The sequence below is a fragment of the Aulostomus chinensis genome, chromosome 1 (assembly GCF_037954235.1).
Source record: "Aulostomus chinensis isolate RoL2024-O1b breed Wild chromosome 1, RoL_Achi_v1.0, whole genome shotgun sequence".
In the NCBI taxonomy this organism is placed as follows: domain Eukaryota; kingdom Metazoa; phylum Chordata; class Actinopteri; order Syngnathiformes; family Aulostomidae; genus Aulostomus; species Aulostomus chinensis.
Window position 1 is genome coordinate 15373787 of NC_141320.1, and position 144179 is coordinate 15517965.

The following is a 144179-nucleotide window of genomic DNA, read 5'->3' on the forward strand; positions in this document are numbered from 1 at the left end:
TTGCTACGAACCTCAAAATATTGCGACAGTGATGTCGGAAGAATTGCTAATGAACTCAAAATGATGCGACAGTGATGTCGGAAGAATTGCTAATGAACTCAAGATGATGCTAACAGTAATGTAGTGATAGTTGCCAATCAAGTCAGTGATGCTTACAGTAATGTAGTAAGTGTTTCGAATAACCTCAAAGTGATGCTGACAGTCATGTAGTAAGAGTTGCTACGAACCTCAAAATAATGCGACAGTAATGTAGTAAAAGTTGCTATGAACCTCAAAATAATGCGACAGTGATGTCAGAAGAATTGCTAAAGATCTCAAAATGATGCGACAGTGATTGAGTAAGAATTGCGAATGAACTCAAAATGATGCTAACAGTAATGGAGTGAACGTTTCGAATAACCTCAAAGTGATGCTGACAGTCATGTACTAAGGGTTGCTACGAACCTCAAAATAATGCGACAGTAATGTCGTAAAATTTGCAACGAACCTCAAAATATTGCGACAGTGATGTCGGAAGAATTGAAAATGAACTCAAGATGATGCTAACAGTAATGGAGTGAAACTTTCGAATAACCTCAAAGTGATGCTGACAGTCATGTAGTAAGTGTTGCTACGAACCTCAAAATAATGCGACAGTAATGTAGTAAAAGTTGCTACGAACCTCAAAATATTGCGAAAGTGATGTCGGAAGAATTGCTAATGAACTCAAAATGATGCTAACAGTAATGTAATGATAGTTGCTAAGAAACTCAGTGATGCTTCAAGTAATGTAGAAAGAGTTTCGAACAACCTCAAAGTGATGCTGACAGTCATTTAGTAAGAGTTGCAAATGAACTCAATTTAATGCTACAGTGATGTCGTGAGAATTGCTCAACAACTCAAAATGATGCTAACAGTAATGTAGTGATAGTTGCTAAAAAACTCAAAGTGATGCTGACAGTAATGTAGTAAGAGTTGCTACGAACCTTAAAATAATGCAACAATAATGTAGGAAGAGTTGCTACGAACCTCAAAATAATGCGACAGTGATGTCGGAATAATTGCAAAAGATCTCAAAATGATGCGACAGTGATGTCAGAAGAATTGGTAATGATCTCAAAATGATGCTAACAGTAATGGAGTGAACATTTCGAATAACCTCAAAGTGATGCTGACAGTCATGTACTAAGAGTTGCTACGAACCTCAAAATAATGCGAAAGTAATGTAGTAAAAGTTGCTACGAACCTCAAAATATTGCGACAGTGATGTCGGAAGAATTGCTAATGAACTCAAAATGATGCGACAGTGATGTAGGAAGAATTGCTAATGAACTCAAAATGATGCTAACAGTAATGGAGTGAAACTTTCGAATAACCTCAAAGTGATGCTTACAGTCATGTAGTAAGTGTTGCTACGAACCTCAAAATAATGCGACAGGAATGTAGTCAAAGTTGCTACGAACCTCAAAATATTGCGACAGTGATGTCACAAGAATTGCTCATGATCTAAAAATGATGCGACAGTGATGTAGTAAGAATTGCTAATGAACTCAAAATGATGCTAACAATAATGGAGTGAAACTTTCGAATAACCTCAAAGTGATGCTTACAGTCATGTAGTAAGTGTTGCTACGAACCTCAAAATAATGCGACAGGAATGTAGTAAAAGTTGCTACGAACCTCAAAATATTGCGACAGTGATGTCGGAAGAATTGCTAATGAACTCAAGATGATGCTTACAGTAATGTAGTGATAGTTGCCAATCAAGTCAGTGATGCTTACAGTAATGTAGTAAGTGTTTCGAATAACCTCAAAGTGATGCTGACAGTCATGTAGTAAGAGTTGCTACGAACCTCAAAATAATGCGACAGTAATGTAGTAAAAGTTGCTACGAACCTCAAAATAATGCGACAGTGATGTCAGAAGAATTGCTAAAGATCTCAAAATGATGCGACAGTGATTGAGTAAGAATTGCTAATGAACTCAAAATGATGCTAACAGTAATGGAGTGAACGTTTCGAATAACCTCAAAGTGATGCTGACAGTCATGTACTAAGGGTTGCTACGAACCTCAAAATAATGCGACAGTAATGTACTAAAAGTTGCTACGAACCTCAAAATATTGCGACAGTGATGTCGGAAAAATTGCTCATGAACTCAAAATGATGCTAACAGTAATGTAGTGATAGTTGCTAATTAACTCAGTGATGCTTACAGTAATGTAGTAAGTTTTTCCAACAACCTAAAAGTGATGCTGTCAGTCATGTAGTAACAGTTGCTTCTAACCTCAAAATGATTTTAACAGTAATGTAGTGATAGTTGCTAATAAACTCAGTGATGCTTACAGTAATGTAGTAAGTGTTTCAAACAACCTCAACGTGATGCTGAGAGTCATGTTGTAAGAGGTGCTACTAACCTCAATTTAATGCTACAGTGATGTCTAAAGAATTGCTAATGATCTCAAAATGATGCGACAGTGATGTAGTAAGAATTGCTAATGAACTCAAAATGATGCTAACAGTAATGGAGTGAAACTTTCGAATAACCTCAAAGTGATGCTGATAGTCATGTAGTAAGTGTTGCTACAAACCTCAAAATAATGAGAAAGTAATGTCAGAAGAATTGCTAATGATCTAAAAATGATGCGACAGTGATGTAGTAAGAATTGCTAATGAACTCAAAATGATGCTGACAGTAATGGAGTGAAAGTTTCGAATAACCTCAAAGTGATGCTGACAGTCATGTAGTAAGAGTTGCTACGAACCTCAAAATAATGCGACAGTGATGTCAGAAGAATTGCTAAAGATCTCAAAATTATGTGACAGTGATTCAGTAAGAATTGCTAATGAACTCAAAATGATGCTAACAGTAATGGAGGGAATTTTTCGAATAACCTCAAAGTGATGCTGACAGTCATATAGTAAGAGTTTCTACGAACCTCAAAATAATGCGACAGTGATGGAGTAAAAGTTGCTACGAACCTCAAAATATTGTGACAGTGATGTCGGAAGATTTCTGTTAAACTCAAAATGATGCGAACAGTAATGTAGTGATAGTTGCTAATCAACTCAGTGATGCTTACAGTCATGTAGTAACTGTTTCGAACAACCTCAAAGTAATGCTGACAGTCATGTAGTAAGAGTTGCTCCGAACCTCAAAATAATGCGGCAGTTATGTCGGAAAAATTGCTAATGATCTCAAAATAATGTGACAGTGATGTCAGAAGAATTGCTAATGAACTCAAAATGATGCTAACAGTAATGGAGTGAAAGTTTCGAATTACCTCAAAGTGATGCTAACGGTCATGTAGTAAGAGTTGCTACGAATCTCCAAATAATGCTACAGTAATGCAGTAAAAGTTGCTACGAACCTGAAAATATTGCGACAGTGATGTCGGAAGAATTGCTAATGAACTAAAAATGATGCTAACAGTAATGTAGTGATAGTTGCTATTCAACTCAGTGATGCTTACAATAATGTAGTAAGTGTTTCGAACAACCTCAAAGTGATGCTGACAGTAATGTATTAAGAGTTGCTACGAACCTCAAAATAATGCTACAGTGATGTCTAAAGAATTGCTAATGATCTCAAAATGATGCGACAGTGATGTGGTAAGAATTGCTAATAAACTTAAAATGATGCTAACAGTAATGGAGTGAAAGTTTCGAATAACCTGAAAGTGATGCTGACAGTCATGTTGTAAGTGTTGCTACGAACCTCAAAATGATGCAAACAGTAAAGTAGTAAGAGTTGCTTCGAACCTAAAAATAATGCGACAGTGATGTCGTAAGAATTGCTAATGAAAAGAAGATGATGCTAACAATAATGTGGTGATAATTGCTAATGAACTCAGTGATGCTTTCAGTAATGTAGTAAGAGTTTTGAACAACTTCAAAGTGATGCTGACAGTCATGTAGTAAGAGTTGCTAATGAACTCAATTTAATGCTACATTGATGTCGTAAGAATTGCTAATAAACTCAAAATGATGCTAACAGTAATGTCGTGATAGTTGCTAATAAACTCAAAGTGATGCTGACAGTAATGTAGTAAGAGTTGCTACGAACCTTAAAATAATGCAACAATAATGTAGTAAGAGTTGCTACCAACCTCAAAATAATGCGACAGTGATTGTAGAAGAATTGCTAATTATCTCAAAATGATGCGACAGTGATGTAGTAAGTGTTTCGAACAACCTCAAAGTGATGCTGACAGTCATGTAGTAAGAGTAGCTACGAACCTCAAAATAATGCGACAGTGATGTAGTAAAAGTTGCTACGAACCTCAAAATATTGCGACAGTGATGTCGGATGAATTTCTAATGAACTCAAAATGATGGTAACAGTAATGTAGTGATAGTTGCTAATCAACTCAGTGATGCTTACAGTATTGTAGTAAGTGTTTCAAACAACCTCAAAGTGATGCTGACAGTCATGTAGTAAGAGTTGCTACTAACCTCAAAATGATACTAACAGTAATGTAGTGATAGTTGCTAATAAAGTCAAAGTGATGCTGACAGGAATGTAGTAAGAGTTTCGAACGACCTCAAAGTGATTATGACGGTCATGTAATAAGGGTTGTTACGAACCTTAAAATAATGCAACAGTAAAGTAGTAAGAGTTGCTTCGAACCTCAAAATAAGACGACAGTGATGTCAAAAGAATTGCTTATGAATTCAAAATGATGCTAACAGTAATGTAGTGATAGTTGCTATAAACTCAGTGATGCTTACAGTAATGTAGTAAGAGTTTCGAACAACCTCAAAGTGATGCTGACAGTCATGTAGTAAGAGTTGCTACTAACCTCAATTTAATGCTACAGTGATGTCTATGAATTGCTAATAAACTCAAAATGATGCTAACAGTAATGTAGTGATAGTTGCTAATAAACTCAAAGTGATGCTGACAGTAATGCAGTAAAAGTTGCTACGAACCTTTAAATAATGCAACAGTAATGGAGTAAAAGTTGCTACGAACCTCAAAATAATGCGACAGTGATGTCGGAAGAATTGCTAATGAACTCAAAATGATGCTAACAGTAATTGAGTGATAGTTGCTAATCAACTCAGTGATGCTTACAGTAATGTAGTAAGTGTTTCGAACAACATCAAAGTGATGATGACAGTCATGTAGTTAGAGTTGCTACGAACCTTAAAAATGCAACAGTAAAGAAGTAAGAGTTGCTTCGAACCTCAAAATAATGCGACAGTGATGTCAGAAGAATTGGTAATGATCTCAAACTGATGGGACAGTGATGTCGTAAGAATTGCTAATGAACTCAAGATGATGCTAACAATAATGTAGTGATAGTTGCTCATGAACTCAGTGATGCTTTCAGTAATGTAGTAAGAGTTTCGAACAACGTCAAAGTGATGCTGACAGTCATGTAGTTAGAGTTGCGACTAACCTCAATTTAATGCTACAGTGATGTCTATGAATTGCGAATGAACTCAAAATGATGCTAACAGTAATGTAGTGATAGTTGCTAAAAAACTCAAAGTGATGCTGACAGTAATGTAGTCAGAGTTGCTACGAACCTCAAAATAATGTGACAGTGATGTCGGAAGAATTGCTAATGATCTCGAAATAATGCAACAGTGATGTAGTAAGAATTGCTAATGAACAAAAAATGATGCTAACAGTAATGGAGTGATAGTTTCTAATCAACTCAGTGATGCTTACAGTAATGTAGTAAGTGTTTGGAACAACCTCAAAGTGATGCTGACAGTCATGTAGTAAGAGTTGCTACGAACCTCAAAATAATGTGACAGTGATGTCAGAAGAATTGCTAAAGATCTCAAAATAATGTGACAGTGATGTCAGAAGAATTGCTAATGATGTCAAAATGATGCAAAAGTAATGTAGTTAGAGTTGCTAAGAACCTCAAAATAATGCGACAGTAATGTAGTAAAAGTGTCTACGAACCTCAAAATATTGCGACAGTCATGTCAGAAGAATTGCTAATGAACTCAAAATGATGCTCACAGTAATGTAGTGATAATTGCTAATCAACTCAGTGATGCTTACAGTAATGTAGTAAGTTTTTCGAACAACCTCAAAGTGATGCTGACAGTCATGTGGTTAGAGTTGCGAGCAACGTAAAAATGATTCTGATTGTAATGTAGTAAGAGTTGCTAATAACCTCAAAATAATGCTACAGTGATGTAGGAAGAATTGCAAATATTCTCAAAATGATGCGACATTGATGTCGTCAGAATTGCTATTGAACTCAAAATGATGAGAACAGTAACGTAGTGATAGTTGCTAATAAACTCAGTGATGCTGACAGTAATGTAGTAAGTGTTTTGAACAACCTCAAAGTGATGCTGAAAGTCATGTGGTTAGAGTTGCGAGTAACCTAAAAATGATGCCGACAGTAACGTAGTAAGAGCTGCGAATGAACTCAAAATAATGCGACAGTGATGTCGGAAGAATTTCTAATGATTTCTAAATGATGCGACAGTGATGTACTAAGAATTGCTAATAACCTCAAAATAATGCTAGTGATGTTGAAGAATTGCAAATGAACTCATTAATGAACTCAAAATGATGCTAACAGTAATGTAGTGAAAGTTGCGAGTAACCTAAAAATTATGCTGACAGTAATGTAGTAAGAGTTGCAAATAACCTCAAAATAATGCTACAGTGATGTCGTAAGAATTGCGAATGAACTCAAGAATGATGCTAACAGTAATGTAGTGATAGTTGCTAATAAACTCAAAGTGATGCTGGCGGTAATGTGGAAAGAGTTGAAACTAGAACAACAAACTGTCCTCTGATGGTTGGACAGGTTGCTTTGGTCCGTCCTCTCACTCATCATTAAAAGCCCTTATTACTCATCATTCATCCAATCTGACACTCACGTCTGCAGTGGGGAATCCCCTGCAGCCCGCGGCCCACATGGAGCAGTCTCGGCCAATCACGTGGGGCCTGCAGCGGCACCGACCACCAAATGACTCGCAGGTGTCATTCTCAGCTCCAACCTCATGGCAGGCACAAGGCAGGGCGCCATTGGTGAAGAGAGCCCAAGAGACACAGCTGAGCTGAGACAGAATGGAGACGAAGGACAAGAGGGACGACAGAGAAAAAGGAAACGTTAGCGAGACATTTTAGGAAAATTAGTTTCGTGGGGAAAAGGTTCTTAGCCAAACTTGCTAAATGGAAGGACAACAAAAAACAAAGATCTTCAAAAGAAAATTAGCACAAAATGAAACCCTGCAAGAGAAAGTAAATCAAGAACTAAATATTCTTGAGGCTCAGGTCTTTAGTTCCAATGCTTGTAAATGACATCTGAATGCATTCACAACCCAAATCTGAGCAGACAGAAGCGTCCCAGTCAGGCCCAGTTTAGTTCCTCTAGAACATTCAGGGATACAGAACAGGGACCAACTCAGGCTGAGAGACACCGACTTGACATGAAAGCTGTTGAGGCCACAGTTGCTGATGAAGTGGTCAGATTTCTCCAGTGGTTCTTGGTTCAGGGAGCTGGAGCTGGAGCTGCTCTCAGGCACCACCAGGACGTGATCCTGGAGAGACAGAAGGAAGAAGTCCAGGCCTGACAGAGGAGAAGGAGGCACAGAGTAGAAACAGCAGATACGTGTGGGGAAAGGGAGAGGGTATCAGTCCAGCAGAGGAGCAGGAAACCTACCACCACAGGGCTCTGCCTGCAGGAACCTGCAGGTGAGGAGGACCTGGTGGTCCGGCACATCCAGAATGATCTGGTTTTCAGACACCGGCACGTTTCGGCAGCCGTAAGCGTGGGGACAGAAGGAGGCGTTGGCGTGGCCTGAAAGACTCAAACAACCATCTCCATTTTAATGTTTCTCAAACAGCCGGAGCAGGAAAGCTAAGATGAATCAAAGATCCTCCACCCTGCCAGATCCGACCCTGGTAATGTAGACCTGCACAGGGTGGGTGGGGTGGAGCGGCTGGTGGTGGTGGAGGATGAAGACGTATCTGCCCAAAGCCTGGACACGGTGGAGTCCACCGCAGCGTTCTGAGTAGAAGGATGAGAGCGATGTTCAATGGTACATGTTTTCTTTCCTGAACCGCCGATGTTTCCAATCACGAATCTCAGTCATGAGATTTGAACATGATGAAGGAGTTCAAAAGTGTCAAACTGGGCCGGTCTCCATTTTATGAGTCCGGAGACCGAGGATAAAACTACAAGTCCCTGGTTCAGATTTGACTCGTCTGAATCCAAACACAGCAGCGTTCTTCCACCAGGCCAGATGAGTTGATCATGATAACAAGATATCTTCATGCTACTACAACACACAAACTCATCACCAGAAAAGACTTCATGGTGGAACAACAAATCTCCTCCCAATGGGAAAAACATTGAGTTGAACAATCAACTTTTCCATGATGACATGGAGAGCTTGGCAGCAGCAGCAGGCTTCCATTGGGGGCTGATATGCCAGCTCCACTTAGCCTTCTTTGGAATGGTTTCACCTGGAGTGATGCTGTTATTGAGACCTTTTATCTGGAACAACACCACCTGCATGGAGACTGAGGACTTCAACAGATGCAGATGTTGATCCAGAATAAATCTAAATATTCCAGATGTGTTAAATCAATCCAGCAGCAGTGGTGGGAGCGTCGTAAACTCACTCACTCAGCAGCCGTCAGCCTCCGTACCTGCACGGAGTCCAGCCTGATGTGGTCTCTGTTGTCTGCTCCCAGAGGTGGTCTGTCACCTCTGAACCAGGGGGCTCATCTCTCTGGTGGGAGGGCAGTGGAGGATCTGCAGCGGGGGAGGCCAGGATGGGCTCCTGTAGGAGGAGCTCTGGCCCTCCTTCAGCACCAGCCAGTGGGAGGGAGTTTGGAAACGTGAGGGGACACAGGAGGAGCTACAGGGGGAGGGGAGGTGGATCAGAACCCTTCTAACAAGAGCGCTGAAGGGACACAGGAGGAGCTTCAGGGGGAGGGAAGGTGGATCAGAACTGTTCTAACAAGAGCGCTGAGGGGACACAGGAGGAGCTACAGGGGGAGGGAAGGTGGATCAGAACCGTTCTAACAAGAGCGCTGAGGGGACACAGGAGGAGCTACAGGGGGAGGGAAGGTGGATCAGAACCGTTCTAACAAGATCCTGAGGGGACACAGGAGGAGCTACAGGGGGAGGGAAGGTGGATCCGAACCGTTCTAACAAGAGCGCTGAGGGGACACAGGAGGAGCTACAGGGGGAGGGAAGGTGGATCAGAACCGTTCTAACAAGAGCCTGAGGGGACACAGGAGGAGCTACAGGGGGAGGGAAGGTGGATCAGAACCGTTCTAACAAGAGCCTGAGGGGACACAGGAGGAGCTACAGGGGGAGGGAAGGTGGATCAGAACCGTTCTAACAAGAGCGCTGAGGGGACACAGGAGGAGCTACAGGGGGAGGGAAGGTGGATCAGAACCGTTCTAACAAGAGCGCTGAGGGGACACAGGAGGAGCTACAGGGGGAGGGAAGGTGGATCAGAACCGTTCTAACAAGAGCGCTGAGGGGACACAGGAGGAGCTACAGGGGGAGGGAAGGTGGATCAGAACCGTTCTAACAAGAGCGCTGAGGGGACACAGGAGGAGCTGCAGACTGAAGGTTCAACGTAGTCCATGCTGAACTGGTCTTTAGGCACCAGGTGGACTTTGTGCTAAAAACAGCAGAAAAAAAAGACAAAAAGGGGAGAATTTCAACAAAAGTATGCAAATGAGCTGAAGATCAAAATACAAAAAGTAAATCACGTTTTTTTTTTAAATAATTGCCAGCTATTTAGCTAAGAGAAGGACAAATGTCAATCAAGATGTCAGAATGGAACGATCCCACTGGCTTCTGGTCAAGGGAACCATGGAGATGCTAACTTCCTGTTGGACTATCAGGGTGTCTCATCGCTGACATGCTAACTTCCTGTTGGACGATCAGGGTGTCTCATCCCTGACATGCTAACTTCCTGTTGGACGATAAGCGCGTCTCATCCCTGACATGCTAACTTCCTGTTGGACGATAAGCGTGTCTCATCCCTGACATGCTAACTTCCTTTTGGACGATAAGCGCGTCTCATCCCTGACATGCTAACTTCCTGTTGGACGATAAGCGCGTCTCATCCCTGACATGCTAACTTCCTGTTGGACGATAAGCGTGTCTCATCCCTGACATGCTAACTTCCTGTTGGACGATAAGCGTGTCTCATCCCTGACATGCTAACTTCCTGTTGGACTATCAGGGTGTCTCATCCCTGACATGCTAACTTCCTTTTGGACTATCAGGGTGTCTCATCCCTGACATGCTAACTTCCTGTTGGACTATAAAGCCTGATTTAAGCCTGATTTATGCTTCTGTGTCGAGTAGTATTCGTTCCTACGCCGTCGACGCAGACCAGACGCTGTAGCCTGAGACGCGCCTCCAAAAAATCCTGTTTACGCATCGCGTCGACGCGTGGTGACGTCAACGTCGAGGACTGTGATTGGTCCGCTCAGAACGTTATTTCCGGTTCAGTCGCAGCACAACCCCGCCATTTTCAAAGTTTCTGTGGTGAAGGCTCCAAGAAAAAAATGGACCAAGCTGAAGAAAGGATTATCGAGGAGGTGCTCAAGTACGACCACCTCTACAACGCCTCTTCACGGCACTACAAAGACTGACAAATGGCCAACAATTGTTGTCTGTGACCGGAAGAAAACCGAGGAATCCGACAAGAGCCCCGTAAACAATACAAAGACAAAGCCACGCCCCCTAGCGGTTCGGCGGTGTATTGCAGAGCAACGCGTTCCCTCGACGCAGAATAAACCAGGCTTTCCAGTCGCACCTGTTTTACCCCCGTGCCAGATAAGGACCCCCATCGGGCTGTGCCACTCTGGAGGGAGCGCGTCTCACAGTCAGTCAGCGGAACCATGCGGATCCGGGCCGGAGCTGTGGGAAGGAGCGCCAATTGTATCGGGTTGTTGTTTTCTGGACTGCAGCAGAACAGGAGCAGCCGGGACTGGAATGTAGAAGTAGGTTATCTTGAAGTTGACTCAGTTATGGTGAACGATATTGTGGTTCAACACTTTAATGAGCTTTAAGGCAAACATATTTCATGAGGAAACAACGCCGGAATTGGACGGATTTCAGCGGCACACAACAACGTATCCGATACACCTCATTGGAAACCTGGTGGTCTAAGACTAAGAAACACCAGTCACCAAGAAGAAAGGAACTTTTAGCTGAGCACTCATGTTCTTTTCTGCAGGTTGAATGTGGCATTTGTTGGACAGAAGCGTCTCATCTCAACAAAAGCACCTCTTCAGTGCTGAGGCATGATGGGGCCAGGCATGAGAATGAAGTCCCAGATCCACCAGGATGAACTCAGGTATACAGCCACTCTCCAACTGACTCACAGTTGCTTCATTGATCATTAATTCCTATTCATTTCTTCTCTCCTTCATCTTGAACCATCCAGCTTCCAGGAAGCAGATGCTGGATGAGGCTCTGCTGAATTTCATCCTGAAGGACTGGCAGCCCCTCAGCACTGTTGAGAGGGAAGGGTTCAGGGAACTGGTTCAGGTCCTTGAGCCTCATATGTTTGCCAACCAGAAAGGTTTGTGTGGAAATGATCTAAAGCAGTCGTTGATATCTCCAGTTTATTTCATCTTTAATTTCAATGTATTGATTTACTCTGGGTGTCATTTTCAGACCATCAAACAAACGGTGGTCAAAAAGTACCAGGAGGAACGGGAAGGAGTGAAAAAGGAAGTCCAGCTGCCATGTGGACATCTGTGGACATGGAGGCTCCCTTGGCTCTGACCTGTCACTGCATTAGTGAGAATGAATGTGTTGGGAATGCAAGACTTTCCACAAAGTCACCCTGCATCATTTTGAGGTTCGTAGCAACTCTCACTACATCACTGTTGCATCATTTCTTAGGTTAGTAGCAACTCTCATTACATCACTGTTGAATCATTTTGAGGTTCGTAGCAACTCTCATTACATCACTGTCGCATCATTTTTAGGATAGTATCAACTCTCACTACATCACTGTAGCATCATTTCTTCGGTTAGTAGCAACTCTCATTACATCACTGTTGAATCATTTTGAGGTTCGTAGCAACTCTCACCACATCACTGTAGCATCATTTATTAGGTAAGTAGCAACTCTCACCACATCACTTTAGCATCATTTCTTAGGTATGTAGCAACTCTCATTACATCACTTTAGCGTGATTTTGAAATTACTATCAACTCTCACCACATCACTGTGGCATTAAATTGAGGTTAGTAGCAACTCTTACTACATGACTGTCAGCATCACTTTGAGGTTATTCGAAACTTTCACTCCTTTGTTGTTAGCATCATTTTGAGTTCATTAGCAATTCTGACTACATCAGTGTAGCATCATTTTGAGATCATTAGCAATTCTTCCGACATCACTTTCGCATTATTTTGATGTTCGTAGCAACTCTTACTACATTATTTTTGCATTATTTAAAGGTTCGTAGCAACTCTCACTACATTACTGTTAGCATCATTTTGAGTTTATTAGCAATTCTTCCGAAATCACTGTAGCAATATTTTGAGGTTCGTAGCAACTTTTAATACATTACTGTCGCATTATTTTGAGGTTCGTAGCAACTCTTAGTTCATGACTTTCAGCATCACTTTGAGGTTATTCGAAACATTCACTCCATTACTGTTAGCATCATTTTAAGTTCATTAGCAATTCTTACTAAATCACTGTCGCATCATTTTGAGATCTTTAGCAATTCTTCTGACATCACTGTCACATTATTTTGAGATCATTAGCAATTCTTCCGACATCACTGTCTCAATATTTTGAGGTTCGTAGCAACTTTTACGACATTACTGTCGCATTATTTTGAGGTTCATAGCAACTCTGACTACATTATTGTTGCATTATTTAAAGGTTCGTAGCAACTCTTACTTCATTACTGTCAGTATCACTTTGAGTTTATTAGCAACTATCACTACATTACTGTTAGCATCATTTTGAGTTTTTTAGCAATTCTTACGACATCACTGTCGCATTATTTTGAGGTTAGTAGGAACTCTTACTACATGATTGTAGGCATCACTTTGAGGTTGTTCAAAACACTTACTACATTACTGTAAGCATCACTGAGTTTATTAGTAACTATCATTACGTTTCTGTTAGCATCGTTTTGAGGTCAATAGCAATTCTTAAGACATCACTGTCAGGATCATTTTTAATTTACTCGCAACTCAAACCACATGACTGTCAGCATCACTTTGAGGTTTTTCGAAACTTTCACTCCATTACTGTCAGCATCATTTTGAGTTCATTAGCAATTCTTCCGACATCACTGTCGCATTATTTTGAGGTTCGTAGCAACTCTTACTACATGACTGTCAGCATCACTTTGAGGTTATTCGAAACGTTCACTCCATTACTGTTAGCATCACTGAGTTGAATAGCAACTATCAGTACATTACTGTTAGCATCATTTTGAGTTCATTAGCAATTCTTACTACATAACTGTCGCATCATTTTGAGATCATTAGCAATTCTTCTGACAACACTGTCGCATTATTTTGATGTTCGTAGCAACTCTTACTACATTACTTTTGCATTATTTTAAGATTCGTAGCAACTCTTACTACATTACTGTCAGCATCACTTTGAGTTTATTCGCAACTATCACTACATTACTGTTAGCATCATTTTGAGTTTATTAGCAATTCATTGACATCACTGTAGCATTAAATTGGGGTTAGTAGCAACTCTTACTACATGACTGTCAGCATCACTTTGAGGTTGTTCGAAACACTTACTACATTACTGTAAGCATCACTGACTTGATTAGCAACTATCACTCCATTACTGTTAACATCATTTTGAGCTCATTAGCAATACTTCCGACATCACTGTCGCAATATTTTGAGGTTCGTAGCAACTCTTACTACATTACTGTCGCATTATTTTGAGGTTCGTAGCAACTCTTCGTACATGACTGTCAGCATCACTTTGAGGTTATTCGAAACACTTTATATATTCCTGAAAGCATCACTGAGTTGATTAGCAACTATCACTACATTACTGTTAGCATCATTTTGAGTTCATTAGCAATTCTTCTGACATCATTGTCGCAATATTTTGAGGTTCATAGCAACTTTTACTACATTACTGTCGCAATATTTTGAGGTTCATAGCAACACTTACTGCATGACTGTCAGCATCACTTTGAGGTTATTTCGAAACTTTCACTCCATTACTGTTAGCATCATTTTGAGTTCATTAGCAATTCTTACTACGTCACTGTCTCATCATTTTGAGATCATTCGCAATTCTTACTACATCACTGTCGCATTATTTTGAGGTTCGAAACAACTGTTACTACATGACTGTCAGCATAACTTTGAGGTTATTCGAAACACTTACTACATTACTGTAAGCATCACTGAGTTGATTAGCAACTATCACTACATTACTGTGAGCATCAGTTTGAGTTCATTAGCAATTCTTCCGACATCACTGTCGCAATATTTTGAGGTTCGTAGCAACTTTTCCTACATTACTGTCGCATTATTTTGAGGTTCGTAGCAACACTTACAACATGACTGTCAGCATCACTTTGACGCTATTCGAAACGTTCACTCCATTACTGTTAGCATCATTTTGAGTTGTTGAGCAATTCTACTGACATCACTGTAGCATTAAATTGAGTTCATGAGCAACTCTTACTAAATGACTGTCAGCATCACTTTGAGGTTGTTCGAAACTCTTACTGCATTACTGTAAGCATCACTGAGTTTCTTAGCAACTATCACTACATTACTGTTAGCATGATCTTGAGTTCATTAGCAATTCTTCCGACATCACTGTCGCAATATTTTGAGGTTCGTAGCAACTCTTCCTGCATTATTGTTGCATTATTTTGAGGTTCGTAGCAACTCTTACTACATTACTTTCAGCATCACTGTGAGTTTATTAGCAACTATCACTACATTACTGTTAGCATCATTTTGAGTTCATGAGCAATTCTCACGACATCACTGTAGCATTGAATTGAGTTCATTAGCAACTCTGACTAAATGACTGTCAGCATCACTTTGAGGTTATTCGAAACACTTACTCCATTACTGTAAGCATCACTGAGTTGATTAGCAACTATCACTACATTACTGTTAGCATCATTTTGAGTTCATTAGCAATTCCTCCGAAATCACTGTCGCAATATTTTGAGGTTCATAGCAACTTTTACATTACTGTCACATTATTTTGAGGTTTGTTGCAACTCTTACTACATGACTGTCAGCATCACTTTGAGGTTATTCGATACTTTCACTCCATTACTGTGAGCATCATTTTGAGTTCATTAGCAACTCTTACTACATTACTGTTAGCATCATTTTGAGGTTAGAAGCAACTGTTACGACATGACTGACAGCATCACTTTTAGGTTTTTCGAAACACTTACTACATTACTGTAAGCATCACTGAGTTAATTAGCAACTATCACTACATTACTGTTAGCATCATTTTGAGTTCATTAGCAATTCTTCCGACATCACTGTCGCAATATTTTGAGATCATTTGCAATTCTTCTGACATCACTTTCACATTATTTTGAGGTTCGAAGCAACTCTTACTACATGACTGTAAGCATCACTGAGTTGATTAGCAACTATCACTACATTACTTTTAGCATCATTTTGAGTGTATTAGCAACTATCACTACATTACTGTTAGCGTCATTTTGAGTTTATTAGCAATTCATAGACATCACTGTAGCATTAAATTGAGGTTAGTAGCAACTCTTACTACATGACTGTCAGCATCACTTTGAGGTTGTTTGAAACACTTACTACATTACTGTAAGCATCACTTAGTTTATTAACAACTATCACTACATTACTGTTAGCATCATTTTGAGGTTTTTAGCAACACTTACTACATGACTGTAAGCATCACTTTGAGGTTATTCGAAAGTTTCACTCCATTACTGGTAGCATCATTTTGAGTTCTTTAACAAATCTTACTACATCACTGTCGCATCATTTTGAGATCATTAGCAATTCTTCTGACATCACTGTCACATTATTTTGAGGTTCGTAGCAACTCTTACTACATTATTGTTGCATTATTTTAAGGTTCGTAGCAACTCTTTCTACATTACTGTCAGCATCACTGAGTTGATTAGCAACTATCACTACATTACCGTTAGCATCATTTTAAGTTCATTAGCAGTTCTTCCGACATCACTGTCGCAATATTTTGAGGTTCGGAGCAACTTTTCCTACATGACTGTCAGCATCACTTAGAGGTTATTCGAAACACTTACTACATTACTGTAAGCATCACTGACTTGATTAGCACCTATCACTAAATTACTGTTAGCATCATTTTGAGTTCATGAGCAATTCTTACTAAATCACTGTCGCATCATTTTAAGATCTTTAGCAATTCTTCTGACATCACTGTCGCATTATTTTGAGGTTCGTAGCAACTCTTACTACATGACTGTCAGCATCACGTTGAGGTTGTTCGAAACACTTACTACGTTACTGTAAGCATCACTGACTTGATTAGCAACTATCACTACATTACTGTTAGCATCATTTTGAGTTCATTAGCAATTCTTCCGACATCACTGTAGCAATATTTTGAGGTTCGTAGCAACTCTTACTACATGACTGTCAGCATCACTTTGAGGTTATTGGAAACTTTCACTCCATTACTGTTAGCATCATTTTGAGTTCATTAGCAATTCTTACTACATCACTGTCGCATCATTTTGAGATCTTTAGCAATTCTTCTGACATCACTGTCGCATTATTTTGAGGTTCGTAGCAACTCTTACTACATTACTGTAAGCATTACTGACTTGATTAGCAACTATCACTACATTATTGTTAGCATCATTTTGAGTTCATTAGCAATTTTTCCGTCATCACTGTCGCATTATTTTGAGGTTCGTAGCAACTCTTAGTACATGACTGTCAGCATCACTTTGACGTTATTCGAAAGTTTCACTCCATTACTATTAGCATCATCTTGAGTTCATTAGCAATTCTTCCGACATCACTGTCGCAATATTTTGAGGTTCGTAGCAACTTTTACTACATTATTGTTGCATTATTTTAAGGTTCGTAGCAACTCTTACTACATTACTGTCAGCATCACTTTGAGGTTATTCGAAAGTTTCACTCCATTACTGTTAGCATCATTTTGAGTTCTTTAGCAATTCTTACTACATCACTGTTGCATCATTTTGAGATCATTAGCAATTCTTCTGACATCACTGTCACATTATTTTGAGGTTCGTAGCAACTCTTACTACATTATTGTTGCATTATTTTAAGGTTCGTAGCAACTCTTACTACATTACTGTCAGCATCACTTTGAGTTTAATAGCAACTATCACTACATTACACTAAGCATCTTTTTGAGTTTATGAGCAATTCTCACGACATCACTGTAGCATTGCATTGAGTTCATTAGCAACTCTTACTACCTGACTGTCAGCATCACTTTGAGGTTATTCGAAACACTAACTACATTACTGTAAGCATCACTGAGTTGATTTGCAACTATCACTACATTACTGTTAGCATCATTTAAGTTCATTAGCAATTCTTCCCACATCACTTTCGCATTATTTTGAGGTTCGTAGCAACTCTTACTACATGACTGTCAGCATCACTTTGAGGTTATTCGAAACGTTCACTCCATTACTGTTAGCATCATTTTGAGTTCATTAGCAATTCTTACTGCATCACTGTCACATCATTTTGAGATCATTAGCAATTCTTCCGACATCACTGTCGCAATATTTTGAGGTTCGTAGCAACTATTACTACATTATTGTTGCATTATTTTAAGCTTCGTAGCAACTCTGACTACATTACTGTCAGCATCACTTTGAGTTTATTAGCAGCTATCACTACATTACTGTTCGCATCATTTTGAGTTGTTGAGATATTCTCATGACATCACTGTAGCATTAAATTGAGTTCATTAGCAACTCCAACTACATGACTGTCAGCATCACTTTGAGTTTGCTCGAAACTCTTACTACATTACTGTAAGCATTACTGAGTTTCTAAGCAACTATCACTACATTACTGTTAGCATCATCTTGAGTTCATTAGCAATTCTTACTACATCACTGTCGCATCATTTTGAGATCATTAGCAATTCTTCCGACATCACTTTCGCAATATTTTGAGGTTCGTAGCAACTTTTACTACACTACTGTCGCATTATTTTGAGGTTCGTAGCAACTCTTACTACATGACTGTCAGCATCACTTTGAGGTTATTCGAAACACTTACTACATTACTGTAAGCATCACTGACTTGATAAGCACCTATCACTACATTACTGTTAGCATCATTTTGAGTTCATGAGCAATTCTTACTAAATCACTGTCGCATCATTTTAAGATCTTTAGCAATTCTTCTGACATCACTGTCGCATTATTTTGAGGTTCGTAGCAACTCTTACTACATGACTGTCAGCATCACTTTGAGGTTATTCGAAACACTTAATACATTACTGTAAGCATCACTGACTTGATTAGCAACTATCACTACATTACTGTTAGCATCATTTTGAGTTCATAAGCAATTCTTCCGACATCAGTGTCGCAATATTTTGAGGTTCGTAGCAACTCTTACTACATGACTGTCAGCATCACTTTGAGTTTATTGGAAACTTTCACTCCATTACTGTTAGCATCATTTTGAGTTCATTAGCAATTCTTACTACATCACTGTCGCATCATTTTGAGATCTTCAGCAATTCTTCTGACATCACTGTCGCATTATTTTGAGGTTCGTAGCAACTCTTACTACATTACTGTAAGCATTACTGACTTGATTAGCAACTATCACTACATTATTGTTAGCATCATTTTGAGTTCATTAGCAATTCTTCCGACATCACTGTCGCATTAGTTTGAGGTTCGTAGCAACTTTTACTACATTACTGTCGCATTATTTTGAGGTTCATAGCAACTCTTACTACATGACTGTAAGCATTACTGACTTGATTAGCAACTATCACTACATTACTGTTAGCATCATTTTGAGTTCATTAGCAATTCTTACTAAATCACTGTCGCATCATTTTGAGATCATTAGCAATTCTTCTGACATCACTGTCACATTATTTTGAGGTTCGTAGCAACTCTTACTACATTACTGTCAGCTTCACTTTGAGTTTATTAGCAACTATCACTACATTACTGTTAGCATCATTTTGAGTTGTTGGGCAATTCTCACGACTTCACTGTAGCATTGAACCGAGTTCATTAGCAACTCTTTCTAAATGACTGTCAGTATCACTTTGAGGTTATTCGAAACTCTTACTACATTACTGTAAGCATCACTGAGTTTCTTAGCAACTATCACTACATTGCTGTTGGCATCATCTTGAGTTCATTAGCAATTCTTACTACATCACTGTCGCATCATTTTGAGATCATTAGCAATTCTTCCGACATCACTTTCGCAATATTTTGAGGTTCGTAGCAACTTTTACTACACTACTGTCGCATTATTTTGAGGTTCGTAGCAACTCTTACTACATGACTGTCAGCATCACTTTGAGGTTATTCGAAACACTTACTACATTACTGTAAGCATCACTGACTTGATAAGCACCTATCACTACATTACTGTTAGCATCATTTTGAGTTCATGAGCAATTCTTACTAAATCACTGTCGCATCATTTTAAGATCTTTAGCAATTCTTCTGACATCACTGTCGCATTATTTTTAGGTTCGTAGCAACTCTTACTACATGACTGTCAGCATCACTTTGAGGTTATTCGAAACACTTAATACATTACTGTAAGCATCACTGACTTGATTAGCAACTATCACTACATTACTGTTAGCATCATTTTGAGTTCATAAGCAATTCTTCCGACATCAGTGTCGCAATATTTTGAGGTTCGTAGCAACTCTTACTACATGACTGTCAGCATCACTTTGAGTTTATTGGAAACTTTCACTCCATTACTGTTAGCATCATTTTGAGTTCATTAGCAATTCTTACTACATCACTGTCGCATCATTTTGAGATCTTCAGCAATTCTTCTGACATCACTGTCGCATTATTTTGAGGTTCGTAGCAACTCTTACTACATTACTGTAAGCATTACTGACTTGATTAGCAACTATCACTACATTATTGTTAGCATCATTTTGAGTTCATTAGCAATTCTTCCGACATCACTGTCGCATTATTTTGAGGTTCATAGCAACTCTTACTACATGACTGTAAGCATTACTGACTTGATTAGCAACTATCACTACATTACTGTTTGCATCATTTTGAGTTTATGAGCAATTCTCACGACAACACTGTCGCATTAAATTGAGTTCATTAGCAACTCTTACTAAATGACTGTCAGCATCACTTTGAGGTTGTTCGTAACTCTTACTACATTACTGTAAGCATCACTGAGTTTCTTAGCAACTATCACTACATTACTGTTAGCATCATCTTGAGTTCATTAGCAATTCTTCCGACATTACTGTCGCATTATTTTAAAGTTCGTAGCAACTCTTACTACATGACTGTCAGCATCACTTTGAGGTTATTGGAAACTTTCACTGCATTACTGTTAGCATCATTTTGAGTTCATTAGCAATTCTTACTAAATCATTGTCGCATCATTTTGAGATCTTTAGCAATTCTTCTGACATCAGTGTCGCATTATTTTGAGGTTCGTAGCAACTCTTACTACATTAATGTAAGCATTACTGACTTGATTAGCAACTATCACTACATTACTGTTAGCATCATTTTGAGTTCATTAGCAATTCTTACTGCATCACTGTCGCATCATTTTGAGATCATTAGCAATTCTTCCGACATCACTGTCGCAATATTTTGAGGTTCGTAGCAACTCTTACTACATTATTGTTGCATTATTTTAAGGTTCGTAGCAACTCTGACTACATTACTGTCAGCATCACTTTGAGTTTATTAGCAGCTATCACTACATTACTGTTCGCATCATTTTGAGTTGTTGAGATATTCTCATGACATCACTGTAGCATTAAATTGAGTTCATTAGCAACTCTAACTACATGACTGTCAGCATCACTTTGAGTTTGCTCGAAACACTTACTACATTACTGTAAGCATTACTGAGTTTCTAAGCAACTATCACTACATTACTGTTAGCATCATTTTGAGTTCATTAGCAATTCTTCCGACATCACTGTCGCAATATTTTGAGGTTTGTATAAACACTTACTACATGACTGTCAGCATCACTTTTGAGGTTATTCGAAACACTTACTACATTACTGTAAGCATCACTGAGTTGATCAGCAACTATCACTACATTACTGTTAGCATCATTTTAAGTTCATTGGCAATTCTTCCGACATCACTTTTGCAATATTTTGAGGTTCGTAGGAACTTTTACTACATTACTGTCAGCATCACTTTGAGGTTATTGGAAACTTTCACTGCATTACTGTTTGCATCATTTTGAGTTCATTAGCAATTCTTACTAAATCATTGTCGCATCATTTTGAGATCTTTAGCAATTCTTCTGACATCAGTGTCGCATTATTTTGAGGTTCGTAGCAACTCTTACTACATTACTGTCAGCTTCACTTTGAGTTTATTAGCAACTATCACTACATTACTGTTAGCATCATTTTGAGTTGTTGGGCAATTCTCACGACATCACTGTAGCATTGAACTGAGTTCATTAGCAACTCTTACTAAATGACTGTCAGCATCACTTTGAGGTTATTCGAAACTCTTACTACATTACTGTAAGCATCACTGAGTTTCTTAGCAACTATCACTACATTGCTGTTAGCATCATCTTGAGTTCATTAGCAATTCTTCCGATCTCACTGTCGCAATATTTTGAGGTTCGTAGCAACTTTTACTACGTTACTGTCGCATGGTTTTGAGGTTCGTAGCAACTCTGACTACATGACTGTAAGCATCACTTTGTGGTTATTCGAAAGTTTCACTCCATTACTGTTAGCATCATTTTGAGTTCATTAGCAATTCTTACTACATCACTGTCGCATCATTTTGAGATCATTAGCAATTCTTCCGACATCACTGTCGCAATATTTTGAGGTTCGTAGCAACTCTTACTACATGACTGTCAGCATCACTTTGAGTTTATTAGCAACTATCACTACATTACTGTGAGCATCATTTTGAGTTGTTGAGCATTTCTCACAACATCACTGTAGCATTAAATTGAGTTCATTAGCAACTCTTACTAAATTACTGTCAGCATCACTTTGAGGTTGTTCGAAACTCTTACTACATTACTGTCGCAATATTTTGAGGTTCGTAGGAACTTTTAATACATTATTGTTGCATTATTTTAAGGTTCCTAGCAACTCTTACGACATTACTGTCAGCATCACTTTGAGTTTATTAGCAACTATCACTACATTACTTTTAACATCTTTTTGAGTTTATGAGCAATTCTCACGACATCACTGTAGTATTGAATTGAGTTCATTAGCAACTCTTACTAAATGACTGTCAGCATCACTTTGAGGTTGTTCGAAACTCTTACTACATTACTGTAAGCATCACTGAGATTCTTAGCAACTAACTACATTACTGTTAGCATCATTTTAAGTTCATTAGCAATTCTTACTACATCACTGTCGCATCATTTTAAGGTTCGTAGCAACTCTTACTACATGACTGTCAGCATCACTTTGAGTTTATTAGCAACTATCACGACATTACTTTTTGCATCATTTTGAGGTTAGAAGCAACTCTTACTACATGACTGTCAGCGTCACTTTGAGGTTGTTCGAAACACTTACTACATTACTGTAAGCATCACTGAGTTGATTAGCAACTATCACTACATTACTTTTAGCATCATTTTGGGTTTATTAGCAATTCTTACTACATCACTGTCGCATCATTTTGAGATCATTAGCAATTCTTCCGACATCACTGTCGCAATATTTTGAGGTTCGTAGCAACTCTGACTACATGACTGTCACCATCACTTTGAGGTTATTCGAAACGTTCACTCCATTACTGTTAGCATCATTTTGAGTTCATTAGCAATTCTTACTAAATCACTGTCGCATCATTTTGAGCTCATTAGCAATTCTTCTGACATCACTGTCGCATTATATTGAGGTTCGTAGCAACTCTTACTACATGACTGTCAGCATCACTTTGAGGTTATTCGAAACGTTCATTCCATTACTGTTAGCATCATTTTGATTTCATTAGCAATTCTTACTAAATCACTGTCGCATCATTTTGAGATCATTAGCAATTCTTCTGACATCACTGTCACATTATTTTGAGGTTCGTAGCAACTCTTACTACATTACTGTCAGCTTCACTTTGAGTTTATTAGCAACTATCACTACATTACTGTTAGCATCATTTTGAGTTGTTGGGCAATTCTCACGACTTCACTGTAGCATTGAACCGAGTTCATTAGCAACTCTTTCTAAATGACTGTCAGTATCACTTTGAGGTTATTCGAAACTCTTACTACATTACTGTAAGCATCACTGAGTTTCTTAGCAACTATCACTACATTGCTGTTGGCATCATCTTGAGTTCATTAGCAATTCTTCCGACATCACTGTCGCAATATTTTGAGGTTTGTATAAACACTTACTACATGACTGTCAGCATCACTTTGAGTTTATTGGCAACTATCACTACATTACTGTTAGCATCATTTTGAGTTGTTGAGCATTTCTCACGACATCACTGTAGCATTAAATTGAGTTCATTAGCAACTCTTACTAAATTACTGTCAGCATCACTTTGAGGTTGTTCGAAACTCTTACTACATTACTGTCGCAATATTTTGAGGTTCGTAGGAACTTTTACTACATTACTGTCGCATTATTTTGAGGTTCGTAGCAACTCTTACTACATTACTGTCAGCTTCACTTTGAGTTTATTAGCAACTATCACTACATTACTGTTAGCATCATTTTGAGTTGTTGGGCAATTCTCACGACTTCACTGTAGCATTGAACCGAGTTCATTAGCAACTCTTTCTAAATGACTGTCAGTATCACTTTGAGGTTATTCGAAACTCTTACTACATTACTGTAAGCATCACTGAGTTTCTTAGCAACTATCACTACATTGCTGTTGGCATCATCTTGAGTTCATTAGCAATTCTTACTACATCACTGTCGCATCATTTTGAGATCATTGGCAATTCTTCCGACATCACTGTCGCAATATTTTGAGGTTCGTAGCAACTCTTACTACATTATTGTTGCATTATTTTAAGGTTCGTAGCAACTCTTTCTACATTACTGTCAGCATCACTTTGAGTTTATTAGCAACTATCACTACATTACTGTTAGCATCATTTTCAGTTCATGAGCAATTCTCACGACATCACTGTAGCATTAAATTGAGTTCATTAGCAACTCTTACTAAATGACTGTCAGATCACTTTGAGGTTGTTCGAAACTCTTATTACATTACTGTAAGCCTCACTGAGTTTCTTAGCAACTATTACTACATTATTGTTAGCATCATCTTGAGTTCATTAGCAATTCTTCCGACATCACTGTCGCAATATTTTGAGGTTCGTAGCAACTTTTACTACATTACTGTCGCATTATATTGAGGTTCGTAGCAACTCTTACTACATGACTGTCAGCATCACTTTGAGGTTATTAGAAACACTTACTACATTACTGTAAGCATCACTGAGTTGATTAGCAACTATCACTACATTACTGTTAGCATCATTTTGAGTTCATTAGCAATTCTTCCGACATCACTGTCGCAATATTTTGAGGTTCGTAGCAACTTTTACTACATTATTGTTGCATTATTTTAAGGTTCGTAGCAACTCTTACTACATTACTGTCAGCATCACTTTTAGTTTATTAGCAACTGTCACTGCATTACTGTTAGCATCATCTTGAGTTCATGAGCAATTCTTCCGACATTACTGTCGAATTATATTGAGGTTCGTAGCAACTCTTACTACATTACTGTCAGCATCACTTTGAGTTTATAAGCAACTATCACGACATTACTGTTAGCATCATTTTGAGTTTATGAGCAATTCTCACGACATCACTGTAGCATTGAATTGAGTTCATTAGCAACTCTTACTAAATGACTGTCAGCATCACTTTGAGGTTGTTCGAAACTCGTACTACATTACTGTAAGCATCACTGAGTTTCTTAGCAACTATCACTACATTACTGTTAGCATCATTTTAAGTTCATTAGCAATTCTTACTACATTACTGTTAGCATCATTTTGAGTTCATGAGCAATTCTTTCGACATCACTGTCGCAATATTTTGAGGTTTGTAGCAACTTTTACTACATTACTGTCACATTATTTTGAGGTTCGTAGCAACTCTTAGTACATGACTTTCAGCATCACTTTGAGGTCATTCAAAACATTCAGTCCATGACTGTTAGCATCATTTTGAGTTCATTGGCAATTCTTACTAAATCACTGTCGCATCATTTTGAGATCATGAGCAATTCTTCGAACATCACTGTCGCATTATTTTGAGGTTCGTAGCAACTCTTACTACAAGACTGTCAGCATCACTTTGAGGTTTTTTGAAACGTTCACTCCATTACTGTTAGCATCATTTTGAGTTCATGAGCAATTCTTACTAAATCACTTTCGCATCATTTTGAGATCTTTAGCAATTCTTCTGACATCACTTTCGCATTGTTTTGAGGTTCGTAGCAACTCTTCCTACATGACTGTCACCATCACTTTTGAGGTTATTCGAAACACTTACTACATTACTGTAAGCATCACTGAGTTGATTAGCAACTATCACTACATTACTGTTCGCATCATTTTAAGTTCATTAGCAATTCTTCCGACATCACTGTCGGAATATTTTTAGGTTCCTAGCAACTTTTACTACATTACTGTCGCATTTTTTTGAGGTTCGTAGCAACTCTTACTACATGACTTCAGCATCACTTTGAGTTTATTCGAAACGTTCACTCCATTACTGTTACCATCATTTTGAGATCATGACCAGTTCTTCTGACATCACTGTCGCATCATTTTGAGATCTTTAGCAATTCTTCTGACATCACTGTCGGATTATTTTCAGGTTCGTAGCAACTCTTACTACATTACTGTCAGCATCACTTTTGAGGTTATTCGAAACACTTACTACATTACTGTAAGCATCACTGAGTTGATTAGCAACTATCACTACATTACTGTTCGCATCATTTTGAGTTTATGAGCAATTCTCACGACATCACTGTAGCATTGAATTGAGTTCATTAGCAACTGTTACGAAATGACTGTCAGCATCACTTTGAGGTTGTTCGAAACTCTTACTACATTACAGTAAGCATCACTGAGTTTCTTAGCAACTATCACTACATTACTGTTAGCATCATTTTGTGATCATTAGCAGTTCTTCCGACATCACATTCGCAATATTTTGAGGTTCGTAGCAACTCTGACTACATTATTGTTGCATTATTTTAAGGTTCGTCGCAACTCTTACTACATTACTGTCAGCATCACTTTGAGTTTATTAGCAACTATCACTACATTACTGTTAGCATCATCTTGAGTTCATGAGCAATTCTTCCGACATTACTGTCGCATTATATTGAGGTTCGTAGCAACTTTCACTACATTACTGTCAGCATCACTGAGTTTATTAGCAACTATCACTACATTACTTTTAGCATGATTTTGAGTTCATTACAATTATTACTACGTCACTGTCGCATCATTAGCCATTCTTACGACATCACTGTCGCGTCATTTTGAGATCATTAGCAATTTTTCTGACATCACTGTCGCATTATTTTGAGGTTCGTAGAAACTCTTACTACATGACTGTCAGCATCACTTTGAGGTGATTCGAAACTTTCACTCCATTACAGTTAGCATCATTTTGAGTTTATTAGCAATTTTACTACATTACTGTTGCATCATTTTGAGTTCATTAGCAATTGTTACGACATCACTGTAGCATTATTTTGAGGTTATTATCAACTCTTACTACATTACTGTCAGCATTATTTTTAGGTTACTCGCAACTCTAACCACATGACTGTCAACATCACTTTGAGGTTATTTGAAACTTTCACTACATTACTGTTAGCATCATTTTGAGTTCATTAGCAATTCTTCCGACATCACTGTCGCAATATTTGGAGGTTCGTAGCAACTCTTACTACATTACTGTTGCTTTATTTTGAGGTTAGTAGAAACTCTTACTACATTACTGTCAGCATCACTTTGAGTTTATTAGCAACTATCACTACGTTACTGTTAGCATCATTTTGAGTTCATTCGCAATTCTTACGACATCACCGGAGCATTATTTTGAGGTTAGTAGCAACTCTTACGACATGACTGTCAGCATCACTTTGAGGTTCTTCGAAACTTTCACTCCTTTATTGTTAGCATTATTTTGAGTTCAATAGCTATTCTTTCTCCATCACTGTCGCATCATTTTGAGATCATAAGCAATTCTTCCGACATCACTGTCGCAATATTTGGAGGTTCGTAGCAACTCTTACTACATGACTGTCAGCATCACTTTGAGGTTCTTCGAAACTCTTACTACATTACTGTAAGCATCACTGAGTTTATTAGCAACTTTCACTACATTAATGTTAGCATCATTTTGAGTTCATTAGCAATTCTTACGACATCACTGTCACATTATTTTGAGGTTCGTCGCAACTCTTACTACATTACTGTTGCATTATTTTAAGTATCGTAGCAACTCTTACTACATGACTGTAAGCATCACTTTGAGGTTATTAGCAACTTTCACTACATTACTGTTAGCATCAATTTGAGTTCATTACCAATTCTCACTCCATCACTGTTGCATCATTTGGAGATCATTAGCAATTCTTACTACATTACTGTCGCATCATTTTGAGGTTATTAGCAACTCTTACTACATGACTGTCAGCATCACTTTGAGGTTGTTCGAAACACTTACTACATTACTGTTAGCATCACTGAGTTTATTAGCAACTATCACTACATTACTTTTAGCATGATTTTGAGTTCATTACAATTATTACTACGTCACTGTCGCATCATTTTAAGATCATTAGCAATTCTTACGACATCACTGTCGCATCATTTTGAGATCATTAGCAATTCTTCTGACATCACTGTCGCATTATTTTGAGGTTCGTAGAAACTCTTACTACATGACTGTCAGCATCACTTTGAGGTGATTCGAAACTTTCACTCCATTACAGTTAGCATCATTTTGAGTTTATTAGCAATTTTACTACATTACTGTTGCATCATTTTGAGATCATTAGCAATTGTTACGACATCACTGTCGCATTATTTTGAGGTTATTATCAACTCTTACTACATTACTGTCAGCATTATTTTTAGGTTACTCGCAACTCTAACCACATGACTGTCAACATCACTTTGAGGTTATTTGAAACTTTCACTACATTACTGTTAGCATCATTTTGAGTTCATTAGCAATTCTTACTGCACCACTTTCGCATCATTTTGTGATCATTCGCAATTCTTCCGACATCACTGTCGCAATATTTGGAGGTTCGTAGCAACTCTTACTACATTACTGTTGCTTTATTTTGAGGTTAGTAGAAACTCTTGCTACATTACTGTCAGCATCACTTTGAGTTTATTAGCAACTATCACTACGTTACTGTTAGCATCATTTTGAGTTCATTCGCAATTCTTACGACATCACCGGAGCATTATTTTGAGGTTAGTAGCAACTCTTACGACATGACTGTCAGCATCACTTTGAGGTTGTTCGAAACTTTCACTCCTTTATTGTTAGCATTATTTTGAGTTCAATAGCTATTCTTTCTCCATCACTGTCGCATCATTTTGAGATCATTAGCAATTCTTCCGACATCACTGTCGCAATATTTGGAGGTTCGTAGCAACTCTTGCTTCATTACTGTTGCATGATTTTGAGGTTCGTAGCAACTCTTACTCCATGACTGTAAGCATCACTTTGAGGTTATTAGCAACTTTCTCTACATTACTGTTAGCATCATTTTGAGTTTATTAGCAATTCTTCTTACATCACTGTCGCATTATTTTGAGGTTATTAGCAACTCTTACTACATTACTGTAAGCATCATGTAGTTTATTAGCAACTCTCACTACATCACTGTGAGCATCATTTTGAGTTCATTAGCAATTCTTACTACATCACTGTAACAAAGTTGTTTCAATGGCAGTTCCCAAAGAGGTAGAAAATGATCCAACACTGTATTTAGTTCATCAATGTACTTCTTGAATGTTAGTGATTGATCCGGGATCTCCTGCTCATGCATCCCAGGCAGAATCAATGACTTAGCTGCAAGTCACCTTTTTTGAACTCTTGAACATCTGGAAGTAGTTAATGGGGTTTTACAAGGGGGTCCCACAAATCTCCTGAGCACCAGGATTAGTTGGTACCGTTCCGACACCAGGAAGGAACTCATAAATAGTGGAGATAACACAGATAGACATTCCAAGAACAATTGTCTTTTAGATCTACATAAGCTTATATCATGTATATGCTTGACTTGTAAGTATGCGTGAGTACAAAGTATTATTAAAAGATAATATATAAGACAACAGAAAAACACTGAATATCAGTCAATGAAGAGAGCTCTGGACCCAGGTGCTTCCATCTCGGAGGAATGAACAGCTCCCTTCCCTCCAGATACCTGCTGCCATACAAGAGACACAGCGAGGGGAACGTCAACCCCCCCCCCCCCCCCCCCCCAGAAGAACAGGGTCCTGAAGGGCTTGAGATCCTTTAATAAGCCAAGAAAGGGATTCCAGTCATGTAAGTGATTTCCTTTAGAGTCCCAGATATTCTGAGGTCACAGAACTGTAAAATGCTAACATTCTAATCATGATCTTACTAATTAATTAGCAAAGGAAAGGAATCCGGCCATGTCAGGGATCTCCTTTTATTCTGTAGAATCTCGCTTAGTTTCTTTATTGTTTGAGCGTTCTCCTGTTCTATGTTTCTCTTATTTATCTTTTTTTGTGATTTAATGTGAGTTCTTCAGAAATGAGCTAATGGAAATTTATGACTGTGCAGCTGAAGATGACCTGTTGGTTTCTATGTTTCTCTGCAAACGTCAGGCAGAATGTGGAAGAGCGTCACAGCTGAGACTGTTAAAACCTTAGAGAATGTTTGCTCATGTTGTAAAAGTGCTATTCATGCAGAATAGGATGCTTATTCATGGGCGTTAAAATATATTTGGGTCAAACCACAGGAGCTGAAGTGTGTACCCTCATGCTCCAGGTTTCAAAGTTGTAAACTTACTTTGTGGTTGGCAGATTGATGGTTGCATTTGTTAATTTAAATAATCTGAACTATTTGACCTCAACCTGGGCGACTATTCTGAGATTTTGAGAATCCTTGGATGTGACATGACTCTACCTCCAATCTGTATGTCCCCTCCCCACGGTGATCAATAGCTGACTGTTCCTCAGAAACATCAGAGAACTTCTGATGCTCTATGAGTGCTGTAACTTCTCTCTCATGCATGAATAAAGTGTGTAAGGTTTGAGAAAGAGACCACGCCTCCTTTCTGTTCACTGCTCCGCCGGACGACCCCCCCACGCAGGGCCACTTGACCACAATTAATGGCGACGAGGATGGGATCCTAAACACCTGAGGTTACAGACTCGATGCAACGACTCCACTGATCATGTAGACTGGTAGGAGAACACCTTTTACCAGTTACAGCAGCAGACTCCCAATAGCAAACCTACTCAGTCCTCCACCTCTGCTTGAGCAGCTGCTGCTGCCAATGATGATCTCCAAAGTCCTGTTCCGTCACTTAGTGAACTGTCTAAGCTTCCTAAAAGAGAGCAGAACTTGTCTGCCTCACTCTCTCCCACTGCTCAATGGAGCCCTGCATTTAGAAGAAGAACTAGAACCTGGAAACCTAGGATACCAGGACAAAAATGTGTTAAATGATGAAGGAGAAGAAGCGATTAATGAAGAGGATTGTATCCTAGAAGAGGTAGAGGGGTTGAAGGCCAAGACCAACAGGAAGAGGAAACTGGCACCCCAGACCTCAGACTCAACAGGGCCCCAGACCAGGACCGCCTCTGAACCTGTGGCATCCCCCTCAACAATAGGACAGCACTTCAGTGTCTTCCAGTGTGCAACAATGAAAATGAAAAACAGAAAGTTGTAACTGAATGCTCTCAAATAACTCTAACTGCTGAACCTAAAGTTGAATTATCAGGAGATGGAAAATCTGCTGAACTCTTAGGGGACACAGGTGCAACAGTTTCCACCATTAATAAGTCAGATGCTAACCGTGTAGGATTAGTTCCTACTTCTGAAGATATAAAAACAGTAGCAATTGCTGGAGCAACTATGCAAAGTCCATTGGAGCACCAGCCAAAGTTCAATTTGGACCCATTTCATGAGAGCATCCATTTGTAATCACTGATAACTCACCAAGTAATCTATTGGGTCGGGATTTGTTCACCAAGTGGCGTGCAACTATTCATTGTTCTCCTGAAGGCGTTCATACCACAGTCCCTGACCATGATTCTGAATGCTTCTTCAACATGCTACAGGCTGTAAATACAGGATGCTATTATTCTATCATGTACTCCTTTTCAATCAGAAGCTGACGGTGTCCTGGATTCAGACGGATGATTTCTTAGCAGGAAAAGAAGACCTGCCAGATCATTCCAGGTTAACGGGTTTACAAGACCTCCATGTAACTCTACATGTTGATATGACAGGAACGGATGTTGCCTGCTTCAAACTGTTAGACCCAAATACGGGATCACAATTCTCTGTGTTCTCAGATACTTTGGCAAGAACCCCAAAAGGTGTTTTCTATTTACCAAACGTTGGAGGTTTGGCTTTGTCACTGTTTCAGGTTGATAAAACCTCGCCCCATATTTCCGTGGCTGTTGTAGAAGGAATAGAAGCACAACGACTCGGCCCTATAGCACATTACATGACTCACAATTCCCCAGAGGAAGGGTTTCTTTATGATGACATCATGTGTGTACATGTGTGTATGTATATATATATGTTTTGACTCTACACATGGACACAAACTGTCCTGTTGCATGTGGCTGTATTGTTATTGGAAGACAAGTCATGGCCAGATAGTTCATCAGTCGGGGTGGGGCGAGAAGATGAGGTTGCAGTATGTTAATTGGAAAATCGTGTGTGTCTGTGTGTGTGGTTGTGTGGTTGTGTGTTATGGTTCACAAAATAAAGGAAAGACGATTAAGTCCCATTAATGTTTATTATGATTGTAATTAATTTACCAAGAAAAGGGTTTCAGTCGGCTCACATAAATATCTGCAGCCTGAGAAATAGAATAATAGAAGTGTCCCAACTCTTGTCCTTGGATATCCGTCTATTGGCAAGATCACAAACTCACCTTGATGATACATTCAATGAGGATGCACTGGGAATCCAGGGGTACAATATTTTTACAAGAGACAGGAACAGCTATGGAGGAGGTGGAGCAGTTTATGTACAAAATCACATTCCAGCAAAAGAAAGATTGGATTTGATGGCTGCAATACTGAAGTGATCTGGGTGCAAATCAGTCTACCTCAACCATTGCTTGTAGGGTGTGTCCGGACCACCAAGTGCAAGGTTTCATGTTAGATAGAGGACGCCATCTTGATTGAGACATTTATTTGCTTGGAGACACAAACATAGATTGGAACTTGTCCACTTCAAGAGAAGCTGCGATGCAAGAACATGTAATTGAACACAGATGGTGGAAAGATCAACAAGAGTGTTCTAGGAAAGATGGGGCAAAAGTTAAACATGCACAGACCACATGCTCCCAAACTGGAGCTGTTTCTGTTCCAAAGCATTATCTAGACCAGTGGGGTGTTCTGATCAGAACCGAGTGGTAACTGCAAGGAAAGGACATGCTCCTCTAAGAAAATATACAGTCAGGAATATGAAATCACCCTGGGTGGACACAGAACTAAGAGAAGCAGTGAGATGGAGAAATGAAGCAAAACAGGCAGCGATAATATCTGGTTTTGAATCGGATTGGCAAATCTATACAGAAATTAAGAAATTATGTTACTTCTCAGGCTGCACGGTGGTGCAGTGGTCAGCACTGTGGCCTCACAACAAGAGGGTTCCAGGTTTGAGTCCCGGCTCGGGTGTGGGATCTTTCTGTGTGAGTCTCCATGTTCTCCCTGTTCCTGCGTGGGTTCTCTCTGGTACTCCGGCTTCCTCCCACCGTCCAAAGACATGCAATTGGGGACGAGGCTGATTGATACTCTAAATTGACCGTAGGTATGAATGTGAGTGTGAATGGTTGTCCGTCTCTCTATGTTGGCCCTGCGATGGACTGGCGACCTGTCCAGGGTGAACCCCGCCTCTCGCCTGTTGACGCTGGGATAGGCTCCACCCCCCCATGACCCTTAATGTGTAGGAATAAGCAGAAGAATCCGATGGATGGATGTTACTTCTCTTTCTTCTTTTTATTACTATTCACCACAACTGGGTTCCATTTGCAGTCGTTCGAAATAATAAAAACACAAGAACACATCTGAGGTTCCTTTTTAGTTGGAATGTTCCTTTCAGAGCTTTAAGAGTGAGGAGAAGGATTTTAAACTCAGTTCTGGATTGGTGATGTGGTCTCTCCTCCTAGTTCCTGTCCATGCACGTGCAGCTGCATTCTTGAGCAGCTGCAGTCTTGAAGGGGAGGTTCACTTTTTTGGACCTTTGGCCTTCCCAGCTCACCAGGGTGCTCCCAGCAACTGGAGACAGTTTTGGACCCATTGGGTCTGGTCCTGCTGACGCTATCTGCAATGCTAGTGCTAGCGCGAGTGGATAGGCCTGCCATTTAAATACCATCTTACTCACTCCACAGCACATTCCAGGCGACTGAAATAAAACTCCAGAATATCAATTTAAAGTGTTTGTTGATAGAATCATTCTGGGGAGGAAACTTTTAGTACATCGCGGTTCTTTTTGAGGGACAAACCTCAGATTTCAGGTGTAATTTTACCTCTCCTCTAGTCGGTAGAAGTGGGCTCACGTTACAGCTTCAGAGGACTGTTATGCTACTGACTGAATGTATTCCTCAGCCATTGATGAGTCGGCCGATATTTATCTATAATATATATTTATATATCCAGTGACTTCTCCCAGTGCTGTCTCTGTGCTGGGCTCTAAAACCAGACTGAAACCCTCAAATCAACTCTTGTTATGGAGGAAGTCACTCAGGTGATTAGCAGCTGCTTTCTCCAGGATTTTAGAGAGGAGGGGAGGTCAGCTATCAGTCCATAGTTGGCTAGAACCTCAGGGTATCCACAGCTTCCCTGACCAGGACTTGAACCCTAGGCTGTGGCAGTGAGAGCACCAGTCCTAGCCACTGGACTATCAGGGACCACACTGACCAGAGTTTGTCCTTGAAGGAGTCAGTGACTTAATAGTGTCTAACAAAGGGTTGGACCTGAATGAGACAGTCACCCTTCAACGTGGGGCCATGGCAGAGTGAACCAAGAACACTACAATGGGGGTGAGAGTGGAGCCATGATGGATTCACAGTTCATCACCTCCACCATCATGTGGACCACCTGATCACCTCTCCCTCAACCACTAAATAACTCATTCCCTGACCAGGAATCGAACCCGGGCCGCGCCGGTGAGAGCACTGAATCCTAGCCTCTAGACCAGGGACCACACGGAGCGCTCCAACAACAGAGACTATAGACAATGACTCAAGAACACAGGACTCTGTGGTCTCAGCTTGAGATGGTCCACCAAGACCACCAGACACCTCAGCCCCCTAAAGACAGTCCACCCCCAGGATCCTGCCCCCCTCTGCTCCAACTCAGCCCTCCATTCATAACTGACTTTGTCTCAGTCTCTTCACAATGCCAGTCACTGAAACACTGACAATGTGATGGGGGCTTCCTGTCTTTACTGCATTTTCTTCAAGGCTCACAACTGCTACTTCCTACAGTCGTCTCTACTGTGTACTTGTACTACCAGTTGTTATGAGCTGTCAATCAATGTTAATAATTGATCTTAACATCTGTACATTATTTAAGGAACACAAATACTTTTACTTCATTCTGAGAATGAGCAGACGTTCAATATAATTCTCATTTCCTGGTCAAAGACTCCTGCTGGTCAGAGAGGATCTGGGCTGGATTGGAAAGCTTCAGAGAGGGAAACCTTCACTCTGGACTGGACTGAGAACAGAGCAGCCTCAGCTTCCTGGAGCCTGACTTCCCTCTGTGTTGCTGCATCAGTTAAACAGTGACTCTGACAGAGGGGATGTAACTCAGTGGTAGAGCGCATGCTTTGCATGTATGAGGCCCCGGGTTCAATCCCCGGCATCTCCAGCTGGTCCTTTGGAGCCTTCATCTTATCAGCTAAATTGATCCATAAATGTGACAACAGTTGATAACAAACTCCCAGAAGAGAAACCAGTCTGTTGCATATCAAAGTATTTATAGCTGGGTCAGTGTGACTGTGAGCCTTCATAGCCAGCATGAAGGAGCTGGTTTTATCTTTGCTGGGGAAATCCCACACACAGCTGCTCTCAGTTCCACATGTGTGTGTCCTCACTCCTCCGTCCTCCTGCTGCCCTCAGAATACAGACACAATTCAACCTGGCAAGTTTGGAGCATAGAAGTGCTCCTGAAGAGATGTGTGTCAGCCCACAGCTGGCTGTTCTTACCTGGAACCTCAAGATGAAACTGCTTCCACAGATTGGAAATGAATCTGATGTTGACTTTTGGACAAATCACCTGTTCATCAGTTCATCATCACTTCCATCCATTTTCTACTGCTTATCTTGTTATAGAAAGGAGTCTATCTGCTGTGTGACTGAGGCAGTTACTGTGAGCTGCTGCATGTCTCAGTGTGTGTGTGTGTGTGTGGGGGGGCTGTGTGTGACTGGTCGGCTGCCAAGGATTATTGATGAGATCAATCATGATCAGCTCAGAGATCACGGCACAGAGGAAGGAGACTTTTTGATTTTTGGGGGTTCAGTTTCTAAGTCAGACACATCATCACAATTTGAAGTTTTCCTCCAGTAAAAAACAAAACAACACAAAACCAAACAAAAACATGATTTGACTTTTGATGTCTACATTTTTTTGAAATTGTGAGTCCAACAAGCAGGAGGCCGTTTGAGCTTGGAAACTGTGAAGCATCACCAGTAACTGCTGGTTAATTTACAGTTGTTTCCTCCAAAAAGTTTAAAATGAACTCAATGCTGAATCCCTCATCGTCATCACTGAGCTGCAGAACTGGTCCATGCAGGAGGCTGAGCAGGTCTTCCTCTCTGGTCCAGTGTCTCAGCACAGGTCAGAGTAGAGAATTAAAACATGAACACAAATCTTTATCAGCTGTTTACTGATATCAGTGACTACCTTCAAGTAAGAGTGTTAGTGAATGGACCCTTTTTAAAGTTTATGTTATAATGTTTGAAAAATGATGCTCACAAAAACACTATAAAAGTGTTTGTGGTAAAATGATTCCGTAGATTTTATTGCCATTTTAAGAGTTCAAGCATATTTTGATGACATTGTTTGATATCATGACTCACAGTTACTTTAGCAGGACCATCGTGACATGAAATCTTCCTCATCATCCCATATCGACCCTCAACCCCTCACACAGAACCAGGAGCCCTCAACTGAAGGAACCTTTAAAACTGAGAAATTGGACAGAAAGCAGTATTTTGGTGGAACGAACCCTTAAAACTATAAATTAGAAAGTATTTTGGTGGAATGAACCTTTAAAACTATAAATTAGAAAGTATTTTGGTGGAAAGAACCTTTAATACTATAAAAAAAAAGTATTTTGGAGGAATTGGAATAAACCTTTTATACAGTTGTCAGAAATTAAAGGACAGGAAGTAGTATTTTGGTGGAATAAACCTTTAATACTGTAGTTCGAAAGGAGTAATTTGCTATCATCTAATTCGATAGGTGGTGCTGTCACCAAAAACCAAAGTCCCAGAACTGCATTTTATCATCCAATTCAGTAGGTGGTGCTGTGGGGTACTGGAACTGCAGCTCTCTGGTGCTGCAGGATCTCCTCTTGAAAAGCCTCACACTTCAGAGTCGTTCCAGAATCTAGGAGCAGAAACCAAAGTCTCCTACAACGAGGATGGGATTGGAACCCACGCCTGCAGAGCTCAATGGATCAGCAGTCCATCACCTTAACCACTCGGCCACCTCGTCTCCTGACCACCATGATGTGCTGCTTTCTCTGAGCCTTTTAAACAGCTGAACTCTTTGGAGCCCATTTGTCAGAAATGGACCCAGCAGGCGCCACTGAACACAACTCTGACATCATCAGGCTTCTTCCCAGCAGCTTGGTGCTCCGGAAGGAAGAATACAGACCATCGCTACATCATCAGAGTGAACACCAGCTGATGTTGACCAGTTTAACAAGCCTTTGACTGCTAAATGACATCCAAGCTCAGATTCTCTTGTCCTGGTAGAACAAGTCAGTGTTGAAGAAGATGAGAGCACCAGTCTCTTTCATCCAATGCTGGAACAGCGTTAGACTGAAGGTCTGAAGGTCCCTGGTCTGGTCCAGGTTTCAACAGGGGACCAGCATCAGCCAGCAGTTAAATGTGGACAGCAGTGGAGGTGAAGCCCACATCAAGGAAACAAGCCTTCTATCCCTGTCCTGTGCTGAGTTTCTTTAACTCCCATCATGGGGGGGGAGCAAGCAGTGGATGAGGCTGTGGTCGACATGCAGCCACCGGCCACTGTTGAAAATGAGGCACTGAGGAGTTCCTGAAGCTCATTGCACCCTTGAATGTTCTAGCAAGCAGGAAGGTTGTTTAAGAAATGTGAGGTTTGGATGAATTCATGGGTCCTGTCATGATATATGATATGATATGATATGATAGTATATTATTCATTCATTGTCTTCTGCTTTTTATTATCTATATTATCTTTCTATTAAGGGTCGCGGGGGGTGGAGCCTATCCCAGCATCTACAGGCGAGAGGCGGAGTTCACCGTGGACAGGTGACCAGTCCATCACAGGGCCAACACACAGAGACAGACAACCATTCACACTCACAGTCACACCTTCGGTCAATTTAGAGTATCAATCAGCCTCGTCCCCTCTTGATGTCTTTGGACTGTGGGAGGAAGCTGGAGTACCAGAGAGAACCCACACAGACACAAGGAGAACATGCACTCGAACCGGGAACCTTCTTGCTGTGAGGCCACAGTGCTGACCACTGCACCACCACTAAAAGCAACTGAAGCCGTCCAGAGACTGAAGTGGGAGTGAGCTGCTGAAATGAGGAGCCATGAGCCTGAGCCAGCAGAGGAAGAGCCTCGCTCCTCACATGGATCACAACCAGCTATGAAAACACATTTCTTTGTGTTTCTTTGTGAATTTCTGTGGCAGTTTGTCATGTGATGATACACTCATGATGAACAAAGAATTAGCTCTTAAATATTTGCTAGGGCCTCTCTGGAAACCTCTTGATATGGAGGTTGAGGACAGCAAGATGACCTCTCATACTACAGCCGATTCAATGAGCGAAGTCCAACGCTACCTGGCTGAAAGCAACACCCCAGAACACAGGACTGTCACGGAGTGAGCCGTGACGCTTGCGCCAAATGCGCGCACCTAGCCACTCACGCAAGCGCATAGGCAGCTATCTGCCGGCACAATAAAAACACCAGCTGACCTACTGCTGTGAGTAGCACTTCATCTACATTCAGTTTCTGTCTTGGTTTACCTGGTTTTCACATTCCACACTACACTGTTCCCCATACAGTCTCACCAGCATGTGTTTGAGTGTGCAGGGGTGGCCAACCAGCATGTTCAACACATTTATTTTTTTTATTCATCACTCGCGTTTTCAACGCGCCATTTTTCTAAAACATTCCCTCATCTGTTAAAACATTGTACTGGTAACGAAGCACACTTACACACACCACCGTTTTTGCAGTTTAATGTTTTTAGCAATCTTTACAAACACATTCAGTTTTCTGTAGACTCACCAGCACATCACACACTCCCTTCTTCCTCGGGCGAAGCCGAGGAACTGTTCCAAGGCGCAATTGTTGGGGGTTCCGCGAGCTCTGGGCGGTGCATACTGTATGCACCGTACACTGTATACACAGTACGGACCAGACTTGCTCCTGCGATTCATTCTATTTACCGTTACACTGGTGTCAGAAGTGTTCTGCGATGTCTTCAGAACGAGAAGTGAAACTCATGATCTCCAGCCTTGAGGCACTTTTGAGGGAGGGTCCCTGGAAAGTTGGTGAAAATGATCCGGAGAGTGCTGCTGCTGGTCGTCCTGACGGAGCTAGTGCGCCCCAACCTTCTGTGCTGTGGCGGGACGCGGGGCAACAGAGGCCCGCTCGCCAAGACCGGGGTGAGAGACGACAGCTTTGCACGGAGGACTTTGCATTAGGCCAGGGGCAGTGTATGGGAGAAGGTACGTGGACGGGGTCCAGTGGACAGAGGCGGGAAGTGATGCTAGACAGCGCGCCGAGGCTGTCTCAGCTGGACCGGGGAGAGAGGAACCGCTTCCGGGCGAATGAAGTCCCAGCCGAAAGTCAACACATGGGGGCCGCCATAGGACCAGTAAACCAGCCCGTACAGCCTCACGGACAGTCTATGATTAAGCTTCATCGCTACAATGGGGAAGAGCCTGCTGACACTTTTCTTTTACAAGTTCAACTGGCTGCACAGATTAATAGATGGTCTGATGAGGAGACAGCCGGACATGTTGCTCTTTCATTAGAGGGGAAGGCATTGCAGATACTGACAGATCTGCGCCCAGCTGAGCTCCGAGATTGGTTGAAGCTTAAAGGGGCTATCCAGTGTCGATTTGACCGTCACCTTTTTGTAGATGATGCCCGAGACCGGCTAGCAAAGCGCCGTAGAGAGCTGGGAGAAAGCTTAGGTACATACGCTGCAGACCTGCGGAGTTACACTCGCCGTGGGCACCCCGATTTCACCGAGAGTGTCCAGGAGGAGCTCACTGTCCAGGCTTTCCTCTGAGGACTACAACCAGGACGGCTGCGGGAGCACATGCGGTTGTTTTCTCCCTCCACACTTGAAGCTGCACTGAAAGAAGCAGAGCGGGTGGAGCATGTCCTGTGTCCCGAAGGCTCTGGGCGGAGCAATGATTTTCGTGTTAACCAAGCCAGGGGTGACGATAGTGATGTGGTCGAGGCCCGTCGTACAACAACCAACCCGCAGCGACACCGTTCCAGGAGAAGTGACGGTGAATGTTACAGATGTGGGGCCCCTGGCCACATTGCTCGCTTTTGTCCTGCTCCAACACCACTAAGTCAACAGCCGGATTTAAACTAGCAGGGGATGGCATCGAGGGGGGGCTACCATCCACTGAAATTACTACCATACCTAACACATCTATGATGCGCCTTGGCTGCTTGGGACACACTCATGGACTTTATGTGGACTGTGTCATTGAAGGAACCCCATGTCGTGCATTGGTGGATACTGGTTCTACTATTTCCTTAATTAAGCCAGGAACTCTGCCGAGCTCCAGTGGCAAGAGTCCCAAGGGCTGGACATCCACCGACCAGAACATTACAACGGTCACTGGGGACCGGGCAAGGATGTTGGGTACTAGGATGCTGAAGGTTTCTGTGGACCACCTCCAGGTGCATCACCAGTTCTGGCTTGTTAACATCCAAGATCCCTGCATTATTGGTCTTGACCTTTTGAGTGAGTGGGGGGCTGTGGTGGATGTGCCCAAAGCCACCCTACTGTTGAACACCGGTACCATAGCTCTTCACCAGTCTTATGATCCTGAGCCATGCCAAGTCGTGAAGCCGCCATCACGGGTGCAGCCGCCAGCGCCACAGAAGGAACCGCCAGCACCGCAGAAGGAGCCACCATCAAGGGTGCAGCCGCTATCCCCGGAAACCAGTGAAGCCATCGCCGACCTCTTTGCTCGGAGTTGCCAGGGACTGGGGACTGAACAGCAATGTCAATTAAAAACACTGTTGGACATGTTTGCTGATGTGTTTGCTGCCAAAGATGAGGACTGTACCCACACCAATCTTGTCCTCCATGACATAGACACTGGGGAGGCCCGTCCTGTACGCCTCCAGCCACGCCGCCTACCCCTTGCCAAGCAGCTAGCAGCACAGGAGAAGATTGAAGAGATGTTGCGAGCGGGCATCATTGAACCGTCCAACAGTCCCTGGGCAGCACCTGTGGTTCTCGTTCAGAAAAAGGACGGCACCTGGCGATTCTGTGTGGACTTCCGCAGACTTAATGACATTACTCGCAAAGACTCGTACCCCCTGCCACGCATCGACGATGCCCTGGACTACATCTCTGGCTCATCCTGGTTCAGCTCCCTAGACCTTCGAAGCGGCTACTGGCAGGTGGAGCTGACTCCCGAAGCACGCCCCAAAACAGCTTTTTCCATTGGCCAAGGATTGTGGCAATTCAAGGTCATGCCCTTTGGCCTCTGTAATGCTCCGGCCACCTTTGAGCGGTTAATGGAGAGAGTCCTAGTTGACATCCCTCGGACCCGGTGTGTGGTCTATCTCGATGACCTGCTAGCACATGCTGCAGATTTCGAGAGTGCGCTGAAGAACTTGCAGGATGTTCTCCTGGCTGTCCGCCAAGCTGGGCTCCGCCTTAACCCCAAGAAGTGCCATCTGTTCCGGAGGCAGACCTCCTTCCTTGGTCATGTCTTTAGTGGGGAAGGAGTGTCCACCGATCCAGCAAAGGTGACTGCAGTCCAAGAGTGGCCAACCCCCAAGGACATTGCAGAGCTACGCAGTTTCCTCGGGCTAGCCTCTTATTATCGAAAATTCATCAAGGACTTTGCCTCCATTGCAAGCCCCCTCCACAAGTTGACTCAGAAAGGTCATGTGTTCCAGTGGACAGAGGAGTGTGCCGCAGCTTTCAACCATCTGCATGGCGCCCTAGTGAAGGCTCCTGTGTTGGCCTATCCAGACCCAAAGAGGACCTTTATTGTGGACACTGACGCCAGTAATGTGGGTCTCGGGGCTGTGCTTTCACAGGAGGGGGAGCATGGTGAGCAGGTTGTTGCATACTACAGTCGCTCCCTCAGCAAGCCAGAGAGGAACTATTGCGTCACCCGTCACCGAGAACTGCTGGCGGTTATCTTGGCTGTACGTCATTTCCGGCCTTACTTGTATGGCCAGAGGTTTGTGCTAAGGACTGACCATGCCTCCCTAACCTGGCTGCTGAACTTTAAAGAACCTGAAGGGCAGCTGGCCAGGTGGATAGAGAGTCTACAAGACTATGACTTTGACATCCAGCATCGAGCCGGGCGACTTCATGGTAACGCTGACGCCCTGTCTCGTAGACCATGTGAAAAGAGGTGTCGGTTCTGTCAACAAGGAGACGAGGGCCATCTGTGCACCAAGGTAGCGGCGCTGCAGTGTTTGGTGGTACCTACCGATCAAGTGACCATCGATCCTCAGCAGCTCCAGCGGGACCAGCAACAGGATCCAGTCCTCTCCCGGGTGTACTCCTGGGTGGTGGCAGGACAACGCCCAGACTGGTCAACTGTGTCTGCACTGGATCCTGAAACCAAGGCTCTACATTCACAGTGGCCCAACTTTCATCTCCAGAACAGGCAGCTCTACCGGCGTTGGAGCTCCCCTAATGGACAGCGGGAGATCTTGCAGCTCCTGGTCCCAAAATGTCTGCGGCACAAAGTCCTCCAGTCGGTCCATGGTTCGGTGGGAACTGGGCACTTCGGTGTTACTAAGACTCTATTGCGGCTGCGGCAGAGATTTTACTGGCCGGGGTGCAGGCGCGATGTTGAAATGTTTGTCCACCGGTGTGATTCTTGCACCGCACAGAAAGGCCCCACCCGTCGTTCACACGCCCCATTGCAACAGTACCAAGTGGGGGCACCCATGGAGAGAGTGGGTGTGGACATCTTGGGCCCATTTCCCATCACTGACCAAGGGAACCGATACGTCATTGTGGCTATGGATTATTTCACGAAGTGGCCCGAGGCATACGCAGTTACAGATCAAAGTGCTGCCACAACTGCCCAGAAATTGGTGGATGAGTTTTTCTGCAGATTTGGAGTTCCAGAGGAACTCCATAGTGATCAGGGACGGAACTTCGAGGCTAAGGTGTTCCAGGAGGTGTGCCAGCGGCTGGGGGTGAAGAAGACCAGGACCACTCCATTGCACCCTCAAAGTGACGGGTTGGTTGAACGCTTCAACCGAACTCTGGCCACACAGCTCGCCATTCTCACCAGCCGTCAGCAGCGGGACTGGGATTGTCACCTCCCTCTGGTCCTTTGGGCGTACAGAACCGCTGTGCAGGAGTCTACGCGGTGTACTCCCGCTGTTATGATGTTCGTCATGAACTGCGCACCCCGTTGGATCTGATTTTTGGGTCCCCTCCAATGCCGGAGGTTCAAGGGGAGCCTGGACTAGACTACTTTTTCAACCTAGTTGAGCGCCTGCAGGAGGTCCATGAGCTTTCCCGGGAACACCTAACTAACGCTGGAATCCAACAGAAGAGGGCTTATGACCTCTGTAGTAAGGGACAGGACTTCACTCCCGGCTCCAAAGTGTGGGTCTATAGCCCCATCCGGAAGAAGGGACATTCCCCGAAACTCTCCAGCCACTGGGTGGGGCCTTGTACTGTCCTTGAAAGACTGTCGGATGTGGTGTATAGGGTACGACTGTTGCAAAGGGGCAGGGTGGTAGTTCTCCACAGAGATCGGCTGGCCCCTTACCAACCTTTGGCTCCCCCTGCAGTGCCCCCAGATGATGTTAATCAGTCCTCGTTGAGTCCCTCCCCTGAGACCACCAGCAGGGATCCAGTCCCGCAGCCTCGGTCTCAAAGACAGTGTAGACTTCCACAGCATTTGAGAGACTTTGTTGTGGACGGCTGGATTGCTGAGGACAGCTAATCATGCTAGGTGGGGGCAATGTAGCGTTCTTCCAATGTTATGTTGTGGAGTTTTGTATTGTGGCCATTTTGTTGTGTAGGGTCACCTTAGGCAGGTTGCCATTTTTGCATGCCTGGTCAATTTAGTTGGCGGGCCTGGGTTTTTCCGCTTCTTGTACTGGGAGTTTGGTTGACAATAAAGGAGACAGTATGGACCAGACTTGCTCCTGTGATTCATTCTATTTACCGTTACAATACTATTTGAGCAGGGGTGTTTTTATGCATTTTGGGGAAAATATATTTTGTTATGTGTAGAGGGGATTTTGGTTATTGAAAATGATTTCAGGTGTTTATATATTCTGGTATTTTTCTGTTAGTTGTTATTTCTCATTTAGAATTTTATTTCGTAAATTGATTAATTTTGTAACTGGGCTCTTCTGTGGGGAGGAGCTGCGGGTATAAAAGCCCTGTAGAACGCTCCAGAGCGGGTTTTTTTTTTGGTGTAGACGTCGGTGTGGAAGGTACTGAGCAGTTGGCTTTAATTTAGTTTTGTGCAGGGTCCTTTTTGATTTAGCCTGGCAAAGTTAAAGCTTGTTTATTTTTGCATTTTGATATTCTGTTTCACTGAGTTTGAATTCTGCATTTTGACTTTATTTTGGGACACTGTATATATTTGCACCTTTTGGAAGAAAAATTTTAGAAAAAAAAAAGGACAAATAAAAAGTGCTATTTTTTTTAAAGAAGCGTCAAGAAGAAGAAGAAGCTCTCTTTCCTCTCCACCGCTGTCCATTCCTGCAACAAGGACCTGTTACAATATTGGAAAAATAACCAGAAAACACATCCCCACCCTTATCAGCTCACTCTGATATCTTCCATTGTCATGCTCACATCTTCATCTGTACCCCGTGAAAGAGTTTTTCTAAGGCAGGGGAACCGTGTCAGAAGAAATCGCCTTGGAACAAAGACACTTCCAAAAATCGAGCGTTAGCGTTCGTTCTGTAAGGCCATGGTAGTCAAGCGCTATTGGCTTTCCCGTCCATCAATCAAACTGATCAATAAGCTTATCTACAGCTGCTCCGCATCAGCTGATCAAATCCCTCACTTCTGATTGGCCCCTCTCAACTTAAATGTCACCCAGCCTCAACGACCGCTCTGCTAGCTTCTGGCTATGCTGCTCTGCCTGCTGCTATCTGCTGCCATTTCCTGTACAGTTGCTCCTGCTCGCAACTTGCTACCCTCCACCTCCCCAGCTCCACCTTGTCGTGTATACATGGCATAGTTCGTTCCATGTCATGTTGCTGCTCTGTTCACGGGGGTATGTTTGCTCTTCCAGTCTTAAACTGGGAGAACCTTCCCTCATGCTGCTGGTCATGGTGCTCATGAAAAATTCTCAGGGGACTCCTCTGAACAGAGCCGTACCACCAGTTTGTGCTAGAATAAACAAATCAAGCACATTATCATCCCATTGTTTCTTGACGTGAATGGACCTGACAGAACTTGTGTTCCTCAATAAAAATGCAGAAATGAATCACTTTTTAGTCTTTTATTTTATATGATTCAACACTTAAGTTCACAAAATTCCATAGAGAAGTTGAAAATTTCAGTTCTGAATTTTTTTATAGACAAATTTGCTCCATTTTACATAGCGACTCATTTCAGCATTTACACAAACAAATTGAACAAATGAAATTCTACAATGATGAGATGATATTGAAGGAAAGGATGAGCGATTAAATGTTATTTCACAGGCTGATGTTGGGTTAGCAGTATGGAAGCTTTTCCATCTTTTTTCAGTTTGTTTACCTGCAATGATTGAGAGCTCCTGCAGGGGTCGCTATTGAGTGGCCAACACAGTGTCAAAACAGTGCCGACACAGTTAGTGTAGTGTGTCAGTTCACTCCTTAAGGGATCATCATCCAATCACTACCTTGCAGTCCTCATCCATGCTGAGGAGGACAGACCTGAATCCTGTCTCCCTTTAACGTCACATGGAGTTTGGTACTCTTTCAAGATGAACCTCACTTCTGACTTCCTTTGCTCAACGGTTCAAGGAGTTGGGAGTCCTCAACTATTTAATTCTAACATGGATAGAAAAGAGAACGTCTGCTGGCCCAAGGGATTCGTTTCAGCTCAGCTTCAACAACCTTTGACAACCTGAGTTCTTGGGAATCAAACATCTGTTTCATTTTAACGTCGTTGTAAAGTCTATAAAAAAGTTCATGTCAAGAAGTTCTCTTTGAATGCAGCAGAAACCTTCATCAGGAGGGTTACCAGGGTCAGGGGTCAGCAGGAATACAAACAAGAGACAATCAGGAACGACCTTCATCAGGAGGGTTACCAGGGTCAGGGGTCAGCAGGAATACAAACAAGAGACAATCAGGAACAACCTTCATCAGGAGGGTTACCAGGGTCTGGGGTCAGCAGGAATACAAACATGAGACAATCAGGAACAACCTTCATCAGGAGGGTTACCAGGGTCAGGGGTCAGCAGGAATACAAACATGAGACAATCAGGAACAACCTTCATCTGGAGGGTTACCAGGGTCAGGGGTCAGCAGGAATACAAACAAGAGACAATCAGGAACAACCTTCATCAGGAGGGTTACCAGGGTCAGGGGTCAGCAGGAATACAAACAAGAGACAATCAGGAACAACCTTCATCAGGAGGGTTACCAGGGTCAGGGGTCAGCAGGAATACAAACATGAGACAATCAGGAACAACCTTCATCTGGAAAAGCTGAGAAAGCCTGAATCTTGAAGCTGTCTGGGGAACTGAGCCTCAGGGAATCAACCTCCGCTGGTTGGGCTCAGAAGCTGTACAGAGAAACTCAACACTCCTTTTCTGGGCAGGGAGAGACCAGCAAGGATGCACTCAAGTAGCTCGTCCTTCAGGAGACAAACTCCACATGTGAAGCACCTTCAAGTCCATCAGGCTGGTGTCTAGAGCCTGGAGGAAAGACATCAAAAAGACGTGGTGGGTATGAGCCTCAGCAGGAAGCAAACGCTCAGCATAGTGGGACAGTTTAAAGACACAGGAGGTCTGATGGAGGCCTCAGGCACCACCTTGCAGGAAGTCCCTCTGCACCCACATTTCAGGGAAATTGTCTTTACAAACTGCAGTGAACTTTAGATGTACTGCTTTATAGTATTTCACTGTAACAGTTATGAATGAAACAAACTAAAAATAATCAGTATTTTGTGAAACTGTCCATCATGTCTGAAATATTTTGATGTCACTTTGGGGCCCAACATCTCCCCGAGGGCCTCCTCCAGTTGGTCTGAAGTCTGATCAAACACCAGAGAACAAAGCAAATATGACTAAAACGGTTCTGAGGAAGTTCTGGGGAGAACCTTTATTGTTGTTCTGAAGCTCTGCTTCTATGTTCCTACCTGAGAGTCTCCAGCCTCCAGTGAGGATCCTTCAGTCCAGCAGACAGCAGCTCCACTCCTGGGCCTCCTGGATGATTGAACCTCAGGTGCAGCTCTCTCAGGTGGGAGGGGTTGGAGCTCAGAGCCGAGGCCAGAGAAGTAAAACCTTCCTCTCTGATCCCACAACCTAAAAGGCTGCAGTTAAGAGAACAGAGTTAATTCACTGTTCTACCAAATCCTGGAACCTGAACCTCTCAGATGTTGATGGTCTTCACTCCAAGTTAGTGAGGTTTTTATAGTTGCTTTAGCAGTGCCAGGCTAAAGGCTGTGGTCCAACTGCACCATCACAGTGACAGTTTCCTCAGGAACAAAGCTACCAGGCCTCAGTAATCTACTACCAGCAGGATATTCCAGAGGAACTGTTGACAAACAGCTGGATTCTGTCCATCTGCTCTCACTGCTTCCCACACCAGCAGCTGCTTTGTCAAGTTCCTCTGGTCTTCACCAACAAATGGAACACTTCCTCCTCCAGTCTTTATTCTGACTTCTCTCTGGTGACCTGCTTTGATCAGTGAGGTTTCTGCTGTTTCACTGTCATGACAGCGTGCAGGTTGTTGAGTCCCGTCACTCACGACAGGAGTTCACCTTCTCACTACCCTCTGATAAAACGCTTCTTTCTCCATTACTATAGAATCTATCACACATTCATAGTTAAGGATGAACCACAGGAACAAGCTCCTCCTCCACTGTGTTACCATGGTGACGAGTCCCCACCCACATCAAAGAGAGACGTGTTCAACCAGAAGTGCTTGGAGCCGCTGCACGAAGCAGGCAGACACCTCTGGGTGGCTGGAGCCTTTTTATGGAGGCGGCAGCAAATGCTGCTGTTCCCTGAAAACAACTGGAAATCCAGGCTGGAGGTCAGGAAAACAACACATTGGACTCAGGCACTCGTGCTGAAGTTGACCATCACTTCTTGAGTGACGTCCCACTGCTACATGGTGACCACTGAGGGAGGTTTGGAAGGTGACTATTCATAAAGAACAGATTCACAGCAGTAGTTGACAGGCATTCCTGCTGTTGCCATAGCAACCAACCTGCCTCCGTGATGTGGCACATCACTGTATAAGTGTCAGGTGACCTGAGGTTGGACAAACGGCTGGTAGCTCTGCTTCCACTGTAGGAGATCACGACGACGCTGACCGACACTTTTGAGCGTTTGAAATTCCTCCAAATGTCAGACGGCCGGTTGCTCACTGATCAGGCAACGATCGACCCTCCAGAATAAAACTGACCTTCATGTGGCTTGAACATCGGCTCAAATCTCTTCATTAAGAACATGTTTTGTTGTCACATGACCTTTGAACCCCAAAATCTAACCAATTCATCATGAACGTTTGAGTCAAAGTAAAGAAATTGTGGGTGGAGTGGAGGCCTGCTAAGATGAGAGCTGGACTCTGACCTGAGAGTTTCCAGGTGACAGTGTGGATCCTCCAGTCCAGCACACAGCAGCTCCACTCCTGAATCCTGCAGCAGGTTCAGGCTCAGGTCCAGTTGTCTCAGACTGGAGGACTGAGAGCTGAGAACTGAAGACAGAACTGAACAACTTCTCTCTGAGAGCTTACAGCCCCTCAGCCTGAAGAAGAAATGGAAACATGAGCAAACATGGCGTCAACACCAACTCATCAATGATGAAATCTGTTCTCATCTCTGGTTCAGGATCAGCTTTGATATGTGGACGTTTGGAGTTGATGCCTCATTTGCATATTTAAACAGGTTGATAGGAAACCTTCAAGAACTTTGATAGAACATTCAAATGTCATGGTGGGAAAATGAAGTCATCATTGATCCTGAAGATGTCACTAAGAGGCCGTCAGTGCTGGATGATGATGTCACAGTCAAGTTGACCTTTGGGATATTAATTGTCATGATTTCATGCTCACAGACGTTTGAGAGTCTCTTGTTTCTTCAGAGTGAATCATTGACTTCTCTCTCCTCTTGCTGTCAGTCTTAATAGCAGGCGTGCCAGCACTCCATGTTTCCTGAGATCTGATCACTGGAACCACATCCAGAGGTGGTCTGGTCCACATGGGGCCACATTCTCTCAGTGGTTTGTCCACCAATGAGTCCTGGGCCCCAGTGAAGGATCAGCTGATGTCCTCTGTTGAAGCAGAAAGACCATCGCTGAGCGAACGGCGGCGTATTATGACACCGTCTGATCACGTGACAGCTCACTGAGAGAGATTCTTCTGACGGCTCTGAGGACAACATGACCTTATGGGGTTGTGTCTCAATCACAGGTCACGTTTCAGGACGTTTGGCTGCCGTGTCCACTCATGCTCTGCTCTCTGTGTCTCTCTCCCACTATCAGATCCAGGTGTGGAACCACTCATCCAGAGATTGATGACCCAGTTTCTAACCCTACCATTCACATGCATCCATCTGTGCTCAGCAAACTGGCGTTCTGATGGACACGCAGAGGAGAGAGAGACATTTTCCTGCCATGGTTTTGGAGAGTGCATGTCAACACTTTGGCTTTTAGAAAGACGGAGGAGGTTTCAATCAGTCGGTGGCTGTTTGGAGAATGTAAATGTGGAATAAAACACAACGGCAACACCACTGATCTGTTCAACCACCTCCTGAGGCGCCACACCTGGGCCGGCCAGGACCGCCCTCATGAACCTGAACAGAGCTTTGGTGCACTTTATTGTTGTGCTGTGATGCTGCAACATGCAAAGCACTGATAATTCAAACAAAAGGTAGACATTTGCCATGAACTGTTGTGTTCTTGTTTCTGTCCATTATTTTAAACCTGATTCCCTCCAGCAAACAGCAGAGATCTGGGACTCCTCCCTGAACTCTCTAGTAGCCTGGTATTCATGGCACAGTTGGACAGTTTAGTTGAAGTCTGGCAAAAAGTGACTGAATCACTTTAGAGACCCCGAATTGAATCGACTCCAATCGTTCTAAATGAATCAAAGCTGCAGTCATGAATCGTGATTCAAATCAAATCTTTGTTAAGGTGAATCATTCCAACCAAATAAGATCCATCCAGGTGACGCTCAGTGGGGGAGGCAGGTTTCTGCTACTGACCTGAGAGTTTCCAGGTGACAGTGGGGATCCTCCAGTCCAGCACCCAGCAGCTCCACTCCTGAATCCTGCAGCAGGTTCAGGCTCAGGTCCAGTTGTCTCAGACTGGAGGACTGAGAGCTGAGAACTGAAGACAGAACTGAACAACTTCTCTCTGAGAGCTTACACTTCACCAGCCTGAAGAAGAAATGGAAACATGAGCAAACATGGCGTCAACACCAACTCATCAATGATGAAATCTGTTCTCATCTCTGGTTCAGGATCAGCTTTGATATGTGGACGTTTGGAGTTGATGCCTCATTTGCATGTTTAAACAGGTTGATAGGGAACCTTCAAGAACTTTGATAGAACATTGAAATGTCATGGTGGGAAAATGAAGTCATCATTGATCCTAAAGATGTCACTAAGAGGCCTTCAGTGATGGATGATGATGTCACAGTCAAGTTGACCTTTGACCTTTAGGATCTGTGTCATCAGTCAGAACTGGGCAGTCCCAGTCCTGAGCAGAACCAGAAGCAGAGCCACATTTCATGGTTCTAAGTCTCTCCACTGGTTGTCTTCCAGTGTGCACACTGATGGTCCTGTTGTGGGCTTGTTGTTCAAGCACTTCCTGGTCTCCACCAGCATGTCTACTGGTCTTCAGTGGATGAACCAGTGCAGCACCTCAACTCCTCCTAGGAGTTGAGTCGCTGCTCTAAAGTGCCCACTAAAACCTCTGGTGAGGCCCCTTGAGCTTCAGACTCCCAGCTGCTGGTCCAGTCTGAGCCTGACCATCTAAAGAGACACCAGTAAAGACACCAGTCACCACTGACAGGCTTTACTGGTTGGAAGTTGCTCCTTGAAGCATTTGACTCCAAATGGTTTCTACATTGTATTAATAAATAAATGAATATACATATATATACACACACACACACACACACACACACACACACACACACACACACATACATATATATATATATATATATATATATACATATATATTATGGCATGCTGTTCAGGAAATTAATCTTTGAATATATTGAGTGAACCTCTGAATATATTGAATGAAACTCTGAATATATATATGAAACTCTGAATATATATATACGAAACTCTGAATATATTGAAATAAACTCTGAATATATACATGAAAATCTGAATATATTGAATGAAACTCTGAATATGTATACAAAACTCTGAATATATATATGAAACTCTGAATATATTGAAATAAACTCTGAATATATATATATGAAAATCTTAATATATTGAATGAAACTCTGAATATATATACGAAACTCTGAATATATATACGAAACTCTGAATATATATACAAAACTCTGAATATATATACAAAATTCTGAATATATGTATATAATGAATCCTGAATATATGGAGTGAAACTCTGAATATATTGAATGAAACCCTGAATATATGGAATGAAACTTTGAATATATTGAATGAAACTTTGAATATATATAATGAATCCTGAATATATGGAGTGAAACTCTGAATATATTGAATGAAACCCTGAATATATGGTATGAAACTTTGAATATATTGAATGAAACTTTGAATATATGTAATGAATCCTGAATATATGGAGTGAAACTCTGAATATATATATGAAACTCGACTGACGTCAGACTTCATGGCAGTGCCTGCGGGCGGCCATGTTTTTCCTTCATAAAAAAGCAGAACTATTAATGGAACACTCTGCTGTGTGTCGAGGTCCGTATTTAGATCTGTATGGTTCGCTCGATATAGTTTTCAGGTGGTTCAATGAAGGTTAAACAGTGATCGTATTTAGATCTGTATGGTTGGCTTGATATAGTTTTCAGGTGGTTCAATGAAGGTAAAACAGTGATCGTATTTAGATCTGTATGGTTAGCTCGATATAGTTTTCAGGTGGTTCAATGAAGGTAAAACAGTGATCGTATTTAGATCTGTATGGTTAGCTCGATATAGTTTTCAGGTGGTTCAATGAAGGTAAAACAGTGATCGTATTTAGATCTGTATGGTTCGCTCGATATAGTTTTCAGGTGGTTCAATGAAGGTTAAACAGTGATCGTATTTAGATCTGTATGGTTGGCTTGATATAGTTTTCAGGTGGTTCAATGAAGGTAAAACAGTGATCGTATTTAGATCTGTATGGTTAGCTCGATATAGTTTTCAGGTGGTTCAATGAAGGTAAAACAGTGATCGTATTTAGATCTGTATGGTTAGCTCGATATAGTTTTCAGGTGGTTCAATGAAGGTAAAACAGTGATCGTATTTAGATCTGTATGGTTCGCTTGATATAGTTTTCAGGTGGTTCAATGAAGGTAAAACAGTGATCGTATTTAGATCTGTATGGTTCGCTCGATTTAGTTTTCAGGTGGTTCAATGAAGGTAAAACAGTGATCGTATTTAGATCTGTATGGTTCGCTCGATATAGTTTTCAGGTGGTTCAATGAAGGTAAAACAGTGATCGTATTTAGATCTGTATGGTTAGCTCGATATAGTTTTCAGGTGGTTCAATGAAGGTAAAACAGTGACCGTATTTAGATCTGTATGGTTCGCTTGATATAGTTTTCAGGTGGATCAATGAAGGTAAAACAGTGATCGTATTTAGATCTGTATGGTTCGCTTGATATAGTTTTCAGGTGGTTCAATGAAGGTAAAACAGTGATCGTATTTAGATCTGTATGGTTCGCTTGATATAGTTTTCAGGTGGTTCAATGAAGGTAAAACAGTGATCGTATTTAGATCTGTATGGTTCGCTCGATTTAGTTTTCAGGTGGTTCAATGAAGGTAAAACAGTGATCGTATTTAGATCTGTATGGTTAGCTCGATATAGTTTTCAGGTGGTTCAATGACGGTAAAACAGTGATCGTATTTAGATCTGTATGGTTCGCTTGATATAGTTTTCAGGTGGTTCAATGAAGGTAAAACAGTGATCGTATTTAGATCTGTATGGTTCGCTTGATATAGTTTTCAGGTGGATCAATGAAGGTAAAACAGTGATCGTATTTAGATCTGTATGGTTCGCTTGATATAGTTTTCAGGTGGTTCAATGAAGGTAAAACAGTGATCGTATTTAGATCTGTATGGTTAGCTCGATATAGTTTTCAGGTGGTTCAATGAAGGTAAAACAGTGATCGTATTTAGATCTGTATGGTTAGCTCGATATAGTTTTCAGGTGGTTCAATGAAGGTAAAACAGTGATCGTATTTAGATCTGTATGGTTAGCTCGATATAGTTTTCAGGTGATTCAAAGAAGGTAAAACAGTGATCGTATTTAGATCTGTATGGTTCGCTTGATATAGTTTTCAGGTGGATCAATGAAGGTAAAACAGTGATCGTATTTAGATCTGTATGGTTCGCTTGATATAGTTTTCAGGTGGTTCAATGAAGGTAAAACAGTGATCGTATTTAGATCTGTATGGTTCGCCTGATATAGTTTACAGGTGGTTCAATGAAGGTAAAACAGTGATCGTATTTAGATCTGTATGGTTCACTCGATATAGTTTTCAGGTGGATCAATGAAGGTAAAACAGTGATCGGCCGTGCGTAATGGCACTGTGCTCTGACGCGGCACTTCTCCGGGACTGGAGAAGCTGCTGCGGCTGCAGGGATTTCGTGAACTGAAAGGGTAGCTCTTCATATATTGTTCATATACAGTAAGAATCGCCCACATTCATAGACCAATGCAGGCTGAACGTAAGTTTAGTCCTGAACATATTTGATGATCGGCGACACATTGTCAGCTTTGGACACGTTACTCACACAGCCGACTGTGGACAGACAGACAAATGCAAATGAGATTTGCCGAAACCTTGAATATATTGAATGAAACTGAATATATATATATGAAACTCTAAATATATGGAATGAAACTCTGAATATATGGAATGAAATTCTGAATATATGGAATGAAAATCTGAATATATGGAATGAAACTCTGAATATATTGAATGAAAATCTGAATATATGGAATGAAACTGAATATATATATTCAGAGTTTCATATATATATTCAGAGTTTCGTATATATATATTCAGAGTTTCATATGTATATATATATATATATATATATATATATATATATATATATATATATATATATATATATATATATATATATATCCCACCAGGAGAGGGTGGAGTGGAGGCCTGCTAAGATGAGAGCTGGACTCTGACCTGAGAGTTTCCAGGTGACAGTGAGGATCCTCCAGTCCAGCAGACAGCAGCTCCACTCCTGAATCCTGCAGCAGGTTCCAGCTCAGGTCCAGTTGTCTCAGACTGGAGGACTGAGAGCTGAGAACTGAAGACAGAACTGAACAACTTCTCTCTGAGAGCTCACACGTCTCCAGCCTGAAGAAGAAATGGAAACATGAGCAAACATGGCGTCAACACCAACTCATCAATGATGAAATCTGTTCTCATTCTCTGCTCAGTGATTGATTTTAATTCTTTAGTGTTCATCTTTAAAGCGATACATCACCCAATGAGTGCTTTTGACTTTCAAGTACTCAAAAATATGCGCCTGGACAAGAAGACGATGACCTGGAGAGTTTGGAAACAGAAGTTTCTGGACAGTTTAGCTGTTGGCAGCTGTCGTTATCAGGCTCAAGACTCACCTTTTTAGCTTCGCTTTGAACTGATTTAACTGATGCAGTCTCTTTTATCCTTTAATTTCATCACTATATTTTATCTTTTAATTATTTTATTCTACTTTTCAATTAGCTCTTAAACTTTTAGGTACTTTTATATGTATGCATATATATATATATATATATATATATATATATATATGTACATACATATATATATGTATATACATATATGTATATACATATATATACATATATATATGTATATTCATTTATTCATAAGTAAATTAATACACATATATATATATATATGTATATTCATTTATTCATAAATAAATTAATACACATATATATATACACACACACACACACATATATACATATATATATACATATATATACATACATATATACATATATATACATATATACATATATATACATATATATGTATATATATATAAAATTTATCCATCTATCTATATATATACATACATATAGATAGATAGATAGATAGATAGATAGATAGATAGATAGATAGATAGATAGATAGATAGATAGATAGATAGATAGATAGATAGATAGATGGATATGTTTATATATATGCTTTCAATTAAACTGATGTCTTCCTGGTTGATGGTTTGACTCCATTTTGAATCAGTTTCTAGTTCTGTCTTTCTTCCTTCATTCATTCTTCAACATTGTTCTCTCTTCACCAGAGCTTTGATCCTCATCTTCCTGTATTTCACTGCTCCATTTTAATTCTCTTTGTCTTTTGCCATCATTTCCTCTCTGCCTCTGTTTTATTCCCCTTCATTATTTTCAGTATTATTATATATATAATATATATATATATATATAAAAGTATATATGTTTATATATATATATTTTATGTCATTCTGCTACTTTAATATCATTGTAACTCTATTCTTTCCTATTCTGCCTTCTTTTAGTCTTTTAGTTTTTAGCTCCAGTGTTTCCTGGTGGGGGCCCTCCATACTGGGAGGTGTGTCTGGTCCGCCCACAGGGGCGTCATGCTTGGGATCGTCCAGGCCCAGAGAGCCGGGGGGCTCTGCATTATATGTGGAGTGTACCCGTCTGTCCGGGTCGGGCGGTCTCGGTGGCTTTATATTGTATTTAATGTTTTTCTTTTATTTCTGTGAAGCACTTTGTGTTGCAGTTTCTGTCTGAAAAGTGCCATATAGATATAAATAAAGTAAAGTAGCTTCAAGCTAAAGAGACGTGGCCGGATCCTCCTGCATTCTGCAGTCCCACACAAGTCATGCAGGAGGAGAACCTCTCTGAGAGCTCACGACTCCTGTTGGTGAGTTCTTGACCAGCAGAATCCACTTTTTAGGTGAAGCATCACTTTAACAATGTGAACTAGTTTGGACCCACTGGTCTGATTCTGAGGGAGTTTCCAGCTTTAGAAGAACAGGAAGCCTCAACTGGTCTGATTGATTTCTACCATTTTCTGATTTTTGGTCTCTTTTGATGACATGTGCTACAATGTGATGTCACAGCTGGAGCTGGAGTCTGCCCTCGCACTGCGCGGTGGTGGACCCACTGCCCGGATCTCCGGACAGTGCCCCTTGGTGCTCCATGTTGACCTTTGACCAACTGGGCAGTCCCAGTCCTGAGCAGAACCAGAAGCAGAGCCACATTTCATGGTTCTATGTCTCTCCACTGGTTGTCTTCCAGTGTGCACATTGATGGTCCTGTTGTGGGCTTGTTGTTCAAGCACTTCCTGGTCTCCACCAGCATGTCTACTGGTCTTCAGTGGATGAACCAGTGCAGCACCTCAGCTCCTCCTAGGAGTTTAGTCGCTGCTCTAAAGTGCCCACTAAAACATCTGGTGAGGCCCCTTGAGCTTCAGACTCCCAGCTGCTGGTCCAGTCTGAGCCTGACCATCTAAAGAGACACCAGTAAAGACACCAGTCACCATTGACAGGCTTTACTGGTTGGAAGTTGCTCCTTGAAGCATTTGACTCCAAATGGTTTCTACATTGTATTAATAAATAAATGAATATACATATATATATATATACATATATATGTATCTATATATATATGTATATATATGTATATATATATATATATATAAAATCTATCTATCTATATATATACATACATATAGATAGATAGATAGATAGATAGACAATGTTTATATATATGCTTTCAATTAAACTGATGTCTTCCATGTTGATGGTTTGACTCCATTTTGAATCAGTTTCTAGTTCTGTCTTTCTTCCTTCATTCATTCTTCAACATTGTTCTCTCTTCACCAGAGCTTTGATCCTCATCTTCCTGTATTTCACTGCTCCATTTTAATTCTCTTTGTCTTTTGCCATCATTTCCTCTCTGCCTCTGTTTTATTCCCCTTCATTATTTTCAGTATTATTTTATCTATCTATCTATCTATCTATCTATATATATATATATATATATATATATATCCCACCAGGAGAGGGTGGAGTGGAGGCCTGCTAAGATGAGAGCTGGACTCTGACCTGAGCGTTTCCAGGTGACATTGTGGATCCTCCAGTCCAGCAGACAGCAGCTCCACTCCTGAATCCTGCAGCAGGTTCCCACTCAGGTCCAGTTCTCTCAGACTGGAGGACTGAGAGCTGAGAACTGAAGACAGAACTGAACAACTTCTCTCTGAGAGCTCACAATCCCTCAGCCTGAAGAAGAAATGGAAACATGAGCAAACATGGCGTCAACACCAACTCATCAATGATGAAATCTGTTCTCATTCTCTGCTCAGTGAATGATTTTAATTCTTTAGTGTTCATCTTTAAAGCGATACATCACCCAATGAGTGCTTTTGACTTTCAAGTACTCAAAAATATGCGCCTGGACAAGAAGACGATGACCTGGAGAGTTTGGAAACAGAAGTTTCTGGACAGTTTAGCTGTTGGCAGCTGTCGTTATCAGGCTCAAGACTCACCTTATTAGCTTCGCTTTGAACTGATTTAACTGATGCAGTCTCTTGTATCCTTTAATTTCATCACTATATTTTATCTTTTAATTTTTTTATTCTACTTTTCAATTAGCTCTTAAACTTTTAGATTTTATATGTATGCATATATATATATATATATATATGTATATACACATATATATATATACATATATATATATAAAAGTATATATGTATATATATATATTTTATGTCATTCTGATACTTTAATATCATTGTAATTTCTGTTCTTTCCTCTTCTACCTTCTTTTAGTCTTTTAGTTTTTAGTCTTTCAGTTTTTAGCTCCAGTGTTTCCTGGTGGGGGCCCTCCACACTGGGAGGTGTGTCTGGTCCGCCCGCAGGGACGTCATCCTTGGGATCGTCCAGGCCCAGAGAGCCGGGGGGCTCTGCATTATATGTGGAGTGTACCCGTCTGTCCGGGTCGGGCGGTCTCGTGGCTTTATATTGTATTTAATGTTTTTCTTTTATTTCTGTGAAGCACTTTGTGTTGCAGTTTCTGTCTGAAAAGTGCCATATGGATATAAATAAATTAAAGTAGCTTCAAGCTAAAGAGACGTGGCCGGATCCTCCTGCATTCTGCAGTCCCACACAAGTCATGCAGGAGGAGAACCTCTCTGAGAGCTCACGACTCCTGTTGGTGAGTTCTTGACCAGCAGAATCCACTTTTTAGGTGAAGCATCACTTTAACAATGTGAACTAGTTTGGACCCACTGGTCTGATTCTGAGGGAGTTTCCAGCTTTAGAAGAACAGGAAGCCTCAACTGGTCTGATTGATTTCTACCATTTTCTGATTTTTGGTCTCTTTTGATGACGTGTGCTACAATGTGATGTCACAGCTGGAGCTGGAGTCTGCTCTCGCACTGCGCGGTGGTGGACCCTCTGCCCAGATCTCTGGACAGTGCCCCTTGATGCTCCAATCTGACCCCTGGACCAGGTAGGCTAGACTCCCTGTCGGCTGGTTGCAGTGGTGACGGGGTGTCCAGCGGGACCAGTCTGGAAGTTGGCCCCCTGCAGGTCTGGCCCATTCCTCAGCCCCTCTCATCGCCTCTCTGTCCCATCACATCACATCTTATGTATCACTAGGCCTTGAGGGGCTGGACCCCCCAATTTTAATCACATCGTAGACATTTAGGGCTTGGGGGAGTGCATGAGGATGTACTGGGAGACTCTGCCGTCTGCAACCGGCGGGGCTCCCATGCCCTGGGTGCCTCCGCCAATTTTAACTACATTCTAGTCATCCACATCATCACATCTACATTCCTATGCACAACACGCACCCTGCACCCATGTTGGGATGGGGGGGCAGCTGGGGCAGGGAGTGGGTCCAGTGCTGCCTCCTTTGCTAACTGCACGATTGCAGGCCTGGGGGCCTGCCCGGGGCTCTTTGTGGGGGGGGCTGGTCCTCTTCCCAGCATGGTGGTTGGACTGGGGTTGGTCACGGGCCCTGCTGTTGTGTGGTGGATCGCTCGCTGGCGGTTTCACTAAGTCTGAGGTGCCCTGGACCGTATCAGCATCTATGGAGTACTCAGCCCCTGTATGGAGGAAGATGAGGGTAAGATTGTTTTGTCCGGGGGTGGCGGTCCTGGGCGTGCGTGCCTTCAGCTCACCCTGGCGGGCGGGCTGGGCCTCTCAGGGGAGTGGGGGTTCCCGGCTGGCTGGCTGGTGGTGCCCTATAGCCTGAAGCCCGCCTGCTCTGGGGGAAGGGGGAGAACAGGGGATGGGTGGAGGGGATGGGGATCGGGGGTTGGGGGGGGTAGCTCCATTCGGGGACGGTGGGCCTGGTCGCTGTGGTGGGCTGTGGCTGCCCCGCCTGGGTGTGGGGTGTGGGTGGGTGTCGGCCTCGCCGCTGGCGGACCTCTTGGGGGGCTCTGGTCGGGTCTCGGGCCAGAGGGGCCCTGTGCCCCTGGGCTCTGCTCATGCTGTGGGGGGGGGGGGGGTGCCCGGTGGGACCGGGGTCATCTCTGCCCCGTCTCTCTGTGGGTTGCTTCTGGGTGGGGTTTGCTGCTCCTATGCTTTCCTACGGGTCCTGGCATGGGTTTGGCCTGTGGCTGTTTCCTGGGGGAGGGGTGGCCTGGGGCTCCCTGTGTCTTGGGGGTTTCTGGGTGCTCTGGTGGCCTGGTCCTGACCTACCTGCTATCCTGGACTGGGGGTGCGATGTCCTGGCCCCCCACATCAGCTACAGCCAGCTACGCACAGCATCCAAGACAAACTGTTGCACACACACACACACATACACACACGTATACACACATAAACGCATGCGGTGCACAACTGACCCATAATCACACACTCAGACATTTATCTAAAAATTATATTAAACCAAATGGTAAACCTGCACTGGAAATTCTGCAACCAATGTTTTTTCCTTTTTTTTTCTTTTCTCCTCTCTGTTGTTGTTGTTACTTTTTCTTTGTTTGTTTGTTTGGTTTTTGTTTTTTTTGTTTTTTTTCTGCTATTGCTGTTGTTGTTTTTGTCCCCCCCTACTTGTCTTCCCCTGTCCTGTCCCTGTTCTCTCTTCCTGTCCTCTCCTGAGCCTCAGTCTGGTAGCTTCATCAATGAACCAACACCATTCCTAATGAAGTTCAACACAGATGCTGATAGGAGGAGTTTATCAGGTTCCTCCTTAGCAGAGTAGAACTGCTTCAGTTCAACAAGGCACCAGGAACATGGATGCTGCTGCTGAACAGGACAGGTTAAAAAAAAAAAAACTTGTCTGATTGATTTCTACTATTTTTGGTCTATTTTGATGACGTGTGCTACAATGTGATGTCACAGCGGCCATATTGGATGAGCTGGAGTCTCTCAGGAAAGTTGTTTTCTTTTTTCTCTCCAAGTCCATTCAGAATGAACCAAAGAAAATACTGCTAATAAACCAGCAGAAGACGAGGAGGAAGTTCAAAAGTCTCTGAACTTCAAGTCAGAGGATCGACGTCAGGTTGCCAGCAACAGAGGGACCAACTAGATTAGACTGATGAAGAGCAGCACCTGAAGGCTGCCATCAAAGAAGAAGACCAGAGAAGAGAAGAGACTGAAAAGAGAGGGGAAGATTTGGAGCAACAAACAAGGACGAGGACTTGGTGATGTCTGGACCTGAGACCAGCCACCGCACCTCTGCTGCCTCACAGCTGCTGACCAGCAGGGTGAGGACGCACCCAGAGGTGAACTGCAGTCACTTGAGCAGGGAGTCAGGGAGTTCTTCAACAACAGAGAGGTTCCTATAAACAGGGACCTGATCGCTGCTCGTCCACCAAACCAGAGACACAACAACAGGCTCAGCATCATCGCTCCATTTGTGAGCAGAAAACATGAAGCTGAGGAGCAAAGAGTCCAGGTGTCCATGCAGAAGAGCCTCTCACAAAGAAACTGAGACAGACAGAATCCTGACAAAGAGGAAGAGAATTCAGGACTGGTGGAGAGGAGCTGGAGAGTCCTGATCAGACTGAACGCTCACCTGAGCAGGTAAAAGTGACAGTGGTCAGAGACCTGGAAGATCTTGATCAACATTCATGACAATGTTGAATGTTGAGGAGGAGAGGAGGAGGAGTGAGGAGATGTCCCACTGTCAATGGAGTTGTGCTGTGAAATATCAGCAACCTCAGTTTGGGAGAGATAAATCTGGGAAAACTGGAAGAAAATGAGTGAATCCACACTTTGGAAGTCTTCTGCTGTCAAGATCCAACAATTTAGGAGTTAGAAAATGTCACTGATCAGAGATCCACTTCCACCAGAACATCAGCTTGAACTGTGACTGTTATTCTGAAGAGGAGTTCAGTTCTGGAGTCAAATGGAGCAGTTTTCAGTCCTTCACTTCACCAGCAGGAGGCTCTGCAGCAACTTCTCCTCAATCAAAGAGAGCGTCATCAGTTTCAGCAGAGATTTAGTGAGCAGCAACTTTGGAGCCTTGGCTGAATGATAATAATGAGCTGCAGCATGGAGGAGAGGCTCTGAAAGGTTTAGTCCAACCAGGGTCAGAGAGAGAGGGGGCTGTTGCTCTTCAATGCCAGGTTCTTGATCAGATCACCATGGTTACTGAGAAGCTGATGGATGTGTGACCTCTGAAATTGAGGCTGACAGATGCAGAACCATATTAGTTAGTTGTGTTTCTAGAGCGCCGGGTCACGCGTCGATCAGTTTCATCCACTTCCAGGATGACGTGAAGAGCATCAGGATAAAGTGAGAGTTTGGTTTGTTGGATTTGGTGAAATCTGTTGATCATTCAAAACTGCAGAATTTGTTCCTTCATGTTGAGTGGAGTTTCTATCCAGTCGTTGTAGAACCTAAGAGAACCTGAGAGAACAGAGCAGCACTGATTGACAATCTTTCTATCAATGTGATTGATGGACAGAGGAAAGTCAACTGTTAGTGGCTGGTGGGAGCCACCATTTGCCTGTTTACAGTGGCAGAGATGAAGAAGAACTTCAAACTCAGAACAAACAGGCAGAGGAAGAGTTTGGAGGGAACAAATCACCAGAGGCAATGAAGGCTCAGAGCAGAACCCGAGAGTCCTGATTGACAGGAAGTTTCTGGAGAGGACAGCAGGGAATCCTAGGATGAGGTTTGACAGCCATTTTGGACTCTTTTTGACCGACGTTGTCTGTTGAGGGAGTTGAGACAAGTTCCTAAAGAGGAGGGAACCAAGGTGAACAAAGGGTTTGGAGAAAGACTTTAAGAAGAAAAATAGGCTCTGGGGGGAATTTATCAAGCATCCACCAGAGGAAAAGGAGGAGAAGAACAAAGTAAAACCAGAAGAACATCTGATGAGATCGAAGCGAAGTAAAATCTGGTCAACTGGACGTAGGTTTATCTTGAAGACGTTTCACCTCTCATCCGAGAGGCTTCTTCAGTTCTAGTGAAGAGTGTGGAATTTCCAGCTTATAAACCTATGTGGGAGTGGTCAGTGCTATTGTGGTGGAAACGACCCTCCCGAGACTCACCTGGCCTCCCCAAACGACAGTCGTTGTGAGGTGTCAGGGAGTTTCAGGGGTGGTCGTTAGGGAGTTTCACCGACCACTCAGATGCTAATGTACTGTGCTGGCAGCAGCTGTTCCACATGGGTCTTTCAGCTGAACTCTTTGGGGAAGCTTTGAAAGGACTTGGTTGTAAATAGGTGAAAGGAAATGTCGCAGTCCACCTCCTCTGCAGGCAGATCCGTGCAGGCCTCACTGCACGGATCTCTACATAGGGGAAACCAAACAGCCCCTCAACAAGCGCATGGCCCAACATAGAAGAGCCAACTCTGGAGGACAGGACTCAGCGGTTTTCCTCCACCTCAAGGAGGAAAGCCACTCCTTCCAGGACGACCATGTCCAAATCCTCGACAGAGAGGACAGATGGTTTGAAAGAGGAGTTAAAGAAGCCATCCACGTCAAGATAGAGAAACCATCTTTGAACAGAGGAGGTGGACTGCGACATTTCCTTTCACCTATTTACCACCAAGTCCTTTCAAAACTTCCCCAAAGAGTTCAGCTGAAAGACCCATGTGGAACGGCTGATGCCAGCACAGCCCATTAGCATCTGAGTGGTCGGTGAAACTCCCTAACGACCACCCCTGAAACTCCCTGACACCGCACAATGACTGTCGTTTGGGGAGGCCAGGTGAGTCTCGGGAGGGTCGTTTCCACCACAATAGCACTGACCACTCCCACATAGGTTTTATAAGCTGGAGTTTCCACACTCTTCACTAGAACTGAAGAAGCCTCTCGGATGAGAGGTGAAACGTCTTCAAGATAAACTTACGTCCAGTTGACCAGATTTTACTTCGCTTCGATCTACGATGACCTGGATGAATGAGAACCTACACAGACATCTGATGAGATCAGAACAAAAAGACTCTTCTGATCAGTTGTTGGAGAAACAGAACATGGATATCATGATTGAACTTCAGCCCTCATGAATGCCTTCCCTTCATGTGGAGGAGAGCTTGTTAAACTAGAAGAAATATCTAGTAGTCCAGCTCAGGATGTTCTGCTCTCATCATTCTGACCAAACTCTTTGGACGGGACATCGGCCAAATGTCCTCCCTGTTCCACCACATTCTGGTCTCTGTTCTTTCCTGTTCTATCCTGCTCCAACTTCCTACAGAGACTCAGACCATGAGAGGGTGGAGGATGAGAACCAGAGGTGTTCCTCACATATGAAGTTCAACTGGTAAAAGTCTCCTCACACATCCAGGACTTCATCCACCTACCGAGCTGCAGTTGAAGCTTTGACCACTGGCAGCAGCCTCAGAAGAGCCTCCTCTGAAGCTGAATATTTGCTCAGGTCAAACACGTCCAGATCTTCTGAGGACAGTAAGATGAAGACCAGAGCCGACCACTGAGCTGGAGACAGTTTAGCTGAGGACAGACGTCCTGATCCCAGCAGACGCTGGATCTCCTCCACCAGAGAATCATCGTTCAGTTCATTCAGACAGTGGATCAGGTTGATGCTTCTCTCTGGAGACAGATCCTCATTCATCTTCCTCTTGATGAACTTAACTATTTCCTGTTTGGTCTCTGAGCTTCTTTCTGTCTGTGACACCAAACCTTGCAGGAGAGTCTGATTGGTCTGCAGTGAGAGACCCAAGAGGAAGCGGAGGAACAAGTCCAGGTGTCCATTGGGACTCTTCAAGGCCTGGTCCACAGCTCTCTGGTGCAGGTGTTTTAGTTCAGGTTCACCTCTGAAGACTCGTGACCTCCGGGATGTTTGTTTCTCTGTCAGCAGATTGACTCCAGAGTTGATGAAGGTCAGATGGACATGAAGAGCAGCCAGAAACTCCTGAACACTCAGATGAACGAAGCAGAACACCCGGTCCTGGTACAGTCCTCTCTCCTCTCTGAAGATCTGAGTGAACACTCCTGAGTACACAGAGGCTGCTCTGATGTCGATGCCACACTCTGTCAGGTCACATTCATAGAAGATCAGGTTGCCTCTCTGCAGCTGATCAAAAGCCAGTTTTCCCAGAGCCTTCATCATCCTCTTGCTCTCTGGAGTCCAGTGTGGATCTGTCTCAGCTCCTCCATCATACTTGACCTTCTTGACTTTGGCCTGAACCACCAGGAAGTGGATGTACATCTCAGTCAGGGTCTTTGGCAGTTCTCCTCTCTCTCTGGTGGTCAACAGGTCCTCCAGGACGGTCGCAGTGATCCAGCAGAAGACGGGGATGTGACACATGATGTGGAGGCTTCGGGACCTCTTGATGTGGGAGACCATGGTCTCGGCCTGTTCCTCATCTCTGAATCTCTTCCTGAAGTACTCCTCCTTCTGGGGGTCAGTGAACCCTGTCACCTCCGTCACCATGTCAACACACTCAGCAGGGATCTGATTGGCTGCTGCAGGTCGTGTGGTCATCAAGAGGTGAGCGGAGGGAAGCAGTGTCCCTCTGATGAGGTTTGTCAGCAGCTCGTCCACTGAGGTGGACTCTGTAGCATCGGTCACAGTCCGGTTGTTGTGGAAGTCCAGAGGGAGTCGACACTCGTCCAGACCGTCAAAGATCAACGCAACCTGGAACTCTTCCAACCTGCTGATTCCTGCTTCTTTGATTTCAGAGAAGAAGAGATGAACAAGTTCCACCAAGCTGAAGTTCCTCTGCTTCAGCACATTCAGCTCTCTGAAGGTGAACGGGAACATGAAGTCTATGTGCTGGTTGGTTCTGCCTTCAGCCCAGTCCAGTGTCAACTTGTGTGTTAGGACCGTCTTCCCGATGCCAGCCACTCCCTTTGTCAGCACGGTCCTGACTGCTGTCTCTCTTCCAGCTGAGGCTCTAAAGAGGTCTTCTAGTCTGATGGTTGTTTCTCGTGCGGCTGGTTTCCTGGATGCTGCCTCAATCTGTCTGACCTCGTGTTCCTCATTGACCTCTGCAGCCCCTCCCTCGGTGATGTGGAGCTCTGTGTAGATCTGATTCAGAAGGCTTGGGTTTCCTGCTTTAGCGACCCCCTCAAACACACACTCAAACTTCTTCTGCAGGTTGGACTTCAGTTGACTTTGGCAGGCTGCAGAAGTTCCTGAATGAACAAAGAACAAATGGAGTCAAGGGTGAACACTGGGACTCGTCCTGGTCCTGATATATCTGGGTGCTGCAGGAAGGAAGCTGGAACTGGTTTGACGAGGGCTTGAATGTGAGGAACCTTCATTTGGATCAAAACATGATGCACTCCATCTTTAAAGCTGTTCAAATCATCTTACTGCTGAGCAGACGGTCAGCCAGCTGCTCCTGATTCATTCTCTTGAGGAAGTCCAGTGTGATCTTCATGAACGCCTCTCTGCTCCTCCTCTGCTCCTCCTCATCATCCAACCACTCCTCTGGTTCATCTGGACTCAGAACCCTCCGGAATCTCTTCAGCTCCTTCTTCACAAAGTCAACAATCTTCTCCTCCAGCAGCTGGAACAGAATAAATGTCAGAGTGAAACGAGTGGAGGCAAAAACAGGTCATGTGACTGAAAACCTGCTGGTCTCCAGTGAGTGACTGAACCCTCACGGACCATAAAGAGGGAGTCCAGGTGTGCTGGGTGTTGCTGGATGGACTCACCACCGAGACCATCTGAGTTCTGCTGATCAAGTCTGTGGAGACAAGATGAAGTCAAAGAACCAATAGTAAAGGAACACCAGGGACCTTCATGGTAGCAGGGACCTGGACCGAGCAGAGATGGGGGGTCTGTGGCTGGTCCCAGACCTGCCCACAGCCCCCTGCTCTTGAGTGGAAGAGATCGTATCAGAACAGACAGTTTACATTCTCACCTGGGATCAGACTCCAGTCCACCTTTGAACTTGAGAGGAAGACCCATAGACCAATCACTCTTCATGGACACACAGCTGGGTTCGGGGGGGTCTGGTGTCCTCTGAGAGAACCTGATGGAAACAACACTGATCAATGCTGACGATCAGGAAAAATCATCCAGGAAAACAGGAAAATGTTGAAGGTCAAACGTTTTAATGATGACGATAAAAAAAATGCCTGAGAAAAATGAGTTTCAGTCCTCAGAGCTCACCTCTGACCAGAAGACTGTTGACCATCTTTGAAAGAAATCGGCTGATCCATACAGGCGTTGCTTCTGAAGGACACACACCTGGGTCCAGGTCCAGCTCCAGGTCCAGCTCCAGGTCCAGCTCCAGCTCCAGCTCCAGGACCAGTAGAGTCCAGCCTGGTTTTCTGGGGAGGAGCTCCCTCCTCTGGGTCCTCACTCTGATTCATATCAGAGTTCAAACCTTCACACAAACACAACAACACCTTCATTTATCAACAAGCTTCACATCTCAGGACCCAAACTTGTGACTCCTCCAAGTTCAAATCCTTCTCCTCTTCAGAAACATGGTGGAGAGACATTCATTCTTCTCTGTCTGGAGGACAGAAGTCATCTGATAGCAGCAAGAAGACCTGAACCTTTGGACTCCAGGAGGACAGTTGAACTTTGTCTGGTTGAGCTGCTCTGAACTGAAAGAGCTGCTATCAGATCCAACATCAAAGTCTGACAAATGAACGTGTGACATGCCCAAAAATAGTGTGACCATTTTTGTGTTGAGATATTCCATCGTCGTCTGCCGCTTATTCCTTACTAGTCAGGGTCGCGGGGTGGGGGGGTGGAGCCTATCCCAGCATCTAAAGGTGAGAGGCGGGGTTCACCCTGGACAGGTCGCCAGTCCATCGCAGGACCAACATACAGAGACAAACAACCATTCTCACTCACAGTCACACCTACAGTCAATTTAGAGTATCAATCAGCCTCGTCCCCTCTTGATGTCTTTGGACTGTGGAGGAAGCTGGAGTACCAGAGAGAACCTGTGACAGTCTAGACCCCACTGTCACTGTTTGTCCCGAACCCACCTCAATAAGTGCACAATTGTTTGGTGGGATAACATGGACAAACCCGGAAACAACCAGCAACATTAAAGGACATTTATTCAACAAAACCATGCATCAAACAAATTACAACCTTCTCCCTCACCAGGGCTCTGAACTGGATCCTAAAAGAGTCAGGGTGGGGCTGGAGCCTTTAAGTAGGCGTCGAAGGCTACGCCCAAATTGGGGCGAACCATTCCCTGTCCGGAGACAGGGGAACTCGAACAGTACATGGACATGTGAATGGGTTTGGTCAATGAAGGACACTGGACATTTGTTTATTGCAAAGTAGCAGATATATATGGTCACTGAAGGACATGGTGTTCCTTTGCTGTATGTTAAGGTACACAGAACAATTTGGGAAAACAATACAACTCCCCTTAACTGGTCTTTGGTCTGTCTGGTGGGAGGGGCCATGAGAGTATATAAGGGGTGAGAGTGGGCTTACAAGGCAGTCTGCTGTTAACTCTGCTGGGGTGAGGTGCTCATTGCTGAGGTCCAGAGGTGAATATTGTTTCTCAAAAGTTCTATTGTTTCCAAGTTATGATGTTCTTTCTATTGATTAAGCTAAGAGTAAACCATGGTTGATATGCGCATTGACTTATTCTTGTTGAAAGTATTGACTGCTAAAACATAGAATATGCATATTTGATTTATTCTTGAAAGTATACTGCTAAAACATAGAATGTATGCGTTTGATTGTTAAATATTTTTATTTGTATCTGAGTTATTATGCTTTTGTTTTGAGCTCGTTATTTAGTTTTGATTATTTTTATTACAGACCTCTGGTCCCTTCTGTATATAGCTGCTTTATTACATTTGTGTATCACAACTGGGGAAATAAATATTGTTACAACTTATGCAACTCTGTCGTGTTTTGCCATTTTGGTGGGATCCAGACATTAAACCACTGATGGCAAAACACGACAGAGTTGCATAAGTTGTAACAATATTTATTTCCCCAGTTGTGATACACAAATGTAATAAAGCAGCTATATACAGAAGGGACCAGACAGGAACAGGGAGAACATGGAGACTCCACACAGAAAGATCCTGTGCTGGAGCCAGGACTCGAACCCGGAACCTTCTTGCTGTGAGGCCACAGTGCTGACCACTGCACCACCGTGCAGCCTGTTTAGATATTCATTTAATTTAAAAAAAAATTTCTTTGTTGCCAGGGTTTAATACCACCTTAATAGAATTGAACGACATCGCTGTCATGTTAAATTTTATGTCAGTTTCGACATTGAAACATGGTGAAAATGTGCCACATCAGGGTGGAACCTTCGTCACAGGAGCAGGTGCGCCTGGGTGGTATGCCTCAGACACGATCTGGACCATGGACATAATAAAGAGTAGACACCGCTCGGACTGCTGCGCAGCGAGAAATACGGCCACCATCTTGGTCCGGTCAAGCTCCCATATGCTCCAGTCATTCGTATGGTGATTCAGCAATGCCGGAGCACTGTGCGCCGTATTCCTGTGCCAGTGTGCGGACGGTAGCGAGCAGGGCTCAAGGGTTAACTTTTCACAAGTAGGATTAAACGTTTCCTCAACATTCTACCTGATGGTAGTCACTTGAAGACAGCTGACTTATTCACAATTATAGCAACTTTGGTGTTAGCAACAGATTAGCATTCGATTGGAAAACTTTGTTTGGGAGAGAAGAAACTTGAAGGAATCAAATAGAAAGTAGGAAAGTGAACTCTTTTTTTTTAAAGATTTTTTTGTATCTATCCATCTTATCCATCCATCCCTGTCTTTCTGTCTTGCCTCCAGCAGATCTGAGACTCCTCAGGATGACCCGGCAGCCACAAAAATACTACTTTAAGCATTACAGTACGTGTTTGCTCAGTTTATACTACTATTTATAGTATACTATTAATATTAATAGTATTCATTGTACTATGACAACAAATTGAATATTATCTCATATGTTCTTGGGGGTCTGCACGGTGGTGCAGTGGTTAGCACTGTGGCCTCACAGCAAGAAGGTTCCGGGTTGGAGTCCCGGCTCCAGCACAGGATCTTTCTGTGTGAGTCTCCATGTTCTCCCTGTGCCTGTGTGGGTTCTCTCTGGTACTCCAGCTTCCTCCCACAGTCCAAAGACATCAAGAGGGGACGAGGCTGATTGATACTCTAAATTGACCGTAGGTGTGAGTGTGAATGGTTGTTCGTCTCTGTATGTTGGCCCTGTGATGGACTGGTGACCTGTCCAGGGTGAACACCGCCTCTTGCCCATAGGTGATGGGATAGGCTCCACCCCCCCGCGACCATTAATGTGTAGGAATAAGCAGAAGATGATGATGGATGGATGTTCTTAGGTTTAACTTGAAATTGTGCAATTTTTGGATATGTAGGCTCTATATTTGTGGGTATTTCTTCAATTTTCCAATTATTAAAGTAGACAGTCTGCTTCTATATGACATTATTAGTGTGTGTATACAGATAGATCTATAAAATTAAACAATCAAATAAAAACATATTAAATTAGCCAATTAAAATGGCCAGTTTTTAATAATCACTGAGACGTAGCAGGAACCAGCTCTAACCTAGTTATCCTTGATTAATTATGTTACTATGGCATCTACAGCCACTGCCGGCATCTTCTAAAATATTATTTGATTCATTGTGAGTGTTTGAAAACGCCAAAAAGTTATGGCCTCCATCATGAATCTTTGAATGACTTTTGTAGAGGAAAAAATAGCGTAGTATTGAGCGAACTATGATTCATTTAATGCGCTGAGACTTAATTGCGCCGGTTAAACCGCGGTGCAGAGTGAGGCGGGCGACCGGACCAAGATGGCGGCCGCATTTCTCGACAGCGCCCATTCGTGGTAGCGGTGGATGCGGGATCTACTCTTTACTATGTCCATGATCTGGACGATGAACGGGCTGCTGTGTGTCTTCATTGTTGCTGTGTTTCTCTGTTTCACAGAACAGTTTCAAACGTATCACCATGACAACCTGACTATCAGACTGTTGGTGTCATCACCTTCTCATGGAGAACAGAATCTCCATGAAGCAGCGAGTGCAGGTGAAGGAACCAGCAGCTCTGACTTTGGAAAGATCTCAGTCCAACATTCCTACTCGGAATGTTGATCCAAGCATCAGGAAACTCTGATGGTTCGGATCAGATTCCAGGTTTGAGTCTCAGCTTCACTCCTCCAACAGCTCAGAATCATAAACTCAGGCTTTTCTAGCAGCTGCTCCGCCTCCAGGACCTCAAACAGCAACACTGAATGATGCTGTGGTCAGGACCCTCTTTCATGTCTGGATGAGACACAGCGGCTGTCCCTCAACTCCAGTGTGAAGTCTGGCATGTTAAGATCCGGTTGGACCCGTTCAGACTCTCCCTGCATTCTTCCCTGATGACGCAACATGAGAAACCAAGCGCTGCTGGTTTGCTGTGAACGTTCCCACTGACGCTCGTTGTGAACCAGCTAGAATCCCACCTTCACACCTCCTGATGGAGACGGTTCAGCTGGACACTCAAGCAGGGAGCCGACTCAGTCAGAGGGATCCTGTTGGTCTGGGGGGTTCTCACCTGCTGAACTCAACCTGCACACTCGTTCAATGGTTCTTTTCTTCCCTCCTTCTTCCCCCTCCTTTAATTCATTTAGCGGTTCAAGACAAACAGGTGACCGACATGGACAGACATGTCCATCAATCATGGCCTTCATACCTGGATCAGAGAGACGCTGCTCCTTCTCCCTCCTCAGTCCAGGTGTTTATGTGCATTTGATCTGGCGTCGCTTCCTCATAACAAGTCAACGAGAACAACCTGAAAACCAGTCAGGCCACAGGCAGAAACCAGTTACATGCAGTTGTCCCATCTCTCCACTAGATGGTGCTGCCTGCCTCTATGATGGCTCCAGATCAGATGGATCCCAGCAGCAGCAGTTGAGTTCCTGTCCCTGCTTCAACACTTCCAGACCTTCATGAGGTCACATCAAGTTCTTCCAGGATTCACTGAGAGACGTCTTTGAACAGCTGCAGCTTGTCTCTGTCCAGGGTCTCATCATCATCTCCCAGTTTTCCTCCTGCTCCCCCATTCAGACCTGAACTGCCATCAATTTTATTCATGTTGTTATCTGACTGAAGTCTTTACACATCAGAGGTGCCACCCTTGGGCCATGCTGGGGTCGTCCCTTTGGTTCGCTTCTCCCACTTTTCAGAAATTTCTAACCATTGTTTTAAAAGCTCAGGGTTCTTCACCCCGATTAGGACGGTTGATACGATACTCATTTTACAAGTTGCACCTTTAACCTGTTCTTCTATTGGCACTTGGAATAAAAGACAAGAGGAAAAACATGAACCTCTGTGCAGGAGTCCAGGTGAGCACGGGGGGACTATTTTTAACTTTCTGTGTCTGTGTATCTTCTTGGCCGGTTGCCAAGCTATTAGTCAACTGTACTACAATACCCACACACACCTTAGTCACGCCCACTGACCATTCCCACCAATCACAGCTGGAGGAGCCAGGAGGCGTTTCCCCTTCAGTCATACACACCTCTCCTTTCACTCGTTCAGGTTCCTTTCCCTCCTTTCACTCTGACTCCTCCATCAGAACTGGGCAACAACAACTCCTCGATCTGTGCTGCAGCCTGGCCTTTTATCCACTTCAACCTCTCCCTCCTCACCCGTCCAGCCCTCCTCTCACACCCTCACTCTTACCTCCAACTTTGGAACTCCAACATGGAGCGACACAAGATCTTCAGAAGAAGTGCAGGTTATAGATTTGCTAGATGAAACAGTTTCCATGAACAAAGGGTTCACATTGATGGAATAAAGTACAAGAATTCTTTGATTTAAAACAAATGCATGACCAGTTTTGTGTGAAGGGGAAACATGAATTAGACTTGAACAAAACGTGGTCCAGATGTAGAACTGCAGCAGTGTTGAACCCAGGTCTGACTGCTAGAGGACCAACAGAGCCCATCAAGCTCTGTGTACTGGAACGTGGAGTTTAGTTCCTGTCACACAGCACTGCTCTCTCTGCTCCTCTCAGCCACACTCCTGGATGAAGCTCAGTCACACCACACATATGAACACTCACAAACACACAAGGACACACACTCACCAACACTAAACATGAACAAACACAACCTGGTCAGCCTGAGTCAGATCTGCTCAGGTGTCCTCAGTCAGGGGGGACTGGACCCAAGCATTTCTTTGGTTTTTATTGTGTGTCCTTATTCTGAGGGATGTTTCCCTCTCTATGTTCAGGAGGTTTATGGGACTTGCTGGTATTTTCAACTGAATGGTTTACTGGAAGCTGGAGTGACTGATCAGACCAGTCACTCCAGGAAACCTCCTTTAAATGCTGTCAGAGAGGGAGTGCCGTCTGCTGGTGGTGGTGTTCATTCCTCAGTGGGAGCCTCTATGGTTGATGTTCTACTGCCCTCTGGTGGTGAGGCAGTGGGGATGCAGGTGATCTGCTGGTCTGGTTGAACGTGAGTGGACAGAAACCTTGTTGAGGTGACTGGGAGTTCCTGACTGTGGTGAGCTGCCTTGCTTCTCCTCAGGTCTTCATGGTGGCTTTCTGCTGGACTGTTGTTGAAGGGAACATGGTATCCTATCATTTTCAGCTCTGACATCTGGACAGTGGACAGATGTGACATCATCATGGTCTCACTGCCTGCTTTGTTCATGGATCAATGGAACGTTGTGTTGGAACCTTTATTGTAGAACTGCTATGAGCTGAGAGCTCAGTGTTGTTGGAACAACGCAGCTCCACATGGGACTGATGTGATGAAGAGGTTTTTATTGAGCTGAAGCTGGAGAGCAACAATCAAAATGGAGCAGCAAACATTCTGATGGCAACGTTTACAGAGGAAAACTGTTGCAGAGTTCAGAGTCCCAGTGAGTCAGGTCAGGACTGGGAACACTGGTCTCTCCTCAGCACCTCTGACACTGGAGTCTGGGAGCCCTGGGTGGCCTCACAGCTCACCCAGCCCACCTTCCTCCACTGGTCTGCGGGGAGCCTCAGGGTGCTGCTCCAGCTGTAGAGGCCGTCCTTCTCCAGCACCCCGGGGCTCCTGCTCTCCTCCCCGCCGCTGCTGCTGCCGTCCACCTTCCAGGCCAGACTCCAGTCTGAAGGGAAGCCCTTGTTGGCCAACAACACCAGCGTGACCCTCCCCTGCTGCAGCTCCTGGCTGGAGGGGGGCAGCACCGTTAGGGAGGGAGGGACATCACCTAGAAGACACCGCTCAGATTAGAGGACAGGCTAGCTGTCAATCAAACCCTGCTGCTAGGACACCAGGACTGTGAGAGCAGATTTCCTCTTGAAGGAGTTTCTGTCAGATGTTTCTCTGCTCCAGCAGTCACTCACTCACACATTGTTTCACTTCCCTTCAAGAAGCGGCTCAGAAAGAGTCCTCACCGCCCAAATAGAAGCAGGACCCTGACAATGGAGGAAAGCCCCTTTGGCAGCAGCTCCACTTTGAAAACTGCCATCAACTAAAGCTTCTCTGTTCAGTCATGAAGATGAAGAACAAAGAAACCCCACACATTCAAATCTCCCTGATTCAGTACCATGGGGACAATGTTTACTTTGTCCTGTTACCAGGAGGAGGGATTTACCTGTGGCTGAGCATCAAAGGCAGCTTCAAGGAACCAGAAATGCCCTTATTTGGACATGACTTTGTCGAAGGACTCCCCTGAAATTCAAGGCCCTGAATGGGAAAGTTGTTACAAACCTGGTAACTTAAACAACAAACCAGTCAAACCACAGCTACCAGTTTAAACTTCAGACTTGGAGGTTCATGTTCATGGTCGACTTCCAAAACTTGACTTCAGAATTCTTTGAACCCAGAATTTTTTTTACTCTTTGATTTCAGAATTTTGTCTTTGATGTCATCGTGATACAATGGACCAAACCTCTAGATTTGATATTCTACTGCCCTCTGTTCACTGTTATGCAGATGACACACAACTTTACTGGAAACTCCTCCAACCGCCGCCTGCACCGCTCCCCCCCCCTTATTCCCTACTGTCACACTGGCCTGCGCTCCCCTTCCATGAACCAGTCTGCCATCCAGTCCCCCATCAAGCTGGCTTGATGGCTCTCCCTGCCTCCCCTTCCATGAACCAGTCTACCATCCAGTCTACCATCCAGTCCCCCATCAAGCTGGCTTGCTCTCCCTGCCTCCCCTACCAGAAGCTTCCTTCTTCAACTGTCATTAACATTTCCATGTTTCTCACATTCTGCATTGTAAACTGTTTTCTTGTCTGTAGCAACATCTACTGCATGTCTGTCCGTCCTGGGTGAGGGATCCTCCTCTGTTGCTCACCCAGAGGTTTCTCAGATTTTTCCCTGTTAAAAGGGTTTTCTATGGAGTTTTTCCTCAGTCGATGTGAGGGTCTAACGGCAGAGGATGTTGTTATGATGCCATGTGAAGCCCTTTGAGACAAACTGTTGGTGAAAATGGGCTCTACAAATAAAATCGCCTTACCTTGTGACATTCAGGACATTTTTGGAGCCTCTTGTTGGATTTTGCCACAGAGAATCAGAGCCAATCAAAAGCCTGGTGGACTTTAACATGGAGGACTGAACAAGTCAAGAAAGCATCAGTTTGACCTTCACAGGTGTTTCTGTTCCTGTCTCAATGCTGTAGAAAGAGCCTGAGGAGCTCAGACGGTAGAGCATCAGAGTTTTAATCTGAGGGTCCAGGGTTCAAGTCCTTGTTCAGGCACTGTGGAGGTTCCAGTGTTTGACAACATGGTACTGGATGAAGTTCAGTGTTGAACAAACTGTCAACGTCAAAAGTAGAAGTGTTCTTGTCTTGCTACTGTGAGACAGTCGCTAGAAAAGTGACCACTAATAATTTCATGTGGCATGCAATTAACAAAACACCTACATTGATGGTCAAGGGGGGTGGAGCCTATCCCAGCATCTACAGGCCAGAGGCAGGGTTCACCCTGGACAGGTCGCCAGTCCATTGCAGGGCCAACATACAGAGACGAACAACCATTCACACTCACATTCATACCTACGGTCAATTTAGAGTGTCCAATCAGCCTCGTCCCAAATTACACATCTTTGGACGGTGGGAAGGAGCCGGAGTACCAGAGAGAACCCATGCATGAACGGGGAGAAGATGCAGATTCTGCACCCGAGCCTGGACTCAAACCCAGAACCTTCTTGCTGTGAGGCCACAGTGCTAACCACTGCACCATCATGCCGCCGTGGTCTCATATACTTTTCTCAATTGTCTTTCTTTCATGTCCTCCTGAGATCAAACACAGAATTCTAGTTACTGTCAAAGCCCTGATGACATCATCAGGAATTCTGACTTTGATCTGGAGACTCTTGCTTTAATCTGAATTTGATCTGACTAATGTTTTAGTTTAGGTTGCATGATGCCGACCACCTCATTTCTCCTGATGGACTGGTGACCTGTCCAGGGTGAACCCTGCCTCTTGCCCAATGTCACCTGGGATCGCCCCCCCCCCCCCATGACCCTTGAAGGATAAGAATAGAAAGTGGATGGAGGGATGGACTCAACACTGAAATCAGCTGATCTGATCCACATTCTAATGTTTCCTGTCCCTCTTTAGGAGTCAGTGAGAATAGTAGTGTATATAATAATGTATATCCAACCTTGTAGTATCTTTCCAAAGCTTTTAGTATTTCTTCTTGTTTCTACTTGTAGTTTTAGTGTCTGGATCTTTTCTTTTGATATCCTGCTGTCTGCTCTTTGCTTTTGGAGCTTCCATCCCAACAACTACCAAACCTCCTGGGTACTGTAGGAAACATGGTCAAGTTCTTCTGACTTCTCCAGGAACGTCCTGCTCTCATTGGTCTGTCTTCATTTTGACTCCTCCCACTGCCACAATGACCAGCCTTTATACTCTTGGTGACTGGGGCCCTGGTTGCTGCAGGCCTCAACACCAGCCTGTGGTTGTGAGCAGGGCAGAACAGAACTGACAGTATCTCCCATGCAGGACCTGGGTCAGATCCTGGTGCCAGCTGGGGCACCGCTTTAACCTGGACCCCTAGAGGATCTTCTCCAGGAACTGGCCTTTTTGGTTCCATCAAGGCCTGAGAGGATGGTGAAGAGTGATCCTCCACCAGGCAGCACAGTCAGCAGCAGCCATTTTGTTCCACTAGAATCAAGTATGATAGTGACAGACTGGTGAGTACTTGCTAACTGACACTTCCTGTTTTTACTGCTATTCTTCTAGAATGTGCTCATGTTGGCTGGTCCCCAACCACAGTTTCAAAGCCATGATGACATCTTTCATCAACAATCAGACTTATATTTTCTCTATTTGGACAAATAAGGTTTCAACTGACACGGCTGGCCAACGTCCTGGAGTTCATTCAGCCTGGAGAACCAGGTGCTGGTTCCTTCTTTTACCAGGCAGGAACGGGCAGCAGATCCAAGATCAGTAGGTGCGGATGTCTGCTTTGACTGGTAGGAGGAAAGAGAGCAGGAGAGCTGGTCAGAGACAAAGACAGATCATGAAGAAGGAGTGCTGTACTCTGCTAGCACATGCTAGTGACAGTCAGAGATCAGGAGTCTCAGCAGGGAAAGATTCATCTCTTATTTCAGAGGATAGTTGGACGTTCACTGGAAGACAGTGACGTGTGGTGAGGTTCATGGCTGGTGAGGCACCGACTCCATCACAATCAGATCTGTCAACATATGAAAAAAAACCTGCATTTAATAATAAAAACAGTCAAAAAATGTTCTCCATGTTTTGGCTTCTTTCTGCCACAGCTTCTTCAGCGCTCTGGATACTTTAGCGTGAACCTCCTGCTTCCATTGAAAATCCAATTTAGAAAATTGTTTTAGCTTAGAAATGGAATCCTCCATTGTGACATTACGGCCACTCAGGAGAAAAACAATAACTGAATGACTGCACTTGACTTTCCTAACAGTAAATTGTAGCTCGCTGTCACTTCTTCTTCTGCAGCGGACCGGAGGAGGCGCAAGCAGAATCCCTGGGCTCACTAGCGCCTCCTCCATGAGGCAGGAGAACTGCGTGCCTCACCCGGCACCTTTTCGCAGCCGTTTTTATGATCGCTCAGCACAAGAAACACGTACACTTAGTGTATACAAAAACACTCTACATGATATTCACCAGCTAAACTATAGAAATGTAGTTTGTTTAGCAGAAGTATTTGAACATTTTAATAGCGCCATAGAAAGAGACAGCAATACGGGCTCCCTGCGTAGCATGCAGCACAGTTAGCCGAGTCATTGAGCAATGCCTGGTGAGGCTCAGCTGCCTGGTGCCTCACCGCACATCTCTTCTCAGTATTTAAACGATAAATATGAAAAAACTGTGATTTTGAATAAAAAATAACTTAAAACTGGTTGAGTTAAAAGCAAAATAACTTTATCGTACAAATCAAAGGAAAAATACAATAATTGCTTTTATTTTTTTCAATTTACATTTTTTTCTTTCCATGATGACGGGCAAGGCACGGCCTCACTTGCCTCCCCTGACCGCACGTCACTGACACACACACAGCCCCCCCCCCCACACACACACACACACTGAGACATGCAGCAGCTCACAGTAACTGCCTCAGTCACACAGCAGATAGACTCCTTTCTATAACAAGATAAGCAGTAGAAATGGATGGAAGTGATGATGAACTGATGAACAGGTGATTTGTCCAAAAGTCAACATCAGATTCATTTCCAATCTGTGGAAGCAGTTTCATCTTGAGGTTCCAGGTAAGAACAGCCAGCTGTGGGCTGACACACATCTCTTCAGGAGCACTTCTATGCTCCAAACTTGCCAGGTTGAATTGTGTCTGTATTCTGAGGGCAGCAGGAGGACGGAGGAGTGAGGACACACACATTTGGAACTGAGAGCAGTGTGTGTGGGATTTCCCCAGCAAAGATAAAACCAGCTCCTTCATGCTGGCTATGAAGGCTCACAGTCACACTGACCCTGCTACAAATACTTTGATATGCAACAGACTGGTTTCTCTTCTGGTAGTTTGTTATCAACTGTTGTCACATTTAAGGATCAATTTAGCTGTTAAGATGAAGGCTCACAGTCACACTGACCCAGCTACAAATACTTTGATATGCAACAGGCTGGTTTCTCTTCTGGTAGTTTGTTATCAACTGTTGTCACATTTAAGGATCACTTTAGACTAGAGGGTGTCCTCTTCAGATTTTGAACAGCGCAATATAGACTCTGTGGGTCCTTCTGATTGATTAATGATGACTTGTTGAAAAATTCCTACAGTCATCAGTAGGAGCAGAGCTGATGAGGAGAAATCAACTCCAGATGTTCCCAGACGGGGAAAACCTGCTCTTCCTCGCTGGTTCACCTCTGGAAACGAAACTCCAACAGATGCGCGGACCAGAGGGAGGAAACCACGGCGTTTCACTGCTTTAGATTTAGAATCTCACGCCAAGCCGGAGAAGCAGGTCCTGAATCAGTCACGTGGTCACTGCCGGCTGGCGAGGCTTCGGACGTCACCACATACGTCATCAATACGCACTTCAAAAAACGAGAAGAAGACGCGGGAAGCTTTGAACACAACAAGGAAAGAAGGAGAAGTCCGTGAACCCCCGCCTCGGTCTTTGTCTCCTGAAGGCTGAGTGGCGCCGGTAGAACCTCAACATGTGCGCCGCGCAGCTGCTGCGGGTGTCGGTCCAGGAGCGGATCCTCGCCGCCGCTGAAGACTTCCTGCTGCAGCTGGGAGAAGGAGACTCAGCGGCTGGAGTCCCGGTGCTGAGAGCGCTGCTCACCGAGCGGCTGGCGGCGGCCGCGGAGCAGATCGTGGCTCTGCTGGAGGAAACCGTGGCGGAGTACGAGCGGGAGAACCGCCGGCAGAGGTTGCTGCTCGATGCCGTGCTGAAGCCCCGAGTCAGGCTGGACAGAGCAGGTGAGTCCCCGCAGGGACCTGCTGGGCCCCTCATTCAGTCCAAGAAGTGGAGCTGCAGCAGGGCCGGTTCTCGACGGGCATTTATAAGGGGGCAGACAGAAATGTGAAGGGGCACATGATGGCGACTGCGGCGGGAAAGGGTGTGGTGGTGTTGGGGGGGGGGGTAGGTGGGTCTCTGGATCACTGTTGTTGTCATGTAATTGGATTACACTTTGTCAGACCTTCACCCTCAGACCGGTTCAACCTGGTCCCACATGAAGGCTAAAGCCCAGTTCACTCCAAGATTTTAGGCATCAGTGACTTCCCTCCCCCAATCAGGCTGAGGCATTAATGACCACCACACTACAGTAATGAGGGTGAACAGATCCAAGACAGTGGACTGGGAGGTCGCATGCGACGTCGGTGACAAAAAGTGGACACCAGCACTGCTGGATATCAGGACTTGTGGCAGTGACGTAAACGGAGCTGCAGCCAATGACAGCAGACATGGGAGCTCTGGCAGTGGGGGAGTGACGCAGAGCCACCAACAACAATGAGGAGGGGCATGGATTCTAGGAAGGGTTCACCATATCCTTGGACACAGGATTCTTGGCTCCATGGTAGCGCACTAAGGACCTGGAGGGCTGCGTTCTGCTCCACCTCCATGTTTACAATGAAAGGGGCGTGCGCTGCGTCCAAGAGTTTCCTGGTCAGCTGTGCAGTTGGCCACGCCTCCTGACAGGGAAAATCCTGTAGTCTGAACACTCCTGTGCACCGACAAATCTTGTAGTGTGAACAGCAGCCTGATTGAGCGCCGATGGTGTGAACAGCAGGGCCTGTCGCTAACAAAAAGTAGCGTAGTTTGAACAGGGCTTGAGCTTCTGCTGGTGGAACTCTGAGGGTCCCTGAGGCCCCAAACCCCTGACCAGGAGGAGGTGGCAGTCCCTCGGGGCCAAATTAAAAAAGAAAACTAAAAAAACATTTCTGGTTCCAATTCTGAGATCAACTTACAAAATAAAGTCAGAATTATAAGAGCTCTCAATGTAGCCGATATTTACCAAACTGAAGGGTTGGCGTTGTGTTAAACCTCTTGTTTGTCTTCTTGTCCTGTTCTCAGCTTCTTGTTTGGAGCACCTGAACTCTGTTTGCACCTGAACAGCTCCACTCTCCTTTCTCACCCATCCACTCCTCAACAACAGCCTCCTGTTTCCCTTTGCAAACTCTAACAAACCTCCATATCCAAGTCATGTGTTCTGGACTTCTCATGGCCCAAGTTGACCAAAGTCCTCTTTCTTTGATGGAACGTGGTTTGATGGTAGGGGGTTCAGATCTGTGACAAAGCAGAGAAGGAACTCTCCCAAGATGCTGAGACGCATCAATGACAGGGCTCGGAGGGAAAGAGAGGAGGTGAACCTGTCCTCTCAGTGCTGCCTTTTCCAATGGATTCTTCAGCTTCTGCAGTGAATCTGGTCCACATTCAGTTTGTGGCTCATCTGTTACTTTCTGAAGGGAGAGAGAGAGAAAGAGAAACGTCATTCTGAGTGCAGCCCAACGCAGCAAAAAGCTGTGCTGGAACCTGACGGGCTACGTCCTGGCTCGTTAGGGTCCAAGCAGTGATTGATGGTGATGGAGGCAGTGGGGTTGGGAGGGTGTGTGTGTGTGTGTGTGTGTGTGTGTGTGTGTGTGTGCGTGTGTGTCACGAGAAGATACACACACACACACACAGCGGTGTGACAGAGAGATGAGAGGAAGCTGACACTGTATCACGCACCCTTTTCAGCAGATTTTTCCGCTGCTGCAGATCATTTTGTCAACTCTTAATCCAGTAATGTTGGGAGTCCATCAGGATTTGTGGGGTTTTTAACTTCTAAAATTTTGTGGAAAAATCCCAGAGACAAACTCCACCTTCAGGAGCCAGAAAGAAGGATTGGATTGTTTTTCTGAAGGCAAAGGTGGTCCAATCCCATCCATGATCCCAGACCTGCTCAGTGCCCCCTCAGATAAAGATGGTGGATCAAATCAGCAACAACAAGTCAGTAAAAGTCAAAGAGCAGGCAGCACAATGTTGGTGGGACTTGTTCTGATGATGGAGCTCCATTCTACCACCATCATGGATCAGACACATGAGGAAAGCTGTGGAGCAGCTGAAGGTGGTTGCTGCCAGGCTGAAGACCACCAGACACATCAGGAGGACCAGGATGGTGATGCTGAAAGAGCAGCACTGACTCAGTCAGCACACACATGCACACACACAGACACACACACACGTGTCAGCAGTCTCTCTGTCTCCTGCAGCAAGTCACATGATATCCAAATGAGTCCCGTCAGAATGAACCAATGTTACAGTCACTTTGGGGGACAAAATCCAAAGGCAAACCTCCTGCAGACACCAGTGAAGCTCTGTTGTTTCATTTCAATGCAGTTTCAGTCCAGATCAGTGAGTCCAGAGCTGCTAGCTTGACAGCTAAACACGGAGCATCACAACACTCAGCAGGACCCTGGCTGGAGTCGTTCTGCCAGCTTGAAGTGTCGTCACTCATGCAGCTCTTTGAGTGTCTCAGTGGTTCAGACCTCCAGTGCTCCAACATGAACAGGAACTTTGAAGACCATCAACCATTCATCAACAGTATAGAACAATGAGAAGAGTTTCCACTTCTAAATAAAAGGCTATCACACTGTTCCTACTACAATATTACAGTATTAGAGGTTTAGAAAGTTCACCAAATTAAGAGTAAAATGATATCATAGTCATTGACTCAGCTACATGTACAATACAAATGCAAAGCCAGAAAACCTGGAGAGAACCCACGTAGGAACAGGGAGAACATGCAGACTCACACAGAAAGATCCTGTGCCTGAGCAGGGGCTAGAACCCAGAACCTTGTTGCTGTGAGGTGACAGGGTGAACCACTGCACCACTGTGCCTCCTATAATGGAAACTATACAGGCCTATTAAAAAGTTATTTTTGTTCACTGCCCAGCCGGCCTGGGCTGGACCGGCCATTCAAGAATTGCCCCACTTTTCCCAGTGGCCAGGATGTCCCTGGACCCCACACACTGACCAGGACACTGGGAGGCGGTACTCATGCTAATGGTAGCCAGCAAGTGTCCCCAGTCTTGTTGTGTCTGTAATGCGGGCCATTGTGTTCCAACTGAGCAGGAATGTTAAAACATAGAAACATAGAAGATTTTAATAGCTGACGGCTATTTGGTGTTGTTAGAGTGGTTAAACCTCACCTTGTGATTATGAATGGACAAAACCATTCAGTGATGGGGACCTATGACCTTTGACCTGGGTGACCCAACGTTGATCCAAGCATCTGAAGCCAGCATTTCTGTTCCCAGTTTGCTGACTGGTCGTCAGTAGCAGGACGTCTCTTTTCATTGAGTTGATTTCTGTTTCTGTCTGTTGCTCCGCTGTTTCAGAGTCACATGAAGAGATTTCTGATGTTGCTGTTTGTGTCCTGCAGATGTGGAGCAGCTGCTGGTGATTAAAGAAGAGGTTCCCCCTGAGCTGCAGGACCCAGAGCCCCCCCACATTAAAGAGGAGTGGGAGGAGCTCTGGACCAGTGAGGAGGGAGGGCAGCTTCAAGGGCAGCAGGAGGCTGATATCACCACGTTCCCCTTCACTCTGGTCCCTGTGAAGAGTGAAGGGGACGAAGAGAAACCTCAGTTCCCACAGCTTCATCAGAGTCTAACTGAGGAGAACTTGAAAGAAGAGTCTCTGAGCAGCAGCCCAGTTCATCCTCTGAAAACAGAAGCTGATGGAGAAGAGAGTGGAGGACCAGAACCCGAACCAGCCAGCAAGGTAGATCCAGATCCACTTGTACAACCCCAGACTGAAGACCAGATGTCAGACTCTTCTGAAGCTGAGCCTGAAGTCAGTGAGGATGATTGGGTCAGACCTGATAACACGGCCACCTCTGAGCACAAGGAACCCTTTGGCTCAAGGAGGAATTTGCTTCAGAAATTGAGACCAGGACAGGAAGTGAGTCATTGCAGCTCAAAAGAGCAAAAAGTAAAGACTGAAAGAGAATCAGAGATCATCAGGAACGTGAACTTTGGTCCTTCTGAGTCTGAGACAGAAGTCAGGAAGGATGAGCGTCCCTTTAGGTGCTCAACATGCAGTAAAGATTTTAGGAACAGAAGGAGTTTGAATAATCACATGAGAACACACACTGGGGAGAAACCATTCCCATGCTCAGTTTGTGGCAGAAGATTCTCAGAAAAGGGTAATTTGAGAAGACACATGAGAAGACACACTGGAGAGAAACCATTCCCCTGCTCAGTTTGTGGCAAAAGATTCTCAGAAAAGAGAAGTCTGAAAAGACACATGAAAATGCACAATGGGGAGAAACCATTCCCCTGCTCAGTTTGTGGCACAAGATTCTCAGAAAAAGGGCATCTGAAAATGCACATGAGAACTCACACAGGGGAGAAGCCATTCCCCTGCTCCATTTGTGGAAAAATGTTCTCTGTTCAAGGATATTTGAAAAGCCACATAAGAACACATACTAGAGAGAAACCATTCCTCTGCTCAATTTGTGGCACAAGATTCTCAGAAAAGAGATATCTGAAAAACCACGAGAACACACACTGGGGAGAAACCATTCCCCTGCTCAATTTGTGGAAAAAGATGGTCAGACAGTGGAAATCTGAAAAAACACATGAGAACGCACACTGGGGAGAAACCATTCCCCTGCACACTTTGTGCTAAAAGATTCTTGATAAAGGCACAACTGAAAAAACACATAAGAACGCACACTGGGGAGAAACCATTCCCCTGCTCAGTTTGTGCTAAAAGATTCTCGGTAAAGGGACGCCTGAAAAGATACATGAGAATGCACAGTGGGGAGAAACCATTTTTCCAAACATGACACTGAAGCCATGACAAAAGAGTGGGAGACGCAGGTTGAAAGCGAATAATGAATGTATTTAACTAAAAAAAAACACAACAATAAATCAAAAATGGGCCCAGGTGCTTCCAACTAGGAGGAATGAACAGCTCCCCACCCTCCAGATACCTGCTGCAACACAAGAAACATCATGAAAGACACGAGATTCTGCGTGACTTTTCTGTTAAACCTGTGTTGAGAGCTAATTTGCAGTATGCAACCAAACCAGGTTACTTTTGAATGTTGCAAAAATACATCCCTGCAATTCTTCAAAAATAATTAATAATACAAGAACACACATTTGGTTTGTTTTGCACTGGAATTGTCCTTTAAGAGCTTCACAAGCTGGGAGAAGGATTTTAAACACTACTCTGGATTTTACTGGAGGCCAGTGCAGCGAAGCTAAGATTTGCGTGATGTGCTCTCTCTTCCTAGTTTCTGTCTATGCTTCTTGTCTATGCTTTACGCTTTATTTCTATGCGTGCACCTGCATTGTGGACCAGCTGCAGAGTCTTCAACCACTTGTTAGTACAGCCTGATAATAAAGTAAATAAAAATATATGATAATAAAGAGTCACAATAGAGCAGTGACATCACTAGATAATGTCTCTAAGGGGTTTTGGGCCAAGCACAGGAACTTCTGTCTTATCAGAGTTGAACAGTAACAAGTTATAAGTCATCCAGGCCTTCATGTCTGGAATGCATGCTTGTAGTTTGGATAACTGTTGGCCTTCATCCGGCTTTATTGATAAATATAATTGATTATCATCTGTGAAACAATGGAAATGTATGGAGTGTTTTTGAATAATATGACCTAAAGGAAGCATATATAAAGTGAAGAGTATCGGCCCCAGCACTGAACCTTGGGGAACACCGTGTTTAACTTTGGTTTGCATGGAAGATTTATCGTTAATGAGTAGGGCTGGGTTAAAAAAATCGATTTAATCCATTTGAATCAATTTTCCTTTTCATGGTTTGATATCGATTCATAAAACCCACAGATCGATTCCTAACTCGCAGAGAACAGCCTGTGTATCAACTCTGGCAGTCTCGCGTGATCAGCGTTTGGCGGCAGTTTTAATGGAATGTGATCTTGCGAGAATTTACTACCAGTCAAGCAAACATGGCGGACTGAAGCACAACCCTGAAGGCACACTCGGTGAGATTAAAGGCCGATGTTTGGGTGCACTTTGGTTTTAAGGACGGAGAAAACGACGACTTGGGGGGGGGGGGCAATATGCAAACTATGCAACGGGATGGTAAAGTACTGTGGGAATACGACAAATCTCCACTTGTCAAGACATCACCCAGCAGAAAACCAGTCGACACGGCTCAAACAACGCAGCCTGGAGCAGGTATAAGATAACCGAGGCTGTCGCAGTTTTTATATGCAAAGACATTCGACTTTACAGCATCGGGGAAACGACCGTTTCCGAGGTCTCATAAAACCTTGGGAGCCGCGCTACATTTTGCCGACTCGCAAACACCTAAGTGAAGTGACAATACCAAACATGAACGCAAGCTTAAAACAAAGCATCGAAACTTCGCTTCACTCAGCAGAGAACGTGGCATTGACTTGTGATTGTTGGACGTCAAGAGCAACAGATTCATATCTGACCATTACAGCTCACTACATTAGCGACTGGGTCCTCGCATGCCATGTTCTTCAAACCAGAGCCGTGGAAACCAGCCACACAGCGAGAAAACTCAGTGAACTGTTATTCAGTGCAATAGGCGAGTGGAAGCTTAGGAACAAGGTGCCAGCCATCGGAACTGACAATGCAGCAAATATTGTCCGCGCTGCGGAGATTACGGGCTTGTTGCACATTGGTTGCTTTGCACACCTTCTTAATTTAAGTCCCTACAGCTGCACGCTTGCTCGGCAGAGTCAGACGCATGGCTGCATTTTTTTATCGTAGCTCTACGGCGAGCCGCATCCTCAGTGAGAAGCAAAGAGTGCTGGCACTTCCTGAGCACAAGATGGTGATTGACGTGGTGACGCGTTGGAATAGCTCACTGGAGATGCTGGACCGTTTCCTCGAGCAGCAACCAGCCATCTCAGCAGCTCTGCTGTCACCTGAAGTACGCAGAAACGAGAAAGATGTCTGCACGTTGACAGAAGTGGACGAAAGAGTAGCAGAGGATGTGGTCAAAGCCCTTCAGCCACTGAAAGCAGCCACTCTTGCCACGTCTGAGGAAAAATCCCCGACTCTGTCCATCATTGCACCCTTGCATGCACAACTGTTGGAAGAGATGCGCTGTGTCCCCCAGGATTCAACAGTCATCAAAGAGGTCAGGACAGCAGCAGACAACAACCTCAATTCAAGGTAAGCTTAAAAAGTATGCAGGTGAATGCGTGTGCATTCATGCACATTCATTTCCAATTAAATTATATTTAAGTGATCAAATATATCTTTTCAAGGTTCGTGCCTTGAAGGACAGGCTCTATGTTGCTTCAGCGTCAGACCCTCGTTTCAAGGCTCTGCCTTTCTTGTCTGATGAGGCCTGGAACCACACATTCTCCCAACTGGTGACTGAAGCTTCTGTTGTGGCACAGGCGGAGGCTTCTAATGTAAGTTATTGACACCAAAAAAAACGTATTTCCTACAGTTTTTGTACTTTACTGTATTCAACTCAAATTTAATTTGTCTTCATTATTTTAATATTAAGCAGTTGTATTCTGAATTGTGTTCCAAGTGTCTTTCCAGATCATTTTCTTGCTATTTTCAAACAGCAAACATCTGCTTTTGGTGGAAAAGAAGAAGCTGTGCCTGATCCCGTTGAAGATGTTGCTCCACCAAAGAGACCAAAGGAATCCTCTGCACTGATGTCTCTCCTAGGGTCAGCCTACATGCGGAAAGACACAGTTACACAGAAAACTGTATTTGAAAAGGCCCAGGATGAAATCAAAATATACAGGGAAGTAACACCCATTCCACTCTCTGAGAATCCTCTCAACTGGTGGAGAACACATGCAAAGCAGGATCCCCTATTGGCCCACCAAGCAAAATGGTACCTTTGTGTACCTGGTACCAGTGTCCCGTCCGAGCGGGTTTTTTCCACCACTGGGGATGTTGTGACGGCAAAAAGGAGCTGCCTTACTCCTCAACATGTTGATCAACTCCTTTTCATGCAGAAAAATCTTACTCTCTCCAACAAGTAAGAAAAGGGATGACAGGTCTTGAAGTTTTATGGACTTAGGTTTGTGATTATTGTTAAGAAGTTTACAAGATCTTTTTTATTTGTGTGTCAAGAAAACCCTTTAAGGAGTACTTCAGAGCTGTTTAGACTTGTAAATACTTTTCTTTTTTGCATGAATGAAAAACAAACCAAACCCAAACAGGAAGTTCAGAATGCCTGGAAAACAAGATGGAATGTCACCACTTGTCTGATGGTGTTTTTCAGTTTACATTGTATGTTTCAAATATACAGACCATGTTCCAAAAAATGGAGATATTGGCGCTATTTTAATTTGCCTACATTTATTTGAGTCAACAGATGGCTTTTAATTCTGTTCTGATGCAGTTGTCACAACCATTGTAGTGTTATTGCACAGAAGCTGTGAGACAGTTGTAGCTAAGTGAGTGTCCTGTTTATGTGTGTCATCTTTGGAGATACTTTAATAATATACATTGTATATATACATATACATAATTTACATTGTCTATCTTGTAATTTATTTTAATTTGATTTATATTCATTCATTTTTTTGTGTTGTCAGTCACTTGGTCAGGTTTAAATAAATAAATAAATGGATATCGAATTGAATCGTGAATTGAATTGAATCGGACCTCGGAAAATCGAATCCAATCGATTAGGAAAATCTGAATCGATACTCAGCCCTACTGACTGGTATTTGTTGTTAAACTGGACAGTTTGTCTGTTGAAGCTCTTTAAGTTGATCTGGTTGGACACAAATCTTAGCCACTAAGATGCAGCAGCAGAAGAAGCTGTCATCTACCCTGACAGTCAGAGCATCAAGTCAAGGAAACATCAACCATCTTGTAGTTCCAAACCTTCACCTGTCAGATTCAGCTACTTCTTATTGTGGGATTTTAACTTTGAACACAAACAGTGTCTCGACGCACGATGGCCCAAAAACGGCCCGCATCCCGATTGCAGATCAGCACCACACCAGACCCAGGATTGGTCCAGTTCTGATTTTACTTCAGTATTTGGCACCTTCGGATGTTCGGACCGAATCCAGTTAGTTACACACATTTTCATTTCACCTTGGATTTTGGAGCTTTCGGGTTAAAACCTGTATTTCATGTGTGGGCCACAACCGTCATGTGTGCACCACAGCCGGATCAGGAAGCTTTCAAACGGATCTGGCCCAAAGACTCCTGCTATCTGGGTAGTGTAGATGCCAATGTAGTGGTTGGGGAAATAGTCTCTGAGAATCCAACTTGAAGGTCCTGCTAAGTGTTGTGATGCTCAAATGTTCTGTAAAATAGTTGGACCCTCAGCAAAGATACTAGATTAGGAGTTGATGGAGTCGTTGCAGATACCAGGGTCCAAAGTCCAGCTTGAACCTGGTTTGTGCAGTTCTTTGTCAAGCTAGCAGCGATTCTTTCTTTTCACATGGCCGTGTCTCCTGATGACTCAGGACCAGTTGATGTCCATTTACCTGTCATGGTGACAGAGAACTTTGTCCAGCTCAACCAGGACAAAACTGAGGTCTTAATTGAAGGTGGTGGCAGCGTTGTTAGGGCCTGAGCCTCCTCCCAACCAGCCACAGCCAAGTAGCACGAGTTGGCCATAGAAAAATGCAATTCCTCTTTCAATGTCCGTCACAGACTTGCTGGAGACTCCACCGAGATTTGAACTCAGATCACTGGATTCAAAGTCCAGAGTGCTAACCATTACACCATGGAACCAGTCCAAAAAAAAAGACATGAGTGAGAAAAATTATGGCGCTTATCATGTAGGAGGGACTACAGTGGTTGTCTGGTTTAAATTTTCACGAACATCCATCCATCCATTCATCCATTGTCTTCCGCTCATTCCTGTTAATGGTTGCAGACTCCTTTTTCATAGCTGGAACCTTCCTCTTGTGTCAGCTTCCTGTTCCCATCTCTATGTTAACGGTCAGTTTTGACCCACGTCTTCAATCAGCTGTCAAATAAACTAAAACAATTTTCTATCATGGTTCAGGTTAACAAAATCCTCATCAACTTCTCTGGTCCAATCACATTTATGTTGGCACACAGAGAACAGATCTAGAGTCAGAGCTGAGACTTCAGTCTAAGCACCTTAAGATGGAGGAGAAGAAGCCCTGATTTCTGGGTCTCACAGTCTTTTTACTCTCTTGGCTCCACCCACACAGGGCAGGAGAACATCCTCATAGAGAGTCAGTGTTTTTCCATGTTTAACCAAATCAGCTCTCAGTGGTTAAGAACAGGTGAGTTAGTGAGTGTGGTTCGTTCTAATCTGATGTCCAAGCTGCAGGAAACAGCAAAGCCAAACAGTACAGAAGCCTTTCAGCATTCATGCAGACTGGAAAGAGGCTGAAATGCTCCCTGCTTCTGGAAGGAGCAGAGATGGAGCCAGAAAAAACACAGAATTTACCCAGACTCTGATTTGAACTAGCAAGAGACTCAAGCTGGTCATGAAGTATGATTGGCTGCCTCTTCGTGATGTCATTCACACACTTGTATAATCAGGATGTGAGCTGAGGGGTGGAGATCAATGAGTCCTGGAGACGTTCAATAATGTCCACAACTTTGGCACCAGGAAGACAGCAGGTGATGGCACCTGGGAGTTCAACAGACCTGATGATTGAACCACCAATCACAAGGATTTCAGCCTCCATTGTAAACAGAGAGTTTAGATGAGAGAGAACCTGCTGTCAGCCTCACCAGTCAGGGCAGTGGTAGAGGCAGCAGAGTTGAATGAAGCAGGATCACCTGGCAGGTCTCAGCTGGAGGTGATGACATCACTGGCCTCAGTCCTAACCAGTGCTCTGCCTAACAACACGGACGATGGTGAGAAACCAGTAGAAGCACTCTGAGAGTTGGAGACAGCAGGAGGAGAGAGACCACGACAGAGTCACCCATGGGAAACTGTTGGATCCACTCAGGACAAACTGGACAGACACAGATCAAAGACAGAATTGATGATGATGTCATCAGGGGGCTTTGATGGTGTCTTTATTTGTACCCAGAATTCTGTCTTTGATCTCAGGAGGACATGAAAGAAACACAACTGAGGAAAGAAGAGGCGAACATTCAGCTTCATTAGAAACACTTGAACTGTTGAACAGTAGAATTTGTTTGAAACAGTTTACAACACTGAGTGACAGGATTGAAGAGGGAAGAGTTTTCTACTTTAAATTTAATTCTAACTTTGAACTGGGGATGAACATTTTTAGTCGTTCATATTCTAACATACAGAGGAAGTCATGTCATTCCCTTTTTTAAAAAAGAAAAACATGTGAAGCTCCTCCCCCCAGCTCCAGATGGACAGACAGACATGAGAGTGGCCAGGAAGCAAAGAAGTGTTGTGCTCCTCTCCAGTGCTCTGGTGTTGTTGTGCTCTTCTCAGCTCCATCATGAAGACCTGCTGGCACTGGGCGCTGGTGGAAGTTTGCAGCTCTCACTGGAAAGTCCTGAGGCTCCTCCCACTCTGAAGCAGGCAGTTGCTCCCAGCCAGCCCACACTTTCACTCTCTGGTGTAGGAGTGAAGAACAAAATCATAATCAAGAACCATCACTCTTTCATTGGGGCTCCTTTCTCCTTGTTCTGATACAGAAACTCAACAGCTTCTATCATTGATTTGACAGGAAATGTTGATGACACACTGGGATTTTTGTTCTCCTGCTGTCACTGTCAAGTGCAGCTTAACATGAGAGGTAGCAGGATCATTCATGTGTTCATGTTTCCAGCAGACAAGGAGGGAACCTGGGAGGACTTCAGTGACTTTGATCAGTGGTTCTCACTTCATCTTCTCAGTATAAAGTTTAAAGTGAGCTGGCCAGGAGTTGAACCTAGAATCTTCTGATCCGAAGTCAGACGCGTTGTCCATTGCGCCACCAGCCCTACAGAGGGGAGGTGCTTATACAAAAAGAGTCAACACCTTCATTTGTATGTCAGAAAATTTCAATGATATGGTGGCATTTTCTGTTTTTGTGCTGTCTGATTGTCTAAATATCAGGTTTAGATCATCAAATTAACACTGGAACAAAACATAATAAACATTAATTATTTAACATTCAAAAAAAAAAAGAAAGAGAACCTGCATCATCCCAGCCATGAAGACCTCAACATGGTTGAAGAGAAAGTCTTGGGTTGGATTCTTGTGTTTTGCAGCATCCTTGATGAGTCTGCATAGAAACATTGGTGTTGTGGACCCACATCCACCAGGAGTGGAGCTCAACCAAGAAGAGCAAGAGGAGAATGTTTGTGGAGGAGCTGGGAAGTTCCCTGGTCAAGCCACACACTGAGGGAAGGGAACGGACGCCCCGAGACCCAGACGCTGCAGCCTTGCTCAGACAGCTGCAGAGCTCAGCAGCACTCCATCCATGCCATCAGCAACACAGAGAGCATCCACACCAGCGTCCTCCTCAGCAGCCCTGCCTCAACACCAACCAGAACAGCCACAGCCACAACCCCCTCAGGACCTGGATTCTTTCTAAATACTTTTTAAAGGCGTGTTCTGTCCAGGTAGAAGACATGATTTGTTTCTTTGGATGAAATAAAAATGGATGAAAACGTCCAGAACATCCCTCCCAAATCTGATTTCTTCAATTGAAAGAACTCTAACATTTCTAGATTCATTCCCTCCAGTAAGGTCTTATTTCCAGCTCTGCTCTCCCTCCACTACTGTTCAGTGTAGTATTTATTTTACTGACTACTTCATTGACAGGTGGTAAAACTTTCTGGTGTTTCCTGAACTTAACTGAGTGCTGCTCAGTAAAGTTGCCATGACTTGAGATTCTCTTCCTGCTGGGTCCATTTCAACATTCTTATCCTTCCTATCACTGGAGATAAAGTATCAGTCAGGGCTGTACTTGATTAGTACTGCATATAGTACACATCAGTCACTGCCATTACACAGTGGAATGGTAGTTGAAGTACTGTTTACCAGCAAGCTGAAAACTGTTGTGGTCTTTGACAATTCTCTTGTTTCTGAATGAAAATCCTGTGAAGGAGAATCATGGAGACATCCTAAAAATGGCTGAGGTCTCTGAGCTGCAGCAGGTCTGAGCTGCTTTTGATGCCCAGATGATGAGGAGGCAGTGAATGGTGGGTTTGGTGGAGCTGGAAAAAGGCTGCAGGTGGTGAGGGGTCTGCTGGTGTCAGGACTTCCTCTCCAGGTCTGAGGGCTTCTCCCTGCAGTTCCCACAAACACCACAACAGTCCTGGAACCCCTGTGGAGGACCATGATGACCCCGATGCACCATCAGGCCATCAAAAACCAGTCCTGATGGTCAAAAAGGTCCCTCCACTCATCCAGGCTCAACTCTAGAAGAAGCTTCTGGAACAGATGAGCAAACACACTCAAATATAAATCCTGATGTAAACACACTGGCAAACCAACGTTTACCACAATGTTGATTTTTACAATTTCCTTCAATGTTTGAAAACCATCAAAGTGGACAGAAGCCCAGATGGTCCAAACCTGTTTCCTGTCTCCTGCCATTGTGGAGAGCCTCTGTTCTGTCCTGCTGCTGTCCAGTTATCTCTCCTGAGCTCCTCTGCTGGTTCCACCTTGAAGAGGGTCTGAGCTAGAACTGAACCTTGGGAAACTTCAACCTTTGATCTCAGAGTTTTGTGTTTGATCTAAAAATTCAGTGAATTTTGGGTTTGTGTGGAGCTGAAAAAATGCTGCAGGTGTTGAGAGGTCTGCTGGTGTCCAGGACCCGAGTCGTTGGGTTGGGTTTGTGTTTGTGTTTGATCTTAGAATTCTTTCTTTGATCTCTCCTTGATTTCTCAATGATTTCTCTGTGGACTCCAATTGTCTTTGATCTCAGAGTTCTGTGTTTGATCTTAGAATTCTTTCTTTGATCTCTCCTTGATTTCTCAATGATTTCTTTGTGGACTCCAATTGTCTTTCATCTCTCAGTGAGACAAAGACATAGCAGCTCCAACCTCAGCCTCCAGGAGGCCCTGATCCTCTAGTGGTCAGTCCTCTGTGTTGTGGCTGCAGCAACCCTGGTTTGAATCAGGGTCCCAGCAGCAACATTCCTACTGACTAGTGTTTGTTGTTCAACTGGACAGTTTGTCTGGTGAAGCTCTCTCAGACACTCCTTTCTTCATCCTCCCTTCAGGCTCAGCAGCATCAGAGTCAATGTGTCTGACTAGGATCAGAACCCTCAACCTGGAGGCTGTGGTGCAATGAGAACACATCTGACAACCAATCAGAGGAGGGTCTGTTTGACCCCTGAAAACTCCATGAAAGCCTGAGAGGAACTTGTTCTTCATCTCCAAATTCCCTCCCTGCACGTTGTCTCTGCAGAAATCATTCAAGTCCAAGTTGAACCTTAGACTAAAAGCTCCCAGTAGGTGATGCAGGCTTCACCTCACTCCTGGTTCTGGAACCTCACCAGTTCTTGCTCTCTCACCACTTGGATCTCATGTTCCTGACATCTCTGAGCTTGTTTCCTATCCACCTGTCTCATGTTGATGAGGTCATCCAGCCTGATGATCTCTAGGTTCTCCTTTGAGTGGTTCCCTCTGGGAGAGTTCTCTCTCTGTAACTTGTGTGTGTGTTTGCTCGTATCCTGTTTCTCCTTGACAGCACTTTAGTGTTTTTACCACTGGTGTCTCATCTGTGGTTCACCTTTTATTTGACTTCTTTGTCAAAGATGATGGTGTTTGTGGTCATCCATCAATCATGTGATGGCTCATGTGACTGTGAGTCTGATGAAGAGCTTGTAGCGTCTCTCACTCTGATCACTTCAGGCTATTGAAGCTACTCAGGTGTAGCCTGACTAGCTCAGTCGGTAGAGCATGAGACTCTTAATCAGGAGGAGTCCAGGCCTGAATCGGTGAAAACCAACGTAACCGGCTCACGTTCTCAGCTGGATTCTCCCATCGATGTACGACGCCTCTCCAACGAACTGGTGGGAGGACGGCCTCCAAAGCCTCCACCTCGTCGACCGTGGCTCCCGCTGAGATTCGCTCGATGAAGAAGGGAAGCGCGTTGATGGGCTACCCTCTGGTCTCAGGCTGCTGGCTGCCTGGACTAAGCTGCTCTTCTCCGACACAAAGGTGGCTTCTCTCTCTTCAAGGCTCACAGGAGGTCAAGAGTGTAGCGACCGTGAGCCGAGATCGATGATGAATTACAAAAATAGAAAATCCCCCCAAAAAATTAGTGGAATAGAAAAGAAAAGGGGGGGAGCCGGACCAGCTGCTCTAGGAGCTCACACACAAAGGGCAGAAACAAGAAGCACTGAAGAGAGCGCCAGCAGTGGATGGTGCCACCACTGTTACAGTAAACTGGTCCACCTCAGAGCAGTGACCTTGACCTGTGAGGGGTTGTTGGCCAATCAGGACACTTTGCTGTCTTCAGTCCTTCTCAGATATCAACAAATGAAGCTGGTTGAACAGACAGCAATCATCATCACTCAGAGACATCACCTGGAGAGGAAGACTGCTCAGAGTTCTGACAATGACAGTGAAGAGGCAAGGAGAGCTGGACAACCACAGACAGTGAAACATTCGGAACATCATGTTGATACACGCGCGTGTGTGTGTGTGTGTGTGTGTGTGTGTGTGTGTGTGTGTGTGTGTGTGTGTGTGTGTGTGTGAGCAACAACTTAACACAGGAGAGGAAACCATAACACTGATCATTGAATGTACAGCCACACTTCAACTCAATGAATGCTCTGCACAGAAGAATCCAGCTTCATTCCTGGATCAACAAGTCTTCTTCCAGCGAGTCAAACTCAATAAAAAAGCAAACAAATCCAAGCAAAGGACAAGGAACTCCAGCATTTTCCCTCCCTGATGACATCCACTCAGTTTTTAAACGTGAATGTGGAGCAGACGGTGCAGTTTGGCTGCAGGTCTTGGACAAGGCTCTGAGATGCTGGCTGCTCAACAAGAGAGAAGGGCTGGAGACCAGGAACTAGAAAGCTGAGGACTGCACTGTCCACACTCCTCTGAGACCTGCTTCCTTTCTTCAAGCGTCATCAAGACGTCCCAGCCTCAGATTTTCTGATTGGAGACAATGATGACCACAAGTACAAGGAATAAAAGACAAGACAAAACAAACGCAAAATCCATCCAAATCCATTGATTGATTGATTGATGCTGCAGTTCTAATGTGGAGTTTCAAACTTGGACAACAGTTGCCGTAAAACACAGAAGAAGAAGAAGAGTGATTTTCTTTTCTACAGAACTTAGATTTTAAAAAAAATTGAAAAGTGAAAAACATGAAAAATGGCAAATGCTGTTTTTGTTGATTGCCTTCAATCAATCTATTTAAACTGTATTGTTGCTCTTTCCTTTAGAGAGACAGTAAATGACTAATTAGTGGCCCGGGCGTTTAAAAGAGACCAGGCGTCGATTGGTAACAGGCTTTTATTTTGGCACTGGCCAGCACTGGGCCACTATTATTATTTTTTTAGCAATAGGTATACAAGGTATAACAATATACTGTAGTACTTTAAAGAACAGTAGTGCAAATATCAAGATTGTCCAGAGAACACTTTACACAAGAACACTTTATTAGTAAGAAAAGGGCGTGACAACTTGAGGCCCGTATCCTTCCACTTCCACGACAGTCTCATGAGGCCAAAATAGCAGATCTACACATTCACAACGATGCGTTACCACCTTGAAGATCTTTTTTTTTCTTTTTTTGCATGGAACCGTGAGCTTGAAGATTTGCTGTCTGCGGTGCACTGACATCATGAGACATAAATTACTGGGAAGTTAAAATAAATTGCAAAATCTTACATGAAACCAAGTTAAGATAACATTAATCTCAAATAACGGCCCCCAGGCGTTTAAACGAACCTGGCGTTTATTTGAGACAGGCGTCTACTTTACAAAATGAGGTCGGACCCTCGGCCATCAAATGAGACCCGGCGGCACTTTGACACCAGGCTGTTCATTGGTCAGTTAGGGTTGATGAAGGTTGATAACATCCACTCCAAATAGTCAAACACAGGGGTGAGGATACAAGCAGAGCCTCTACATGGAAGCAAAAGCACTGACAACTTTAAAACTGTACAGTGAGTTAAGAAAAATACTCTCTTTAAACCTTTTTATGAACTGTCCTCATAAACTTGTCTTTTAATAAACTTTCTATTCTTCTGTTAACTTTAAGTTCACTGTTAAGTAACTGGATGGATGACAACAACAGAAATGCCTGTTCTGAGTTGAGTCATTTGGAGGTTGATCTCATGGGAGATAAAACTGCAGGCTCACTGCTGCAGAAGCTTGCTTTTTCCTTTGTTTGGTGACGCATTTCCTTTGTTTGGCAGGAGGCAGGGTGAAGGGAAGTAGACCCAAATGAAGAGGAGGGGAAGGAGGGTGAACAAAAGAGGTTTGTGAAAGAGACTGGAGACTGGAGGCTGGAGACTGGAGAGACTGGAGGCTTAAGACGAGAGACTGGAGACTGGAGACTTGGCTTAAGATGAGAGACTGGAGGTGAGAGACCAGGGAAACCTGGAGGCTTGAGACGAGCAGCTCGTGACTGGAGACTTGTGGCTCGTGATTGGTGGCTGTCACAATGCTTGACGTAGACTTCGACATCACAACACAGCAGTACAATAAACACCACCACACTAACGACTCCATCGGTCCTTCAAAAAGAAGAACATTAACAACAGAGAACAGCTCTGTGGTAGTTTTCAACACTTGGCAACTAAACAAGAGGCAGAATCATCTTAAAATACATAAGAAGGTCCTCAGTAGAGCCAGAGCCGCCTCAGTAAACACAGAAACTGCTGCTAAACCAGATATTTCTTTAGACCAGTTTTATCAAATTAACAGTCCAGAACTTCATTCAATGATGACCTCATCAAAACCTTCATCCTGTCTCTTAGATTATTTCCTACTAGGCTGCCTAAGGAAGTCTTCCCTCAGTGAGCACCTCTTTATTCAATCTGATTCCTCTGTCTGTAGTAACAGGATATGAACCACAGTCCTTGAAGGGAGCTGTCATTAAACCACTGCTTCAGAGGCCTCCTCTAGACCCTGAGGTTCTAGCCAACTATGGACTGATAGCTAACCTCCCCTCCTCTCTAAAATCCTGGAGAAAGCAGCTGTGTTGCAGCAGGTATCTGGAGGGTGGGGGGCTGTTCGTTCCTCCGAGTTGAAGCTCCTGGGCCCGGTGCTCTCTACATACAGAACCTGCCTTGCTGGCCAGGAGCCTCTCTTCCTCCTCATCCATTGTCTCTTTGAAGTTCAGCAGCCAACATCTCTTCCTCCCACCTCCCTTACACACATGCACACACGAACCCACACCACCAACTGTACTGATGATCACATCACATTGTTCTGAGTTCAATTTTGGTTTATTGTTGCATTTTTTTCTTCATGAAATAATTTCATTATTTGGCCTGCAACCTGAGCTGCCCAGTGGTGCAGTGGTCAGCACTGTTGCCTCACAGAAAGAAGGTTCCGGATTCGAGTCCCAGCTCAAGTGCCGGATCTTTCTGTGTGAGTCTGCATGTTCTCTCTGTTCCTGTGTGGGTTCTCTCTGGTACTCCAGCTTCCTCCCACAGTCCAAAGACATCAAGAGGGGACGAGGCTGATTGATACTCTAAATTGACTGTAGGTGTGACTGTGAGAGTGAATGGTTGTCTGTCTCTATGTGTTGGCCCTGTGACGAACTGGCGACCTGTCCAGGGTGAACCCACCTCTTGCCCATAGACGCTGGGATAAGCTCCACCCCCCCTTCCCTTAACAGGAAGCAGAAGACAATGGCTGGATGGCTGGATGGGCCTTCAACCTGCGTCTCGCTCTCTTGTCACGCTTCAAAGCCACAGCATGGCAAGGTGGTTTCTCCCCAGTATGGGTTCTCATGTGTGTTTTAAGATGTCCCTTCAATGAGAATCTTTTTCCACACACTGAGCAGGGAAATGGTTTCTCCCCAGTGTGTCTTCTCATGTGTGATTCTAAATTTGCCTTCACTGGGAATCTTCTGCCACAAACTGAGCAAAGGAATGGTTTCTCCCCAGTGTGTGTTCTCATGTGTATTTTCAGATATCCCTTTTCTGCAAATCTTCCGCCACAAACTGAGCAGGGAAACAGTTTCTCTCCAGTGTGCGTTCTCATGTGCTTTCTCAGACATCCCTTTTCTGAAAACCTTCTGCCACAAGCTGAGCAGAGAAACAGTTTGTCCCCAGTGTGTGTTCTCATGTGTCTTTTTAGATGTCCCTTCAATGAGAATCTTTTTCCACACTCTGAGCAGGGAAATGGTTTCTCCCCAGTGTGTGTTCTCATGTGTCTTTTCAGATCTCCCTTAACTGAGAATCTTTTGCCACAAACTGAGCAGGGGAACGGTTTCTCCCCAGTGTGAGTTCTCATGTGTGTATCTAAACCACCTCTGTAATCAAAACCTTTACTGCATGTTGAGCACCTAAATGGACGCTTATCCTTCCTGACTTCTTTCTGAGGTTCAGAAGGACCAAAGGTCACGTTCCTGATGATCTCTGATTCTCTTTCAGTCTTTACTTTTTGCTCTTTTGAGCTGCAGTGAGTCACTTCCTGTCCTGGGCTCAGTTTCTGAGGCAAATTCCTCCTTGAGCCAAAGGGTTCCTTGTGCTCAGAGGTGGCCGTGTTATCAGGTCTGACCCAATCATTCTCACTGACTTCAGTCTCAGCTTCAGAAGACGCTGACATCTGGTCTTCAGTCTGGGGTTGTACAAGTGGATCTGGATCTACCTTGCTGGCTGGTTCTGGTTCTGGTCCTCCACTCTCTTCTCCATCAACTTCTGTTTTCAGTTGATGAACTGGGCTGCTGCTCAGAGACTCTTCTTTCAAGTTCTCCTCAGTTAGACTCTGGTGAAGCTGTGGGAACTGAGGTTTCTCTTCGTCCCCTTCACTCTTCACAGGGACCAGAGTGAAGGGGAACGTGGTGATATCAGCCTCCTCCTGCCCTTGAAGCTGCCCTCCCTCCTCACTGGTCCAGAGCTCCTCCCACTCCTCTTTAATGTGGGGGGGCTCTGGATCCTGCAGCTCAGGGGGAACCTCTTCTTTAATCACCAGCAGCTGCTCCACATCTGCAGGACACAAACAGCAACATCAGAAATCTCTTCATTTGACTCTGAAACAGCGGAGCAACAGACAGAAACAGAAATCAACTCAATGAACAGAGACGTCCTGCTACTGAGGACCAGTCAGCAAACTGGGAACAGAAACGCTGGCTTCAGATGCTTGGATCAACGTTGGGTCACACAGGTCAAAGGTCATATGTCCCCTCTGCTGAATGGTTTTGTCCATTCATGATCACATCTGCTAGTTGATTCATCAGTTAATTTCTATCATGTGATCCTGCAGGAGAATGAGAGTTACAGTGCTGTACAAAAGTATTTGCCCAGTATCTGACCCTAACAGCTGGTTGAACCACCTTTTGCAGCAATAACTGCAGTCAAGCATGAGCGATAAGAGGCGATGAGTCTTTCACATCGCTGTGATGGGATTTTGGCCCACTGGGTTGCACTCAGAATGACATTTCTCTTTCTCTCTCTCTCCCTTCAGAAAGTAACAGATGAGCCACAAACTGAATGTGGACCAGATTTACTGAAGAAGCTGAAGAATCCACTGGAAAAGGCATCACTGAGAGGACAGGTTCACCTCCTCTCTTTCCCTCCGTGCCCTGTCTTTGATGCGTCTCAGCATCTTGGGAGAGTTCCTTCTCTGCTTTGTCACAGATCTGAACCCCCTATCATCAAACCACGATCCATCAAAGAAAGAGGACTTTGGTCAACTTGGGCCATGAGAAGTCCAGAACAAATGACTTGGATGTGGAGGTTTGTTAGAGTTTGCAAAGGGAAACAGGAGGCTGTTGTTGAGGAGTGGATTGGTGAGAAAGGAGAGTGGAGCTGTTCAGGTGCAGAGTTCAGGTGCTCCAAACAAGAAGCTGAGAACAGGACAAGAAGACAAACAAGAGGTTTAACACAACGCCAACCCTTCAGTTTGGTAAATATCGGCTACATTGAGAGCTCTTATTGAGTCTGACTTTATTTTGTAAGTTGATCTCAGAATTGGAACCAGAAATGTTTTTTTAGTTTTCTTTTTTAATTTGGCCCCGAGGGACTGCCACCTCCTCCTGGTCAGGGGTTTGGGGCCTCAGGGACCCTCAGAGTTCCACCAGCAGAAGCTCAAGCCCTGTTCAAACTACGCTACTTTTGTTAGCGACAGGCCCTGCTGTTCACACCATCGACGCTCAATCAGGCTGCTGTTCACACGACAAGATTTGTCGGCGCACAGGAGCGTTCATTAATGCCTCAGCCTGATTGGGGGAGGGAAGTCACTGACGCCTAAAATCTTGCAGTGTGAACTGGGCTTTAGCCTTCATGTGGGACCAGGTTGGACCGGTCTGAGGGTGAAGGTCTGACAAAGTGCAATCCAATTACATGACAAAAACAGTGATCCAGAGAACCACCTTACCCCCCCCCCCCAAAAACCACCACACCCTTTCCGGCCTCAAGCCTGATTTATGCTTCTGCGTCGTGGCGACGCCGTACCTACGCCGTCAACGCAGACCCCTACGCCGTAGCCCGACGTGCACCTCCAAAAAATCCTGACGTGACGTGAATGTCAACAAACTGTGATTGGTCCACTGACACGAGGTTTCCGGTTCAGCACAACAACACCGCTATTTTTTAAGTTTCTGTGGTGAGAGCAACACGCAAAAATAAAAATGGACCAAGCCGAAGAAAGAGTTATCGAGGAGGTTCGCAGGTATGACCACCTTTACAACTTCCATTGTTGTCTCTGTCTCTGACCCATGTGCTTTGACCGGAAGAAAACTAAGGAATTCGACAAGAGTCCCCCAAAACCATACGAAGATAAAGCCACACCCCTCTAGTGGCTTGGCAGTGAATTACAGAGCAACGCGTTCCCTCGACGCAGAACTATAAATGCACAATGACGACGTAGGGGCGACGGCGTCGCCACGACGCAGAAGCATAAATCAGGCTTCAGTCGCCACCATGTGCCCCCTTCACATTCCTGTCTGCCCCCTTACAAATGCCTGTCTAGAACCGGCCCTGCTGCAGCTCCACTTCCTGGACTGAATTCGGGGCCCAGCAGGTCCCTGCGGGGACTCACCTGCTCTGTCCAGCCTGACTCGGGGCTTCAGCACGGCATCGAGCAGCAACCTCTGCCGGCGGTTCTCCCGCTCGTACTCCGCCACGGTTTCCTCCAGCAGAGCCACGATCTGCTCCGCGGCCGCCGCCAGCCGCTCGGTGAGCAGCGCTCTCAGCACCGGTACTCCAGCCGCTGAGTCTCCTTCTCCCAGCTGCAGCAGGAAGTCTTCAGCGGCGGCGAGGATCCGCTCCTGGACCGACACCCGCAGCAGCTGCGCGGCGCACATGTTGAGGTTCTACCGGCGCCACTCAGCCTTCAGGAGACAAAGACCGAGGCCGGGGCTTCACGGACTTCTCCTTCTTTCCTTGTTGTGTTCAAAGCTTCCCGCGTCTTCTTCTCGTTTTGTGAAGCGCGTATTGATGACGTATGTGGTGACGTCCGAAGCCTCGCCAGCTGGCAGTGACCACGTGACTGATTCAGGACCTGCTTCTCCGGCTTGGCGTGAGATTCTAAATGTAAAGCAGTGAAACGCCGTGGTTTCCTCCCTCTGGTTCGCGCGTCTGTTGGAGCTTCGTTTCCATCACAGCTCTCTCAGCCCCATCAGCCATGTTGTTCATCATCGTGTTCGTTTTTGGAAATTGTACTAAAAGGACGGTTTGTTTGTTTGTTTGTTTTTTTCTTTAAATGACCTGTGGCAGCACTTGGATGATGAAGTGGGGAGACTTGGAAGAAGTGCAACTCCAGCGAGTACATCAAGTACAGCGACTACATCAAGTACAGCGAGTACAGCGATACTAGTGTAGCGGTTCTTGTACTTCACTTGCGTTGTGTATTTAAGGACGAGGTAGTCTGTTTCACCGTTGGCACACTCGCCGTTTATTTCTCGTCTGGCATGGAGATTTAACACACAGTCAGTCCAGTTCGCCCGTTCACACACACACATACACGGCCCGGAGGCAGCGAGGTCCGACTGTTCATACAATCCACAAATGAACATAAAATAACAATGCGTACCTGGCATGGAGATTTAACACACAGTCAGTCCAGTTCGCCCGTTCACACACACACATACACGGCTGCAGGAAGTAAAATGAAAAAAAGTGCAGGTTAGCTAACATGTGTAACTCTAGCCATTTGTAAACAAAAATAAAAGAAAAACACAGTCAGCTTTTTATAAAAAAAAAGGACAGGCTCGACTGTACGGGAGCTTTATGATTCAAAATATAACTTAAACCACTCCTTCATATTAAAATAAAGTAATAATATAAAACAAAGACAGAGCTCATAAGTCATACACCTGCCCCGGAGGCAGCGAGGTCCGACTGTTGCTACCCCCCCAGGGTGCACGACCCTAAACCACAGGGGGTGCTGCCTTTAATTGCAGTAGGAAACCCCAGTTCCCGTGTTTTGTGAATGTGTTTTAAATGGCAAGTGGGATCACAACTCTTAACTTCGTTACACTAGCAGATACTGGACGGACTCAAGATCCTCTGGTGCACTGAAGAGCCAGCAGACTGCCTGTCCCAGCCTCTTCCTGCTGGCCACAGACTTCCTGTGCAGGCCGTCATCATCAGGGCCATGTGAGCGTGTGTTCTCCACGGCAGGAGAAATCGCTTCAAGAAACCCAACAGACTTGATTTGAAAACGTTGGAAAAACTTCTTTTTTAATAAAAATTTGTAAAAACAAAGCGTCCTCATTCCCATCACTTTCACTGAGACTTTCACATCATGGTCCCATTGTTCAAAGACATGGAACGATCCAGTATGAACGCAAAGACTTCAATGATCTTATTGTGTTCACGGGTCATCAAATCAGTGTCAGTTCAGTCGGTCAAGCCTGCAGGGAAGTTTGCAGTCCAGCAGGTGTCAGTATTCAGTGACAGTAACACAGTGTCATGGCGTCCACAGGCTTCATGACGCCTCATCCAGCCTTCACTCCTGTCTCGTCCTTGTGTGCTCACTCCAGCCCGTCGATCCACAGTTCCTGCCACAGCCTCTACCTTGTTAATGCAGCCGTGCCTGTCTTGTGTTCTTCGGCCCCTGAGAGTTTTTGAAAGTTTTATCGGATAGTCTAGATTTAGTGGATATGTTTGCAGCCGTTTGGTTTCTCTGCTCGGAGTACAAGAACATCAACGTCCCTTGCCGTGAACCCTGCTTCTGTCCTGTGTCTGAGCCTGGTCCTGTCAATCACAATGATCCAATTTTTGGAACTGACCATATCTTTCTTTCAAAAACAAAAGAAATCAAGAGAGCGATTCCTCAGTGATGGCACGAAAAGATCTTCCTCACAAACGTGGACGATACAACGCTCTCTTCCTCTTCATCTCCAATTATTTGACCAAATTTGGCCGTCAAACTGGAGAGAAAACTCAGCCCTGTTGAACTCTGGCACCTTTCCATTTACAAATAACACGTGTCCACGTGACAAAGTGTGTGAGCAGGAAGGAAGGGAGAAGGGGGGCTGAGAAAATAACAGCAGATCCCTGGATGGAGACCCCGTGCTCTTCTCTCCACCTCTCTTCCTCCCTGCTCTCTCCACCCCTCTTGAACAACACTGCAGGTGAACAGTTAGCATTGCTCTGTTTGATGAAGCTGCGTTCAGGGAATGAGGAAGTTTCCCTTTGTGTCACTGCTTCTCTACTAATCTGATCTCTGATCAGTTCACCAAGAAGAGTCTGGGGTCAGGGGCTTGATGAGTAGAGCTGTTTAGTCAGGAGGAGGCTGCTCTGATTGGTTCCTGACACTGAAACAAGGCCAAAGCTCAAGTACACAGGCTCACATATTGAAGTATTCTCAGTCTTCCCACTTCAAGTATTTTCTCACTTCAAGTATTTTCTACTCTCCACACCAAGTTACCTCTTATGTTAAGTTACTAGCTGAGAGTTATGCAGGACACTTGGATGGAAACATAACCTTTTTCTCTAATCAGCACAACAATGTGGGCGTGTAGTGAATCAACACCATAACAGTAACGAGGAATGAACGCAGCAGCCATCTTGGAATCACCAGGTTTACAAGGCTTCCACTCGGTGAGAGCAACCCCTCGATGGAGGAGAAGAAGCCGGACCATCAAGAAGACCTGAAAGAAGACAGCAGAGGCAGGAAGAGGAACCAGAGACACACAAACAGACACAACACTGCCACCTTCTGATCTGATGACATCAGAGTTGAATGTGTGGACTGATTTGGAGGCCAAGCCTCACAATAAAAGCAGCATTTTCATGGGAATGTGTTCCATCCAGGGCTTCACAATAAAAGCATTTGAAATGTTTAGTCATTTTAACAAATGTTTGTGTGTCGGCTGTCGTATGAGTCACAGCAGGTTGACAGTTTGGGGAGAAACTCTTGAAGACTGGGACTTCAGGTCAAGCAGTGACATCACGGTGTGACGGTGAGTGTTGATGACAACCTGACTCTCAAACAGAAAACAGAACAGGAGACTGAAGAGTGATCACTCAAACCCACAGGCTGAATGAGACATCTTTTAAAAACATTGAAACTCTGAGTAAAACCATAGAAGCACTCCTGTCTAGTCGGTGCTAACAAGTTAGCTGTTGAGTGAGTCCAGCTGTGCTGTCTAGGAATCCTGGTCAAAAGCCTCCACACATTAGACAGCGACTGCACGGTGGTGCAGTGGTCAGCACTGTCTCCTCACAGCAAGAAGGTCCCGGCTCCAGCACAGGATCTTTCTGTGTGAGTCTCCATGTTCTCCCTGTTCCTGTGTGGGTTCTCTCTGGTACTCCAGCTTCCTCGCACAGTCCAAAGACATCAAGAGGGGACGAGGCTGATTGATACTCTAAATTGACTGTAGGTGTGACTGTGAGAGCGAATGGTTGTCTGTCTCTATGTGTTGGACCTGTGATGGACTGGTGACCTGTCCAGGGTGAACCCTGCCTCTCGCCTGAAGATACTGGCATAGGCTATGGACATCAGGCAGCTGGTGTGTTGGTGGATCTGTGGATCCTGCTGGAAGAAGCAGGGTGGAGCTCTGAATGGTTCCTGTCTCAAAGAGCTTCTCTGTGCAGCTCCCATCAGCTCCTAAAAACAGGAAACCAGCAGATTCACTGTTGAACGGTGGCATTAAAATGATGCCAGTGCTGGTTGTCTCTGTCTAAGGGTTGTGAGGGCATCCAGCTGCAGCCAGGAGACAAACAGGGATGCTGCTTGAGGACATCATCCAGGAGGCTGTCCATGGGGTGGAGCTGGGGTCTCAGACTGGGGACATTGGACAAGAACTTCTCAGAGGAAACTCATCATGGTGGCTCAGTGAAGAAAACTAGACCTGAGCTGCCTGCTGAAACCTAGCAGGTGAAGGACAGAGCTCCACCTCTTTGGAGACACCACCACTGTGGGCTCACGTTGGCAAAAGAAGTGGGTCAGTATTTGACACACACACACACACACACACACACACACACACACACACACACACACACACACATACATGCATGTTCTTACACACAGAGACTTTTCCTCTGTTTTTGTTTTTTACTGGTTTTGAACCAGTAAGTGGTTTCTGTTGGTTTGGTTTGCTTGACTGGTTGTTGTTTGTTGACCTTCCAAATCCACATTTTGGGTTCTGGCTTGTTCTGCTTTTCATTTTGTGTTTGTATTAAAGTTCTGTTGATGAAAAAGAGACTTTTTTACCTTTTATTGAAGTAAATATATGAGGGTCTAAACTGACCCATAACACCATGGATGTTCCAATAGTTAATGATATTAAAATGAATACTAAATCAAACCAGTCCATGTCAGAGATGTGTTCTAACACCCTCAGTAACGGTCAGGAAACACAACAACCTTTGGTTCATTTCTAGGATTTTCTTGAGGTTCATTTTACCATTTTTTAAACTGAAATCGAGGGTTTAGTGACTATAAAAAGGTCCAGAGGCCCACAACTAAATCTTCAAACCAATATTTCCATGGATAAGGAAGCCTGACAAGGTCACCAAGAGATGGAAACAACTTGGAGGATAGAAAATTGTTTTTAGTTTATTTGACAGCTGATTGAAGACGTGGGTCAAAACTGACCGTGACCATAGAGATGGGAACAGAAAGCTGACACAGAGGAAGGTTCCAGCTCTGAAAAAGGAGTTTGATCAAAATCTTGAACTGCCAGTAGAAATATCCTTTTGTATGTTGACCTTTGTTGACAGAAGTCACTTTAGCTTGGCAGTGAAAAGAATGGCTGCTAGCTTGACAAAGAGCTGCACAAACCAGGTTCAAGCTGGACTTTGGACCCTGGTATCTGCAACGACTCCATCAGCTCCTAATCTAGCAGCTCTGCTGGGTCCAACTATTTTACAGAACATTTGACAGACCTGTGGAGCAGTGAGGACACACATGAGTTGATCACATGATCCACTGAAGCGCCATTTTACCCTGGTACTGAGGTCACCAACATGAGCTGGAGTTGGGAATCTTGAACTGAACCTGGTATCACAGCGACACCTACTGCTGCAAAATGGAACAGCAACACTGAACCCAAGTACAGGATTGGAGGGAGACTGATGGTCGCTGTTTGGGTTTTTGAAGAACAAGGAGGGCGTGGCTTCAAGCTGGATTCTCAGAGACTATTTCCCCAACCTCTACATTGGTATCTACACTGTCCTCCAGTCATGTGACTGAAGTCATCCAGTCACGTGACTGAAGTCATCCAGTCATATCAGTGATGTCACTCTGCAGGACTGTCATTGCCGTCTCATTCTAGAAAAGAATCCAGACTCCACTTTTATGGGGCAGTTTTGGTCTTTAAAGACTTGACAGTTCCAGGAGATTTAGTCTGGCTCAAGATCTTCAGATCAACCCAGGACAGAAGGCTGTGACTCCATTGGATTGTGTAGTTGGAGCATTCAGAGATCTGGTGGATCTCAGTAGGAGCTGGATTTATCCACTGAATGATCCTGGTCAATGTGATCCTGCTCCTCCATCTCTCAGGCTGACAGAGCAGGAGGACCTGACTGAGAAGAAAGCTGCCCTTGAGCAGCTTCAGTCTCTGTGTGACAACACACAGGCAGAAAACCTGAATTTGAGGGAACAAGTTTCTACTCTTGAACATGAGAATAAAAGAGCAATCCAGGAGCTCCAGAACCTCACTGCTGTGGTGGCCAACCTCCAAACGGTCCAGGACAAGAACCAGACTCAGATAGAAGATCTGAACGCAACAGTCCACAGTCTTCAGTGTGAGGGGAGGAAGGTTGATGGAGAGAACAATGAGCTCAGAAAAGAGCTGACCCAGGTTCAGTGTCTGAGGGAGAGTGAACAGGTGGAGATGAAATGTCTTGAGGAAGACCTGACTGAGAAGAAAAGTGCACTTGATCAGCTTCAGTCTCTGTGTGACAAGAGATGGACAGAAAACCAGAATTTGTGGGGACAGGTTTCTAGTCTTGGACAAGAGAAGATTATTGCATATCAGCTGGTAGAGAACATGTCTGCCATGGTGGGCAACCTTGAATCTGTGAGGGAGGAGAACAAGACTCAGATCAGAGACCTGAACACACAAGTCCACAATCTTCAGCTTGAGGTGAAGATGGTTTACAAGGAGAAGTGTGACCTCAAGTGTGAGCTCAACTCCATCCAAGCAGAGAAGAAAAAAATGAGACAAGAACTCACTGAGAAGAAGGCGACTCTTGAACAGCTGAGGTCCCAGAGTGAGGAGAGAGAGGCAGAAAATGGATGTTTGAGGAGACGAGTTTCTACTGCATCTCAGGAGACAGAGACCTTCACTGCAGAGTTGGCCCACCTTGAATCAAGGAAGGACCAGGACCCCACAAAGAGTGACAGTCTGAACGGTGAAGTTCAGAGTCTTCTATGTGCAGTGAGAACACAAAAGAAGAAAAGGAGCAGTGCTCAGAGGGAAATCCTGGGAAATCTTCATGATTTAAAAAGCTGTTTGAAAGAGGAAAATCATAACCTTCAAGTGAAGGTCCAGCAAACTTCTGAAGAGCAAGCAGACTCTCCCCTACGTCCAGCCAGGGAAGAGCAAACAGACTCTCCCCTACGTCCAGCCAGAGAAGAGCAAGCAGACTCTCCCCTACGTCCAGCCAGAGAAGAGCAAACAGACTCTCCCCTACGTCCAGCCAGAGAAGAGCAAGCAGACTCTCCCCTACGTCCAGCCAGAGAAGAGCAAACAGACTCTCCCCTACGTCCAGCCAGAGAAGAGCAAGCAGACTCTCCCCTACGTCCAGCCAGAGAAGAGCAAGCAGACTCTCCCCTACGTCCAGCCAGAGAAGAGCAAGCAGACTCTCCCCTACGTCCTGCCAGAGAAGAGCAAGCAGACTCTCCCCTACGTCCAGCCAGAGAAGAGCAAACAGACTCTCCCCTACGTCCAGCCAGAGAAGAGCAAGCAGACTCTCCCCTACGTCCAGCCAGAGAAGAGCAAGCAGACTCTTCCCTACGTCCAGCCAGAGAAGAGCAAGCAGACTCTCCCCTACGTCCAGCCAGAGAAGAGCAAGCAGACTCTCCCCTACGTCCAGCCAGAGAAGAGCAAGCAGACTCTCCCCTACGTCCAGCCAGAGAAGAGCAAGCAGACTCTCTCCTACGTCCAGCCAGAGAAGAGCAAGCAGACTCTCCCCTACGTCCAGCCAGAGAAGAGCAAGCAGACTCTCCCCTACATCCAGCCTGAGAAGAGCAAGCAGACTCTCCCCTACGTCCAGCCAGAGAAGAGCAAACAGACTCTCCCCTACGTCCAGCCAGAGAAGAGCAAGCAGACTCTCCCCTACGTCCAGCCAGAGAAGAGCAAGCAGACTCTCCCCTACGTCCAGCCAGAGAAGAGCAAAAAGACTCTCCCCTACGTCCTGCCAGAGAAGAGCAAGCAGACTCTCCCCTACGTCCAGCCAGAGAAGAGCAAACAGACTCTCCCCTACGTCCAGCCAGAGAAGAGCAAGCAGACTCTCCCCTACGTCCAGCCAGAGAAGAGCAAGCAGACTCTCCCCTACGTCCAGCCAGAGAAGAGCAAACAGACTCTCCCCTACGTCCTGCCAGAGAAGAGCAAGCAGACTCTCCCCTACGTCCAGCCAGAGAAGAGCAAACAGACTCTCCCCTACGTCCTGCCAGAGAAGAGCAAGCAGACTCTCCCCTACGTCCAGCCAGAGAAGAGCAAGCAGACTCTCCCCTACGTCCAGCCAGAGAAGAGCAAGCAGACTCTCCCCTACGTCCAGCCAGAGAAGAGCAAGCAGACTCTCCCCTACGTCCAGCCAGAGAAGAGCAAACAGACTCTCCCCTACGTCCAGCCAGAGAAGAGCAAACAGACTCTCCCCTACGTCCAGCCAGAGAAGAGCAAGCAGACTCTCCCCTACGTCCAGCCAGAGAAGAGCAAGCAGACGCTCTCATATGTTCTTCTGCAGAGGAGCGACGGGATTCTGCTGCATATCCTGCAACTGAAAAGCAGAATGATGGGGGCACCCTGGAGACTGGACCTGCTAAGTGTCAAACCAGAGGTCTACTGAGCCGTGTGACATCTGGTGTAGAAGATGTTCTGTTTATGTTCATAGTTTTTTCTTTGTGTGCTTTTCCTCAACTTTGTTTTCTTTGTTTGTTCTATATGATGATACCTTGATCACCACAGCAGTTGATCCCAGCTTGATTAGCTGAGTGCTTTGCAGTCTAAAGCACTTTAGTGATACCTGTGGGGTCCCTTATCCTCCCTGACCACAGGGATTCAGCCTCACTGAAGGAGAGTGAACCTTCCAGTTTGCAGCTCCTAGACTCTGGAACGCTCTCCCACTGGACATGAGGACGCTGAGGACGCCTTCAGAAAGAAGCTAAAGACCCATTTGTTTAGTAATATTATTGTTCATGATGGAATCGTCCCTCTGTACTTGCCCACACAGGTCAAGAGGTCAACTGATTCCCTGTTTAAAACAGCTCTTCCATCACATGGATGTGCATCCCAACAGTCAGAGCTCACCGATGCTCCTATTCCCTCCGGTGGGAGGCGCTATGAGTGACTGAGGGTCAGGGGGGTCAGGCTAGTCCAGATAGTGGGTCTGTATGAGGTTGTTAGGGAGGGATAAGGTAGTGGCAGAGTTCAGGCTGTAGCTGTGCTCCAACAGTTGAGACAGGGCAGGACAAAAAATGACCTCCTGATGGCGTTAGGAGTGATTCTTACAAGAACCAATCAATAAAAGTGGGTGGTGACCTGCTCATGTGACGCTTGTGTTGATGATTACTGGGTCTCCTCCATGCTCATTTATCATGAATGAATCCCTCGAAGTAAAACACCTAATGTCTCCTGAGTTGTTTCACAAAATGTGTGTGTGTGTGTGTGTGTGTGTGTGTGTGTGTGTGTGTGTGTGTGTGTGTGTGTGTGTGTGTGTGTGTGTGTGTGAGTGTGTGGGCAATAACTACAAGTTATCTATGTATAGATCAAACAATGATGAATCAGTTGGATACATTGACAGTGGAAGTTCAGGTTTCCTGTAATTCAGTTTGCAGACAACACAGAAAACTGCCCCTGACCCCTCCCCTCATTCTGGAGGCTTTAACATGAAAATGAAAATGCTGAGAGACACAAATGCAAATCAGAGTATTTGACCAGAGGTGACATTTTTTAATGCTTTTCTTGTTATATTTGTTATATATGTTCTGTATGGTTATATTTGTTATGGTTGTTATGGAGTTTATGGTTATTATCTCTGTTTCTTGTGTCTTTGTCTTTGTTGTCCTACCTTCGTCTGTCCTGGATTTTTGACCCTGGTTGCAGGAAGCGTGTGACCTCAACTCCTTTTTCTGTGTTGCTGAACGTAGAGCCTTGCTTCATTGTGTTAGCTAAAGTGTGATCCTCCCTGCTAATTCCTTATTTCGTTGACTAATTACCCACCAAAAATAAATACCTACTTGCTTTATTTGGCTGAAGTTTAAAAGACCATCATTTTTGTAGCAACAGTCTTTCTGCCTTGTAAACACGCTAAGCTAACGATGGCTTCTCCCTCTTGTCCTCCTCTCTCCTGCTCAGAGTGCCACATGTTTTGTTCCTCCTCTGCCTCCTTTAGTGATACTGATAAGTGTGTTAAATATAGTTTTCTTGTTGTGTTGGAGGTGAGGCTTAGCGATGTTGAATTGGACCTGCAGCGGCTCTGCACCAAAAGCTGCAAGAGCTAGCCAACCCTCACTCGCTGGTGCAGACCAACTTAGCTTAGCTCCTGGCTTAGGCCCAACTAGCGCTCCCCCAGAAGCTCCCAAGCATCTGGGAGAGCGCCAAGAAAAGTTGGGCCTAAGCTAGGATGTGCTTGCTCATGAAGAATTGTTGGGTGTAAATTCATTTAAAGAGTGTGGAACTGGACCTGTTCTACTTGTAAAGTGTAACTTTTGTTATTTGGTGCTTTACAGGGTGATGACTTGACTTCATTGCAGCTTTGACCTGAGCAGGTGTTCATCCTCATCTTAGTAACAGGGGACACTTTATCACAGCAGTGGACAAACATCAGCATTCATCACCCAGCAGCTCTTCTGATCAACAGAACAAGTTAAAGTATACTGGAGAATGAGGGCATCGATCCCTCTATCTCTCACATGCTAAGCGAGCGCTCTACCATTTGAGCTAATTCCCCTGTTAAGGAGCACAGCAGATGATGCAGGTTGACCTTCATGCATGGTTGAATGAGCGTCACCAGTTGAAGCTTCTCTGGTTGACCAATGTAATGGAGACCAAGGGTTCCATGACATAAATGATGAATTGAAGGTAGCATTTGTCTTGGTATTAACAGTTTATGTAAATTAGAGGCACACACACATGTTAATGGTCAGGTTTATTGAATCAGCAAACAAGTGAAACTTTTTCTCTGCCATGTGTTCCAGGGAGGGACCTGGGAAGCACAGGGGGACCGGCCATCCTGCCTGTGGAAAATGAAGACCCCAGTGTCAGTCAGTGGGAATCACTGTGCAAGGCCTGGTATTTAGTGTTGATCTAGTTTGTCTTATGTAAATGTGGCAGTTTCAGTCGTCACGTCAGTCCTCACCTCTTCCTGGTGGTTTCCTTAAAGGGGTTGAGCCAAAAGGGGAGAGTGGCCCAAGGAAGCTCCTTAAGAGCTGTAGGTGCAAACCTTTGCTCCCAGATGGGAGAGGGGGTACAATCACAGGCGAGGTTCATTGAATGATTATGTGGATGTATGATTGAGTTGGTGTAGTAGTCTGGAATCATGTATATATTTAGTCAGGTTAAGTTGTTGCTGGTTTGATGTAAATATTGATTGTAGAGCATGGTTGTGGTCTCACCTCCACTCTATGGGCCATCCATCGTCATCTTCTGCTTATTCCTTACTAGTAAGGGTCGCGGGGGGGGGGGGGGGCTGGAGCCTATCCCAGCATCTACGGGCGAGAGGCGGGGTTCACCCTGGACAGGTCACCAGTCCATCGCAGGTCCAACACACAGACGAACAACCATTCACGCTCACGCCTACGGTCAATTTAGAGTATCAATCAGCCTCGTCCCCTAATGTCCATGTCTTTGGACAGTGGGAGGAAGCCGGAGTACCTGGAGAGAACCCACGCAGGCCCGGGGAGAACATGCAAACTCCACACAGAAAGATCCCACGCCCGAGCCAGGACCCGAACCCGGAACCTTCTTGCTGTGAAGGCACAGTGCTGACCACTGCACCACCGTGCAGCCCCGCTGTGGGCTAGTCTGTCTAATTTCCTGCAGCCAGGAGGGAATTAAAGGCAGTCAGGGGTTTTTAATGTAAGTTGATGGTGTCTCATGCAATCTCTTTCAATACTCCAGTGGTGGTTTAAGTGAAGAAAAACATGGGTTAGTCAGTAGGACTCTGTGTGTGTGTTGGAAACCATCTCATCTAAATCTCCTCTCCAAAAACCCTCTTCTGCAACTTTGTACCCAAGTTGTCTCCTCATCAGGCACCACAGTATCCAGTAGGTTCAGTTAAAACAGTCATCAGTGATTAATGTTCATGTTCAATGATGAGGTTTTGATTTATTCTTCTAGAATCATCTGAACAAACCCTCCTCAACACAGTGAAGCCTTCATCTGACAGGAGGAGTTTCTTTTCCCAGTGATTCCACTGACAGTGAAAAGCTACGTTCATCAGACTGGTCTGATAGGATCAACTACTGGTTGCTCTGGAGTGGAAACAGCAACCTGTCAGGAAACATTAGTCAGATCAAAGCCAAGATTAAAGCAAGAGCCTCCAGATCAAAGACAGAATTGATGATGATGTCATCAGGGGGGCTTTGATAGTGTCTTTATTTGTACCTGGAATTCTGTCTTTGATCTCAGGAGGACATGAAAGAAACACAACTGAGGAAAGTAGAGGAGAACATTCAGCTTCATTAGAAACACTTGAACTGTTGAACAGTAGAATTTGTTTGAAACAGTTTACAACACTGAGTGACAGGATTGAAGAGGGGAGATTTTGGTATTTTCAGTTTAATTCTAACTTAAAACTGGGCATGAACATTTTTAGTTGTTCACATTCTAACATACAGAGGAAGTCATGACATTCCCTTTTTTTTAACCTGTCCTGTTCAGGAAATGGAAATGGAAATTTAGCTGCTATGTTGAATCAGAAAAACCTTTTGAAGTCTACTTTTGCTTCAGTCAGAAAGTGGACTGTTGTTAACTCTCACAATGGTTGGTGATTGTGGAGGAAGAAAAAATTCTTATGAACCTCTTTTTAACAGACACGCATTTCTAAAGACACTGGTTCATATTATTTTTCTTCTTCTAGCAGAGGATGGTTTCGATCCATCGACCTCTGGGTTATGGGCCCAGCACGCTTCCGCTGCGCCACTCTGCTCTACCATTGACGGAACAGTCCTTGTTTTATGAGAGCATTCTCTGTCTTTGTCTCTGCCCTGCTCTCCTGCTCTCTTTCCCCTCATTTAGTCCTTGACATGATCCATGCTCTACAGCTCTGCGGGTGGAATGAAGACCTTCGTCTGCTCTGCCCGTGCCATCCTTCGTCTCAACCTAAATTGTTTGACCCACCTTTATAATGATCGGACTCGCTCCCGCTGAGCGTGCCAGGCGCGCTCTCGCTGCAGACAACACAACCAAACTGGCTGTCAGGATTTGACAGGCCGAACTCGCGCCGAAATCTTTACAAAAAATCCATTTTTGTCACCCACGTGAAGATGGGTGGGAACATGCCCTAAAAACATCAAGAATAATATTCACCACCTTCTGAACGGGTCCTGGCCCGTCTCCTGCATCAGGGGCCGCCGCAGTCGCCCATCAGCTTTTCAACAGCTGTTCGCCGCAACACTCAATGAGACAAAGACATAGAAGCTCAAACTGCTGTTGCGGAAGCCATGATCGTATAGTGGTTAGTACTCTGTGTTGTGGCCGCAGCAACCCTGGTTCGAATCTGCGTCACGGCAGCATGAGATAAATTTCTGTGTGTGTGTTGATGGACACAAGCCAAGCAGAAATTTCCCACGATGCAATAGGGCAGTGTTTGGTCAGTGTTGAGCAGGCGTCAGTCTGACAATGATGTCATATTATTGTGTCATCACTTGACCAGACCCAAAAGTAGACTCAGGTATCAGTTTCTTCTCAATGCTAACGTCTGCTAGCTTAGTCTGCTACTTTGATGGCTCTGCCTGCTCAAAGGTCCAGACCCCTGGATGTGGTGGTTCCTACCTGAACGTAGATTCTGTCAGCTCATGTTGTTAAATCAACTCACCAGGAACACCAGTAGATTTCAATGGACTGACAATGAGTCTCATTGAATGGTAAACATGTCAAATATGAAGTCATCACCTGAGGAGGTCTGCTGCTGGAATGAAGCTCCAGATATTCACAAGATATTCTAGATCTTAAAATATAGCATTTTTATATTTGATTTATTGTTCATTAGCCTGCTTCACATTGTTTGATTTTATGTGTTGGATATAAATAGAACTTTGATCCACAACCTCCACAAACACTCTTGTCCAACTTTTGTGCCCAAATTTTCTCCTCCTGAGGCACCAAATCAAGTCAAATCATTTTTATTTGTTAGAACCAAATCACAACAAAGTTCTCTCATGACTCTTTACTAGTAGAGCAGGTCCAGCACCAAACTGCTTCAATGAATCTACACCCAACTATTCTCCATCAGCAGCACATCCTGCAACAGTGGTGATGAACACCTTCCTTTTAACAGGCAGGAACGTCGAGCAGATCCAGGATCAGTGGGGACGGCCTCCTGCTTTGACCGGTTGTATTTAAAGCTCCATTAAATTGGAACAACCTTTCCTCCTCACTTGCGTCTCTCTCTTCCTTTCTCATCTTCAAATCATCAAGCATTTTCAAACATCTGCTCTTGTTTCTGATGCACCTCCCCTTTTCTCTCCAGGATTCACTCTCTACTTGTTCTTGTTTGTTCTCTGTACTGTAAATATGTGGATATTTGTGTATGAATATGCATTGTGTACTTTAATGGTGCATGGAAGCAGTATTTATTTAGATGGGTGTTTAAATGTATGAGTATGTGAACACAGGCCCACTCTTATTCTGCAGTGGGATCTCTGATCATACTTTGGATAATACTGGATGGTGGTGGTGGTGGTGGGGGGGGGGGGGGCTTTGGGGAACATTGTTGGCCTGTACCTGGGTGTATGATGTGTGTGTCCTTGTGTTGAAAATAGAATCTACTTTTATTATTGTTGTATTGTTGGTCATTATTTGTCAGGACCCCCTCCAAAATGAGATGGTGCATCTCAAGGGGCTGCCCTTGAAATCAAGAATCAAGAATGAAGGTGTCTGCTGGTCTTGGTGGACCCTCTGCTTCTCCAGCTGAGTCAACAGATTCCTGTGTATCCTGAGTCATTGTGTATCCTGGCTGCATTCAGTGCTTTCACCGCTGCAGCCTAGCTTGATTGCCAGTCAGGACAGGTGTTATTAAGAATGGAAGAGGGGACAGTTTTGGCAGGACAAGTTGCTCCACATTCAGGAGATGGTGGGAAGTTTCAAAGCTGCCATAAATCTTGATGACAAACTCCTTCACTGTGTGGTTCAGAGTCCCTGGTTTGATTGCAGCTTTGACCTGAGCAGGTGTTCATCCACATCTCAGTAACAGGGGACACTTTATCACAGCAGTGGACAAACATCAGCATTCATCAACCAGCAGCTCCTCTGATCAACAGAACAAGTTAAAGTATTCTCAGAAGGACGGCATGGATCCCTCTACCTCTCACATGCTAAGCTAGCACTCTACCATTGGAGCTAAGTCCCTGCTAATGAGCACAGCAGATAATGCAGGTTGACCTTCATGCAGGGTTTAATGAGCGTCACCACTTGAAGCTTCTCTGGTTCAACAAACCCTTGGGACCAAGACACGAATTGTAACCTGTGCAGGTCCAGACCCATACTGAAGTTGGTGGAGACAATTGTTTCAACCAGGGACTGAATGAAAAGACTTGCCCAGACTCCAGCTCACTCTTCTGAACAGACCCCTCATCTCTGTGTGGAGTAAACATCAGAGGTGGGGGGTGCAGGTTCTGCTTTGACCTCCTGACCTCCTGGGTAAAGCAGTGGAGATGTTGAGCTTGAAGGAGTTGATGGCCTCCTTCATCTTCTCATTGGTTTGCTAAACTCAGCATCATGAAGTGTTGCTGAAATTCAACATGTCAGCTGAGGCCAGAGATTCCTGCGTTCCCTGAGTCCTTGAGTGTCGTCTCTGTTGTTTGAAAGCACAAAGCTGTTCCTGATGGTCCAGTGTGTCAGATTCTGGGCTCTCACAGCTGTAACTGGGGTTTGAGCTCCGTTAAGGGACTGGTTTTGTGGAGAGAACCAAGCAGAAGAATTGACAGTTTCAGCAGGAAAGGTGACCATTGCTCCACAACCTCAGTCCCAGGATTCATTCCTGCTTCACCCAGCATGGCCCTATGATCAACAAAAATGAACTGCCAGTGGAGGTCCTCAGTAATCCAGGTCATGGTTTCTCTAGATTGCTGTGTTGTACTCAGGACACTTGCAAATATCAGCCTCTTTCCTCCATGATCTCTCATTCTTTCTGTTCTCTCCATTTCTCCTCTTCGTTTCTACTCCTTGCTGACTGTTGTTCCTCATTTGTGGCAGAGTTCAGTCAGTGGACCGGACATTTTGCCACTGCACTGTCCATCATCAGGGCATTTAACATCCAGGACTGGCTCCCAGATCATGGCCATGACCTCATCCCCTGCACCAGTGGACAGTTCATCAAGGATGGCAAACATGTGGGTCTCAATTCCCCTCCATCTTTGTAGGTTGGTTACATTTCCTCCTGGTCTTTAATCCATCTTTAGTTGACATTCTTCTGTTGAGCCCAGTTTGTTGACTGCCAGGCTGTCTTACTTTTCAATGGTACAACAGCAGACAGCAAGAGGGTTGCTATGGTGCAGTTGGTAAAAATCCCTATCTATGGTCTGCAGAAATATGCTGGGAGTTCTTTTTTATTATGAACCAAAATTCAAAGACTGACCAAGGAAACCAAAGCACAGAATTTAGAGATCAAAGAAAGAAATCAAAGACAGAACCTGAAGATCAGGAAATGGCACAGATCAATGAGATCCATGGACTCATCAGTGAAGGTTTTCTTTTGGTTCATGGTCACTTGTTGTTGTACTGGTATGATGATGTCAGACCCTTCCCATTCAGTTCAAACAGACTCCAAAGTGTAGCTGTGATGCAGAGGGCAGCAGCCTTGTGCTTGGTACCGTCATGGTTCTCTGCATTGTTAGCAAACTCACCAAAGACCTCCCTGAAAGCAGGATCATTTTCCCACAGTGCTTTTTTAACCAAGTACCAATTTGTCCCTCTTTAAAAAAAACAACACAGATGAGATCAGACTGAGATGGACGAGATGATATGGATGTGATTTATGGCTTTCAAACTCCAAATATTCAATTTTTCTTCAGGGCTTTTGAGAGGTTCTGGGTAATGAATGAAAATTTAAGTTGGGCAAAAACGACATGCGGGGTCACTGTGTGTGTTTACACGTGTGTGTATTTCTTGTTTTATGGTGTTGGAGACCATTTCCATCATCAACACTGATCAGGAGTCCTCGTCCTCATGGGGACCAAAGACCGGCCCTGATGCAGCGCAATGCAGTTTGTGAGTTCTTTCAGAGTGAAGGTCTGGATTGAGTTTAGTTTCAAATAAAGATTAAGATTCAGTTGGTTAAGATTAAGATTAAGATTAAGGTTAGGCTGCACATAGAATGAAGTTGATCGAATGTTCTCATAAGAATAGCTGGGCACACCTGAGTGTGTTTACATGCAGACTTCCTCTTGTGACAACTGATGTCATTGGAAACCATCTTGAGGACATTTGGAGAAAGTTCAATCATTCAGCTGCAGTTACAGTGACTTACAACACTGCAACAACAACAAAAAAACACCCTCCACAAACACTCTTGTCCAACATTTGTGCCCAAATTTTCTCCTCATGAGGCACCAAATCAAGTCAAGTCAGTTTTATTTGTTTAGAACCAAATCACTACAAAAACAGCCATGAAGTTGATCTGGTTGGCACTGGTATTTTTTCTTGCTGCAGCTCATTTCCAGCTCTTAACAAGAACTCAGGAGTGATTCAGGAGAAGAGTTTCAGAACAGCCCAGGTTGGGGACTGGAATTTTGAAGTTTCCCCTAAAACCAAACAACCTTGGGAGGTAAAACCTCCAATCCTAGCCACTCAGATGCAGCAGCAGAAGAAGCTGTCATCTACCCTGACAGTCAGAGCATCAAGTCAAGGAAACATCAACCATCTTGTATGTGGAGTCTGGATTCTTTTCTAGAATGAGACGGCAGTGACAGTCCTGCCAAGTGACAACACTGACATGACTGGATGACTTCAGTCACGTGACTGGATGACTTCAGTCACATGACTGGATGACCTGAATGAATAAGAAATCAAATATAAAAATGCTTTATTTTAAGATCTAGAATATCTTGTGAATATCTGGAGCTTCATTCCAGCAGCAGACCTCCTCAGGTGATGACTTCATATTTGACATGTTGACCATTCAATGAGACTCATTGTCAGTCCATTGAAATCTACTGGTGTTCCTGGTGAGTTGATTTAACAACATGAGCTGACAGAATCTACGTTCAGGTAGGAACCACCACATCCAGGGGTCTGGACCTTTGAGCAGGCAGAGCCATCAAAGTAGCAGACTAAGCTAGCAGACGTTAGCATTGAGAAGAAACTGATACCTGAGCCTACTTTTGGGTCTGGTCAAGTGATGACACAATAATATGACATCATTTTCAGACTGACGCCTGCTCAGCACTGACCAAACACTGCCCTATTGCATTGTGGGAAATTTCTGCTTGGCTTGTGTCCATCAATACACACAAAGAAATTTATCTCATGCTGCCGTGACCCGGATTCGAACCGGGGTTGCTGCGGCCACAACGCAGAGTACTAACCACTATACGATCACGGCTTCCTCAACAGCAGTTTGAGCTTCGATGTCTTTGTCTCATTGAGTGTTGCGGCGAACAGCTGTTGAACAGCTGATGGGCGACTGCGGCGGCCCCTGATGCAGGAGACGGGCCAGGCCCCGTTCAGAAGGTGGTGGATATTATTCTTGGTGTTTTTAGGGCATGTTTCGGCCTGTCAAATCCTGATCGGGGCCAGTTTGGTTGTGTTGTCTGCAGCATTATAAAGGTGGGTCAAACAATTTAGGTTGAGACGAAGGACGGCACGGGCAGAGCAGACGCAGGTCTTCATTCCACCCGCAGAGCTGTAGAGCATGGATCATGTCAAGGACTAAATGAGGGGAAAGAGAGCAGGAGAGCAGGGCAGAGACAAACACAGAGAATGCTCTCCTAAAACAAGGACTGTTCTGTCAATGGTAGAGCAGAGTGGCGCAGAGGAAGCGTGCTGGGCCCAGAACCCAGAGGTGGATGGATCGAAACCATCCTCTGCTAAAAGAAGAAAAATAAAATAAACCTGCATCTTTAGAAATATGTGTCTGTTAAAAAGAGGTTCATAAGGATATTTTCTTCCACCAGAGTCACCAACCATTGTGAGAGTTAACAACAGTCCACTTTCTGACTGAAGCAAAAGTAGACTTCAAAAGGTTTTTCTGATTCAACATAGCAGCTAAATTTCCATTTCCATTTCCTGAACAGGACAGGTTAAAAAAAGGGAATGTCATGACTTCCTCTGTATGTTAGAATATGAACGACTAAAAATGTTCATGCCCAGTTTTAAGTTAGAATTAAACTGAAAATACCAAAATCTCCCCTCTTCAGTCCTGTCACTCAGTGTTGTAAACTGTTTCAAACAAATTCTACTGTTCAACAGTTCAAGTGTTTCTAATGAAGCTGAATGTTCTCCTCTGCTTTCCTCAATTGGGTTTCTTTCATGTCCTCCTGAGATCAAAGACAGAATTCCAGGTACAAATAAATATACTATCAAAGCCCCCTGATGACATCATCATCAATTCTGTCTTTGATCTGGAGGCCCTTTCTTTAATCTTGGCTTTGATCTGACTAATGTTTCCTGACAGGTTGCTGTTTGCACTCCAGAGCAACCAGTAGTTGATCCTATCAGACCAGTCTGATGAACAAAGCTTTTCACTGTCAGTGGAATCACTGGAAAAAAGAAACTCCTCCTGTCAGATGAAGGCTTCACTGTGTTGAGGAGGGTTTCTTCAGATGATTCTAGAAGAATAAATCAAAACCTCATCATTGAACATGAACATTAATCACTGATGACTGTTTTAACTGAACCTACTGGATACTGTGGTGCCTGATGAGGAGACAACTTGGGTACAAAGTTGCAGAAGAGGGATTTTGGAGAGGAGATTTAGATGAGATGGTTTCCAAATCAAATCGGTTGTTACAAGGGAAAGTCTGCATGGAAACACACACACAAACACACACACAAACACACACACACACACACACACACACACACACACACACACACACACACACAGAGTCCTACTGACTAACCCATGTTTTTCTTCACTTAAACCACCACTGGAGTATTGAAAGAGATTGCATGAGACACCATCAACTTAAATTAAAAACCCCTGACTGCCTTTAATTCCCTCCTGGCTAAAGGAAATTAGACAGACCAGCCCCTAGAGCGAGCCTGCATGGTGGTGCAGTGGTTAGCACTGTGCCCTCACAGCAAGAAGGTTCCAGGTTTGAGTTTTGGCTCGGGCGCGGGATCTTTCTGTGTGGAGTCTCCATGTTCTCCCCGTGCCGGCGTGCGTCCTCTCTGATACTCCAGCTTCCTCCCACAGTCCAAAAACATGCAATTTGGGGACGAGGCTGATTGGATTCTCTAAATTGACCGTAGGTATGAGTGTGAATGGTTGTTTGTCTCTGTGTGTTGGCCCTGCGATGGACTGGCGACCTGTCCAGGGTGAACCCCGCCTCTCGCCCATAGATGCTGGGATAGGCTCCAGCCCCCCCGCGACCCTTACTAGTAAGGAATAAGCAGAAGATGACGATGGATGGCCCATAGAGTGGAGGTGAGACCACAACCATGCTCTACAATCAATATTTACATCAAACCAGCACCATCTCAACAACTTAACCTGACTAAATATATACATGATTCCAGACTACTACACCAACTCAATAATACATCCACATAATCATTCAATGAACCTTGTCTGTGATTGTACCCCCTCCCCCATCTGGGAGCAAAGGTTTGCACCTACAGCTCTTAAGGAGCTTCCTTGGGCCACTCTCCCCTTTTGGCTCCACCCCCTTTAAGGAAACCACCAGGAAGAGGTGAGGACTGACCGTGACGACTGAAACTGCCACATTTACATGACACAAACTAGATCAACACTAAATACCAGGCCTTGCACAGTGATTCCCACTGACTGACACTGGGGTCTTCATTTTCCACAGGCAGGATGGCCGGTCCCCCTGTGCTTCCCAGGTCCCTCCCTGGAACACATGGCAGAGAAAAAGTTTCACTTGTTTGCTGATTCAATAAACCTGACCATTAACATGTGTGTGTGCCTCTAATTTACATAAACTGTTAATACCAAGACAAATGCTACCTTCAATTAATCATTGATGTCATGGAACCCTTGGTCTCCATTACATTGGTCAACCAGAGAAGCTTCAACTGGTGACGCTCATTAAACCATGCATGAAGGTCAAGGTGCATTATCTGCTGCGCTCCTTAACAGGGGAATTAGCTCCAATGGTAGAGCGCTAGCTTAGCATGTGAGCAGTAGAGGGATCGATGCCCTCCTTCTCAGAATACTTTAACTTGTTCTGTTGATCAGAGGAGCTGCTGGGTGTTGAATGCTGATGTTTGTCCACTGCTGTGATAAAGTGTCCCCAGCAAGTCATCACCCTGTAAAGCACCAAATAACAAAAGTTACACTTTACAAGTAGAACAGGTCCAGTTCAACACTCCTTAAATGAATTTACACCCAACAATTCTTCATGAGCAAGCACATCCTAGCTTAGGCCCAACTTTTCTTGGCGCTCTCCCAGATGCTTGGGAGCTTCTGGGGGAGCGCTAGTTGGGCCTAAGCCAGGAGCTAAGCTAAGATGGTCTGCACCAGCTAGTGAGGGTTGGCTAGCTCTCGCAGCTTTTGGTGCAGAGCCGCTGCTGGTCCAATTCAACATCGCTAAGCCTCACCTCCAACACAACAAAAAAACTACATTTAACACACTTATCAGTATCACGAAAGGAGGCAGAGGAGGAAGAAAACATGTGGCACTCTGAGCAGGAGAGAGGAGGACAAGAGGGAGAAGCCATCGTTAGCTTAGCGTGTTTACAAGGCAGAAAGACTGTTGCTACCAGAATGATGGTCTTTTAAACTTCAGCCAAATAAAGCAAGTAGGTATTAATTTTTGGTTGTCAATTAGTCAACGAAATAAGGAATTAGCAGGGAGGATCACACTTTAGCGAGCACAATGAAGCAAGGCTCTACGTTCAGCAACACAGAAAAAGGACTTGAGGTCACACGCTTCCTGCAACCAAGGTCAAAAATCCAGGACGGACGAAGGGGAGGACAACAAAGACAAAGACACAAGAAACAGAGATAATAACCATAAACTCCATAACAACCATAACAAATATAACCATACAGAACATATATAACAAATATAACAAGAAAAGTATTAAAAGATGTGTCACCTCTGGTCAAATACCCTGATTTGCATTTGTGTCTCTCAGCATTTTCATTTTCATGTTAAAGCCTCTAGAATGAGGGGATGAATGCTGCAAAATGGAACAGCAACATTGAACCCAAGTACAGGATTGGTGGGAGACTGATGGTCGCTGTTTGGGTTTTTGAAGAACAAGGAGGGCATGGCTTCAAGTTGGATTCTCAGAGACTATTTTCCCAACCTCTACATTGGAATCTGCACTGCCATCCAGTCACATGACTGAAGTCATCCAGTCACATGACTGAAGTCATCCTGTCATGTCAGTGATGTCACTTGGCAGGACTGTCATTGCCGTCTCATTCCAGAAAAGAATCCAGACTCCACCTGTGGCTCCATGATAACTGATGGACCTCTGGTTGGAGGCTGGACGATGATGTTTGGACTGGAAGGAAAACTCCTTGTCCAAATTCCATTGTGTTCAAGTTTAAAGTCCCACAATCAGAAGTAGCTGAATCTGACAGGTGGAGGTTTGGAACTACAAGATGGTGATGTTTTCTTGACTTGATGCTCTGACTGTCAGGGTGGATGACAGCTTCTTCTGCTGCTGCATCTGAGTGGCTATGATTGGAGGTTTTACCTCCCAAGGTTGTTTGGTTCCAGGGGAAATTTTAGAATTCCAGTCCCCAACCTTGGCTGTTCTGAAACTCTTCTCCTGAATCACTCCTGAGCTGCAGCAAGAACAAATACCAGTGCCAACCAGATCAACTTAATGGCTGCTAACAGCCTCAGACACTTGATTTCCATCAATCTGGAGCCAAGAAGGCCCTCACCTGTGGTTCTCCTCCAGGAGGGTCCAGGTTCTGCCATTGGGGCTCCTGGTGCCACTGCCAGAGAGCCTCAGCTGCACACTGCAACATTTCAACAGGAGATTGACATTCCTTCAAATGTCCTGACATCTGATTCCAATGGTTCTGTTCCATATTTATATTTTAAAATAAATCACACAATGAAAGCTGCCTCAGCTGCTTTAAGAGAGAGAACAAGCTAAGAGATTTGAAACCAGTAAAATATGCTTTTCTGTCTGCAAACTAGTGAGGGGCATGGAAGGATATTTTACCACCAATCCAGAACCCAGACTTTAGTCATGTGATGAGATGGAGTCTCTGATTATGAAGTTAATGGACAAAATTTGACTTGAAAGAAAACACATTTCTTCAGTAGACTTTGATCCAACATTGAAGTTAGAGTTTAGTGGCTGCTCCATGTTGGAGGAAACCAGGCGATGTTGGACCATCACAGGGAAGCTCCTTTGCATCCTCTACTGCCAGTTCAACCACTCACTCCCATCAGTGGAGAGCAGCTTCAACTGGGTTTGGAATTTACCATTGTGGATGCATAGGAATGTGGAGAAAACGTCCTTTGTCAGAAGTGGGATTTGAACCCACGCCTGCAGGAGAGACTGCGACCTGAACGCAGCGCCTTAGACCGCTCGGCCATCCTGACAGACACTGACAGTTGCAGACTTCAATATCAAATGAATTCATTCACTGACAAAGTAGAATTTTTTCCACAGGAGCTACTGGCTCCTTAGTTGTTACATTTATTGTTAACATTAAACACACAGTCTGAGTTCATGGCAGTAAGAAATGAACCAGAACATTTGAACCACGTAACATCTCTTGATCAGTTTGTTACATGGGACACATTCCAGACAGGAAGGTCCTTCTGAGACTTGAACTGGGATCACTGGACCCAGAGTCCAGAGGGCTCACCATTCCACCATGGAACCAAACACAAAGAGGAGGTTCCTCTAAATACCACTTGACATCACCTGCAATCAACCTGTTGATATTTGGAGGTTCATCTTGCTCTTGTTCCAGACTACATTGGCAAAAGGATCATGAACCACAAGGAAATCATGGAACTCCAGATTGATTCAGGACTTTCTAACTCCATCGTATGACCTGGGAGCAAAGACTGGCCAGGCCTTCCTTAATTTATCAGTTAATTACTGCTTCAACAAACATGCCACTTAATTAAGTTACCAGAATTTCTCTCATTGAAAAACCCACCAGCCTGATTTCTTGACATGACATGAAAAATTCTCCAAGAACCCACAGTTGGGTGGAAAGATACCAGGTTAACCAGGAGGAGTCCTGTTCCTGAACCATGGATGGAACAAAGTCCACTGGAAAACTCAGCAGTTCCTGAGTGCCAGATCCATCCGGGAGCTTGGGTCTCCCCTTGACTGTGGTGATCCATGAGATCAAGGAGGACAGAGGAAAGAAGGATCCTGTTGGAGATCTCCTCCCTTCTTCCTCCACTTCACTACTACTTGGATGTCAGGAAAATGAGGTACTTTACTCAAATGAGGTATTAGGAGTTTCCTGTTTGACAAGAAGGAAGTCAGAGGTTCATACCTCACTTGTTGGTGGTGCCCTCAACCTGCTGAGAGCATCACTTAGTTCTCTACAGAGAAACATGGCAGCTCTGCTGAAGGCTGCAGGAAACCTGCTGGAACTGAGACTTGGACTCAGATCACTGGATTCAAAGTCCAGGGTGCCAACAGGTCCACCAGGGCATCTGTGCTTTACTTACCGTGTAAAAAGGACCACAGTGGTCGTCTGGTTTTAATTTAACAAACAAATACGGTTGAAAACTTTGAGACAGAGACACAGGGCTCTTATTTGAAGGGCCATGGGATGGGAAATATCCCAGACCACTGAGATCAGAGCGCTCACTTTGATCTCAGGGTCCTGACTTTGGGGGTTCTTCCTTTGGTCTTCAAATACTTGTGGTTTTTATTGGCAGAACTTTCAACTTGCATGCAAAGAGAATCACAGTCAATGGAAACCCAGCAGACAGTGTTTATTTCTAATAAATCAGACAATCGCACAAATGAGAATGAAAGGAAAAAACAATAAAATGTTTTAAAATCCTTCTCCACTCTAAAGCTTTTTAAAGTTCATTTGAAGGTTCAAAGGTGGAGGAGAGGAGGTCACCCTGATCCTCCCTGTCGTCACTGCCAGGATTCTTTCTTCTGGTGCTGTGGTTCTTCTGATGAAGGGGGCGTGATGTTTGCTGTCTCAGGCTCCACCAAATGTCCTCTTTAGGACGCCACAATGTGGCCTCTTCACTGCTCCATCTCCCCTGCATCGGAGACACCAGGGTTCCTCCTGGTGCCGACCCCATCGTCCTTCTACCCAATGGTGCGGCCATGGATCCTCAGAGGAGGCTGGGATCCTTCTTCTCATCAGAGCCACAGTTTTTCCTGGAGGGAACAACAGGAGCTTTGTTGTAATGTTTTGCTTGGTGTTTCCTGCTCAGAGCGTCAGGATCTGTGACGCCATCTTGTGGTAGGGGGTCATCATCTTGTTGTGTGGTAGTGGATTCATTGATCTGCTGTTTCAACACATTCAAGTTCATTATCCTACAAGTCAAAGTACATTTGGTGTGGAGTTTTAGTTTCTGGCCTCAATCATAACGTGTGCCTTTCTTCTTCATGAACATTTCTCAGCTTTGTAAGTTTATTCTAGTTTTTCTTCCTCACTTTTCTATTCCATTGTTGTTGAAGATTCGACTGCAGGTTGGAGTTCCCTGTTGACTGAAGCAGAAACAGGAACAAAAAGCTGGAGGCTGTCAGAGCTCCAAGTTGGGGGCTGATATTAAAGTAGGAGATGAACACATCCAGGTTAGCATCCCTCTCAGAAGCTGCTACTTTAGCTCTTCAGAGTACAGCAGCCTAGCATAGCTTCATCTGGCCAGTTAGTGGCCCACTTTGTCTGGGATATCAGGTTAAAGGTTCTTCACAGCTCTGAATGAAGGCTTTCTAAAGTGTTAACCAGTACTCCAGTTGTAAAAAACAATCAGGGGGGATGGTAGATTTTGATGTTTAGGAACAGATCATTTGTGCTGATGACAGCGCATCAGGTGAGAGACCAACAGTGTACCCTTACTCCTCTCAAACAACATGCATGCTATGGATATTACCTGTCTGCTACTCCTGTCATTGATCTTGACCAAGCCCCCAGGCGGACACTGCTACCACTGCTCCTACATAGTGAGAGTCAAATGCAGAGGACATTTTCCCACCGGGTGCAAGTGCAACTTCATACTCATGCTACCTATAAATCTGGGAATTCTTCTATATTTTGAAACAAAACATTCTCAAGTCAAGTCCATTTTAATGAAAGTGCAAGAGCAAAAGAATGAAACAAATGTACTGTGGCAGGATGGCGCTACACTCCCCACCATGAGGGGCAGTGTGGCAGACGATAGTGAGTGGTCACCTTGCAGTAGACCTGGTCCGACCCTTCTCCGTCCTTTCCACTTCCTCTCCCTCCTTTACGGAGCCGACAGCCGTGCGTGGTGGCGTCTCGCTGGTCAGCAGATCGGTTACAAACAAAGGTACCTCAAAACCTCAAAATAATGCTACAGTGATGTCGGAAGAATTGCTAATGATCTCAAAATGATGCTAACAGTAATGTAGTGATAGTTGCTAATAAACTCAAAGTGATGCTGACACGAATGTAGTAAGAGTTGCTCCCAACCTCAAAATAATGCGACAGTGATGTTTGAAGAATTGCTAATGATCTCAAAGTGATGTGACAGTAATGGATTAAGAATTGCTAATGAACTAAAAAAGATGCTAAATGTAATGTAGAAAGTGTTTTGAACAACCTCAAAGTAATGCTGACAGTCGTGTAGTAAGAGTTGCTACTAACAACAAAATAATGCTACAGTGATGTCGGAAGAATTGCTAATGAACTCAAAATGATGCTAACAGTAATGTAGTGAAAGTTTCGAATAACCTCAAAGTAATGCTGACAGTCATGTAGTAAGAGTTGCTTCGAACCTCAAAATAATGCAACAGTGATGTTGGAAACATTGCCAATGATCTCAAAATGATGCGACAGTGATGGAGTAAGAATTGCTCATAAACTCAAAATGATGCCAACAGTAATGTAGTGATAGTTGCTCTTAACTCAGTGATTCTTTCAGTAATGAAGTCAAAGTTTCGAACAACCTCAAAGTGATGCTGACAGTCATGTAGTAAGAGTTGCTACTAACCTCAAAACAATGAAATTGTAATGTAGTAAGAGTTGCTACGAACCTCCAAAAAATGCGACAGTGATGTCGGAAGAATTGCTTATGATCCCAAAATCATGTGACAGTGATGGAGTCAGAATTGCTAATGAACTCAAAATGATGCTAACAGTAATGTCGTGATAGTTGCGAATAAACTCAGTGAGGCTTACAGTAATGTCGTAAGTGTTTCGAACAATTTCAAATGATGCTGAAAGTCATGTAGTAAAAGTTGCTACAAACCTCAAAATATTGCGACAGTGATGTCGTAGGAATTGCTAATGAAATCAAGATGATGCTAAAAGCAATGTAGTGATAGTTGCTAAGAAACTCAGTGATGCTTACAGTAAAGTAGTAAGAGTTTCGAATAACCTCAAAGTGATGCTGACAGTCATTTAGTAAGAGTTGCTAATGAACTCAGTTCAATGCTACAGTGATGTCGTGAGAATTGCTCAACAACTCAAAATGATGCAAACAGTAATGTAGTGATAGTTGCTAATAAACTCAAAGTGATGCTGACAGTCATGTAGTAAGAGTTGCTACGAACCTTAAAATAATGCAACAATAATGTAGTAAGAGTTGCTACGAACCTCAAAATATTGCGACAGTGATGTCGGAAGGATTGCTAATGAACTCAAGATGATGCTAACAGTAATGTAGTGATAGTTGCTAAGAAACTCAGTGATGCTTAAAGTAATGTAGTAAGAGTTTCGAACAACCTCAAAGTGATGCTGACAGTCATGTAGTAAGAGTTGCTAATGAACTCAATTTAATGCTACAGTGATGTCGTGAGAATTGCTCAACAACTCAAAATGATGCTAACAGTAATGTAGTGATAGTTGCTAATAAACTCAAAGTGATGCTTACAGTAATATAGTAAGAGTTGCTACGAAACTTAAAATAATGCAACAATAATGTAGTAAGAGTTGCTACGAACCTCAAAATATTGCGACAGTGATGTCGGAAGAATTGCTAATGAACTCAAGATGATGCTAACAGTAATGTAGTGATAGTTGCTAAGAAACTCAGTAATGCTTACAGTAATGTAGTAAGAGTTTCGAACAACCTCAAAGTGATGCTGACAGTCATGTAGCAAGAATTGCTACGAACCTCAATTTAATGCCACAGTGATGTCGTAAGAATTGCTAATAAACTCAAAATGATGCTAGCAGTAATGTAGTGATAGTTGCTAATCAACTCAGTTATGCTTACAGTAATGTAGTAAGAGTTTGGAACAACCTCAAAGTGATGCTGACGGTCATGTAGTAAGAGTTGCTACGAACCTCAAAACAATGCGACAGTGATGTCAGAAGAATTGCGAAAGATCTCAAAATGATGCGACAGTGATTTAGTAAGAATTGCTAATGAACTCAAAATGATGCTAACAGTAATGGAGTGAACGTTTCGAATAACCTCAAAGTCATGCTGACAGTAATGTAGTAAGTGTTTCGAACAACCTCAAAGTGATGCTGACAATCATGTAGTAAGAGTTGCTACGAACCTCAAAACAATGCGACAGTGATGTCAGAAGAATTGCGAAAGATCTCAAAATGATGCGACAGTGATTTAGTAAGAATTGCTAATGAACTCAAAATGATGCTAACAGTAATGGAGTGAACGTTTCGAATAACCTCAAAGTCATGCTGACAGTAATGTAGTAAGTGTTTCGAACAACCTCAAAGTGATGCTGACAATCATGTAGTAAGAGTTGCTACGAACCTCAAAATAATGCTACAGTGATGTCGTGAGAATTGCTCAACAACTCAAAATGATGCTAACAGTAATGTAGTGATAGTTGCTAATAAACTCAAAGTGATGCTGACAGTAATGTAGTAAGAGTTGCTACGAACCTTAAAATAATGCAACAATAATGTAGTAAGAGTTGCTACGAACCTCAAAATATTGCGACATTGATGTCGGAAGAATTGCTAATGATCTCAAAATGATGAGACAGTGATGTAGTAAGAATTGCTAATGAACTCAAAATGATGCTAACAGTAATGGAGTGAAACTTTCGAATAACCTCAAAGTGATGTTGACAGTCATGTAGTTAGAGTTGCTAATGAACTCAATTTAATGCGACAGTGATGTCGTGAGAATTGCTCATAAACTCAAAATGATGCTAACAGTAATGTAGTGATAGTTGCTAATAAACTCAAAGTGATGCTGACAGTAATGTAGTAAGAGTTGCTACGAACCTTAAAATAATGCAACAGTAATGTAGTAAGAGTTGCTATGAACCTCAAAATATTGCGACAGTGATGTCGGAAGAATTGCTAATGATCTAAAAATGATGCGACAGTGATGTAGTAAGAATTGCTAATGAACTCAAAATGATGCTAACAGTAATGGAGTGAAACTTTCGAATAACCTCAAAGTGATGCTTACAGTCATGTAGTAAGTGTTGCTACGAACCTCAAAATAATGCGACAGTATTGTAGTGAAAGTTGCTACGAACCTCAAAATATTGCGACAGTGATGTCGGAAGAATTGCTGATGAACTCAAAATGATGCTAACAGTAATGTAGTGATAGTTGCTAATCAACTCAGTGATGCTGACAGTCATGGAGTAAGTGTTTCGAAAAACTTCAAAGTGATGCTGACAGTCATTTAGGAAGAGTTGCTAATGAACACAATTCAATGCTACAGTGATGTCGTGACAATTGCTCATAAACTCAAAATGATGCTAACAGTAATGTAGTGATAGTTGCTAAGAAACTCAGTGATGCTTACAGTAATGTAGTAAGAGTTTCGAACAACCTCAAAGTGATGCTGACAGTCATGTATTAAGAGTTGCTACGAACCTCAAAATAATAAGACAGTAATGTAGTAAAAGTTGCTACGAACCTCAAAATATTGCGAAAGTGATGTCGGAAGAATTGCTAATGAACTAAAAATGATGCTAACAGTAATGTAGTGATAGTTGCAAAGAAACTCAGTGATGCTGACAGTAATGTAGTAAGACTTTCGAACAACCTCAAAGTGATGCTGACAGTCATTTAGAAAGAGTTGCTAATGAACTCAATTCAATGCTACAGTGATGTCGTGAGAATTGCTCATCAACTCAAAATGATGCTAACAGTAATGTAGTGATAGTTGCTAATAAACTCAAAGTGATGCTGACAGTAATGTAGTAAGAGTTGCTATGAACCTTAAAATATTGCGACAGTGATGTCGGAAGAATTGCTAATGATCTCAAAATGATGCGACAGTGATGTAGTAAGAATTGCTCATGAACTCAAAATGATGCGAACAGTAATGGAGTGAAAGTTTCGAATAACCTCAAAGTGATGCTTACAGTCATGTAGTAAGTGTTGCTACGAACCTCAAAATAATGCGACAGTAATGTAGTAAAAGTTGCTACGAACCTCAAAATATTGCGACAGTGATGTCGGAAGAATTGCTAATGAACTCAAGATGATGCTAACAGTAATGTAGTGATAGTTGCTAAGAAACTCAGTGATACTTACAGTAATGTAGTCAGACTTTCGAACAACCTCAAAGTGATGCTGACAGTCATTTAGAAAGAGTTGCTAATGAACTCAATTCAATGCTAATGTGATGTCGTGAGAATTGCTCATAAACTCAAAATGATGCTAACAGTAATGTAGTGATAGTTGCTAATAAACTCAAAGTGATGCTGACAGTAATGTAGTAAGAGTTGCTACGAACCTTAAAATAATGCAACAATAATGTAGTAAAAGTTGCTACGAACCTCGAAATAATGTTACAGTGATGTCAGAAGAATTGCGAATGATCTCAAAATGATGCGACAGTGATTTAGAAAGAATTGGTAATGAACTCAAAATGATGCTAACAGTAATGTAGTGAACGTTTCGAATAACCTCAAAGTGATGCTGACAGTCATGTAGTAAGTGTTTCGAACAACCTCAAAGTGATGCTGAAGGTCATTAAGGAAGAGTTGCTAATGAACTCAATTTAATTCTACAGTGATGTCGTGAGAATTGCTCAACAACTCAAAATGATGCTAACAGTAATGTAGTGATCGTTGCTAATAAACTCAAAGTGATGCTGACAGTAATGTAGTAAGAGTTGCTACGAACCTCAAAATATTGCGACAGTGATGTCGGAAGAATTGCTAATAATCTCAAAATGATGCAACAGTGATGTACTAAGAATTGCGAATGAACTCAAAATGATGCGAACAGTAATGGAGTGAAACTTTCGAATAACCTCAAAGTGAAGCTTACAGTCATGTAGTAAGTGTTGCTACGACCCTCAAAATGATGCTAACAGTAATGTAGTGATAGTTGCTAATCAACTCAGTGATGCTTACAGTAATGTAGTAAGTGTTTCGAAGAACCTCAAAGTGATGCTGACAGTCATGTACTAAGATTTGATAAGAACCTCAAAATATTGCGACAGTAATGTAGTAAAAGTTGCTACGAACCTCAAAATATTGCGACAGTGATGTCGGAAGAATTGCTAATGAACTTAAAATGATGCTAACAGTCATGTAGTGGTAGTTGCTAATCAAGTCAGTGATGCTTACAGTAATGTAGGAAGAGTTTCGAACAACCTCAAAGTGATGCTGACATTCATTTAGAAAGAGTAGCTAATGAACTCAATTCAATGCTACAGTGATGTCGTGAGAAATGCTCATAAACTCAAAATGATGCTAACAGTAATGTAGTGATAGTTGCTAATAAACTCAAAGTGATGCTGACAGTAATGTAGTAAGAGTTGCTACGAACCTTAAAATAATGCAACAATAATGTAGTAAGAGTTGCTACGAACCTCAAAATAATGTGACAGTGATGTCAGAAGAATTGCTAATGATCTCAAAATGATGCGACAGTGATGTAGTAAGAATTGCTAATGAACTCAAAATGATGCTAACAGTAGTGGAGTGAACGTTTCGAATAACCTCAAAGTGATGCTGACAGTCATGTACTAAGAGTTGCTACGAATGTCAAAATAATGCGACAGTAATGTAGTAAAAGTTGCTACGAACCTCAAAATATTGCGACAGTGATGTCGGAAGTATTGCGAATGAACTCAAGATGATGCTAAAAATAATGTAGTGATAGTTGCTAAGAAACTCAGTGATGCTTAAAGTAATGTAGAAAGAGTTTCGAACAACCTCAAAGTGATGCTGAAGGTCATTTAGGAAGAGTTGCTTATGAACTCAATTTAATGCCACAGTGATGTCGTGAGAATTGCTCAACAACTCAAAATGATGCTAACAGTAATGTAGTGATAGTTGCTAATAAACTCAAAGTGAAACTGACAGTAATGTAGAAAGAGTTGCTACGAACCTTAAAATAATGCAACAATAATGTAGTAAGAGTTGCTACGAACCTCAAAACATTGCGACAGTGATGTCGGAAGAATTGCTAATGATCTCAAAATGATGCGACAGTGATGTAGTAAAAATTGCAAATGAACTCAAAATGATGCTAACAGTAATGGAGTGAAACTTTCAAATAACCTCAAAGTGATGCTTACAGTCATGTAGTAAAAGTTGCTACGAACCTCAAAATATTGCGACAGTGATGTCGGAAGAATTGCTAATGAACTCAAAATGATGCTAACAGTAATGTAGTGATAGTTGCTAATCAACTCAGTGATGCTTACAGTAATGTAGTAAGTGTTTCGAATAACCTCAAAGTGATGCTGACAGTCATGTACTAAGAGTTGCTACGAACCTCAAAATAATAAGACAGTAATGTAGTAAAAGTTGCTACGAACCTCAAAATATTGTGACAGTGATGTCGGAAGAATTGCTAATGAACTCAAAATGATGCTAACAGTAATGTAGTGATAGTTGCTAATCAAGTCAGTGATGCTTATAGTAATGTAGTAAGTGTTTCGAATAACCTCAAAGTGATGCTGACAGTCATGTAGTAAGTGTTGCTACGAATCTCTAAATAATGCGACAGTAATGTAGTAAAAGTTGCTACGAACCTCAAAATATTGCGACAGTGATGTCGGAAGAATTGCTAATGAACTCAAGATGATGCTAAAAGTAATGTAGTGATAGTTGCTACGAAACTCAGTGATGCTGACAGTAATGTAGTAAGAGTTTCGAACAACCTCAAAGTGATGCTGACAGTCATTTAGAAAGAGTTGCTAATGAACTCAATACAATCCTAAAGTGATGTCGTGAGAATTGCTCATAAACTCAAAATGATGCGAACAGTAATGTAGTAAAAGTTGCGACAAACCTCAAAATATTGCGACAGTGATGTCGGAAGAATTGCTAATGAACTTAAAATGATGCTAACAGTAATGAAGTGATAGTTGCTCATAAACTCAGAGTGATGCTGACAGTAATGTAGTAAGAGTTGCTACGAACCTTAAAATAATGCGACAGTGATGTCGGAAGAATTGCTAATGATCTCAAAATGATGTGACAGTGATGTAGTAAGAATTGCTAATGAACTCAAAATGATGCTAACAGTAATGGAGTGAAACTTTCGAATAACCTCAAAGTGATGCTGACAGTCATTTAGAAAGAGTTGCTAATGAACTCAATTCAATGCTAAAGTGATGTCGTGAGAATTGGTCATGAACTCAAAATGATGCTAAAAGTAATGGAGTGATAGTTGCTAATAAACTCAAAGTGATGCTGACAGTAATGTAGTAAGAGTTGCTACGAACCTTAAAATAATGCAACAATAATGTAGTAAGAGTTGCTACGAACCTCAAAATAATGTGACAGTGATGTCAGAAGAATTGCTCATGATCTCAAAATGATGCGACAGTGATTGAGTAAGAATTGCTAATGAACTCAAAATGATGCTAACAGTAATGGAGTGAACGTATCGAATAACCTCAAAGTGATGCTGACAGTCATGTACTAAGAGTTGCTACGAACCTCAAAATAATGCGACAGTAATGTAGTAAAAGTTGCTACGAACCTCATATATTGCGACAGTGATGTCGGAAGTATTGCTAATGAACTCAAGATGATGCTAAAAATAATGTAGTGATAGTTGCTAAGAAACTCAGTGATGCTTAAAGTAATGTAGAAAGAGTTTCGAACAACCTCAAAGTGATGCTGAAGGTCATTTAGGAAGAGTTGCTTATGAACTCAATTTAATGCCACAGTGATGTCGTGAGAATTGCTCAACAACTCAAAATGATGCTAACAGTAATGTAGTGATAGTTGCTAATAAACTCAAAGTGAAACTGACAGTAATGTAGAAAGAGTTGCTACGAACCTTAAAATAATGCAACAATAATGTAGTAAGAGTTGCTACGAACCTCAAAACATTGCGACAGTGATGTCGGAAGAATTGCTAATGATCTCAAAATGATGCGACAGTGATGTAGTAAAAATTGCAAATGAACTCAAAATGATGCTAACAGTAATGGAGTGAAACTTTCAAATAACCTCAAAGTGATGCTTACAGTCATGTAGTAAAAGTTGCTACGAACCTCAAAATATTGCGACAGTGATGTCGGAAGAATTGCTAATGAACTCAAAATGATGCTAACAGTAATGTAGTGATAGTTGCTAATCAACTCAGTGATGCTTACAGTAATGTAGTAAGTGTTTCGAATAACCTCAAAGTGATGCTGACAGTCATGTACTAAGAGTTGCTACGAACCTCAAAATAATAAGACAGTAATGTAGTAAAAGTTGCTACGAACCTCAAAATATTGTGACAGTGATGTCGGAAGAATTGCTAATGAACTCAAAATGATGCTAACAGTAATGTAGTGATAGTTGCTAATCAAGTCAGTGATGCTTATAGTAATGTAGTAAGTGTTTCGAATAACCTCAAAGTGATGCTGACAGTCATGTAGTAAGTGTTGCTACGAATCTCTAAATAATGCGACAGTAATGTAGTAAAAGTTGCTACGAACCTCAAAATATTGCGACAGTGATGTCGGAAGAATTGCTAATGAACTCAAGATGATGCTAAAAGTAATGTAGTGATAGTTGCTACGAAACTCAGTGATGCTGACAGTAATGTAGTAAGAGTTTCGAACAACCTCAAAGTGATGCTGACAGTCATTTAGAAAGAGTTGCTAATGAACTCAATACAATCCTAAAGTGATGTCGTGAGAATTGCTCATAAACTCAAAATGATGCGAACAGTAATGTAGTAAAAGTTGCGACAAACCTCAAAATATTGCGACAGTGATGTCGGAAGAATTGCTAATGAACTTAAAATGATGCTAACAGTAATGAAGTGATAGTTGCTCATAAACTCAGAGTGATGCTGACAGTAATGTAGTAAGAGTTGCTACGAACCTTAAAATAATGCGACAGTGATGTCGGAAGAATTGCTAATGATCTCAAAATGATGTGACAGTGATGTAGTAAGAATTGCTAATGAACTCAAAATGATGCTAACAGTAATGGAGTGAAACTTTCGAATAACCTCAAAGTGATGCTGACAGTCATTTAGAAAGAGTTGCTAATGAACTCAATTCAATGCTAAAGTGATGTCGTGAGAATTGGTCATGAACTCAAAATGATGCTAAAAGTAATGGAGTGATAGTTGCTAATAAACTCAAAGTGATGCTGACAGTAATGTAGTAAGAGTTGCTACGAACCTTAAAATAATGCAACAATAATGTAGTAAGAGTTGCTACGAACCTCAAAATAATGTGACAGTGATGTCAGAAGAATTGCTCATGATCTCAAAATGATGCGACAGTGATTGAGTAAGAATTGCTAATGAACTCAAAATGATGCTAACAGTAATGGAGTGAACGTATCGAATAACCTCAAAGTGATGCTGACAGTCATGTACTAAGAGTTGCTACGAACCTCAAAATAATGCGACAGTAATGTAGTAAAAGTTGCTACGAACCTCATATATTGCGACAGTGATGTCGGAAGTATTGCTAATGAACTCAAGATGATGCTAACAGTAATGTAGTGATAGTTGCTGAGAAACTCAGTGATGCTTAAAGTAATGTAGAAAGAGTTTCGAACAACCTCAAAGTGATGCTGAAGGTCATTTAGGAAGAGTTGCTAATGAACTCAATTTAATGCTACAGTGATGTTGTGAGAATTGCTCAATAACTCAAAATGATGTTAACAGTAATGTAGTGATAGTTGCTAATAAACTCAAAGTGATGCTGACAGTAATGTAGTAAGACTTGCTACGAACCTTAAAATAATGCAACAATAATGTAGTAAGAGTTGCTACGAACCTCAAAATAATGTGACAGTGATGTCAGAAGAATTGCTAATGATCTCAAAATGATGCGACAGTGATTTAGTAAGAATTGCTAATGAACTCAAAATGATGCTAGCAGTTATGGAGTGAACGTTTCGAATAACCTCAAAGTGATGCTGACAGTCATGTACTAAGAGTTCCTCCGAAACCTCAAAATAATGCGACAGTAATGTAGTAAAAGTTGCTACGAACCTCAAAATATTGCGACAGTGATGTCGGAAGTATTGCTAATGAACTCAAGATGATGCTAACAGTAATGTAGTGATAGTTGCTAATCAAGTCAGTGATGCTTACAGTAATGTAGTAAGAGTTTCGAATAACCTCAAAGTGATGTTGACAGTCATGTATGAAGAGTTGCTGAAGATCTCAAAATGATGCGACAGTGATGTAGTAAGAATTTCTAATGAACTCAAAATGATGCTAACAGTAATGTAGTGATAGTTGCTCATCAACTCAGTGATGCTTACAGTAATGTAGTAAGTGTTTCGAATAACCTCAAAGTGATGCTGACAGTCATGTAGTAAGTGTTGCTACGAACCTCAAAATAATGCGACAGTAATGTAGTAAAAGTTGCGACGAACCTCAAAATATTGCGACAGTGATGTCGGAAGAATTGCTAATGAATTCAAGATGATGCGAACAGTAATGTAGTGATAGTTGCTCAGAAACTCAGTGATGCTTACAGTAATGTAGTAAGAGTTTCGAACAACCTCAAAGTGATGCTGACAGTCATTTAGTAAGAGTTGCCAATGAACTCAATGTAATGCTACAGTGATGTCGAGTTGTCGAGTACACTTTAGTAGCATTTCGTCGCATTTAGTAAGAGTTGCTAATGAACTCAATTTAATGCTACAGTGATGTCAAGAGTTGCTACGAACCTCAAAATATTGCGAAAGTGATGTCGGAAGAATTGCTAATGAACTCAAGATGATGATAACAGTAATGTAGTGATAGTTGCTAAGAAACTCAGTGATGCTTACAGTAATGTAGTAAGAGTTTCGAACAACCTCAAAGTGATGCTGACAGTCATGTAGTAAGAGTTGCTAATGAACTCAATTTAATGCTACAGTGATTTCGTGAGAATTGCGCAAAAACTCAAAATGATGCCAACACTAATGTAGTGATTGTTGCTAATAAACTCAAAGTGATGCGACAGTAATGTATTAAGAGTTGCTACGAACTTTAAAATAATGCAACAATAATGTAGAAAGAGTTGCTACGAACCTCAAAATATTGCGACAGTGATGTCGGAAGAATTGCTAATGAACTCAAGATGATGCTAACAGTAATGTAGTGATAGTTGCTAATCAAGTCAATGATGCTTACAGTAATGTAGTAAGTGTTTCGAATAACCTCAAAGTGATGCTGACAGTCATGTAGTAAGAGTTGCTACGAACCTCAAAATAATGCGACAGTGATGTCGGAAGAATTGCTAAAGATCTCAAAATGATGCGACAGTGATGTCAGAAGAATTGGTATTGATCTCAAAATGATGCTAACAGTAATGGAGTGAACGTTTCAAATAACCTCAAAGTGATGCTGACAGTCATGTAGTCAGAGTTGCTACGAACCTCAAAATAATACGACAGTAATGTAGTAAACTTGCTACGAACCTCAAAATATTGCGACAGTGATGTTGGAAGAATTGCTAATGAACTCAAGATGATGCTAACAGTAATGTAGCTAAAGTTGCTAAGAAACTCAGTGATGCTTACAGTAATGTAGTAAGAGTTTCGAACAACCTCAAAGTGATGCTGACAGTCATTTATTAAGAGTTGCTAATGAACTCAATTTAATGCTACAGTGATGTCGTGAGAATTGCTCAACAACTCAAAATGATGCTAACAGTAATGTAGTGATAGTTGCTAATCAAGTCAGTGATGCTTACAGTAATGTAGTAAGTGTTTCGAATAACCTCAACATCATGCTGAAAGTCACGTACTAAGAGTTGCTACGAACCTCAAAATAATGCGACAGTAATGCAGTAAAAGTTGCTACGAACCTCAAAATATTGCGACAGTGATGTCGGAAGAATCGCTAATGAACTTAAAATGATGCAAACAGTGATGTAGTGATAGTTGCTAATCAAGTCAGTGATGCTTACAGTAATGTAGTAAGTGTTTCGAACAACCTCAAAGTGATGCTGACAGTCATGTAGTGACAGTTGCTAATAAACTCAAAGTGATGCTGACAGTAATGTAGTAAGAGTTGCTACGAATTTTAAAATAATGCACCAATAATGTAGTAAGAGTTGCTACGAACCTCAAAATAATGTGACAGTGATGTCAGAAGAATTGCTAATGATCTCAAAATGATGCGACAGTGATGTAGTAAGAATTGCTAATGAACTCAAAATGATGCTAACAGTAGTGGAGTGAACGTTTCGAATAACCTCAAAGTGATGCTGACAGTCATGTACTAAGAGTTGCTACGAACGTCAAAATAATGCGACAGTAATGTAGTAAAAGTTGCTACGAACCTCAAAATATTGCGACAGTGATGTCGGAAGTATTGCGAATGAACTCAAGATGATGCTAAAAATAATGTAGTGATAGTTGCTAAGAAACTCAGTGATGCTTAAAGTAATGTAGAAAGAGTTTCGAACAACCTCAAAGTGATGCTGAAGGTCATTTAGGAAGAGTTGCTTATGAACTCAATTTAATGCTACAGTGATGTCGTGAGAATTGCTCAACAACTCAAAATGATGCAAACAGTAATGTAGTGATAGGTGCTAATAAACTCAAAGTGAAACTGACAGTAATGTAGAAAGAGTTGCTACGAACCTTAAAATAATGCAACAATAATGTAGTAAGAGTTGCTACGGACCTCAAAACATTGCGACAGTGATGTCGGAAGAATTGCTAATGATCTCAAAATGATGCGACAGTGATGTAGTAAAAATTGCAAATGAACTCAAAATGATGCTAACAGTAATGGAGTGAAACTTTCAAATAACCTCAAAGTGATGCTTACAGTCATGTAGTAAGTGTTGCTACGACCCTCAAAATAATGCGACAGTCATGTAGTAAAAGTTGCTACGAACCTCAAAATATTGCGACAATGATGTCGGAAGAAATGCTAATGAACTCAAAATGATGCTGACAGTAATGTAGTGATAGTTGCTAATCAACTCAGTGATGCTTACAGGAATGTAGTAAGTGTTTCGAACAACCTCAAAGTGATGCTGACAGTCATGTAGTAAGAGTTGCTACGAACCTCAATATAATGCGACAGTGGTGTTAGAAGAATTGCTAATGATCTCAAAATGATGCGACAGTTATTTAGTAAGAATTGCTAATGAACTCCAAATGATGCTGACAGTAATGTAGTAAGAGTTGCTACGAACTTTAAAATAATGCAACAATAATGTAGTAAGAGTTGCTACGAACCTCAAAATAATGTGACAGTGATTCAGTAAGAATTGCTAATGAACTCAAAATGATGCTAACAGTGATGTAGTAAGTTTTTTGAATAACCTCAAAGAGATGCTGACAGTCATGTAGTAAAAGTTGCTACGCACCTCAAAATAATGCGACCGTGACGTAAGAAGAATTGCTCATGATCTCAAAATGATGCGACAGTGATGTGGTAAGAATTGCTAATGAACTCAATATGATGCTAACAGTAATGGAGTGAAAGTTTTGAATAACCTCAAAGTGATGCTGACAGTCTTGTACTAAGAGTTGCTACGAACCTCAAAATAATGCGACAGTGATGTCGGAAGAATTGCTAATGATCTCAAAATGATGCGACAGTGATGTAGTTGGAATTGCTAATGAACTCAAAATGATGCTAACAGTAATGGAGTGAAACTTTCGAATAACCTCAAAATGATGCTTACAGTCATGTAGTAAGTGTTGCTACGAACCTCAAAATAATGCGACAGTAATGTACTAAAAGTTGCTACGAACCTCAAAATATTGCGACAGTGATGTCGGAAGAATTGCTAATGAACTCAAGATGATGCTAACAGTAATGTAGTGATAGTTGCTAATCAAGTCAGTGATGCTTACAGTAATGTAGTAAGAGTTTCGAATAACCTCAAAGTGATGCTGACAGTTATTTAGTAAGAGTTGCTAATGAACTCAATTTAATGCTTCAGATTCATTCAAATTCAGATTCAGATTCAGATTCAGATTCAGATGACTTTATTTATCCCCGAGGGGCAATTAAAATACGGTACAACTGAGCAGCATGACATTAAAAAACAAAACAAAGAAAAAAAAAAACGGACATGACAGTGGGAATAAATAAGAGAATAAAAATAAGATTAAAGATAAAAATACAATAAATATACTACATACAGTATGTACACAATGTAGAATGAAGAGTAAGGTGACTGGAGTGAGTGAATAATGTGCAGACAATGTAAACAGTATAAACAGTGTAACAGTGAAGACAGGATATTGAGTAGTCCGGGGAGAGTATGTAGGTGTGTGTGTGTCGGGTGTTGGTGTGGGGAAGGTGTTAGCAGCTGGAGTTAAAGAGAAGAATGGCTTTGGGGATAATGGTGGCTTTCCTCCTCTCAGTTCTGCAGGCCACACAGCGGAGGCGTCGCCCAGAGGGGAGCCATTCAAATGCAGAGTGGAGTATGTGTGAGGGGTCTTCGATGATCTTGGCTCCCTGTCTCAGGGCCTGTTGGCTGTAAACGTGTGAAAGAGTTCTTACAGGCAGGCCGATGATTTTGGAGCACACTGATGCAGTGCGCTGCAGTCTGTTCCGGTTCTGGAGGCTGAGGGAGTGGAACCAGCAGGTTATGGAGGATGTGATGATGCTTTCCACAAAGGTGTAGTAGAAAGTCATCATTATGGGTGCGCTGACTCCAAAGGAATTGAGTTTCCTGAGGAGGAACAGTCGTTGGCGACACCTCCTGAGAATCTCCTCTGTGTTGGCAGAAAAGTTCAGGAGGTTGTCAAAGATTGTGCCCAGGTATTTGTACTCTTCGACCACTTCCACTGGCTTCCCGTGGATGGTGGTGATGACAGCAGAAGCCAGATCCCTCTGCTTGCTGGAGAAGGTCACCACCATCTCTTTGGTCTTGCTGACGTTCAGTTCTAGTTTGGAGCTGTCACACCACTCTACAAACTCCTGAAGAGCGGGTCCATGATGTTGTGCTGGGCCTGACAGCAGTGACAGGAGAACTGTGTCGTCAGCATATTTCACCAGGTGGCAGTTGGGCTGTGTGGATCGGCAGTCATCTGTGTAGAGGAGGAAGAGCAGGGGGGAGAGCACACAGCCTTGGGGGGAGCCAGTTGAGGTGAAGCGGAGGTCCGAAAGGGAGTTGTTGACCCGAACTTTCTGAGTCCTGTTGGTCAGAAAGTCCAGAATCCACAGTATAAGCTGGTCGTCCAGATGGAAGCAGGAGGAGAGTTTGGTGGCCAGGATGTGGGGCTGCAGTGTGTTAAATGCTGATGAGAAATCAGCGAACAGAAGTCTGGCGGAGGAGTTAGGAAGCTCCAGGTGCTTGTGGATGGAGTCCAAGATGAAGATTTTTGCATCCTCGACGCCTCTGCGTGCGCGATAAGAAAACTGGAGTGGGTCCATCAGGGGGTCGGTTGCTCTGATGATGTGCTGTTTTATGATCTTCTCCATGGCCTTCATCACCAGGGAGGTGAAGGCCACGGGGCGGAGATCGTTCAGAGACTTTGGGTTGGTTTTTTTGGGGATGGGGATGACTGTGGAGTGTTTCCACAGCTGGGGAACTGTGTGACTGTCCATGGAGTGTTGAAATAGAGTCCGGAAAACGATGCCTAGTTGCCCCGCACAGTGCCTCAGGACTCTGCTTCTGATGTTGTCGGGGCCGGGTGAGCTCCTTTCCCTGGTCCTCCTGAGGGCTCTCACCACGTCCTCCGTCGTGAAGGTATGAATGCTACAGTGATGTCGTGAGAATTGCTCAACAACTCAAAATGATGCTAACAGTAATGTAGTGATAGTTGCTAAAAAACTCAAAGTGATGCTGAGAGTAATGTAGTAAGAGTTGCCACGAACCTTAAAATAATGCAACAATAATGTAGTAAGAGTTGCTACGAACCTCAAAATAATGTGACAGTGATGTCAGAAGAATTGCTAATGATCTCAAAATGATGCGACAGTGATTTAGTAAGAATTGCTAATGAACTCAAAATGATGCTAACAGTAATGGAGTGAACGTTTCGAATAACCTCAAAGTGATGCTGACAGTCATGTAGTAAGAGTTGCTACGAACCTCAAAATAATGCGACAGTCATGTAGTAAGAGTTGCTACGAACCTCAAAATGATGCTAAAAGTAATGTAGTAAAAGTTGCTACGAACCTCAAAATATTGCGACAGTGATGTCGGAAGAATTGC

At 43.6% G+C, this 144179-nt stretch overlaps 1 protein-coding gene, 1 long non-coding RNA gene, 5 other non-coding genes and 1 pseudogene across 12 annotated transcripts; 2 read left to right on the forward strand and 6 right to left on the reverse strand.

The window, feature by feature from the left end:
• The first annotated feature begins 35200 nt into the window (after positions 1–35200).
• trnaa-ugc (transfer RNA alanine (anticodon UGC)) lies at positions 35201–35272 on the forward strand. Its single transcript has one exon. It is a non-coding gene; the product is annotated as a tRNA-Ala (tRNA).
• Positions 35273–45326: 10054 nt separating this feature from the next.
• Positions 45327–71397, reverse strand: LOC147270501 (NACHT, LRR and PYD domains-containing protein 3-like). Of its 6 annotated transcripts, XM_086188103.1 has the most exons (12): positions 71321–71397; positions 66788–67004; positions 66537–66647; positions 66281–66359; positions 65984–66179; positions 64008–65802; positions 57347–57520; positions 54424–54597; positions 50261–50434; positions 48630–48803; positions 47189–47362; positions 45327–46745 (listed from the first exon to the last, which is right to left on the reverse strand). In XM_086188103.1, exons 2-12 carry the CDS (start codon positions 66988–66990, stop codon positions 46739–46741), a joined length of 3261 nt encoding a protein of 1086 aa, XP_086044229.1. In that variant the 5' UTR covers positions 66991–67004; positions 71321–71397; the 3' UTR covers positions 45327–46738. The 6 variants fall into 6 exon arrangements, with proteins under 6 accessions (XP_086044229.1, XP_086045902.1, XP_086045079.1 ...); XM_086189776.1 differs by lacking the exon at positions 57347–57520; XM_086188953.1 differs by lacking the exon at positions 48630–48803.
• Positions 68095–72758, forward strand: LOC147270502 (uncharacterized). Its single transcript, XR_015111452.1, has 3 exons — positions 68095–68139; positions 70574–71362; positions 71483–72758. It is a non-coding gene; the product is annotated as an uncharacterized LOC147270502 (long non-coding RNA).
• A 513-nt stretch (positions 72759–73271) lies between these two features.
• On the reverse strand, positions 73272–82564 carry LOC147270503 (Ig kappa-b4 chain C region pseudogene; annotated as a pseudogene).
• A 6616-nt stretch (positions 82565–89180) lies between these two features.
• Positions 89181–89252, reverse strand: trnaq-uug (transfer RNA glutamine (anticodon UUG)). Its single transcript has one exon. It is a non-coding gene; the product is annotated as a tRNA-Gln (tRNA).
• A 2087-nt stretch (positions 89253–91339) lies between these two features.
• On the reverse strand, positions 91340–91412 carry trnar-ucg (transfer RNA arginine (anticodon UCG)). Its single transcript has one exon. It is a non-coding gene; the product is annotated as a tRNA-Arg (tRNA).
• Positions 91413–114262: 22850 nt separating this feature from the next.
• Positions 114263–114334, reverse strand: trnam-cau (transfer RNA methionine (anticodon CAU)). The gene has a single exon. It is a non-coding gene; the product is annotated as a tRNA-Met (tRNA).
• A 5541-nt stretch (positions 114335–119875) lies between these two features.
• On the reverse strand, positions 119876–119947 carry trnah-gug (transfer RNA histidin (anticodon GUG)). Its single transcript has one exon. It is a non-coding gene; the product is annotated as a tRNA-His (tRNA).
• Between the last annotated feature and the right edge of the window lie 24232 nt (positions 119948–144179).

What these genes read in the sequence shown, in the direction of transcription:
- LOC147270501 (XM_086188103.1), bottom strand. Translation starts at nt 66,990, where the DNA reads ATGAATCAGAGTGAGGACCCAGAGGAGGGAGCTCCTCCCCAGAAAACC. An exon ending in GGACTGGAGTCTGATCCCAG is followed by an intron (nt 66,360 to 66,536) that starts GTGAGAATGTAA and finishes TTGTCTCCACAG; the next exon opens with ACTTGATCAGCAGAACTCAG. An exon ending in TGTCACCTGGAAACTCTCAG is followed by an intron (nt 50,435 to 54,423) that starts GTCAGAGTCCAG and finishes TTTCTTCTTCAG; the next exon opens with GCTGGTGAAGTGTAAGCTCT.